The 110712-nt window shown below is 28.7% G+C and overlaps 3 protein-coding genes and 1 pseudogene across 7 annotated transcripts; 3 read left to right on the plus strand and 1 right to left on the minus strand.

Annotated features, from left to right (window-relative positions):
- The first annotated feature begins 597 nt into the window (after positions 1–597).
- On the plus strand, positions 598–75462 carry LOC132919774 (uncharacterized). Of its 3 annotated transcripts, none has more exons than XM_060981609.1 (8): positions 598–901; positions 11316–11503; positions 24349–24456; positions 64281–64553; positions 66430–66774; positions 68538–68985; positions 72218–72373; positions 73495–75462. In XM_060981609.1, the coding sequence occupies exons 4-8, from the start codon at positions 64308–64310 to the stop codon at positions 73611–73613; spliced, it is 1314 nt and encodes a 437-aa protein (XP_060837592.1). In that variant the 5' UTR covers positions 598–901; positions 11316–11503; positions 24349–24456; positions 64281–64307; the 3' UTR covers positions 73614–75462. The 3 variants fall into 3 exon arrangements, with proteins under 3 accessions (XP_060837592.1, XP_060837593.1, XP_060837591.1); XM_060981610.1 differs by lacking the exon at positions 11316–11503 and adding an exon at positions 36030–36122; XM_060981608.1 differs by lacking the exon at positions 11316–11503.
- A 350-nt stretch (positions 75463–75812) lies between these two features.
- Positions 75813–80857, minus strand: LOC132919775 (SREBP regulating gene protein). 2 transcript variants are annotated; one of them, XM_060981613.1, is made up of 5 exons: positions 80662–80857; positions 80442–80575; positions 80208–80358; positions 76747–76889; positions 75813–76633 (listed from the first exon to the last, which is right to left on the minus strand). In XM_060981613.1, the coding sequence occupies exons 2-5, from the start codon at positions 80541–80543 to the stop codon at positions 76448–76450; spliced, it is 582 nt and encodes a 193-aa protein (XP_060837596.1). In that variant the 5' UTR covers positions 80544–80575; positions 80662–80857; the 3' UTR covers positions 75813–76447. The 2 variants fall into 2 exon arrangements, with proteins under 2 accessions (XP_060837596.1, XP_060837594.1); XM_060981611.1 differs by having other exon boundaries at positions 80442–80857.
- A 104-nt stretch (positions 80858–80961) lies between these two features.
- On the plus strand, positions 80962–89953 carry LOC132919773 (scoloptoxin SSD14-like). Of its 2 annotated transcripts, none has more exons than XM_060981606.1 (11): positions 80962–81393; positions 84837–84892; positions 85376–85576; positions 86194–86414; positions 86848–87043; positions 87199–87399; positions 87970–88198; positions 88261–88451; positions 88535–88775; positions 89348–89461; positions 89551–89953. In XM_060981606.1, the coding sequence occupies exons 1-11, from the start codon at positions 81355–81357 to the stop codon at positions 89698–89700; spliced, it is 1839 nt and encodes a 612-aa protein (XP_060837589.1). In that variant the 5' UTR covers positions 80962–81354; the 3' UTR covers positions 89701–89953. The 2 variants fall into 2 exon arrangements, with proteins under 2 accessions (XP_060837589.1, XP_060837590.1); XM_060981607.1 differs by lacking the exon at positions 80962–81393 and adding an exon at positions 84620–84750.
- Positions 89954–99619: 9666 nt separating this feature from the next.
- LOC132921052 (scoloptoxin SSD14-like) lies at positions 99620–108452 on the plus strand (annotated as a pseudogene).
- The last annotated feature ends 2260 nt before the right edge of the window (positions 108453–110712 follow it).

A 110712-nucleotide genomic window follows, 5' to 3' on the forward strand; every position in this document is an offset into this window, starting at 1 on the left:
ACTAAAATAGTATAATTACACTATTTTACAGTTAAAAACTATGCTTTTTGGAAGAAATATAATGTATTATAGATCGTATATAACTATTAAAATAAAAAATAATTTTTTTGTGTTATTTGTGTGTAAAATATAAACACATTTAATAAAATCATCTTTCTAGTACATGTTAAAATTCAATTTTAATTCAACTACCCGCAAGAACATACTTTATGATTTAAATTATCCAAAAGAGTTGAATTATAATATGATATAAAACCCATAACCGAGAAAAATATAATCTTAAATATTATTAATAATGGGAATATGAGAAATACCCAAGTATTATAATATTCAGCTATTACAAGCGGTATCGTTATAACTCGTGAGTACAAAAATAAGATTAAACATTCTAGTAAAACCATCAAAAATATTTATTTCATGAAAGGGTATGATTTAAGTACAGAAATAAAAAAAAATATTTTTTAAAACTACATTTATCTTAAACCACGTTTTTTTATCAAGACAACTGTCCAATGAAAACTAGTACTCCTCTTGATTCACGGGAGTCATCGAGGAAACCGTAGTAAGCCACAACTAAAGATACAAAACGAACACAGCGCGCGAGCAGTCGGGTCAGTATATTCTTGCGCGTCGGCCCACTCACACGCGCGCCGCGTGTCAACCACCACCACTTGTTCTCGCGTACACCAATTGCACGTGCTTCGCCGAATCGTGTTCAATAACTTTATTTTTATTTTTGTATAGTCGTAATTTTTTGTGTCACTGGTTTATGAGTTTTTTATTTAATTTTTTTTTAAATACATGAATAAGAAAACGCAGGACAAGAGGCGAAGTTGTCGATTGACGAAACATAATAATATATAATATTATCTACTTAGGACAATTAATCACATATTTAATCGTAAGTTCAGATTTATTATTTTTATAACACTTTAATAAAATCAATAATTAATGCTAAATCATGAACAATTAACGGGTTGTTTAATTTAAATTTAACTTAACTTAGTAAAATTATGTTAATTCATAATTAATTCGACCTAAAAATAATTACACATTGAAGAAGCTCTGTTATTATTCGATTGTTAAGATTAATCGTTTTATTGGTCAACAATTATTTTAGTCGGTGGAATTTAATTTTTTATTTGTTTGGTTTTTGGAATTAATTTTGTAAGCGTTTTACAGGCAAAATTAGAGCGTGACCGAGCACAATCTAGTGTTGGGTGGCGATTAGCCGATTGTGACTCTTCTTAAACATTTTTTTATTTTCATGTATAAAAATTTAAAACAAATCTTTGTAGGATTATAACTGTCCATTTTGTTTTGTATTTATTATTTATTCATTATTTTCTTAATTTTGTATGAAGAAAAAAAATTCTACGTACTAATACAAATTAACTTGAGGGTTTAAGTGGTTTATACAAAAATGTAGTTGTTACATATTTACACATTAATGAAAGAAGTTATTAAAAAAATCTTATATTTTAACTAAAATAGTTTAAATTATTTTTTCTATTTAAGCTTTTATTGATTCTTATTTTAACAATTCTATAAACTATCTTTAAATAAAATATTATTTAGTATAAATAGTACATACATTTAGTATTAAAATGTATAATAACTATATTTTTATTATAAAATTCAGTATTTAGAAAAATAATATTCAAACTAAGGATATTTTACTAATAATAATAATGTGATAATTCTTCAAAGTAAAGTATATACAAATATGTTTTTTTTCTCCCTAAAATTTGATTAAAGACATATTTATTATTTTATTTTTACTTATCGTTGTCAGTACTTTGTATTTTAATTTGTTATTTTGTCGATTTTTAGTTTATTGGTAGTAATAATATGATACATTAGTTTCCTTATGAGTTCTTTAATTCGTAAAATTGTATATTTATGAATTTTTTATTAAAAAAATTTAAATATATTCTTTAGTACCGGTCGTCAACCTCCTCCGTGTATTGTCACTGCGTTAAAGTCTCTCCCGCGGTTACATTATGTATGAACGGATTACTTACTTATAATGTTGTATTGAATAAGTATTAAAATTGAATTGTGCGCAAAATTGATTTGCTAGTCCCTTGAGCGTTACAAAGTTAAATTTCTTATGGTAACTAACGTAATTCAGTAAAACGACCCAAATATCTATACATTTTGACGAATGAAGGTCAAAGTATATTGTTATCGGATAGTTTATAGTAAATAATAGAAATATTACCGATATTTTAAAACATTGGAATATTCAAACTGAGTAGAATGTATTTTAGATAATTTATATAGGTGATATTAGGTATATAGGTATTATAATAGGTACTCAAATAAGAAATGATGACCATTTACAGATATAATCATACTTTTAAATTTATAATTATAAATAATAAGTAGGGTCCTAAGGATGTTATTGATTTTGCATATTTTTTTTAGGTTGTCCAATAGTTTCCATTCTTGTATAGAAATGTGTTTCATGATATATATATTCAAAATATCAAAATTTTTATTTGCATATAATTGCATATTTTAACATTTTTTATTTATAAATGCATAATTTGTGTTTTTTTGTTTTTAAGCATATATTTAACAGTTTTCGATGCAAAATGTTGAAAAATAACGTAATTTTATATTTTATTAATAGAATCTGATATAAGTCTGATTATCTGTTTTTTTACAAAGTATTTTACAAATGATCACTTATTTATTGTTGAGAATTCAATATAGTTAGCCATGACTGCGAGTTTCGTGTTAGAGATTTTTCTTCTAATAAATTAGACGTATTAGCACCAAATAGACGAAGATTTACAACGAAACATTTAAAACAAATAATAATTATTCAATGCAACTCTTTTGAAAATGTATTTTTTTATATTTAATTTAATTTTATATCATAAATAAGAGAATTAAAAATGTAATATACAATAATCAATATAACGAGTACATAAAAATATTACCGACCCAATTCGTTTATTAATAATTCAATTTGTCTCTATATATATTTATTACATTTTTGTTGTCCCCATTTCTTTATTTTTTAATGTATATTTTTCAAATTTTCCATGCATATTTAATTGTTTTTTAATGCATAAGTGCATACATATTCATACATTTTTTAGTGCATAAACATCCAAACCCTAATAATAAGTATTATATGTTTAATACATTATTAGTTATTAGGTAATAATAATTGTGGATTCAGTTCAGTATGGTTAATATCGAGTAATTTTTTTTTTTACTTGACAACTACCAGTGTGTATATATGTGTACGTGTGTGTTCATATGTGCAAAAGGTATGTGTATAATGTTCATGACAATACTCGCATTGGCCGGAGGTCGTCCCATAAATCAAGAGACATTCATGATGGCACCGAGAAGAAGCAGGTCCACTAAGAGATTTTACGAATAGATAATATAATACCGAACGCCAGGGGGGTGGCGAGTGGAGAGAAATACGGTCTGGACATTGTTCTCGCTGTAGGTCGGGGGATAAATGAACTCACGAATCGATATGTGCTCTGAAGACATTATGTTGTTATTTTTTTGTTCTCAGATTTTAAATCCTTGTCCTTATTTTTACCTGACCAACAATAGGAGACCATAATGTTCCAATAACCCTTAAACACTGATTATTATTATGAATTATTATTTTTCATAATATTTTACAATGTTATTTCCGGATACTGGGATTAACAACACAATACAGTATCTAGAAAAAAATCAAATTCATGTAGTTACAATAAATAATAATAATAATTTCAATAGGTTTAAAATAAGTATTGACAGTTTCTTGGTATGGTCATTGGACTGTCTTTTGTAGATTATTGTGTGTCCCAATATTCCTTTATGTATTCAAAATTCATAGAAGATGTATAATTTCCTTTTTATAATTATCTAAATCTTGTTTATTGCCTAATACTTAAATTACTACGATTTATAAAATATTTTTTGAGTACTCTAATAATTTGTTTTAGTTAGTAATAATAGAAAATATAAAATAATTTATAGAGTAAAATTTTGTATTTATTAATGGTTCTAAGTGATTTAAAAAAAATATTTGTATTCATTCAAAATTGTGTTATAAAATAAAACTTAATATTTGAAAATATTATTAACATGAAAAAATAATCGAATTCGTATTTAATAATAATAGGCATGGTGTAATTTACTACAACATTAATTTAAATTCCAATTTCGTATAATGACATTCATTTTGTAGGTATTTGTAAGTTAATAGATGTATATATTTCCAAGAACAAAATTATCATTTTAAGTTTGCAATTTACTAAGGTTTTTTTTTTATTTTACTTTGGTATATTGTTTATTATATTTTGTACCATTCTATATGAATTTTATTTTATTTTTCACAAACATTTATTGTTTATTGTTGAGACGCTTATATTAATTTATTATTGGAAGGTATATGCAGTGCATGAACTGCGAAAGGTTAATGCTTATTGAGGTTTAATTATCTACAGTATGACGAAATTTGTTTTATTAAGATTTTAATATATCTGAGATCTTTATATGTTTACATCACTAAACGCATTATATTATTATTTAACCACACAGAGTTATAACTCTCTGAAAAGACATCAAGCAGAAAAATCATTAAAAATAAATAAACAATTTTACTGTGATTTTTAATGGTATATTGGTATGTGCTTATTGAATAATAGCATTGAGAATTTAATTTACAGAATAATAATTTAATTTTTAACAACTCATACTATAATGATTTAATTATTTTCATATATTTATTGTACCTATAGATGTGTGTGCATTAAAAATATTGAAACATTTAAATCTATAATCTAGTTTTCTACCATGATATAAATATTATAATAAATAAAAGTAAATCTTTTTTTCTGATTAAATTCATCTTTAAAGTATTATTGTACAACTTAAACACTTAAGTAATTGTTTTAAAAATACCCCAAAACTAAAACTGTTAAGGGAATAAAAAAAGTTTTTTTTCTTGATTATTGAATTAATTACAAAATATGATTTAGCTCACAGCGCTTGAGCAACACGCAGATGTGTTAATTTATAAATAATAAATATATTAGTCATCATTTGTTGTTACTTATTAGTTATTAGCTTATCCAAAAATAATTGATTTCATAATATATAGCTAGCTTGGACTCCAAAGAATATCAAAAATCTACAATTAAATTAATATTTCAGTATTATATTTTATCGTTAACAATTAAATATTTTGACATTGATGTCCACAATGGCCTGTGCTTTAAATGTATACGTGCTGTTATACGTTATACGCCGTAAGTGTCCAAACCTAATCTATGTATAAATGGCTGGATTAATTTTATTTATTAAATTAATACAACGTTTCTTTTATTTATTATTCTCTCACAGTATTTCAGAGTAGCCCTTGAAATGTTTAGCAGTGGAATTAAACTATACAGCGTATAACATATAGACATAGTATAACGTGTTTAATATAAATATTTTTTTTTTATTCTCGGAGTAAGCTGTACCTATAGGTACTCTCACGTGTAGATACTACTCTTTTTTTTTTTGTTCGATGAAAAACGGCCCAAGGCACGAAAAGTAATTACTTGTTGCGTTTAATGGCGACAATAAACATTTTTTTTTCTCTTACGAAACAATGAAATCGGATTCAATGAAAAGAGTTATGTAGAGTACTCCCTTATGTAATACAATACATGTTATACATGCAAAACAAAAAACATATAATACAAATCTCCCGTCGGTTTCTTTAAAACGGCTTTTCGGGTCCAGAGAATTTGTTCTTATTCTATTTCTTTTAATATTTCAAAGGTACTGTGTATTAGTGTAGTGTGTGCGTGCGAGTGTGTGTGTTTATTATCAGTCATTGACACCGGGCACACATATCTCAGATACGTACATAATATATAATACCGTCCATACGCATCTATACCTATATAGTCTTTGACGATTATACTAAGTCTTCCCCTTGCTAGCGGTTTTTCCACTCACGATCTCCATCTCCGCCTTTTTAATTATGCTCCGTGTAGCGCACGAATTCTGAAGTTAAAAATCCGCGCATCGTCCATAATATTATATGGGTTCCTTAATACTGTGGTATACTAATATTATTACCTCTTCGCATAAAGGTACATACTGAAAGAAGCGAAAGATAAAAAAAATACCAAGCTACGGATTCGCTGTTGTGAATTTGTGATACCATCTGGATCATCTAATATCTAATAGAATTTTATGTTATGTATATAATATTTAATTGACCTGGGTCAATATATTTGTCACGATGTCTTATCGCTATTTATTTATTTATTTTTTTAATACATTCATTTGGCCGAACATAGAGATTAGCGATATTACAATATGTTCCGACACATTTGACACTTAGAACAGACATCGCATAGATTGCAAAATCGTCTCTTTGTACACAGGGACATTTGAAGAAAATTGGTAACTTGATTGCATATTACATAATATACTTGATATAAATTTGAGAAATATAAATCCATCTATACTTAAGAATAATATACATCAAAAGTACATTTTTTTATGGCTTTATTTTATACTAAGATTTAATTCTATGTATTTAACGTAGGTACCTATAGAAAATAATACAAAATAAGTCTAGAGATATTAATATATCTTGAAGTTTCTTGTGCATTAAGAATTATTGTTGTATGCTTACCGTAATCAACTTATATTTAGCTTATGACCTATTTTTCTTCCACATTGAAAATAATTTTTAGATTTAGAACCGTTATTATAGTCATCGATCTGTTCCATACATATTATAGTATGGGTATAGTATAGGTAGTTTATTATAGGTAGTATAGCTACATACATAATATATCAAAATATGGGGGTTTTTTTTGATACTTATATATTATAATCATCAAGTATGAATAGAAAATTGATTATCCATTTTTTTTATATATATGCATCAATTTAAATTGGATTAATGGATCACCATGATACATTTTAACATGAGGTTGTTCACGTAAACACGCGTTAAAATTCTGACATGTACACCGTATTGTAATAACAATGTTCTGATAGCTGAAACTTTAATGCACGTTTACGTTACCATATTCATACATTATTATATTATTTAATAACATAGATTAATAAGATTACGCGGATAATAAAGACTAAGACATGTTATCATAGAACTATTTTATTAATCTACAGTGCCGGGTATTTCTTTTGAATTTTCAATTCTAATCGAATGCAGTTAAATTTATCGTATATTATACGTAGATAAAATATATTTAATATTTTTAATAATATGAAGCATATAATAAATTATAATATAAATCACTCATAAAAAAATAAAAATACACGGATGTTCATTGTATTTCTATCTGTCTTCCGATGTTAATTTAAACATCTGATTTTTATAATTTATTAAATGTTTGCGGTAATTATAATAATTATTATAATTATGTTTTAGGATGTTTGTACTTTCAATAAGTTAAAAGCAAAGAAAGCTTTTGTAAGAATATTGTCTAATATGCATAGTTGTACTCACACACAATATAAATAGACATTCATATTATATTACGGACAAATAAAATGTATATATAAATCGAATCAATACATATTTTTCGAGGACAATGATCACTCTATACCCGTTTGAGTATTCACTTCGAGATAGTTATGGCGCGCAGGAGGAATAATAGACTTTGGACGACAATAAATCTTGCCTGTTCCCCCCCTTCTTACCAAGCCTGTTGTTCCCGTCAATATTCCAAATGGTTGAATTATATTATATGATTATAACTATTATTATTATTAATATGAAGACGATAGTTGATGTACCTGCAGCTACTATCATATTTGTCCACGATACAGCGGTAAAGATACGGTCGATGGTCATCCCGAGTCAAATCGATTATGTACGCGTCCGAAAGTGTTTACCGCGCGTATATATAATATAAATAAATAACATGAAAGAAAAAAGACCATACAGTGCACGAGATATAGGCTTCGGGTGACGGGCGGTGGGTATAGGATAGGAGGATATGTAAGGAAATATATTATGAAGTATATGGGTGTTCGCGTGGCTTATTTGTTAATTTGAAATCGGGTTAATAGCCGAAAATATCGTTACACAACATCTGGTCCTTGGTGACCTTGCAACATACTCATTTCCCATGGTAATCATAATATGTGTATATACGTCCTAAGGTAATATATGAATGGTCACCACTCAAGTGCACACCCGGTCGAATAGGCATAGCCGGGGATGGGCGGCAGCCCGCGGCTGCACCGGTAGTGGTGTGATTTCGTGGTAAAACACGGGAGATTAATAATTTAACGTCCAGCTGGCGAGTCGTGATAAAATCGTAATGGTAATATGGATATCGCAGTAATATTGTAAACACACGTAAACGTTATTTTAATTTAGTATAGTCAAATGAAACGTTTTTCGAGAATTAAATACCGACATACAGATATAATATTAATGTAATATATATACTACATTATATATGTATATAGTTATATAAGTCGTAGGTACCTACGACTGAATTTAAAGCGTATACTATTATAATAACGAAGATTAGATGAGTCTAAGATTATTAAGATTATATATTTTATTATTTTGTTGTAACGTTGTTTTTAGTTATAAAAATAGTTAATTAAGCTTTTTGAGTATATAACGTTTAGTAATCGATTCAACGCCACAATACGTGATTATAATACGTCAACGATATTATTTTAATATCCTGCAGTACAAAATGAAATAAAACGACGTGTACAATGTACATTCAAAATATTCAGAAAGAAAAATTAATTAGGGTGGTTTTAATATAAGTCTAAACATTTTTGTAGGTTGAAACGATGAATTGTGTTACAAAATCAATAAGGAGTAAAATACACTTATAGCTACCGGAAGCTAAATTTATGAAGTGTAAGAATATTTTTACTTAAACTACAATGACTTATAAATCGATATTATATATGGTCAATAAATAATTATCTTCTTATTTTTCCGTTATATAATTTAAATTTAATATTCACGTTAAATTTATGAAAGTCATCTATGGACTATGTTATATTGCCTTGGGGTTTGGGGGCTTGAAAAAGAATTATTTAAATATCTACACGTCTACCATTTTAAAACCATTTCACTCTATACAATGTTTAATAGTTTACTGAAAGAAAATAGAAGGCTTTTAACTTAATTTATATTTCCTTATTTATACTTTTCATTTTCTCTCTTATAATTCATGTCTACATACATCACATCTAATATAATTCAATTTTCAAAAAAACACGAAAGTAAAAATACATGAATAATTCATAAGGAAGTTGAAATATTGTTTCTCCATAATAGTTTGTTTTATTATTTTTGAGATTTATTAATTCAAGTCTTTTAACTCGTATAGTATTAATAAATGTTATTACGACTTAAAATCAAGTTTAAACAAACAAATTGGTTTGTATTTTTTTTTGTATGGTTATTTAAAGAATTTTGCTTGATAGTGTAATTGATCTGGCAATATCATAATATCATGCATATCATATTATATTATATTAAAATATTAAGCATGCAAATTTTCAAGTTGACTGGAATTTATTTAGTCTGCCTTACAGCTATTTATAAAGGAAAGTTGTATATGCATAAAAGTTGTTTTTATTTCCGCTTTTTCTTTCGATCCCTATTATACCTATTAACTTTTCTATTTCATAATCCAAGGTCTCACGATTTTTTTGTTTCTACACCTCTACGCATATTACCATCGTCCAAATTACCATTTTAACGGTGCAGTTCACGCGATCCACATCGTAACGAGTGCCGATTATGCGTCTTATAGCTGTATAACGTGTTATCGTTCTGTGTTATAAATTATCGCATCGCCGAACGGCCCGATGACTTTTATATTGTAATTTCGTCCAGGAGTAATGTGTAGTTCACCGGATCGTCTGCTGTGTACGTAGCCATTACTGCACCGATCATATTATACTATATATTATTATATTCGTACGTATAATACATATTATAAAAACGTCGTCTGGAATTTTATCTCCCTCGTCCGCCGTCGATCGTTTCGCAACACACTGTGGTTGTCCGTGCGATATTCTCTCGGGGACGTTGTTATAATTTATAACCCACTTAATGTAAAAATAAATAAATAGAAATAACGACAAAAAAATTGTCTCGAGACAATGGAGAGTACGTGCGTAAACATCTGTGCCGTGTACATAATGATATTAATATATTATATTTCATTTAAATAATAACAATAACAATAATAATAATCTCCGTATTATTACAATTCTATACTGCTACGGTGCACCTTATAGTTAATGTAGGATATACGCTTTCTCTGAAGTGTGCGCCGTGCAGTACTCATACAATTATATAATAATATACAGTCATTATACGTAGACCGTCGTCGTCGTAGGTGTCGCACGCGCCTCCAACAATATATTATTATTATTTTACAATATTATTATATAATAATAATAATAATAACATATCCCTCGTATGCATTATTATCATAGCCGACGTGTACCCGTCCCCCGCATAACCTTGACACTGACGTCGTAAAAATATTCATAATTTACACTTACACCCTATACGCGTGTGTAAGTGTCTATGAGCTGCATATTATAAGCTTTGTGTGTATATTGTTGAAAGTTATGTATTGATATTTTGATCGCGATAACGAGTGTAGAAAATATAAACTCTGGTGCGAGGGGCGTTCAAAAAAAAAAATAAAAAAATTTGCAATAGCGATATTATTTATTTACGTCATTGTAGTGTGACGTATGCGTGCATAATATTATATTCAACTATTTTCTTCTGAAAATTCGGAAATTATCGTTGAAACACCTATTGTGCGCCAATATTATAATATAGGACTGTAACTATAACTATCTTTATCTTTATTTTGATAAATTATTAGCTATCTGTTTCAATAACACTGTTATAGTAGACATATATCGTATCATTCGTATCGTTCATATAGTAGGTATATAATATTATACAATATAGGAGTTCGGGAGCCGTGGCAGAGGCTGCAGATCATGACGATAGAAATATATGTACATGTACATGTGCGTACTATATGAGAAACAGAGGTGTATACTATAATACTATATTATATTGGATGGTTATTTGACTATCGCGTTAATCAGTAAACATTATTAATAATAAAAAATAAAAAATAATTAATTATTATAGGTAATTAAAATATTTTAACAGTCCGTAAATTAAAACTTGAAAAAGATTAATGAAAGTTTTTCGAACGGAAAATATAGCTGAGGTTACATCATATGCGAACGTACGATGCTCATAAATTAAAATGAAACCAATTTTCAAATTTTAGGGAGACGGTGACCCACAAAAAAATTCCCTGTGTGAGTGAATTTGCAGTAGTGCAGTGGATAAAATCGTTCATTATTGATAGTGCGATTTGATGAGCGGATGAGGAAGAGGAGGACGACGACAACGAGTCAATGCGCGCAACCGGTTGTCGGTCGGACTGAGAAGAGCTGTCGGAAAACGCATACGATTGTACGTATACCGCAACCACCCGCTGTTAATTTGTATTAATTAGATAGAGAGAAACGTATGTGTATGTGTGTGCACAGTAGTATTAGTAATAGTAGTTGTTAGTAAAATAAAATAATAGTATACTCTTTGGTCATTCCCCTCGCTGCAATAATGATAATTAAGAAGCGCGCTGAACGAAAACCGCCGACGAGAGCGCGCGCGCGAAAACATTCTGCAACCGCCATTTCAACGCTGTTAGCTAATTGCCACTGCTGACGCTCATTTGCATACTGATTATGACGTGCTATACACTATATAGTATACACAAATGAATATTATCGTTTTTAAAATTAAAGCGATTTTTTTTACGCTTTCAACACGTTTAAATCTCTTGAAACGACGTAAGTATATATTATTATGTCGGTCGAGTCTGTTTATTTGCGCGAATCGTGTGGGATCGTATACGGTATATTATACATAGTAAAATAATTTCTTATTATATTATTTTTAAAAGTTAATATACATTAACTATTAAGTATTTATATGGTTTTACGTATCAGTTATTATAGTCATAGTATAGGAAACGAACATTCGAAATTAATATTGTAAAATAATTTAAAATTCGTTTAGGTTAAGTACCTTTTATGAGTATTCAGTTTTATGTATATGCGTATACTTTAAGTTTTCTTTAAGAATATTTGAGATTTTTTTCAGTGTCGTTGTATTATGCAATTATTATTATCTTTAATTATATAATTCTTACATTTCCTATGTATCTTTGTCTTTATTATTAATTATTTGGATTCAATATCTTTGCCGAACGATGATATAAATGCAACGGTATTGTTGGTTGTGAATACTACAATAGGGAGGTGTATAGAGCTACTCGTTGTGTGTTATATAATACTGCAGGATACTAAGCTCTGTGCGTGGTAATATCGTATTGTAAACCGTTATTACGTATAACAACCATAACAAACGCGTCATCGTTCGCAAATTTCCGCGTGGTTTGTATACAATAAATAATAATATACGCACAGGGACGCCGACTCTATAGACGCTCCTGTTGCAAGACGAGAAATGCGCACAATCAGTTCGTCGATTGCAATAGACGATTTGGTATGTATGCGATTTATTTCTCTGGATATGATTACTGTCATTATATTTTTAATCGCAATCCAAAAAAGGACTTTTTATAAATTGTGACCATATACCATATTACGGTCATCATGAATAAGTGTTCGCAATAAATTATTATATTTATAAACTGAAATGTATTTATTGCAGATGTAAGCAAGTGCATATATATATATATATATATATTATGTATGTAATATAGGTAGATTATGTTTCCATTATCGTTGTTTTACACACAAAGATCAAATAAAGTCCCGTAAAAAGATGACAGTTACCACAGTGTCAACATTACCAAACTTATGCATTTATACCACATCTGAGCTTATTATATATTGTATATATTCCCATGACATGTGTAAAAAATCTCCCATCCAGTCTTGCACAAAGTCGCCGGGTGTCTTAGGAAAATATATAAACAACTGTAAAAATCTCAAACTAAAAAGTAAAAAAACATCGCCTTTTACCACTAATCCTGATCACCATAATCAACAACCAGCCACTGAAAGACTCATAAAACCATTACATGCAAATATTTATATAAATGTAACAAAGGATCAACAATCATTTAAACTAAGTTTTACTGTTATAAATAGAAATCAAATATTACTTCTTAAATTCCTTGATTTATTTAATTCATTTAAAATTCCATTATATCCCGCTTACCACGATTGTTTTCTTAAGTCTCATAAAAGCCGAAAATGTCAAATAATAATAATACATTAAAATTATCTCCTTGTTCTAACGCAGGATGGTGAGTCGTGACCCAAGATTGTCTAACTCCTTATCTGTCGATCATGAAAGTCCATCAATGGATCCTTCAATAAAATCTCCCATCTCTATAAAGGTTTTTTTAAATTTATTTTATTCTATTTTATATCAACCTAGACATCGAGTAATTTACAGATTATAAAATTCTTAGTATATAAAAATAATATAGACGGTATCATTTTTTTATTGTTAAATTATTCGGCATTTTGTCGAAACAACTGTTTTAAGTGTCCATTGTTTTAATAATATATGTTGTTGTATATATATAATGTATATAAGAATATTTATATTTAATTTCTCGGAACACAAATAATTGAAAGATATCGAATTTCTGAAATAAATTAGCATATATATATATACATACATAATCACGCACACCGCCTAGTTTGAAAAAACGAGTATATACGAAATTTTAAACAATAAACACATCAACATTCGACATAAACTATAAACTTATATCGAGTGAATAATATTATTATTTTTTTAAAACCGTATTAGCTGTAACCCTGAAAAACAATCACATTATGTCCCCCGCGCAACACGTTTTAATATGAGCTCGACGTCGACGACTGTAGCGGCGGTGATGATGATGATTCGGTCGGAAACTTCCTGCAATGCTTAATCTCGAGACGCGTCCGGCGCAACTGGGTTTCCACGGTCTGATAAACGACTGCAGACGATTGCTATAATTCGACATCAACATTGCTGTTCTAGTTCATTACACCGCCGCGGCGGTGGACCTCCGTCGTCGAGGATGTGACGCGCACACTCTCGCCGCCACAAATAATAATAATAATAATAATATGTGTAGGTATATATAATAGGCGCCATTGTCTGTTTTGATTTTTCTGTTTTTTTTCTTTCGGTTTTTCGATTTACCTCTAGACGATATCATTTGTAGTCGGCTACGCGACGATCATCATCGAAGTCCCGGTGTATAATAATAAATATACGGCGATGTCGTTTGCGCGAAACCGAGAGTATATACTATCACAGCATATATATATATATATATATATATATATATATATAATATATTATATATTATATTATATCCGTTCGTTCATTCATGAGTTCATCGCACGGTGTACTTGTATTATTATATATTATATATATATAGGACGATACAATATAACAATATATTAATACGCATATATATATATATATATATATTATATATAGAATTCCGTGCGTCGCGATCATAGACTTAATCGTAGCTGGTCTCAGAGCTGTGCTACTAATGCATTATATATAATATTATATATTATGTACAATGTCGCCGCAGTAGACTGCCGCTGCAGTTATTGGTATCATTCGAGAAAGGTTTTTCTTTATTCTCTTATTATATTATTATATTTCACCGCCCCCGCTTTATTGAACTGGAGGATGATATTTTAAGCCCCTGTACCACGACGCGCCTATATCGTTTTACATAACACACACACATACACACACACACACACACACACACACACACACACACACACACACACACACACACACACACACACACACACACACACACACACACATCTAATATAATATACAAAAAACATTGACCTTTGTCGTGTGATGCTGCGGCGGCGTGCATTCGGCTCGTTTATTTATTTACTTGTCTTTGTTCAGGTCGGTCGCGCGCGCGTACCTACATACATTTATACATATACTAACCAAGCCACGACAAATCGCGAATGCTGCGCAGCCGCTAGCTGCTTATAACATTGTTGAAAACCTGATTTTCAAACTCCACATGCACTATTATCATACGCGTATATTCTGCTATGCTCCGTATTTAATCTCGCATGGCTAATAATCCGTCTTATTATTATAATATTAAACATCGACGCGCGGGCAGGGTGCCATCAACAGCTCGGGACGCTCCGCATTACGAATCCCGCGCATTTCGGTTTCGCCGCGGTTTGGCGGCATAACCGATGAAATCCAACCGGCGGCGATCAATTATAAATTTATAATTACGCTACCATACTAATACTACACACTACTACTAATAATAATAATACATAAGTATTGGCGTATTGCACACTCGTCGCGCGTGTTTTCAGCTTGTTATTGAAATAATCCGACAGAGTTGTTTTGTCTGCGTGCCGCGTCATCGCTTCGCAGCAAAGCTTTCGAGAAGAGATTTAATGTCGTTTTGACGGTTTTCTGCGGATAAACGAGACGTGCCCAGGCTCTCGTATAAATAATTTTAAAATCGAATACACGCGAATCGAATATATCGCTATTGATTGTCACTGACTCACTGTCATGTAAGTATTACGAACTGATGGAATTCTTGTTATTTTCGTCGATTTACCAAATAGGAGCGTCGTTAAAATATACATACCTATATACGCATATACCTACTCCGTCAAAAGATTACATTATATGTATTTTTAATTGCTTTATTATAGCATTGCGCTAAATATTATGTTTTAAAACTATATTTATTCGTTGAAATACTTTCTTTGGTTATAATTTCCATCCGTTTACTTCCAAAATATCGAACGAATATTGCTTTTAAAAAACAGCACCTTCTTGTTCTCAAATGTTCTGGTCTTTTTTTCCGTCACGCGTGTATAGTGTATAATATAGACGAGCTAGCTGGCATATCCATAAATAATATTATTTTACGCACGACTATACGAGTGTAATAATGTAAAATGTAATTTTATTATATATTGCTAATTACTTTATACATAATGTTATACGAGTTTCTCGAAAAATCATTAGCTGCCGAATTCGATACCGTACAATTGGTGCTTGAAAATATAATATAATTATTATAGTTATTATACAATATATATATATATATATTATGTCTACTAAACAGTTCTGTTTTCCGTCCAATCGATAACATGCTTCGCGTGCGATATAAGATATTTCATCGAGATAATATATGCTCGGAGGACTCTCGGTTCGGACGAGATGTTTGTGGAGGATGTTACGAGAACAGGTCGTCGACACGATGACGTGCGATAGATGATAGTGGTTGGCCGTTGCAGGGAGACTCGTCGCTGCAATGTATATATGCGTCCGTATAGACTATAGGACAATCAGTAGCCGTCGGGAAACAATCGTCCGGAATGCGCAACGCTAAAACCACCGTCGCGGCGGTGTGTCGTTTTGTTTTGTCGGCCACCGCGATCGCACGAGCCACAGTCGACGTCGTATCGTTTTTTCGCTGGTCCGATCACATAATATACGCCCAGTACGTGTTTTGGACGATTTTAGATAACTTCACTATAATAACAATAATAATCATAAATATGTCGTGTTCGTGTGTGTGTTAACGCGCGTTGGCCCTTGCAGGCAGGTATATACTGGTGCATTATAAATACCATTATTATACGCGCGCATGTGTGCGGTGCACTTATTAAACGATTCGTGAAATTCCCCAGAAAATCGCCGGCGACCAGACAGTGGCGAAGCACGTGTCCGCGCGGCAGTTGCGTAGGAAGGTCAAGGAAGACCGGGCCGTACTCGTCTGAGATTGCCCTACAGCATTACGTGAGATAACACCGAGCACGGGGAAATTAATCATGAACACACACGCGCGTGTTCGCCCGAGAGAGAGTATGGGACGGAAATATGTTTATATTATTATTATATATTATATAATAGATTTATTATAATATAATATATTGGAGGTATATTATATTATTAGTATCTGCGCACGACGAACGGCGTATGAACGGCGGATTTCTGTTAAAACTGCTAAATTGAGTCATCATTGGCTGATTTATAGTACGATTTCCTTTTCTTCTCCGATCCGGCGGCGCGCGCGCTGTTTGCATGTGTAATTAACATCACGTTATGGAATTTTCGTCTATGTATGTAATATTGTAATATACTATACACACATTGTATATTATTATATGTTTTTGTTTTTCTTCTGTCTGTCTATTCAACCGTGAACAACGGGTCCGTGTTTTTTTTTTCGGAAACTAATTCACGTAAATCTATATAGTGGAAACGCGCGTGTCTGGACTTGAACGCTTCAACGTCATACATCATAATATTCTTTTAGCATGATGTTGTGCTCTGCTATAGGAACGCCCGTCGGTCGTATGGGCAGTACACTTATAATGTTGGCATAATGCTGCTAAGGTATATCATACGATCAGGAAGCATTTAAAAAGTTAAGCCAACGAAATTAAAATGATCTTCATAATACCAATTATATTATATACGCCGTACATATATAAGCTTTTTTTCCGATTTATGGTCCAAATAGTTGTTCAATCTTATCAACGATACATTAAAGATTTATTGTAACGAAAAGTTGGTAATGATGAAGCTTTTTTCTACATTAATAATATAATAGATATCTAGTAATTATATTATGATACTATTGAAAGTATTTAAAAATTGAAATAAAGGTATACGAGATATATCATAGATATTACATATACAGTATACAGCATAGACTATAATTATAATTTAGAATACCTATATATAAATTCGATTTATTATTGGTAGAGAGCTGAGAGCCGATCCCTACGATTATCTCCCTAAATACTCCACTGACTCAATAAAATTTGATTACATTTTACCACTGTTCAATAAATCAAATAAAGCGCATCGACTTCCATAGTAAACAGTAATAAAAGTGGTCGCCTTAGAGCCCGGCTTACTATTACTACAGTCATTATATTTTTTGGAATCGTCTGCCATTTAATTGACCCGTTCTGCAGCTCGAGACGCGTCGTAACCAAACTGTGTCATCGCCTCCTATGTATACATATTATATGTTGTGTTTTCATTACGCTTGTTTTTTGTATTTTTGTATTTTATTATTATTATTAAGATAGCGTCGATTATTAAACACCGCGTGTCGACCCCGATTCGATTTTATGCGTTTACAAACATATACGACTGTTTCATTGCTTTATGTGGTACACGTTCCCAAATTTCGGGACAGCGGTATAATAGACGTTATACCTATTATTATTACTTAATTAAAATAAAAATAAGAACAACACCTGTGAAGTATGATTATATGTATATACAGGTAAAAAAGTATGTATATACTATGCATGTACTATGTATTCCAATAAAATTGGAACTGATTGCAGAATAATATACTGGCTACAATTTATTTTAATAATAATAAAGTACACGTGAAACATGAAGTTGAATTCTATTTTGAAAAATTAAATATTCAATACCTGTTATAAAACACTCAATATTATTATGTGTGGAATCTGTTGAAAATATAATATTCGATTTTATTTTATTATTATTTTTTTTTTTTGATGATATACCGTTAAATTATTATCATATGTTTTAACCAAATAAACTTATTGACTATTTCATCGAGTTTTACCATTTAAATATTATAATGTGCGTTATCATCACAACCGGTTTTTTTTTAATTCCCTGTATTTTAAATGCTAACTGAAATAGAATATCTAAAATTCAATAATTTTTATTTAAAACATTTAAGTAATATTATTATAAAACAAATAATCATGCTTTTTTATATTAATATGCAATTGAAGGTGGTGCCAAGTTTAAATAAAACTTAATAGTGAGATGAAATATGCGAATGAGTGAAAAAAAGTAGAGGGATGGCATTTCTTCTTAAATAGCCTCCTTCGATTTCGATCACTGTTGGGAAAAAAATATAATAAAATTGATTTGCGTATCTCAACGTCAATCCCGTGAGTTGTTAAAAGGCTAAAGAAACGTCGAGCAATTAAATATCGCGCCAAGTATGGAAGAAAAAAATACGTATGCGTTGTCGAAGTTCGATGTACCTGTAGTATATAGGTACGTATGATATCGTTTTGCGTTTATATAATAAACATATATATATACGATCAGATACTGTATATTATTATATTACATAGTCAGCGCACACAAACTGCGGCGGCGACGGCGACGTTGATTACATTCTGTGTATAAATTAAAATCGAACTTGAAACACACATAGTTTCCGAGTCGTGTGACCGAGGCATTTATTCCCAATGCGCGCGTGTAAAGTGTGTGTAGCTATATGTAAAAATCGTGTTCACCGCTCTTGTTCGGGTCGTGTACAGATCCCTATCGGATCGAAAATGCATTTTACGCACACGCACATACTTAAACGCAATAGATAACGACGATGACGCGCTCGTCCCGGGGAGCTTATGGTTTAAGACACGGAATATATCAATATACCTAGGTATCAGCTAATATACAATAGTACCTATTTTAGGGCCCTCACCGCAATAGCCGACGGACGGACGCGGTTAAGTTTAATACACACGAAATTTATGTTTATTTATCTGATTTACTCGGTTTTGTTGCCGTGTACACATTATGCATATTATGGTAAAACTGCAGCTGTATAAATAACGTTAATTATAATTATATATCTGCGCGACGATACTTTTCGATTGTTGTCTATATATATACCTCACGCACCTATACAATATGATAGTATAATAATATTATTGAACATTATAATTTTCATGGACCTTACTGTACTAGGTAGTAGGTATAGTTTACGATAATATTATACCCACTCAGTGTGCACTTGTACCGCGGAACTGTGCCCAGATCAATATGATTATTTTGTATGACTTTATACATAGGTATATTATTCCATTGTACAAACACTATTATATATACCTACCTATGATTATAAATGTATAATGTTATTACAACGTTTAAGCTAGTATAACGTCAATGGTGTACAATCGAAATAAACTTATCTATAAAACTATAATGCTATAATATCTATTATTATATAATGTACATTATAATATGTTCAGTTCGATTTAATATGTGTGTATATATATAGAGCTTGAATGCAATATTTTTAAGCGTCGGAGCGTAACACGATAAATGTGTCTTAACGATTTCTTCCAACGTCGAAAAATGAACACGCAATTCGCACTGTCGCTGATAAATCGACTCGTTACCGTATCACTAAATTATTATTATAGATAGGTACATCTAAGGGCCTAAAACCGCTTTAGTACTTGTTTAGTTGTTCTGATAATAACATTTTATTTTATCCATACTATACAATACGTATGTAGTTGCAATACGTAACTTGCAACAATAACTATAAGTTAGTAATCCTTTAAATTACGATAATATTTTTGTTAAATGCCCCATTCCCCAACAGTGATATTTTTCATGCGTATATTAAAATGTATGTGACATCGGTTACGATTTTATAATTTAAAAACAAACTTCCGGGGAAACCAAGTATTTGAATAGAATAACTTGAATTAGGAATTCAAATATAACAAAAAATTATGTAGGTATAACAGATTTGATGATGCCAATATATATAGTACCTATATGTCGATGCAAAGAATGTTTAAAATGTTTCTTTGATTCTTCATAAAAATATAAGGATTATAATAATCATTATTCGGTACTATTTATTGATTATTTAAAGTCAAACGTTTACAAAACGAATGTATGAAATAAAATTGTCGAATAATTACTATAAATGTATTATTACTTATGTCATAAAAATACGTCGTTTGGAAAAAAAATGTTATGGAAGTCTAATAGCTTTTTTGCTGTTTGATTTTTTTTCATTCTTTGTAAACTTAAAATATTACACGTTAGAGACTGCAGTTCTATTTGGCGATTGGTTTTCGATAATCAAACAATAACATAAAATATTGTTTATAGAGATAGACTGCTCAGAGATCAATTTTCTACAAAGTTCTGACCAAAAAATCTTATCCGTATTTAATGATAATGTACCCAATTTGGACATATTATGTGCAATAAAAAAAAAAAATTCAATATCCAGTTTCTAATTGAAGATATTTTAAAGTCCAATTTTGGTCACAAACAAGTTATGGTAGTATACTCGTATATATTATGATAATTTATCAATAATTGTCATATCCTTGAGCATTATCATATTATTGTTACAACTTATTTCAATTTACTTTAGCTCGTATTTAATTATATAATTCGTGTTTTATATGCAACCCATCAAACTATCAAATATATAATGCGTATTATGTAGATAATATAATATAGTCTATTTATTTCTTATTTACATATTAATTATCAATCTTATGGATTTGATAGTATCATTATTATTTTAGGTAATGTGTATACCTTTAGGTAACTATATACTATAATATAGCGTTCGGAGTGGTCAGAGATTTTATGATAATTAAAATATCCGCATATTTTAACATCACAAATCACAACGTTAGTTTTCCGTTTACAGATACGGACAGATAATAACAGTATATTATCGAACAATTTTTATAATTTTACAAAAACCAAACCTATTCTTGAGACATTATAGTTAAAAAACAAGAATGTTTTTGTGCTGTTCTGTTACCATTCAGAAAATCAGTGATTATATTCTTTGGCAAAAACGTAACGACAAATCATTTGTCCAATAAAATATCGTTTTAAATATTATAATATTATGTTTGTATTAATATTTAATCTCTAAATTTATATAATTTATATATAATCTCTCAAAGTTACTTTGGGTAATTATTTGAATAATACCGCATCCGGCCCGCGATCCTTTTTTATCCGGCCCGCGCTACATTTTCAAATTACATCATACAATTAATCGTCTATACTCAATGATACATCTATGTTAAATTAAAATGCGTATTTTGAATGACTATTTTTTTTTGCTCTCTATACTCTGGCCCGCTAAATTTTAATTTTCTAAAAATTGGCCCTCTAATAACTTTCACTTGCCTATCTCTACCGTAAATGATACTTAGGAGCAATATAACTGGCCGATTGTTCACACTGTCAATGATTTAAAATGAATTAAGTACAAGTTTGTACAATCTAATATTATCGTTATATTTAATAAAGTTAAGACAGTCATATATTTTCGTATATGCTGAATACTGACAGAATACTTAAGAATGTGGGGTAAGACAGAAAAAAATCTAGTTCAGTGTGCTCCGATTGTTAACGGGTTTCTGTCGGCAATTATGACAATCCTAATCAATTACTTTTCTGTCCGTCTTTCATTTTTTTTTACCTAACAACAAACTGGTTCCCAGTGAGTTTGGTGGTAGTAATTAGCGGCGGTCAAGCGAAAAAAAAATACAACCTACTGGCTCATCATCATGATAGTTAAACATTTGTCTAATCATTCGAGTACATCAGCTATATTACTTCTACTACTAGCACCTACACTACGATTTTTATTCACGGTCGAGTCAAATTAAATTCACTTTTTAAATAATATTATCGACCATCTTTGGTGTTAAATTAAAATATTGTTTTATCCATGTTAAATTGTTCAACTGATTTAAAAAACTACTTATCTTTTTATTTCGTGATTTAAATCATAACATAATAAACATAATATTATCTCGTAAATAATAATATATAAGTAGGTGGGTACCTACGTATACATAATAACACTAGTTGTTATTATAATAACGGATCTTTCAAACTTCAAACTATTCAGACAATTAAGTCATTACTTTTTTGTCTTGAAATATTAAACAAAACAAAATAACTTTATCTATAATAAACGTTTTGTATCCATGCATAATATATAATATTACATTATAATATTAGTTATTACATGTATTTAATAATTTTAAACAGCTTTATTTTAATCTTAACACAATCTTGTTTACTTGAATATTTTAAGATCTAAATATTTCTAATACATTGAGTAAAATGTATGTAAGCACCTCGTACCTACAATTATTATTTAAAATCTACTTACGTAATTTGAACACTCGACGAAAATGTTGTACTAATATCTAAAATGTGTTTGTGATTTTATTTTTGTATTTGTAGTTTTATTTCTTAATAAATAATAAGAGTTACATTTTCAACCATCTCTCAGTTTATGTAATATCAATTAATTTATAAATAGTAGTTACTTGTTGTTGTTGCTTTGTTATAGAATTATTTGGTTAACTTAAATTATGTAGAATATATATTTTACAATCGAGTAACTAGGTACATCCAGCTAAATATAAAATGTGAGTTATAAATAATTTTAAGTTTTCTTTCGTATAAATATAGGAAAAAGTAGATATACGAGGATAAATTGATAAAAATGAATATGGTTTCGTAAATAGAGAAATATCGTTGTCTTACAAATGTAATACATAATAGTCATAATATGTATCAGTTTCCGGTATATTCCATTTTTATATCACTCGTTGTAATTATATTTTGTACTTACTACTTAATCAACTTTTTCTTACGGCCATGTGAAGAACATTTTAATATAATATACGATTTCATATGTCTATTATAGTATTATATTTATACCAGCGTGTACGTATAGATACAAGCCTCACACATTGAGTGTTATTAAAAAAAAAAATGAAATAATAATCCCGAAGCACATTACCGCCAACGTACAACTCATATACAGTGTTAAAGCCGCTCTTGGTTTATATATTTTTACACGCGATTATTCGCAAATATTACCGCAGGTAGATAGGTAGGTACGCTATTAAACGTCGCGGGTCATTATGTACAGGCGAGTACATAATATAATATATATGGTATGGTATTAAGCTGACATGTTATTAATATTCCTTACCACCAGGAAGTGCGTGTAAGGGTTGGGAGGTACAGCTGGTGTGCTTAACACACGTGAACTACAAGAGTTCACATATACATGATGATGTATCGGTATACACGTGGATACCTATGTAATATAATGACGATAAGCTTTGATAAAGTGTTCGACCAGCGTCCAGTACACACGTCGGATAATGATTTTTTTTTTTTGTATATTCGCGCGTGATCTCGACCGACACATGTAAATTATATTATTATTATTATGTACGTATACCTGCGTTGTGTGTGGCGGTCGAACTCTTTACGGACTAGCAAGAGACATTGCCCTCGATTCTACATACTGCATCGTGTGTGATAATAAAACAATATAGTATTATAGTATATAAGACATATAATATAGTAATATCTATAAACATAATAAACTTATTTAGTTAGACGGTGTGTTTTTCGTGTTATAGTGTGTATTGTGAAGTTCAAAATCCACTTTCTACGGTGCGATCGCAATCGACAGTGACCAATAATTTTGTCATCACAAAAAAAAAACCATTGCCAATACTGTCTTACGAGTGAGTACAATTTTATTTTTCAATTTAGATTAAAAATTATGCATTTATACATTATAATATTTGTATTTATATTTGTATAATAGTTTCACCAGTCTTAAACGCGCGAAATAACTTTCAAACACCACAGTTAGTATTGTTAAATATATCATAATATTATGTGCAATAATGATATAATAAATCATGAAATTCGATGCGATTATTAAATATATACCTAATTAAAAGTTTAAAACATACACTCAAAATGTAGTTCACTATAGCAGTCGCCGCGTATTTGACTCACCGTTAATGGACTGATTTGTCTGTTAAATTCAAACTGGCTGATTCAGGCATAAGAAAAAAATCATCTATTTAACTTACCTACTACACTGGTCAATGAGATCAATATGCATATTTCCAAATTTTTAATCCATTTTTCCAGTTTTATAGCATCTATTTTGATGACAATACTATTTTCTCCACTCACCACATTGAAAAGTAGTAATGTTATTGAAAATATTTTTTTTACATAAATTTAAATCATTATAAAACACGATTTTTTAAAAAAATTTCTTCTATTTTTAACGTTTTCAATTTTTCAATTTTTTTTAATAATTGACAATACATACGTTTTAAATACATAAATAAACAAATACAAAATAACGAAAACTTATTAATAAATAGTCAAATTTCCTAAATTAATATTTTTTATTACATTGTATATGTATATCTTTTTATTTTTGGATTTTTCGCCTTATCGACTTATTCGGTTAATGGACACAAATAGTCTGGTCCCAAAGTGAGTCCAATAAGCGGCTATTATACTATAACTACTATTACTCTTTATGCATACTATTTTTACATAAACTTTTTATTATTATTCGGATGTTGTAATGTTGTAAATTTTATTTATTTTAAATCGATTTCTATAACATGAATACATGATATATTATGTTATAGTATGTATAATATATTACATTCAATGGCCCAATAATCGGATAACAAAAATGTTCACTACAATGGAATATTATGCCTATTATATAGCTATATGCTATCTATATGTAATATATTCGATTATCTAGTAAATATTGCACGTATATTTGAATATTTTCAAAAAAAAAAAAACCCATTATAAGGTAATCACCGTTATCCATTTGGTTGTATATTATATTATTTTGGAATGAGGTAATGACAATTTTGAGTTAAAGTTAGATTATATTACACAGTATATAGGTTCCTATATAATATATAGTATTATTTTCTTTATATAACACCTTAGGGGTAATCTCTAAACATAATTTTTATCAACCATTAAGATTCTTACGTATTACTTATATGTATTATGTAGAATGTAGATATACAACTGTATATAATTTGAAACATAATAATACAAAACAAATTCAAGATGAAGGTAAATTGAATTATATGTTTGGTTTGACGTTACTATACTTATACAGTACAAACTATAGGTACTATAGTGTATTACTAAATACTACTATACTATTACTAATTTTATATATTGTAACTACTTGTCGAATACTACCTACACTATTCGCCGGCGTTTACGACCAAACCAATTAGGTTTATCGGTCGAATACTTTAATAGAACAATTTAGAAATGGTTCGTGTCCAATGAAAGAAATAATTATTATTATCCATCTCTCCTCTCATACGACTCATAGTATGTTATCACTTTATTAGACGGGTCTTAGTTACGAATAAAATTACTAGGTTTGATGATCGATAGTGCGATTGTATATATTTATATACAGACGTCGAAAGTCTCCTAGATTTACAGTAAATAGTTAAGTCGAGTAAGTTAAAAGAATTTTTTCAATGTTTTAGGTTAGATGATAAATAAAATTTATATTGAAAACTTTAAGAGATTACACGACGGTGGTTAGGTAAACTTACTAAACAGTATAATATTATACATATAGCTATAATAGTAAACTATATCGTTTAGTTAAAATATATGATAGATAGACCTTAGATGAAAAAATGATTGTTTTTGCTGTCTATGGTTTACAAGCTTACAACACTGACCGTTTCCGTGCCGATCGTGCGGGTGGCGTAAGGTCTGTAATTGTGTGGCCGGCCTCAGTGCGGTAATGGTCCTCACGCAGATCATAATGACATCACGTTCAACGCACGCCGTTCTATTTATTATTATCGTTATTATTAATGTAGTATATATAGGTGACCAATGTGTATATAACAACCGATCGTTGTTATAAAATAACAATAGTGTAAAAACGACGTCTCAAGTGTTATTATTATTATTTTTTTAAATATAATTATTATTATATCGTTATAAACACGAATTTTTTATTGATGGAACTAACTATATCGTAGTACTACACAGTCGGGTTGCTGTTCAGTGGCACAACGGTTGACGCGGCTTTATATGTTTGGTATAATATTATATCTAAGCATATATAAATACAAATTTAAAAAACTTAATATTAACTTAGTTTTGTTTATGTAATTATAAAATAACCTGTTTAAGTTTTATACTTAGATTTTGCGTATAATATAGTAAGTGATCATTTCGTAAATTATTGAATTTTTATAATAGTGATAGTTTTATTTATGTCCACGTATTATGCTAGTACAATGTAGTTTCCAACAAATTCGTTGAGCATCACATTATTTTATTGATAAATATTTTTACATGGGCGCAGGTACGAATTGAAAAGGCCACTTTTTGATTTTCTCAATATTTTTAATAACTACAAAGAACGACTAAATTAAAGACAATAAAAGTTAAAAAAAATTGTTATCAAGTGCGTGGTTTTAATGAGCTCCTCTCTGAATAGTTTTTCGAATTCAATGAATGTTTTAATATTTATAATAACAATAGATAATACTATTCTGCTCCGAGGTCTTCTGTTTATCCTGTCGTATTCCCATCCATTACAATAAAAAAATATTTTATAGAGGTATTTTATTCAGAAGTTATAAGCGAAAATGTATAAAGTATAGAATTTATAAATTGAATCGGTGATGTTGGTATGTTTTGATTTGGATGTTATGTAATAATGATAATGTTGATAATAATAATTAATATTATGTGCAACTTATAATCGAGTTTTCAAGAAGACAACAGAACTTATCGAAATAAAATTGTCAAATTTTGACGAATATAATAGGTATATTCGATAACATATTAATCGAGAAAAAAATCAATTGCTACATAGTTCCGTTATATCAGGTCGTTTCGGTTTATAGTCTCATAAATTACAGTCATATATGTATATATATTGTGGCATATAAGCTGTACAGCCTATGAGGCTTATAAAAAGGATGCGATACGTATGTCCATCATAGAGTTGTGCATATAATATGTGTACGAGATTTTTGGTTTTACATATCAAAAACACGAGAGAGAAAATAACACAAAAGAAAATAAAAAACATTAAAACCATTTTTATGTGATATGTTATAAATTTATGATATTGTCAGTGTGTTCTATATACCTACCTATACCAACAAGGAAATAATGATCTTGAAAGTCTTGAAACAAATCGATAACGAGCTGTAACACGCATGTAACCAATAGCGCGACCAATTGATGTGTATACGTTTATAGATAGTTACCTTACCTACGTATATAATATACCTAGTATAATATAGCTTATAGTATAACATATACTTATAATTTTTTATGTACGCATATAACGTTAACATGTAAACACATGTGTAGCATTTTCATTATTTTACGCCTGCTTTTTATTCTTGTAATAATTGTATTTTTTAACACACGATTAATTAATAATATGATATACAACATTAAGTTGTAATGACCCGTGTCCTCGTAAAATGCCGTTTGTATTTTAAAATAACAATTTAGTTAAGTAGATATAACGTAATTCAGGGCTACTAAGTTTTTCACGTATCTATGTTTTATACAGCTTATTAAAACATACTAATAAATATATTATTTTATTAATAAAAATAAAAATTGTAACGGAATGTAGGTATTATTTTAAACGACTGTTGAAACATAATCAATGCAATAATATTGTGAATACGACTAACAATTTGAACGACGATACTCATTTGATTTTAATTGAACATAAATATTTTAACTAATTTTGTTTAAGTACATAGTATACTATATTATATGAATAGTAATATAGTTATATTGAATCTAATAACATCACATATAAATAATAAATATATAATAAAATCGTATGTAGAATGTAGATATTTATTTGTATTTGTTGAAACGCAGTTTTGTATTTTATTAATATAATTTTTTTAATCATTCGGCATAACCATTTCCGTCGACGTTTAATAATACAACCGGAAACGAAGAGTTTTGTGTTTTCCTATACCTAATGGTGTCAAATACGAGGTCATCGCAGAGAGACCTCACTTTTCTAACAGATTTTCCAGATTGAATGCGATAGTGCACCATGCATATAGTATGCTTGCGCACACTGCCAATAATGTTGTATTGTAAGTACAGAATTTTAGAAGTATCATCTAGACCGTATCTAATATAAAAGATTATTTGTATATTTATATTATTCGCTTTATTTTTTTTCCATAAATATCTGTTTATCTGAAACATTTAAGGCCATCAATTATTGTTATCGTATATATGTATTTTTTAATCTTCATTTCATCAAGACTTCTAACCTCCAATATCATCTTATTAAAATCTTATCTACAGTTAAATTATAAAGAAGTCTAACTTAGGAGATTTGATAACAATATTTGCAAAGTTTGAAAGCTTTTAAAATTATTAAAGAACTTTAAAAGTATTTGTTAGTTGTAGTATAGGCTATTATTCTACATCTAAAACAGATTTGTTTTCGATTTATAAAATATAAATCACGTATGTCATATTAGACTGTGTAGTGTATGCATAACGCGTATAACAATCTACATAATATTGTATTTTCTCATAGTTATAAATGTGATTATTAATAATTTTAGTTCATGCAATTTTTTATATATAGGTACAACTATTCCAAATTATTACTCTTAGAAATTATAACCGTAAATGAAGTAACTGTATGATAAAATATTTAAATTTGATTAATTTTAATTTATAACAATTGAACAAGAATATAACTGTATTTTTAAATGATACATTTAACTTATTTTAAAATCTACATCTTCATATGAAACAATGTAGATTTTTTTAAATGATAAGTACAAATCTAATCCGCGATCTATTAATGTACCTACCTATTGTTTTTCGATATTGTTTATATTAATGAAATTAACAGAAAAACATTTAATAAAATAAGGAAAAAAATATTAACTTTATTTATTAATAATAGTTTGATAAATTAATAACTTTATTATCGTGAAAGTACCTTATATCGTATGACCTTAGACAAATTAAAGATTATGTGAAATGTAAATATATTACACACCTGCACTGAAACAGTACTTAATTGTGTTCAAATCACGTGTCATATAATTAGCACTTACAGAGAAAGAGTGAGAGTAGAATATTTTTCACCTAATTTGGGGAAATATATCAAAAAAATTTCCTTTTTCTATATTCTCACACATATTTATATAATCGAAATGTTGAAAGGAAAACGGTTCCCATACAGCCATACAAGCAATACATTTTAACAAGGATGAGAATATTGTTTGTAAACATATGATGTATAAGATTGTTTACAGCGTTTGAAGAGAAATCAAACAAAATTGAAACAGGTATACTTTTAAAAAATTGATTGACATGAAAAAAACTGAAAGCACTTTAAATTATCTTGAATATATTTATTTTTGTTAGTGATACAATTTTATTACAATAATATAAATCTTTGATATTTTATTTGTTCTGTTGTCGTTGTTTTTATATACTTAAATGTTTAAAATCTTGTAAAAGAATAAACTATTTAAACGTATAAAAGTCTCAAAGTAATTTACGAGATAAATGTGAACGTTTGTGGTTAAGCTCCCTGTCGAACAAGGATATTAAAAGATTAGTAACTAATAACTACCTAAATGCCTAACTTATAACTCTAACCCCTATCTATATTATACATACGAATTTAAAAAAACCCCAATAATATTAATATAATAAGCCGCTATAATGTGACGTAGTTAAACATATGCTTATGTAAATATATTAAAATTCAGGTATAATTGACTAAGTGCAAAACGAAGGGTTCAATAATAAATCATTATTACGACGGAAACGTTAAAAGCGGTGGCGTGCTGCATGGAAGTGTGCGTAGCTACCTGTATTACATTATAAATATATAATGCGTGAATTAAAAGAAAAACCCGCTATTACATACTATTCGAGTGCACGATAGTAATAATTGCACGTCGTCTAAACATCTTGTCGAGATAATAAATTATCGTGTCATTTCCCGTGTTCTCGCGATCATCCGAATAAGTACGTCGTCATCGCCGGCGCGCGGTCTTTACGTAAGATACGCAAAACTCGTGTACTATATGTACAGTATAATATACTATATATACCAATACAATATTATTATACGTAAACGCCGTGTGCCGTTAGTATCTAACACACAAATATATAAAACGTGGTGCAGTGGTGCAACTGGATTTTTTCAAGAGTTTTTTAAGATGTTTTTTTTGACGCCCGAGAACATTTTTAAAAATTGCAATAATCATAACATACTGTAATCAGGTACCAATTTTTTTTAATATTTTTTATAGCGAGTTGCTAATTAATGTTCTTCTGTAAAAAATCTAAAGATATGTTTGTGATTTTTAATGAATGACATTAACATACACCGTTCGTATTTATGATATAAACAAAATGTCCTTACATTTTAGAACAAATTTATTGTATTCGTATGATTTAAACTGTTTTTATGTATTGATTTGAAAGTTTAAATCATAGATACATTTTGTAAAAAAAAAACAAATATAAAAAAAAACCTTATGTAATTATATGAGAAAACTTGGGTAGAAATTTGGTTTTTGAAATATTTAATTTAGTTTGATATATTATTTTGCACTCCTGCAAAGGGAAGGGTGCATTATATATACTATATGTGCACATTATACTATTATTATATCGAACAAATTATAATACTTACTTTATATCATGTACACGTTGGAAAAACACTTAAAAAAGCGACTTGTAACCATAATTTTTTGCATTTTATATGTTGTTTTTTGGGAGGAAATTTCGTGTGGTACAATATAATGCAAGTATCGAGTACTCAGAGTACTCGAGTACGGGCTATAATTTCAGTTCATTATTGTCATGGACCATTATGATATTTGCAAAACGAGTTGATTATTATTATTATTATTCGTTTCGTAGCAATTAATATTCCTATATGGTATAGAATATTATTTTTTATTACAACCCCCAATTCTTGTATTCAATTAAATTTTTTTAACCCTAGATAGACGTAAAGCGATTTCTTATCGAAGTCCACAAATATAGTCTCATATTGCGAATAGATAATCCGTTTACATTGCGTTTCGTTCGTTGGTTATTGAAATGTAAAAATTTATGACGAATTTTTGGTTTCAGGGTTATAATTAAAATCACATGTTTAATGGTTTTATTCTTTCAGCATATTACAAAACATTTTGTTTTTTATTATATTATACACTATATAGGTATATAGAATATAGACGAAAATTTTTAAATTTCTCAGTTATATTTATTATTTTTAAAAAAATTGCAGCGATTCAGTAATTTTTAACTATATATTGAAAATATTGACTATAATATTAGATAGTAATTATCGAATTCAGATTTTAATCGGTAATTAACACTTTATATTTTGCAGAGGTCTTATTTAAATTAAACTTTTTTAAATTTAATTGGTTGAAAAAAATAATTACTGTATAACGACAATAGCAAGTAAATAATAAGGCATAGGATTCAAATTTATTCTTTACTGGATCGTGTTAGTTAACGCATCTGCTATAGATTTGTGCATACAAAAATAGTTAACAATAAGTGTACAACTATAAAAAAAATATGGGTTCGTCGTATAACCGTACCTATAATATGAATTGCCATTATTGAATAGTTGTTTTTAGCATACTCGTAGTAAAATATTTTTATGTCATATACTCATATGAGATCATCCGTAGACGATCCATAGTCGTAAAAGCAACATTTTTTTTTATACCAATACTGAGTATAATAATGTATAATGGTTTAATACTGAAGTATAATATTTTTTCAAGTACGATTTCCATGTGCAAATAATCGATTATGTAAATACAATTTAACAATATACATTTTGCGCATATACGTTTCAAATTGAAAATCACCGTTTATTATTACCTATATTATACGTACATGTTTATTTTTTATGTAAAGTCAATAATGGGCTATTTTATGGTGTACACTGTACACTATTCGTTATAAACTAATTTAATATATTATAAGCTGCATTGGCTTATAAAGTTAAAAGATTTTAATTCCCGAGAAACTTAGAAATTGCTTGTTCTATACTATATTCTAAGGACTACTTATTTGTTTCTATAACGTTCTGTCACTGCTTACATACGTAACAACACAATTTATATTTTACTCAATCCAGTGAAACAATCTATGATGTTACCTATGTTCATAGGCTTCTACGATATTGCTGACAATATTATAGTCTATTATTTTTGACATAAAAATAGAATACGCCCATCTTCCATCAAAACGAATTTTTAGTTCTGTGACGAAATCGAACAGACGCGGAGGTGTAGCGTTTACGTAAAATTCACATTAAAAAGGATTTCATAAAAGCGCCTATAATTACGATTACAGACTTGTACTATTTTGGTAGTTTAATTGTCACGAAGATGGTTGACAACAATATATTATTTTTAATAGAAGAAAATATATTTATAAAATTACATACATTTAATTTCTTGTTAAAATAACCACGTTTTTCATTTTCGTATTCGACCACAAGAGAAAATTTATTCTGTACAATGATAACTTATAATGTATTTGTATTTTGATTCATATATTATTATTTTTGACGAGATATGACTTTCTTTTTATTGATAATTTGATTTTAAATCTATACCAAAAACGTAATATTATGTACAAATGAAAATTTGATTTCTGATTTAAAAAAAAATAAAAATACAATTTCCCTTCACAATGTATACATATATCTATGTTTATTGTTGTATTGTATAAGTGTAGATACAACTATCGTTCGATTGATTTGGCATGCGCCTAAATGAAAGAAAAACAATTAATACTACGTTTACACGTGTGCACGTGTACGAAAATCGTATTACAAAATATTGGGTTATTTCACTTTTTGTCACGTTTCGCAGTCATAAAAGACAATTTGCACAGTTATTATATGTATTATATTACACATTTACACCATTCGTTTTATAAAAAATAATAATAACAATAATGACGGATTGTTAATAATATAATATAATATATATAGCGCGCCATCGTATATACTACAATTATTTCGACATTTAGTTCTTTATAGCTTGGCGAAAATTGTAATCAGTGTATTGTAATTCATAATATTGATATTGTTATAATGCGTACGCGTGTAGTCGTCGTAATATATTTCTGGCACAGTTGTGGCCGCTCACATATACAAATCCGTCAATATATTATTATAACATTACAACGATATACTTACATATAGCTATTGAAGTGAGAAATGAAAATCAACGATTGTTCATATAACATTTTGCATGTTTGTTTCACATTTTATTGTAATTTTTATGTTATATTCTGATACAGAACCTGTGTACGTATATTACAACAATATTCCCATTTAATATTATATAATATCTGATTACAATTATAATAATATTATATTTGGATTGCATAAAAACTAACTAGGTACATTTATTATACACATTATTATAGTATAGTCACGTGGAAAAATACCTACTTTTCGTTGTACCTTCCGCAGTCCGGTTTTCAAAAGTAGGTAAAATATAATATAATGTACATTGTATGTTACTATATAGGTAGAGTGCCTGATGTTGTTTACTACAAATAGAATATTGTTACCTATATATATATATATATATATAGAAAAGAAAAACGTGGAAATTAAAAACCGATCCTTTTCCATTGCACATACATAATATATTGTACGTAAACACGCACATCATATTTATAATACTAAATACTAATACACAATGGTACCCGGTTTCCGTGTGTCCGCAGACGTTCAATTCATAATACATGTTATCATTATTATCGGTACTACAGCTGTCTGCAAAACATCATATTGACACGCGTTCGTTAATAACAATAATAATAATAACGACAATAATAACAACAGTACCGTCAATACCCCATCATGACGCACTGTTGTACGCTAATCCAACAAGGGCACTCTTCTGCGCATCAAGGATATAGCGTAGAAGTTTTCACTACACAAACACATCGCAAATTATATATATATAGTTATGTACCTATAGGTACGTTTACGTCTATTTTATAAAATGGCAGGTACAGTGTGCTATATAGACACTATAATACTATCATTACCGCTACGACTTCTAATATACTAGTACGTATTATTAGACAGTTCGCGATATAATATCATTTTGTCAGCGTTTTTGATCGTCTCTTCCGCGTGGGGCTCGTACACGTATAAAACAGTCAAGGACTATTCCGTTCACACCCCCCGACGAAATAGTATCGCCCGCGGCGAGAAAACCGTATACAGACATTATATTTCAATTTCATAATTTTATATTATATTATATTATACACAGTATAGAAGAGTGAAGACCCGTGAAAGTGAACATAATATATAATATTATTATTTTGCCAACAATACTGTGTATAGTGTGTATAATATACACTGTATATGTTATGTATTACTGTACGAAAACGTTATGCCGATGTGTGTTCTGTGTTATTCTATTATATTATTCCGTGTTAATTGAGAGTGAATTAGATGCGTCCCGTACGCGTACACACGTGGGTTCCCACAGGCAATTCGCGTACCCGTTGTCCGGATTTAGAATATTATAAAATACGGTACTTTTCGGAGCGGTATCTGAAAGTTTTTAAATTTCTACATAGCGATTTTATGTTTGGAATAACTTTCACATTTCGTGAAGAATACACCGCCGCTAGTGTTACAAAATAATAGCGTTGTTTTTCCATTTTTATATAAACTTCATAATACCGTGTGTATATCATATTACGAATAATAGAATAATAGGAAGAATAACTCGCTGCTGTCTATTATTTTTCAGTTTTTGTTTATATTTTTAGGAGAACCCAGAGTATAATAATCATAATTTATATTTAAATAATAATGTATAAAACAAACGAAAATAGGTAAAATCCATACAATTTTGTATTACGTAATACAATTATGTATACTCGCTTGTCTGTTTTTATATATGAACGGTGGACATGTTGTGATGTATTATTTTTTGAAACGGTCACTATAGACGTTAAATAAGTGATAGGTAATTAGCTGACGGTGTTCGGATAGGTAGCCTGCGGCGTACAGACGTCTACGTTGTGCCGTAAATGGTTAAAAATCAGTCTGTTGATTTTTACGGACGAATTCTCTAAAGATATTTAATTATTGTTTTATTAAATTTGATTTGTGGTTTCGGTTCGTGTTTTGAAATAATTGTTTTTTTTTTTTTTTTTATCAACTCAGTTTACAATGAATAAGGCGGTATCCGTGGCTGGAATGGCTGGATATATATATTAATATATAGATATACGCAAACATTAACATCTTGTCTTTCAGGTATGTATAATAATAATAATGATCCGTAAAATGTGTTTCCGTTTAGCCGTGAGAAGCAACGCTTATTATTACTATATAGTTACTACTGGTGTTTTCATCGTACGTGTATCTAATTATATAACATCAATTATTTCACGGGTTAAAAATAAATTTCATATTATAACACACACAACCTGAGAATTTGATATCCCGATTGTCTTAACGAATAATGTAAAAAGTTAAAGACAGATACATATAATAAACTAAAGGTGTGAGGTATATAATTTCGATCTTTAAAATATTACGAGAACACGTGGCACAAGGGTATACAGAGTTATTCACTAACTATGTACACCCCCATTTTTTCATTTAAAAATAAATTTATTAATTCTGATTTTTGGAATATTTTAATATACTTAAGATCATATTTTCAAACTCTTGAGACGATGTTGTTGTGCTGTTGTTTCCACCTATAAGTATTGTGCTAGCTATAGAGATATATTAATCAGGGCTATTACAATATTATTAGCCTTTGTAACTATGATATACTGAGATAAATATAAAGGTCTGCCGTCTAAGACACTACAATTCTTGTGCGCGGCACACTCCGATTTTCAATTATTATGATATCGAGTTCGGCTTATCTAACTTGCTGACACTTATAAATGAATTCTTACTCTCTAGTGATTAGTGAATAATAAAATTTTTTATTACGCTGCTTGACGATACCATAATAGTATAATGAACAACTTTATTTTATTTTCACAACAAATTATGGCGCACACATCTTATTGTGATCTATATCAAGATATTATAGATAAAGATTTTCAAAATTTAAAATTATATATTATACACACTGTTAAATTATTTTATGATGCATTATTTAATCAGTCTTATATATTTTTATACACTATCGTAAAAACTCTTTAGATCTACTTCGCTTTATATTAGAATTTTAATAATCCATAAAAATAGTGTACCTAATAAATCTGTCCATACAATTACAACAATTTGACTATACGTTTCTATTGGTGCAGTTTAGTCCCAATAATTTAAACGTTTGTACTATTCGGTCGGTCGCATTATAAAAACGTGAACGTCTCGATCATTAGTTGACGATGTCTTGCCATCGTTATCGATGTGCGTGGCGCGTTCCAATGAAAAATAATAATCTTTGCGATATACATTCGTTTAATATATAGCGTTTGTCAACCTGTGAGAGAATATATTATTATATGTATTTGGTACCTACGCGGATTTAAATAAAAAAAACGCGCTTGTATAGTTAATCACCAAATTGCTATAGTGACGAACTGCACCGTTTATATTGACAGACGATCTTGCATAAATCATACGAGTTTCTGGGAAGTTTAACGCACGCTGCTGATGGACTACACACTAACGAATTATTATACGAGTGTATACCTATACTAAGTGTGTTTGCATGTAGGCTTCTTTTTTCTTATTTAACTTTTGACAAAACGTTTCCGTTTATGGGTTTTCGAACGACAAAAGAAAATACCACGCATTTCTTATCAAATAATTTACTATATTATACTGCTGTAGTATGTAACATGGACACGAAATGAAAAAATATCGTATACACATGAACCACTATGACTAGAGGAGATGACCCGAAGAATAACCTTACCACTTGCAGCCATATGTGTTGGCGTAGTGTACGCGTGTGTGTATGTGTGCTCTGGGCTTATTTGACGTGTATGAATGATAAATAGAAAGAGATTATAGGCGGTAGGATATATATAAATTGTGTCTTCTTTGTATAGGCAATAGGTACATATGACAAAATAATTTTCTGTTTTTACTTTTTAATAATTTCAGCCTTAATTTTATGCTTGAGCTATTGTAAAGGAAGATCGTAATATCGACAAGTGATTCCTTTATCGTTGACTGTATCAACCGTCGTACTGACTTTTGGATCGCATGTTAACATTAGAAAAAAAATATTTTGCGTGTATGACCCGAAAAATGTTGGATTATATATTATATAACAGGTTACAGGTAGTATTATACCTACCTATATATAACCTATATGGCTATACCTATATACATAAAACACATTCTATTTTTAGTTTTCGTGTATTAAGATTCATAAATTCATAAAATTAGTATTCATTTAATTTTTAAAAATTAACATTTATTAAATCGTATTTATTCAACAACTTATTTTTTCTAAATTTAAATAGTCGCAAATAATTCATTAGTTACATAAGACGTTTAAAATCTAAAATATATTATTTACTTGACACAAGAGCATACCTATTAAGTGACTAAATAACTGTATAGGTACTAATAAGATATGATTATATATTGATTACGAATAAGATTTGATTAATCTCCATATTTTTATGTATATAATGTTTTACGTAAAATTAATCAAACAGATAAATTAAATTAAATATAATATAAAATAATTACTAGTTTCTGTTAAATAGTTGATTTTTTTATTATTATTATTAATATTAGACCTATATTCAGATTTCTTATTAATTGGTTGAAGTGAAGGAGAAAATTGGTTATATTCAAATAAACGTAATACCAATACCGTGCGCAATTTTTTTAAATTTAAAAGAGATATATTTTAATTATTTCTCTCAAATTTTTAAAGCAAATACTATCACGTACGATAATAGATATACTGTGGATAATTTGCATATATTCATAAATTGCATTTTTTAAATTATTAATTATTCGTGTTAATTTTGCACTATATAATATATTAGGATTAGACACGCGTCCGTTTATTCTTTTCAATATCGCTTTTTTCTATATACTCATCTGAACGCATTACATAACGTGTATGCAGCTAGGTATACCAATTACCTATACATAAACTTTCTAATTACATTATGAATATTTTTCAATTGTTATAATAATTCATTAAATTTCATAATATGAGGTATGGTATTTACTATTTAAGTATTATACCCTTAATGGTTAGTTGTTTTAATTTTAAATCATTTTTGTCAATAATAATAAATTATTGAAAACAGAATATATGATAAACATTATTCGGATTTATTCTAGATCAGCCATACTCAACTTTTTTTTTATTTGGGCTACATAAAATATTTTAAAATATTACGCGGGCCGCAAGTCGAAATGAATGGAACGGAAATTAAAAAAAAAAAAACTAAAAATAAATTTATATATTGTGTATATTGTATAACATTTGAAAATGTATTATAAAAAAAAATTAAATTAAATATTTATTCAAAATTAGTGTGCATTTTGATATTGAGATAGTTATCCTTAAATCCATAATTATCCTTATCGCAAATGCATGTGACACACTGATTGTTTTGTTATATTTTATATTTATAATAATATTAGTTTTGAAATTTATATTTTTTTATCAATTCAATGAGTTCGGTTCGTGCCATATTATATAAATCGTTGGAGGGTCGTAGGTTGAGTATCACTGCTCTAGATCATACATATTACTTTGATCGTGAAATTTAGAAAAATCCAATAACGCCCTGTAAATAATAATACGATATATTTTAATAAACGTGTATGAAACAGCCCTTTACATTCTACTAGTGTAATTATTGATCACTAATCAGTAATATCATATGAGCTTGCCATAACGACAGTGTTTTGAAAAATACATAAAGGTATATCAAATAATGCAATGACGAAATAAAGGAAATTTTGTTTCTTAGCGAAATGATTAAAGGTCATTTCATCTTATGTCAGACTACATATTATAATATTACTATAGTGTACAATAATATTATAATTTATAATAAACAATAAAATAATGTGTACCTTTTTAATATATTACACATTTATTACACAAGAGCTGCAATGTTTTTCTCATTCTGCGAATAATTATCGACTCATCGATGGATTCCAACCTAATGACGCACACATATACCTACATTATATGATATTATTATAATATTATAGGAGTAATACTTTTCTGCAGCACGTTTCGTTTTGATTTCGCAACAAATATATAATATATCGATTAAGTTAAGTTGACAACATTGTTATGGTTGTAACCTATTTTGTTTTGTATGTCCTCGATGATAATTTGCCACAGTTATACTGCAGTCTGCAACGACAACAACATGCGCAATATGATAATATTTGTGGTCAATAAGAAAATGTTTCAAATTTAAAGGTATTTAATGTGAGACATTTTTTAGGAAAACGATAACGTGAAGTTTAAGTATCAATTATATAAAGATAGTATATGTACATAATACATGAATTTTACATTCTTAATGAACTTCTAAGATGTGGAATCATAAACATAATATTTCGTTTGTATTACCACTCTGTATATATTATATAGCGACGTTTTCGCAGTTATTCGTTGATCTTTATTCAAATTGCACATCCATAGTTCCACCGCAGAAGCAAAAAAGCTGATATTTTCCTTAGTCATCATTGTACTAAATAATCAAATGCGGTGTCAAATATTATGGATTTTTTCATTTTTAATTACAAATACTTTAGCTATGTTTAAAATATAAAGCACTAGTGCACTACATAAAATAGGTAATACATTCATCTAGCTGTCATGCCGGTAACGACTCTTGGGCAAATAATTAATTCAAGTAACAGCTGCTATGCACGAATGATTTTTAATAGAATTTGCTTATAGACTATAATACGTATAGTCTATTATATTGACGAGAATGAATTATTGTGTTCTAAAATATTGATAATTACATATTATTATAACTGTTAAAAGAGTATTACATTTTTTAAAGAATTCTGCGTTAAGGATAGAAACGATCAAATCAGCTAATAATGTCACTTATAAATACGGTGAAAATAGTATACACGCCACAGTTATAGATAGACAGCTGTGGTACATATTTATTGTATATAATATATTATATACTAATAAAATAACGTGAGTAAATGATATAATGAACGAACGTGATTTTCATTTTCTGTAAAACGTCGTCACACATTATTACTTGACATACATATATATTATATATACCTATATATGATATATTATAAAAGGATTATGTGTACATTAGTAGTACGATAGGAGTACGTCTCCGTTACTAATTTTTTGTTGATGTTTTAGAAACCTCCGTCGTATACATAATATCCGTTCATCCACGTGTATTTTTGAATCACATCCTATAAAGAAGAGTCGACAAATTACATTTGAATGTTTATGTTTATCAGATCGTTGATGGTGATTAATAATATTTAACAATAATCAAAATAGTCCGATAGAATTTAATTCGGACGTTTGGAAATGTACATTTATTATTGCTCTGAATTTTATGGTAGCATAAAGTATATAGATTTTTTCCGTTATACTTGTAGCATGTTCAGTACAGAATTCGAGAAATTTTAGGCACCGAGTACCAACCTTAACCATGTGCGTTTAATCATAAGCCATAACATACCTTACATTAAATGTAGGCGTCGACCAGTCGTAAATTTTCCAACAATGACGTTATCGCGTTTAATAGGTCGAGTTATAATAATTATAACAACAAAAACAATAATGGAATATGCTGCAGTTCAATTGCTAAACCGCGTACCGTTAATGCTTAAAATAATATCTAGGTTGTTGGATCGTGAAACAAAAGGATTCGAAAATGTATATTATATACTTTAGGTATGATATAACGACTCCCTATTTATAATGTACATACCTATGTCCTGCACAGATTTGTGGAGGTATAGGTACAAGGCATACTTGACGTTGTTGATTTTTCCCATCTATGCAGTGGTCATCATATAAATACGTACATATATATATATATATATAATATAATAATCACATATAAAATATTATACTAGTCGCGCGATTACTGTGCAATAAAATAATAATATCGCAAAAAACTAAAAAAGTGAAAACATTAATGGGACGTTTCCAAAACATCACGTGAACTGGATGTGTTAAATTATTATTATATTACACACATAACATTATTGAGTTATGATAATAATATATTAGTATTGTGTGTAAAAAAACTAAACTACGATCGTTTTCTGTGCATAATAAGTATTGATTATTGTATTATTCCGTTTACAGCGAAAGCCGGTTACACTTCACGAACATTTACCACAAAAGCGGTTAGCGTTTAAGCCACTACATATTTAACTGTATAGACTATAGACTATACACAATATTATATTTTTATTACATATTTATATTGGTATCGAGACAGAAGTGAATTATTTTCGCACGTTCGCTGCTAAAGAGATGATGTTTCGTCGGTTATCCCATAGTACAAAAAACCGCAGTCGCGCCAACGAGATTCTGACCCTAGCTCCAAATTGTCTCGGTCACACAAAAACGTACTGAATAAAAAAATTGCAGAAAACAATTGTATGAAAGTGTTAAGGTTAGGCAAAACCGCAAATTTAAACGTATAGTTTTTTTCATTTTTTTTGTTGATAAATTTCCAAAGAAGAAATTATGACAATACTAATGCGACGCGTTTAGCAGATTTCCTAATAAATATTTTAAATCATACACCATCAACGAACTAAGTGTTTTAATTACCTGTATATTTAATATAATCCATATAAATTATTACAGTCATTCAGATTCGACTTTTGATGAATTTTCATTTACGTAAGACACGAAAACAATAAAAAAAAAAAACTAAATTCTAATAGAGATTTACTTCAATTTCTGAGGCGAGGCGAAATTAGGCTAAACCTAACGTTTATCATCATTATAGTCTTTACTCGTAGTTGTATTAGTCTCGGGTGCAGCTAAACGGAGCACTATGTATTATTTCCTCGATAACGGTTATTATTTTGATTCGTCCGCATATTCTAATAATGTTACAACAATCATGAACTTCATCTAAGTCGGCAGATCTTGTAGGTAGGTAGATTTTATTTTATGGTAAGCGCGTCCACACGCAGTTGAGTCGATAAAAATATCGTACGAGCTATACAAGTTTTTCCGAATTAATCTATTAGGTTTTACACGAATCTACCCGCTACCCACAGATACGCAGTACGATAGACTTTAACGATTCCGGATTCCGTTATCATAATAATATAATATTTTAAATATGTGACGTATGTGTAAGTATACTTATTACTTATACAATATTTTATTATTATTATATAGGTATAATATTTTGTCTAAGGGTTCTGGCGTGGCCACGTGACTCCAGGCGCCTACGTCTCGTCCGTCGATTTGTCGCACGCTGTTGTGGGTCAACCCGCGGGGGGGTCTCGGCGCGACATTTAAATGTATTGCGCATATTATTATAATATTACCCATGCGTATAATATAAACAGCACCGCCCGCCAACCCGGTCAGTTGCACCGCTGTGACGCGAGTCTATGTTACACTAATGGTATGTACGTATTGCCTATGTGTGTGTGTGTGTGTGTGTGTGTGTGTGTGTGTGTGTGTGTGTGTGTGTGTGTGTACACTGTACACGAGTATAGATAATTATTTTTCGTGTTCTCTCGCACGTCGTATTAGGTATACGAGTAAAAAAAAAAAAACAACGGTACACGTCGACGATCGAGTTATATTATATTATTATTATAGTAACCCGGTCGATTGACCTTTTTATATAAGCATATCGCCTCCCGACAAGACAATAATATTATAATATATATCACGGCTATATATATATCTCACACTTAGGTCTATTAGCCGACTTACGCCCCGCGCCCTCGGACTTTCACCCGGTTTTTTACGCGCACGCGTCGGCAGCGGCGGCGCGATTAAAAACAAATAAAAATAAAATACGCTTTTAAACGCCACGACGAGCGTATAATATATATATATATGTAGTAATGTCTGCGTGTAACTATACAATATAAACAGAGCTATAGGTATTACAGCCATTGCATAGGATTAGTGTGCCGGTGCCAATTTGCGTTTTCGATATCAAAGTTTGCACATCGGTTTGGCGTCACCGTCGTACGTTGGTACATACTTGGCGGACTTTCGTTTTTCGTACTTCTCCCATAATCTCATATGACTTTATGCAAGTCCACCACAGCAACCCCATAATCGTACATGGTGCGCGTACACGACATGTCCGTGGTGCCTACCTATATAGTATATGTATATTCGTATAATTGCAGTAACGATGAATAATAATAACACGCAAATCTCTGCGGAAATCATTACGAGTTTTATTATTATTGTTATTATTTTTTTGTTCACTTGAACCATTGTTCCGCAACTGATTATAATATTATATTGTAATTTCATTGTATAATGACATCGCTGTCCGATATATTATAATATCAAATAATGACATATGCATTTTGGACACAAATTAGAAAATAGCACCAAAATTCATTAAATAACATAATATAAAATGCTTAAAATATGCAGCATACAATTTTTTAATAATTTGAATCATTGATACATAAAATAAAATAAATGTATAGGTAGTTTAATTTGCTATTTTTATTTACATTCCATAATCATTAGTAAATAGTAAGTTATATAAAATCCGAGCCCCATACTGATGAGAAACTTCAGTACGCCCTTTTGTTTTTATAATATGCGATAACGACGGAGGCGTCGCATTGTATTAACAGTTCAGGATTTTGTTAATATTTAATTTTATTATGTTCTATAAAAAAAGGATTGATTCGTTGAGTCTCGCTAACCGATCATATTTTATTAAAAAAAAAATGCGCATGCCTTGCTGCATATCGTCAGAACTTGTGTCTTTCGTTGCGATCTGCCTTTTCGTATACTCATCTAATGTATATATGTATAAATATAATAGTTTATTATGCATTTTGTTTTTATATATATGTATACAATATGGTGAAGACGCATTACCAATGTTGCATCAGACGCGCCCGCGCCGTATATAATATTACAAACACGTGTCGAATCGTTTTTCGGTGACACTTTGCATACATTATGTCTATTATACCATTTTAACGTCATAATACGTTATTATTACCTCTCACCGAAACCACCTGTGAAGAGTCGATTTTTTTGTGCGTATCACGGTACGCATAATACTTCAGCAGTGCCGCAGTGGTATAATATATGTAAGTATTATATTATTGCAGTGTAGATGAACGTTTTTCGATCCATGTTATACCTACTAGCGTATAAATCGTATGCAATAATATTGCCATTTATACATATATATCTATTATGTAGAGCAGTTTAGTTGAAACACGATCCGAAACGACGGTATCCAATTACATGTATACATACATGCACACGTCATATCGTCCGGGGTTAAAGCGGCTATAAAGAGACGAGTGTTAATATTGGACGACTCGTTCGAGAGGAGAGAGATAAAAATCTATTAGAAAAAAAAACAATACGAAAAAACTCGAATTCTTTGTATACATGCGCTTCTTATATATTATGTTATATTAACACGACGCAATTTGTTTACACCTTTTTAGAGTGATATATATTAAAGACGTCATCTTCAAACCGACGTTCGTCCGCCAAACGTTACATAATCGTATGAATATATGGATTATAGGCGTACGAGTATATTTCATCTCATTCGCTCTCGTATATTGTGCGAGAGATCATTTTTTTACGCGTTTTTGTCTATTTTACTTTTTACAGCTCTTATGTGAGTTACGGCATTTTGTGGTTTGCTTGTTATAATAAAATATTATGTTCACGTACATACTAATATACTTATACTAATTTACTATAAAGGAGATAATACTACCACTATATATATTGATGCTGCAGTATATATATTGCAGACTATTATGGAGTGGTTTTTATAAATATTGTTTAAGAATAATTTTTCAAGAAACGTTTGTCGGTACTCATTGAAGACGCTATGACCGATATACTATAAATAATAATCTTATATCATATAATATATTATAGTATGCATAATATAACGCGCGTTGATGTCCGAAAATAAGCGAAAAACGTTTCGTGTCCAACTCACGTATTACGTATTTATATTATAATAGGTACCATAATAAAGTGTATAAAATAAACGACGCACGTCGATATCGCGTTTCGTTTTGAAAGGCTTGCCGCCAGCAGCTCCGCGCGGTATTTGATTTTTTGAAAAATTTCATCACGACATGTTATCGACTTGATATTAACGCGCGTCAAACCACGTCTCGTCCGTCGTATCTTTGTGTTCTTGGACGTCTCTTTTTACATACCTATACGCACACGCACACCGCACATACTCGGACTACACTGCACGATTATAAATCTGTTACGGCCGATACGAATCTCAGTCTCAATTTCATTCGTAAGGAGGTTAAAGCCCTAAATTTCACCTCTTACTCTCGTTGGTACGCCACTGTGTTTTGCAGTGGTGCAACTAGGATTTTTTTAAAGGGGGGGGGTTTAATTAATAAAAATTTTTTAATTATTATTTTATTGTTTGATTAATGTAAATATTATAATTTATAATGTAAAATTGAATGATAATTAAATGTAAAAATAAAAGTATTTTGTCTAACATTTCTATTATTCAAGAAATATACGACAAGGTTCAAGGGTGGGGGTCCCGACCCGGGACATCGCACGACGCTCATGATTTATACGTCGACAGTGATATAGGTAGTCCGTTTTTGTCACGACTAGCGACTTTACCCATGACTATATGGCCTAGCCACTGATATAGCTAGCGGTTACCATATTATTATTGTAGTCGTACAATAAACATTATAGGTTATTCTAGAAACTTGAGGTGTGATTGTACAAGTCCGGATAAAGGAAAGGGGAGCAACTGCAGCATGGTCACGTCTCCATAACCCATTCTGCATGCAGTCATTGTATTATTAAATAAATATCTTGTCCACATAGAAAAAAGCTGTTAATAATTCTTTATTGTTATTATATATAATTATTATGCAAATTATTTTAAATGCTTACTGACCTTGACAAAAAACTTAATTGGGGATATCATATGGAAACAAAATATAAATGATAAAATTATGCATCTCCATACTTTGAGAAACTAACTACGCTATAAAATTCCGCTAATAACTACATTCCTGATATTTAAAAAAAATTGGCATATGGCATCCAACTTAGGGGTATATACAAAAAAATCAAACATAAAATATATACATTCATTTTTTCAACATAATATGATTCTATGGATTTATAATATCACAGGTTCATCATAGTGCGTTAGCAATATATAAATTGTAATAAAACACATAAAAATACAAACACTTCTTGAACAATCCACTCAATATGACGAACAACTTTACACAGCCACATCTGCCAAATCCATTGATCAATAATTCGTAATTCGTATATAATTCAATAAATCCTTAACGTCATTTAAAACACTACTGGCCAAGAGACCTACTAAATCATCAGTAAATTACAAATAATAATTTGTAGTGACTAGTTACAATTCTTCATAATTATTTTTATGATCAATATTCATATTATGGACAATATTTAGATATTTTACTCTAAATTAAATTATGGTATGATACAATTTATTGCTTATCAACAATATATAGTTGGCAATTATAAAGTTATAGGTACGCCAATATTACAACTAATAATCATATGTGAAATAGTTCTTTGATTAAAAAAATAATGTATTCAATACATTATTTATGTTTTAATACATTGTATAGGAATCTTGAGCAGTGATAACGTGCACGAGTATAATAAAAATTGAATACTTATCTGATTTTGGAAATGTTACTTTAAAAAGGTAAATACTTTGAGAGACACTGGTTTAGACTTCTAGAGGACTTTATCCGAGTTTGTTTACGGTTATATTATTAATTTTTATACATACACGACAACGACAAACCTATATTATATGCAGGGTGGTAATACATAATATTGTTCACGGCTTTATTAATTTACTGTTTTAAAAAGGTTTTTATCGAAATTTACAGCAAATCGTGTACGCGTGCACGACGAGGCGCACCGTATTAGGTCCCGTTATATGTTTTCATAGTTTGCTGTGTATAATATGTACCATAATATATTATAACTCGTACTATTATTATACATATATTATTATGTCCATACTCTGTAATGTTTTATATTATGTACAAGTTTTGCACAGTGTTTAATTATCGCCGCGATACACACTACGATGACGACGATGGCGTATATATTATTATCTCTGCAGCGTAAGGACGACGCCACGACTCGTGTCGTACTTTTTAATTACACTCGCCTTTTCTCGCTAACCTCCGGAAGCTATTAATAAAAAGTTGACTCGCGTAAAAATCTATTAAAGCGTAGCTATTCATTATATTGTACATTTTTAAATAGGCATGACACGTGTTAGATATAGGTAGGTACCTAACCCTATAGCATTGCAAGCACGACTCAAACAAAAAAAATACGATACAAATTAATTAGAGATATATTGATTGTTGTGATATGTACCTATACACGTTTATTATATACACGTCGAATGGACCACGAATATCGAATGTTTGTTTTATCGCGAAATTCGCTCACACCTGTTGCAGAAAAAGAGACAATAATAATTTACTCCGATGGCAGCACACCATTACGGGTTGTATATACATATATATATATATAGGTACGCGTGCATTATAATAGGTATTTACTATGTACCTATGTGGCTATGTATTTTATTTGGTATTCTCGTCGATATGTTTTCCGAAACAGGTTCGCGCACTGCAGTCCTCGCATCTATACCCGCTCGCGTTAAAATTCGCTGCTCCGACGAGTCGAATATTTCCGTACAATAATTATTATTATTATATTATTATTAAACGCGTCCGCTTTGCGATTCGAGATCGTTGCGTGTATCGCGTGGTCCGAGGAAAAAAAATTATAACGCTTTACGTCGGAACCCGTTCCTCTGTGTATATGTTCATAATTTATTCGTGCCAAGTTCAACTTTTTAATGTCAATCTACTCGATAAAATTAAACCATTTACCGGTTTAAAAATTCAGAATGTTTATATTATTTTTTGTTTTTATTTTTAAATTTATTTACGGCATAGTAATCGTTTGATCACCGTCGGATTTTCTTTAAAAATCTTCGAGTTTGGTAGTTTATTTTGTTTACAAATTATGTATTACGAGACAAATATTGTACGTGTTTTCAAATAAACACACTTGAATGTATAAATAAATAATTGCGTTTATTTTCAAGCAAATAAATAATTATATTTGCAATAAATTAAATGTGTGCAATATGATTGATTCAGGATTTATTACATATAAATTACTAATATATAAACATACAACATATTTACATGGAACTATATACAAGCGCCGGTAAACGGTATAATAATTATTGTCTATTTACGTAAATGCATAAACAATACAAATTATAAGTTCATCAATCAATATTATACTAGTTTAATATTTGAAGTATAGGTATTTCTAATATTATATATCATTGTAATTGGACGAGATCGCTGAATAACTATATATGTATAGATATCAGTAAACACTTATATGTTGGTCGGTAATACAATTTTGAGTGCGACACTCCTCGACGTCTTGGATTAGCGACACGAATGTGCCGTGTGATCGAAGGACAGGGCTCTAAGTTATATAGGCTATAGTGCATAAAGACGAGGAAAAAACAAAACGCTCTCAACCTTGGTGTATTGTTTGCAGATAGATTATATATCCATATACTTTGTAAATGGGAAGTTAATAGTTATTTGCCTTTTGTGTGCTTAATGAAGAAAAAAAATCGATAAACAATAATCAAACTTATTCGTACGTACGTGGACAATAATATTATTAGTATAACATATTATATAATAATTATTGTCTTTACTGCATAATATATATTCCGCGCGCGACCAGACTCAAATAGTCGACCGCCTTGGAACGGCGATGACTACGTGTGTTTAATTAGACGATTTCCCGTATATCCTTCCCCTGATTTATCAGAAACTAATCAATATATATTGAATCGCATTAGCCCTTGTGCACCGTCTAGCGCAGTGAACATCCCGAATATACAATATTATGTATTAATGAGAAAGAAACATAAAATATGTATGATTAATAACGAAAAAACAGTTGAGTATTTTAGGGATGTAGCCATGTAGGGTAGGACGGTAGGCAATTCTTCATCGGCGATCATATCATAAGTTACGTATATTATTAAGCACAGGTAAATTCCGTCATAGTGGAGCTGTATTATAATACTGCAATATATATATATAGTAGATACGACTCGATCGGAATTAAATTCATGATATTAGCACACTCACACGTTTACACGTGGCGGGTCGGCGTTTCGAAATTGTAGGTCACTCCAATCACGCGTGTATATACATTATAATAATATTTGAACTGAACTCGTCGCCACTATAGGAGGGCGAGACACCGCAGGCGAAGGCTCGCGAGTCGACTGGATTTCGGCTACAGCCCTATAGATATACAAATAAAATACGTATAGTGTTTGTCGAGACGTGCGACGGACAGACCGTCATATTATATAAGTATTTTATGATAATCACGATTTTTTTTTTATACGATCGCGGTCATACCGTCGTTCTTAATTAAACCCCAATGGCAGTCCGTCCCTGCAGGCTTTCTTATACCTTTGTCATCATCATCATCGGCGCTATGATAGCTGCAGCTGTCGCAGGTCTGCGTTCCTTGATAGTCGGTACCACAAACACAAAAGCTCCACACCGACCCCTCGACGATACGGCTGGGGTACTTTCCATGTCGTAATAAACCATTATTGTCAATTATTGTGTTCAGTTTTATTCCTCTTTCTGCTTTCATAATTATTACGCGCCAGGCGAGAAAATCGACTGTTGAAAAAAAATAAAAGATTAAAAAATAAAATAAAATAAAGACAATGATATAGGTTCATTAACCCGGAAGGGGGTCGTTTTTATCGTATGCCGATATATGACATACGGCCGTTAATGTACATGATTTTTTTTTTATTTCTTCATTATATATTATTATTATATCATCGAATGCACGCACACATAATAATGTAATATATAATATATAATATATACGTTTTATTGTGTACACACTTATATATATACCTATATTACTATGTGCAGACGATGATTTTTTTTTAATTCCATTCTTTTTACGCGTACCCCATCGTAGGCGTGGGGGAGGGTTATTGCGGGGAGGGGTCGGCATTGTTGTCGGCATCACATATAGGTGCTCATGCGCGTGTGTGTGTGTCTTTCAAGTTAAACAGCCGACTGTATATATAGTGAGTGACCGCGTGGGCGGCTATATATCTATACACTGCCCATACACACACAGTAATACCTATATATAAATAATATAGACGTGTGCGCACCTTATAATATACTTATTATATATATTATTATCGGATATAGGTATACATACTATACATATTATTATATATACTTGTTCGGGTACCCGCAGTGCGTTCAGGGACAAAAGAGTTGTGTATTATTGCGACGTCGCAAACATATATAATATATATATATTTATGCTTACGACAAGTCTGCGCCTAGCTAAACATAAAACGACTATTATAACGCTGCGGTGTCCGGCCGCGATAACGTCATCTTCGCGTAAAAAGTTTGCTCGTTAGGGCTGCAGCATGACATGTCATACAATATATTACAGAAATTCATCTGCAGTGACATTATCAAATCGGTCTTGCTGTATATCATACTATGTTCTTAAATATAGCAATTAAATAATAATAATTATTATTATTATTAACAATATCTATATTCTATACTGTCTGGAATGTACAGCGATTTTTAAATAGAATCACGAGTGAAAACTGTTTAGTAAAATCTCACATGTTTCGAATCGATCGTGTCTGGACAAAATGTCTCGTGATCATCTGAAGGGACTTCAAACGACTACATGCTTAAAAAAAACAAGCTAAAATAATTTCCTGGTAATTAATCATTAAATCATTACATCTACTTATATAATATTATGTGTATACGACGAATGGTATTGCTTCGTGGACAAAAATTAAAAAAATCCCATATTACATTATCGTTTCAATAATATGACGTACACAATCGATGCGCGTGATCTTCACGGGTTGCAACTTTTTATAGTTACCTACTCGATTAAGATTAGCACGGTGCTTACTCAAAGCATACTGGTATACAACAGTAGTTCAGCAGTACTTATAATTATGTATCCACGACGTTAACACGCACTATATACGTATTTGTTCTTGTAGAATATTAGTTTAAGATAATATTATTATTTATTATTATAATACTTATATTATTGTTAATTGGTTCTAATGTATTTTATTCCGGCTGTTTCACACAATGTTATTATCAACAAACATTACATTATCGTAGACATATATTTACGACGATGAGTATTTGTACCTATTATTGCAAGTATGATGTTGTAAGACAATTCTGATTTTAAAAAAAAAAACGTCTATTCATATAAAATATCTAATATCTCATAAAATGTCTATTCATATAATCAATAACTGACTTATCCTGATTTTTTGTTTTATATTATACGACCCAAAGGCATGGGTCACGGTCGAGGTCCGAGGATGACCATTATATTTGAGCTCTAATATGTTTCTTCTTCTTTAGAAATAAATGACAGCGGCGACCTTCGGGTTCGATATAGGGTGTTTTGAAATAAATCAGATTATAATGGAAAATTGTTAACAAAAATGACGAGTATTCGATGTCGTTCTATTATATTCCTATATAGTAGTGTAGTTATGACTTTATGAGATTGTAAATAATAACGCGCCGGCGTTGATTACGTAGCTATACGTAAGCTTCTGTACATATACATAATAACACGGTATAATATGATAAAATAATGGTCTTACACAAACTCGATCGGTGTGTGTATAGAACCGACTCGTGTTACTTATTAATTTACGTTTAAATATTATTTATATTTTATGAAAATAGTATTAATTATAAATTATGGGACATTATATCACATTAGAAAAAATGTCCATCCATTAATCTTGGGACACTATTATTTATGAATGTATTATGTAATAATAATAATAAAAATAATATCCGAGACAATCTTGATTTATAAGTACGCGTGCGCGTATATAGGTATTATGTAGGTATATGTTATTAATGTATACATATTATAAACGCGATGTAGTCAAATAAAGTAGTGTGGACAGAGTATAGTATAATGCTGAAGTGTGTTGATATGTCAAATTTTCATAGAGATTTTCACTTGTATAAAATAAAAATAAAAATACGAAAAACCTATACCATATATTATTTGCATATAAACACACAAAAATACCATGTCATATATTATATTAGATAAAATAAATTATTAAAAATAATATTGCTGTACATAATTATTATTATTATTATTATTATTATTTTTTTTTTTTGAAATATTTATTTTATTCTATGTAATTTAAAATCATTTTAGTTATAAGTAAACCATTTTTTCTTAAGTCTTACTTTTTTTGAAAGATTACCTACATTTTTAATTTCATATTCTTAAGAAAAGAATTTTTCCGGAATATTCCGTTCATAAAAATTAAGTTGTTAATTAGTTATAAGTATTTAAAGTTTAGATGATCGGAGTAATTGACAAACATTTTGCAGATTACAGCTGAGGCCTGAATTATACCTACCCCTAAACCATTACTAATATCCGTTAATCAAAATTTTAAGTACTCATAACTAATAAACTACTTGTTTAATATTTAATTCTTATGAATCGAAATACTCCAAATTAAAAATGTACCATATCATTCGAAAAAATAAAAATTTAAAACATAATAAAGAAAAAAATATAAGTTTTTCAGAAATGTCGATTTGAGTATATTTATTTTCAAACAAGTTAAAACTTTTCAAAATTATGAGTATAATAGACTATTAAATGAATCACCTAGTATATTTATTATTTATATTATATAATTTATAACTGGTGTTTCAACGATTTAAATAAAAATAAAAAACATAATTATTCGTAAATTATTATACATGCGCGTACCTACATATTAAATATTTCTACTTAGTAGGTACATATACATTATACGTATTACGTATATAATATTATGTATATATATCGATACGAGACATCGCATCCTATCTATCGATTGACCTTCTAAAGCGCAGACACACAATAAAAACGTATACACGCACAATATAGGTATCTAGTATATATATATACATACACCTATACACCAAGTATATATTAATATAATATACAAATAATGCCGAAGCGGTATTGTCGTACATACTGCAGCGCTGTGTTCATATTATACATGTAGGTATTATATTATACACGTTTACTATAGTGAGTGCGTCTGCGACGTGAATGCCTAATACATAATACAACAATATTTATATAAAAGCCGCGCACTCGAACCAACTGTATATAGCCGATGAATATTCCGGATAGCGACGACGACGTGAACTTGGGTTGTGATGGCCGTCATTTTTTTTTTTGTCTCTTCGTCCATACGAGCGTATAACGGAAGTGGCGTATTATTATTATTATTATATTTTTATTATAAAATATATTGTACAAAAGTAGTAATAAAAATTAATAATAATATAGACTACAGCTATAGTTGCTGGTTTACATGTTATACGTATATTAGGTAGGTTGGTAGGTATATAGCTATATAGGAAGTTTTTTCCGAATGTGTGCATTTTGAGTTATTTGTGGTAATTTAAGCGACGTCCACTACGGAATGAGAAAGACAAAATAAATAATAATAAAATAAATACAAGGAAGAATAAGAGACGACGCCGTTTGTCTCTGGACATTGGGATAACGATAATATCTCTTTTCACCAGATGAGCCGCTGCTGTGGGATTCATGACACATATATTATATACTACGTGTATTTGGTATGCGTACAAATCTACATGATATATATTATATACACACATATATGACGTATTGTGTAATAATCCTCAAGCCACCGCCACCCACTATAATATGTATATAATAAACATAATATTATCGTCATCGTGTATGCGAACGTCACATCTCCGAGTGGTCACGAGCATATAACACAACAGTAATAATCTTTTCACCCTTTCGAATCGCCGTGTACCTATCTTCGGTATTCATATACTTAGATGAAATTATTATACGCGTATGATCCCAGCCTGTCCGCTTCGCGCGGTTGTCCATCATAACATTATATTACCGTTCATCAATCACCTCGTACAATATATAACTACGAATCGCGGGATTATCTTTCGAGATTTATATTCCGTTTTCATATATATATATATACATAGATTATATGTACACGGCGTTTATACCTACTGCGTAACTCGTTTCCTTCCGCGGCATATTCGACACTTGTACGTATTATGGAATTTAATAATATGATCATACAAATAATAATTATCAAACATTATACAATATATCTTACTTATAACTATATGTATTATGTATAATTTACGTGAAGAATATTGTTATATATATATATATATACACACACACGTGTAAGACTTAGGTATGGTGTCAGGATTAATATACATAATATTATAGAACCCATAAACTGTCAGGATATTTTACTAATGTATTTAACTAAATACAAACAAACTTCTGTGCTTGTTAATATTCAATTTTTTTTCAATGTATAATTTTTAATTCACAATAATCATAAATCATAATAATATATGAATTTAAAGACAAATGAATGAAATAAAAGTTATTGCATAATTAGTTAATAAAATCTGTAGGTTATTTCTATTAAACTCCGCCGTATATAATAATATATACGATACCCGTGTTTAAGCCGGGGGCTTGGGTGTTAGTTATATTATACTTACTACAAGATGTGAAGTTAATTTCAATTTGAAGAGTTATCTACTTTGAAATAAAAACTCGTATAGTTTAATCTTATAATGTATTATAAGTTGTTTAATAAGTTACCGTACACCCCTAAAAAATTGTCTCCCGTGGTATATTATACTGCATCGATGTTCACTCAGAATTATGAATAAAAATAAAATTAACGTAGCCATTACATTTTTTTTTAAATAATCACTATTTTAACATGTTTAATTGTTTAATTTGAATTTAAACTGAACGTGCAACGAGTCAAAATAATTGATTAAATTGTTCAGCCTCGCCTAGGTATTTGTGACTTGTGTATTCTTTAGTACCTAATAATAAGAACACGGACATCGTCGCAGCCTCAGTGGTAGTAGTGGTGGTCATCGTTCACGGTCGTCTCGGTAATAATAATTATAATACTTATTATTATTATAATTATATGGAAGTACCTACCTATATGGCTTGCCTGCCCATACAGCGTAATGATAAATAATAATTGTAATACGATTTTTCTCGTCACTAATTATTATTATTGTCGCCAAAAATTCGGACGGTGCGTCGACCTCTCCAGTTTCCTATTTAAACATATATATATATATATATATATATATATATATATATATGTGACGCGTAATACACATTATGACCATGTAGAAGTGCATATTATATTATTTTTTAACTCGCTATAATATCATAATACAGCATGTATATGCATACCTATTACCTACCCGATTACGTCATACGTCAGCCGAACAGTCATTACAATGATATCATTTTTTCTTGTAAAATCTTGTCTAATTTTGCATTATGTATAATAATATATTATATACCAACGCGATTATAATAACATATCAACGGAGAGACTCGGACGTATAGTTACGCAAAAAGGGGTAATACTCGCGTTTGTATGGTGAAAATGTCCGCGTACGTGCGTAATGTATACATTTAAAAATTATAATACTATTTGTGCTACCGGTAAAAAATATGGCACGAGGTCGCTGTTGAGTGGTTCAATATAATTTTATATTGATATTTGGCAGATACCTATGAGTCGCTGCCACCATGTGACACAATTAATCGTCCAAACGGTCGAGTTAGTGAAAAGAAAATTATGTTATTTAAACAGACGAACAGCTCAGTAGTAGTTTTTCTGGCGTATACGATCAGGGTGGGTATATGATAGCTGCAGCAGTGCAGCAGTGCCAATATCAAAATGTTCGTTTCTTCACCCTTAAAGATTCTTTTCCTAATCCACATAATATCACTTTTCTTTTAAATATTTTCTAAGTCGTAGCCAACAAATAATTAACTACCCGCCTGCTATAATGACTGTATTATGTCCATCTCAAGACTCAGTTGCTGCTGGTCGAAATCAAATTGGTTTCCCGTAAATTGTGTGTTATTTTCATATAATGGAGAACGATATATATTATAATAATACATAATATAGCATAGGTATGCACGATTCCGAAAATGGTAATTATAATTATTGTAAAAAAAATATAGGTATACGGTAGGTAATGATAACAATAACAGTAACAAATTTACGATTGTGTTTCCGATTAGGTATAGGAAGGTAACCGTTTAATTTTTCAACACAACACAATATATTGTACGTATTTTGCAGGAATCGATTTCATTGGGCTTTCGTTGTGTATTGTATTTCGATTTCACACTACAAAATCGGTATAATTTTCATTCAATTAGCAAAAAAAAAAAAACAGGGTCAGCTTGCAAATATATTCGATAGGTATATTATATTATATAGGTACAACTGTTGTATTGTGTACACTTTCTTTGTTAAAAAAAAAGAAACACGTGTACGTGATACATATTATATCGGTTTTTATGGAAAACAAAAAAACGATTGATTTCCTGACCTCTCTCTTCATAATATCATATTTTAGTTGATCGATCATTTCCATAATGCTTCAGAAATTTGTTGCAATTCTTACATAGCTATAATTTAAGTTTTATGTCTTATACATTATACACATAAATGTTTCATTAGTATATGTGTTTAATTACAAAAAATATATTTATATAAACATTTATTAATATATATTGAAGTTACTAAATATTTACAAACTCAAAATACTTATTTTTTTTTAAATAACGTAAATAATTATGTTTAACTTGTTGGGTTTTAAGTATTAAGTGTTAAATTGTTCTTCAATATAATATATAATATATACTTACACCAGTCACCAACTTAGAATCTATGTAAAATGTAATTGATTATACGTTTATAATTATTAAATTGTAGGATTGTATTTTTAAAATACGACTGAATTAGAAATCGAAGAAAGTACAATAATTGGTAATGTAATATCAGAATAGATTCAAAAATAGATAAATATATTATAATCAGCATGTCCATCATTACACCGCGCAGCGTGATTGAGGATTTTAATCTTAATACTATACCGTTTAATATGTGTAATTGATATATATTTATAAAACTGTTAAAATTAAAATCCGTATCATAATAATGTATACATTAAATACTCGTTTGTACGAAAAATAACATAATCTTATAATATGACGGTGGCTTACTTATTTTAAGGGAAGGGGGAGATGGATGGACCCATCCACATCACCTCGTGAGGTGGGCCTTGGTTATACCTTATATAAGTAATGTATTTATAATTGTATATCTATTTCAAATTCTATTTCAAATAATGATACAATAATCTGCCATATTATCATTAACTATAAAATAAAAAACGAATATTACTATTACAAAAAAAATGTAAAAGTTAATTTATGTGTCGTGGAATGGGGAAGTCTACAATATCAAAAATTGTATTAAAAAATGTAATTCCTCCTCCTCCACTCCAAAACAGATACACCACTGTTATATCGACATATTTTTATTACACGTTTTAAACATATACTTAAACGGTTAGATTCCAAATCGGTAAACTAATACCTATAACAATTATTACCGCTTGAATATATTAGTTTACTATGTATCTATTTAAACGTATTCAAATATTATTTTAAATGCGCTATATATTGTGACACGGCGTTCGGCCATAAAAAAACAGTTCTTGAAATTATTTACCTTCCGTCATGTTTTTTTTTTTTATAGATATACCACCATACCTACTTATTATAAATGTGTAACACATGTATCCAAAATATATTATATTTCACGAAACCCATACCATATATAATAATATTAATATTTATTAATAATAATATAAATGAAATTATAGGGATGACGTGCGATAATAATTATTCACGACACATCGTTATTGCACAGTGCACACTACAGATGTATACATAATATTATTATAATAATATGAAATCTTATACTTTATATTATATTAAATTATTAGTGGTACGTTAAATTCGATCCGTCAATCAGCCCGCGTTTTAAATTCACTTAGATTTTTCTTTCTTGCGTAAATCCTTTACAAAACAAAAATAAAATAACTATTATCGTGCAATCTTACATATAATAATATTTATTGATCAAAATTACGAAGACTGTACTGAAATCGCGGTCGTTTAAAATATTGAATTACCTACCCATCAAAACATCATTTAAAAATGAATCATCGGCATACGTATTATTTTCCCGACGGACAGTAGATCATGAAACTAGACATTAGTAATAATAATAATAATAATAATAATTGTATTTACATTTTTCGATAGGAAAATAATATTATTAGCGCATTCGAATGGCTTTAGTACTACTACGGATTCCAAGCCGCAGAGAAAATTCAATTATCAAAACGCGATTGTATATTGTTATTATTTTTTAATATTGTATAACATAGTTTTATTTTTTATAATATTATACGAGTATATTATTGTGAGTACATCGGCCATTAAAAATAATATTTTAGTGATCGAATAAAGTAAATTATTTAACAGCTTCGTTTAACCTTATATTATATACATAGGTAGGTATTATATTATTTATATCTTATTACGTATGCCCGTGGTTAACGGCTCGATAAATTAATATTTATGGGAAATTGAATTTTGTTCTCACGTCCGGATCGATAAATCATTCCGGAATATTTTAGAAAATTGTTGAAAAAACGCGTGCAAGAAATATAAGTATAATTATTAATTATTTAAATTTCCCGGTGGCCTTGGATTTGTCCGAAAAGTGAAAATAGAAAAAAGAAAGAAACGAGAAAGAACAATCGTTTGATGGGCGAAACCACTAGATAGTAGATAGGTACCAGCTAGGTGAGGCGTACACGGTGTTTTACCATTAAGCGCACGTGGACTACAGACTCCCACGCGGGCACGTGCGCGATGTATTTTAAACAAAAATGTGGAATTCCCACTGTTCGTTTTTTTCGCATCAATTTTTTCTCTCATCCTTGATGTAGTCTATTCTCAGAACGAATTCTTTTCCCATGTAATCGCACTACGCCGAGCTGACTTAAATTCAATAGGTTTATATCATGGTCGTATAGATTATACGAGTATATAGTCACGACTCATCGTTTCGATGTCGCTACAATTACAGTTTACAACTCTCGATTATCGTTATCATACATATGGTGGTTACCGAGAATACACACTCAAATTTTATCCTTTAATCGTGCACGCACTTAAATTCTGATTTTTGGAATTTTTAAGAATACTCAAACAGTATATTTTAAAATACATGGATTTTTTTGAAAATATTTATATGTTTAAATCGAAATCTTAATAAACAGTTAATGAGTTATTATACATAATATTATAATAGGAAGGTCATAGCAAGTGTACGCGCCTATACTTAGTGTTTCGACTGTCGAGACATGATATCTAGAAATTTTATAACCTTTTAAGAAGACGTTATATAACAACATTTACGTTAAAAAGAATTCGTATTACTCAGTTTTGTAAATTTTATATTATAAAATAAAAAAAGATTTGATTCATACCTTTAAATTTGATAATTGGTCAAATCGCTCTCATATTAAAAAAAACCATAGTAAAACAGATTTTTTAAATTAAATTGGCCATGTTACGCGTTAAGATGGAAATTGGGAGGAAACACAGTACACATGCAGATATAACATCCTTTTTATAATATGTTATTAACTATTATTCATTTTGACACTTGTTTTTTAATAGTTTTTATACAATATACATAATATTTACATTTAAGTAACACGTCGTTATTATTTCAATAACATTAAAACGTCTAAAGCTACAAATAAAATAGAATAAAAAAAGATTTGAATGGGGGATATTTATGTATTATGTTAATATAATAATTTAATATAAATAAGTATTAACTAATAATATTAATAACTAATATAATATAACTACGCAATCTCGATAAAATTATAAGAATACTTAATATTATCATAATTTAAATAAACTAATATATTAATTTGTATATATTTCATGTATGATGATACTATTGACAACTCGGCACTCGTGATTATTTAATATTGTTAACATGATATAATATTATTATAAAATAATGTTAAACATTCGACCATCACAAAATGCTGAAACGTATCAACCGAAATTAATTTTTAACATTCGTTTCTCTCACATACTTCAATTATATTTATTGCGTATCTGCAGCCATACACAGGATATAACTATTAGGGTAACCCACCCACCATGATTTCCAGTATTAAACCAGGTGTCCAGGTTCTCAGCTACGTCGTATATTGTATTATATGTTTTTTTTTTCGTATTTTGATTGACTATTGCAATCATGGTATCGTTTACTTATCATAATCTATATCCAGAAATTTTCAGTTCAGCCAAGCTCGACTTTTTATACTACATGGGCGTAGCTGTGAACTAAGCTTATAGTCAAACGAATAAACGGGAAAATTCGGTAGTCGGTCCTAATTCAAAATATATAATACCACTACCGCGATCTCGTCGTTGGATATATTATGTTATTGCAGTATTATTTAATATCCATGTAATAAATAATAATAATAATAATATGGTATAAGTACATTAAGCGTCGCGTTCGTGTGCGACTAACTGGTCGCGTGCTATAATTATTATTGGTTGAAATTATCCGAACGATTTCTTTGCGTATATCGCGTGTATCGCATTTATATAATAACTAATAAGTATAAGTACATATAATAATATTATATACGCATACACACATTATAATATACGATATATGCAGAGGAGAGTCGTAACTAGGTATACCTATACAAACTCACAGCGCGCAATGATATCGCGTCGAGAATATTACATCCACGTGCGTGAAGGCAAGTTTTATTATTGCAATTTGCAATAATATTATTACCATATAATAAGAGTATATAGATTATAATGCGCGGAATTATACAGCGACATTATGGTATTCAACTATTTCACTATTTGAAATGCGATGATTATTATTATACTGTTGCCCCGCTTGGTATGCCGGCCGGGGGGTCGTTTGCGTATCGAATGATAATGATAATCGTGAAAAAGTCGACAATATAATATACGATAATATATTTTCTTGGCATTTTAATTTTTACTGCGCTAAAAACGAATGCAGTTATAAACTTGTAATACACTTGTAAATTATAAAAATATACTGCACTGGTTATTATTGCATTGAACACTGAACAGTATTGAGATTTGAGACTAGAATTATACCTATACAATTGTACATTATTTAATAAAAAAACGTCCTTAGTATAAACTACTATTGGTTGTTAATTCACGAAAGTAAGATTAAGATTAAATCAACATCTTTATTTTTAAACTGCTAAGTTTTTTTAATGTTTTAAAAATACATTATTCCTAGGTATTAAAAATTGTATTTGTTATTGATTGCTTACCGAGTGATATATCATCTTACCGTTGTAAATGATTTAAAATAAGCTTAAAATAACGTGCAAATTAATCAAAATTAGATCTCTAAAATATACATTGTATATTATTATATACAACTTCTGTAGACTCGTGATATCGGAGTTATACAGAATTATATGACTGAAATAACAGCAGTGCGGCAACTCACGGACGATGAAACATTATAGGTGGAAAACCAAAACGAAATCGTGGCCGTATCGTTATAATTATATTATAATATGGCGTGTGTACACTGTATACTGCAGTACGCGTGTGTGTGTGTATGTGTGTGTGTGTGTGTATGTGAGGTGTGGAATACTGTGGATATAATAATATTCACGTAACCGTATAATAATTTTAAAAAAGTGTACACAAACCGGGCAATATGTCATTATGTTGCTCGTAACATATACATTAGCACGATTATATTATTTTACGATTACACGGCGATGCCGAAAAAGACGATGTTTTCGTGTTTTCCGGGCGCACAATTTCGGTGCCTTATTTATAAAAACACCGAAATCAACACTTATTAACACGTCCATCATTTCTTTGAGTTTTTATGATCTAGACTCTAGTGGAGTGATAGAGATTCTTAAAAATATCCTAAATATTAATTATTCGTCGACGCGAGTCTGCCGCGCGTATGCACCTACACCGCCCTCCACAGGGTATTTATTAGGTATTATGAGCATGGCAATAATGTTATGATATTATACAGTTGTGAGTAATATGCGCGAGTGGCTATCTCTGGAAACGGATGATAAAAACACTCACACGTACATAATTATGTATATACACAATATGGGGTGTACCTACATAGGAAATGAGTCGGCAGCTCGGGCATTAAATAATCCATTAAACGTCCATTATCGATATACAATATAATTTATATACAATAATATGTATTAACGTAATATATAACAATCCGACCGAACGCGTTCCTAACGGAGCTTATATTATATACATATATTATATGCATAATTATATAATATATTTATATATATATATATATACCGGCAACGTATATATATTATACATAGACGACAGACGACAGACGTAAACATAAATAAATTACTCTGTTCATGCGCATCCGTCAATATATAATATATAATACGTTTTTCATTAGAGCGATATTATTTTATAAAAAAAATATAACGCGTCTGTGAAAGAATGTTGCGCACTCGACTTCTGCAGCTGCGGATGGGAATATATATAATTAATACAGAACTATAAAACACTTTATTATGTTATATTATTTTAATGGCGCGCGTGAATGCGATTATTTATATTATATTATTGCGTATATTATTATTATTATTATTTATACGCCGACCGTCACTCGAGTTTGAGCGAAAATATTGCAACATTATGTAAGGTCGTGTCGCGTCGCTCATAATCCGTATGGGAATGACAAATAATAAATAGTCTTGTGAGGTTTACGAGCTTGGGATCGCGTATAGTATAGGTGCGCGCGCGGGCACGATCGCGGCGCGTCTGCGGCACGCGCGCTCGGCCTGCAATAATTTTTCGCTGACCTTTGTCGAGTCGTTGAATTTTGGTACTTATGGTACGTACTTGATTCGCGTTTTGCATGGGCGGTCGAGAAGTAAACTCAACCTCAATGATAATTATTACGGCCGGCGTTTGCTGGTCTCGACAAAACGATACAGTTTATTAACGTCAAACCGGAACTCTGTCAACAGGTGCGATGATGACCGGGCAACGATGACATGGAAGCGGCAGCCAGCGTTGTACAGATGACTGGTGGCGGCGGGCGGGTGGGGATGAACACGGACATGTTCCTGTTGCCGTCCTCGTTCACGTCGCCGCCGGGCGTGATCGTCACGACGGGATCGCCGAACACCGGCGTCCACCAGTACGCCGCGGCCACGCTCACCTTGTTGCGGCGCGACGCCTGGGTGCTGCCGGTGCTCATACTGTCGGTGCTCACCATGACGCTGATAATGACTTTCGAGGTGACTATATTATTATATATATTTTCTAGTATTCGGTGTTTCTTATGATATAATAATGACGCGACGTCACACACGAGTCCTGTAGTCGGGTCCTGCGGGGTCTCCGAGTTATAGGGGTTGGTACATGCAGGCCGGAGATGTACGACTGGAAGTGGCGCGCGCGGAGGCCGTCGTAAAATCTCGCGTAAAAAATGTATCTCGACTGCTGTCGTTTTGCATTCATCGTAGATTTTCCAACGAGAAATATGTGTGAGTGCACAATCATTGTTCGATTAGAGACTAATACGTACGAGTACATTATACGACATAATACGACGGCGGTGGCAGCCGGTGACTGTGCGGAAACAATAGAGAATTCGACGCTACGAAATATGCCATACAATAATAATATGATAGAACGAATAGAACGATTATGACTTCTATGTAAATTAGACATTTTTATCTTAAATAATGAATATCAAGAACAGAACTATAAAATTTAATTTCAAGACTGTGTGATTACACCAAACGTATGATTCAGATCAACAAAAAACAGTTTTTAATTTATTCTTAGTCATATTATATGCTATCGTATTTAAGTTTTTTGTTTAAATGCGGTCAGCGTTGTAACAAAATATGCGAACAAACAGAAATGTTCACGTAAATAAATAACTATGATTTGGTAGTCAAATAACATAATTCTAAAACTTAAAACGCATTGAGAGGACACCACATTACTCGTAATATATCTATTAAAACGGTTTTGGGCGAGGCAAACTTTCGGAAAGGTATAATCACATCAGTAGCCTTAACACATTTTTACCATAAATATAGAAGTAATTTATGTATGTCAGAGCGTTTTTTTTTTTTTAACTTAAGGACAGTTTAAATTATTTATTTGTACAGATTATTATTATTATTTTTAATTTGCTCAATACAAATTATTGAGTATTGATATAAAAATATAAAAACGCTTTTACATAGATATAATTCTCTTGTATGTAGTGTATAAATATAACTTTTTTTAAATCTACTGCAAATATTAATGTACTCGTTATAGTTTATTCCACTCGAAACAATCATCTTTCGATATAATCTCATTGTTATGCAAAAAACATAATCGATAGGTATTGACATGGGATCACTTTTTTAGAAATTTAAAAAAGTATTCAAATATATTGAAGATTAAACATTTTAATTTTTCAAAAAATGTCACTAAAACTGCCTATAAATAACGTATAAATATTTACCTCTTAATTGGCGGGTTCACGTGTGGCGTCCTCTTGATGTACAAGCACACCTTGACAATCAGCGAATAAAAAAGGTAAAATTAAATATTGTTTATTTCTATTGTCTTATTTATTATGATAAATAGATTGATGTGTCACAGGCTCAATTTTATAAATATGTTAACGAACTAAATAATATTTTCATTGGGTTTCCAAACAGTAAACCTTCGTTGTTATATACTTATGATCGACGTGTTATATAAGGTGTACTAAGAGTACACCACACTGCATAATATCATATCATAGATATTGTATTTAGCATATTAACATCAATTTTTTGCTCGGTCGTGTCGTCGTCTTTAATGCCCGTCAATATATTAATATACACCAGATTCGAACTCGGGTGTCGCGGATTAGTGTGGGAGAATGGAATGTTGCAGATTAAAAAAAAAAATCATATTTCCACCCGAGTTCAATAACATACTGATATATTATTAACACTGTAATATTATTTTTATTTTTTATTATTATTGTTGTTGATGTTGTTGTCGTTCAATGTCAGAACGAGAAAACATCATCATAATATTATTATTATGTTATTCGCACAGTATATGACTTTGAACGCAACTTAGACGCATAAAATTAACGCGACGATCGTTACGTTACAGGTGTTCGTGCTGTGCAAGACGAGAAAAACGGAGCCCAGCAGGAGACACCTGTTCCTGGGACAGGCGCTTCTGGGCGGGCTGTTCGTATGCGCGGCGGTCAGCGGACTCATGTGCACACAGCCGACCGTGCTGACGTGCGCCACCGTCAGGCTGTGCACCGGGCTCGGGTACTCGATGGTGTTCGGCACGCTGCTCGTCAAGTGCGTGTTTCTCATCAGCCTCAACGGCGGCGTGTACTTGCCCGCGCCGTACCAGGCGCTGTTGCTGTTCTTCACCGTGGCCATACAACTGGCCATCGGCGTCCAGTGGCTCATCTACTCGCCACCACAACTCCTATCGTCCCAGGTAAATCAACGTTGTTAATACTGTCAAAGAATTATATTATTGCAAGTAATCCTAACCCTAACCGAATCGTAATAATCATCATTGGGCGTCAATCGTTTGGGCGAATTTATAAATTAAAGAATAATATAGTCAGTAATAAAAAAGTGCCGTGAGTAAAAGTCGACTTAAGCGTGAACTTGTGAATACTTAACTATATATGTAATATCCGATGTGTACGTTGCGTATAAAGTAATAACATAACTATCAACACTTTTTATAATATTTACTACATATTATTTTAAACCAAACCAGTTAGAGTCCTAAAAATGAGAAGGAAAACATATAAATATTATAGATATAATATTCATATGCATTTCGCCCAAATGATGATATTAAGTAAAAATTCGCTCTAAATTTTGGGTTATCCGTCCAAATGAAAGCCACTTTTATCATTCAGAGTATTAACAAGGTCGTTCATCTATAATAATATATCAAGCGTGGGGGAAGAGATACAAAAAACGATAAAACTGCAGTTCAATGTACAATAATAATTATAAAATAATATAATTATCTTACGAATTGGTGTATCACTTGTTAAATTTAAATTTATAATAATTAACAATTATTATATAGTACATTTTAATATGTTAAATTAACAGCAAGCCGGAAAAATGTATTTTTAATTTGCATGGGTCTATAACTATTCTTAATAGAATAATAGTTTATAATAGGTTGATTATATTTTTTCACATAATCCACGCAGAAGTGCCATCACTAAATGGTTTTCTCACACGTGAGTCACCAACAAGCTCTTTAAATATGTATATGTATCACTTATGCTTATTGAACTACTTCACGTGCATAGATTGTATAATTTTATAGACCTAAAAAAAATGTATTATAATATCAAGCTTAAAATAATTAAAAATGAATTAACATAACCATTCCAAGCCCAATCAGTGGCACTTTAATTACCCATATTATTATAATAGGTTGAACAATTAAGTACCTACTAAAATTAATATTATTAGATACTTAAATTAATACAAATTGAAAATTTGATAAAAATGTCAAGTGGCAGGTTAATGGTTTAGTAATATAAAACTATAAAATAATCTAATGTTCTGTTTTTACATACTTGTAAATAATTTAAAGAACGAGTTGCACATCATTATTGACTATTTTCAACATTACCAGCATTTGTTTTCAGTTGTTTTTGTTCGGATTTCCTCAAGAAAAATAATCATTAATAAAGTTCAGATGTTAATGCACTTACATAATATATTTTTTGTTAAAAGTACAAATCGCTTTAATAGCATATTATTGACATAGGAAACAATAATAATAATTATTTTTTTTACTAATATTGTAATACAAGTAATATACCCCTAGTATAACTGAGTGTTGTTTATACCCTTCTCTTCCGGAACCCCCGAACTGGTATACATTTTAATATTTGATTTTACCGCCCATTCAAGTAATAATTAAAATTTAATATTTATAATATTCAACATCCCAACATTAGTTAACATCATAATAGTATAATATAAACCCTAAATGTATATACGGTGGATTGTTTAAGCACATATTATGGTATATCGAACACGTAGATACAACGTGCTAATAATAATAATCAATTATTATTTTTATATATTGCATATTTATTTAATTAAAATTGCCAAATTTGAAAACATTTCTAAAAAAAAATCTATTCAACGTTTTCAATAAGCTTAAAGCCGATATTATTATATTAAAAAACCGTATCGTTATCGTGCTTGTTGCAGTGGACGAGCAGCCTGGACAACAGCTGTGACACCAAGTACCAGCACATGCTCGGCTCGATGGTGTACGCGGCCGGTCTGCTGTTGGCCGTCACCGTGTTGGCCATCAAGTCGCGGCACATACGGGACAACTACCGCGAGGCCATGTACATCGGGCTGGCCGTCGGCTGCACGGCGCCGCTGTGCGTTGGCTGGGCCGTGGCCGGGCTATGGGCTACGCAGCCGGGCGACCAGGACGGATGTCTGGCGCTGGGCCTAGGCGCCACGGCCGCGCTAGTACTGCTCGTCATGTTCATGCCCAAGGGCCGGCAGCTGGCCGCCATGGGCCGGGACGGTCTGTACGACGAGGACAAGCTCAGCACGCTCAGCAGGCCCGCGTCTCCGTCATTTTTCCACTTCAAACCGTTCATGACGCCAATGAAGCACACGTCGACGATCAACACGTTCGGAGGTAAGCTGCCGCGGCAATTTCAATATTACGCCGCATAATAATATGTAGTTATTTATTATATTACGTATAAGTATATGCGTAGCGCTCCGAATTCCGATCAAGTCCTTTAGAGGTCCACATCCACCAGGTAACTGGTAGCCGATAATGTCGGTCGTGGGACGTGAATCGCTTAAAAAATTAAAAAACTATAATTGTTCGAAGATTTGAACAGTGTAACTTTGGCGTACCTATATATACGAGATAAACTGCCGTCATCGAACATTAAAAAAAAATTAAATAATACATTGAACTGCAGCGACTTTTTGGCGACCCGAACGCATTCCTGGTGGACGCGGACGGTTTGTTTTCCTAAACTCCATTCCGTCCGTCGTCGACGTCAATAAAACGATGTTTGTTTAGCCGCACCTGCAGCTGCATTATGACATATATATTATGCTCTATGATGCAGTCGAACTTAAGGCGATACTTTTTTCCCTCTAATCTATTTTTAACGATTCCGTATATCGCTATTGTACATATTATATATTACACGTGTAATACACCGCATTCCGCCGGGTCTAACGTAGTTTATTATATGTACATAATAATAATAATATACGACTGAAACACTTATAGTCATAGTGTAACCAAAAAAAAAAAAAAAACCGTGTACGCGGCACATTTTAAAGACATGATAATAATATAATATTCGTGGACAGGCTGATTTTAAAACGTACGACGATCTCTGTATATTTATACGTAAACCGACTATCAGCATATTATACATTTTAATAATAATGCAATATGTCCGCCAAGTCATAACTGATACTTCGTTATGTTATAGGTGCATACGAGTTGTTGTGACCCCCCTCCCCCTAACAGAATCCCTAAAATGACGCTTAGCTTTCGAGCTGAAAAATTAAAATTAAAATTAAACACGCTTTTCTGGTGGAATTTTCGATTTTTTATTTTTGTGGAGGACTAAGCCGCCCCCCCAATCACCCCCCAATCACGGCTTATGATGACACATCAATTTTTCCAAAAGTTTTTACAGTTAACATTTTAAATGTTAAATTCTTCTAATTGTCTGCAATGTATAGTTATGAATGTCGGTAATAAAGATATTTTTCCTAATTATACCGACTCACCGATTAAAATACCCAACTAATTATGATATAGGTAATGTATATTAATTAGAAGAAGGTAGGTAAAGAAAAAGTTCGTAAATATACCACAAATAATGGATTTCGTGTAAAGAAAGTAAAATATATCTATTTAAATACTAATTAAATAAAAATAGATGACTATTAAACATAATATTCGAGTTACTAATAATATCGTTAAACTCAAAAATAAATATTATATCATTAAAGTATATGTATTTATTTGAATTATTTCAATACCTAAGGACTAAAATAGGTACACACAACAATAAGTCTTCATTTAAGGTAAAAATGTTCTCATCACGTTACTTATAGTAGGTGCTTCAAAGTTAAAATCGTTTGAAATAAAATAAGGAATATTATTCTCCGTCTAACGGTATTGCGCCGTTTTCACACATCTACATTAGGTATTACAGTCGAATAAACACGCGTTTATCGTATATTCGTATTTGACACGTGTGAGAAACAAACAGAATAATAAATCATTTTATATCGTATCGATGATGGTGTTTTAGTATTTTACTGTAATAATATATTTATATTGAGGACAAAAGTGTAAAGCGCTGTATAGAATATTTCATCGACTTTGCTACTTAAATTTAACATTACACAATTATTATTGGCATTTACTGCTAGGACAAGGGAGAAGGGTAATCGGAAACTTGAAAAATGGGCCAAAAAACAAAAACAACAATTATCGTATGCATTGTCGGAAATTCGGATCTGCGCGTTAAGTATTGTTTTGTCAAACGACTGCGTTTGTTCTGGAATCACTGTATCGTATACCTATACCGGTTCGGTATGTTTATGATTTAGTGGAGCGTACACCCTCATTAACACGATGCGTGTAATTTTCACCGACTTACTATCCGTACTCAGTAAACACCGACGACAAACGTCACAATTGTTCTTAAAGATAAAATAAGACGCACCACACATGGTTATCAATATATCAAATCAATATATATTAACAGAATGTGCGCCCGCAGGAAATTTGTCAGTAAAGGGCATAATAAAATCAAACACAAAATAGTACATTTAAAAAAAAATCTATACTTAAGTCAAAATATTAATGAAATGATTATTTAAACAATAATAAAAGTTATAGTTTTAAAAATTGTATTTGAAGTCTAAGGTGGGGTAAGCCATTATAAGCACTGTATTTATAAACTATAACTAATTTCGCATTAGATTTTAATGTTTTAATAAAATAAAAACACATGAGTATGTTTGTAAACAGTAATCGATCAAACGTTGTAAATGGTAAAGGTGTCACCTACTTATACGATTGTATTGTAAAATATAGGTATACCATAGTATTAACACTATTACCAGTGTTGCCGATAAGACATGAACGCGTTATAAATATTAAATTATAATTTATACCAGATAATTTATACATATATATGCGTTCCTCGCGGTTATGTGTTTATGAATTGATGTATCGCCACGTCAACTCGTACAAGTGTGTATACAATTATACCTTTCGGTAACTCTATAAATTATAATATTATGGTATAAATTATTATTACTTAAAGGTGGTTGTAATTTAGTAATTATAGGGTTCTTTTCGTTTTTCCCATTGACATTATACCACCAATAGGTCTATCTATTTCGTGCACGACTTCGATTCAGATTCTAGAAAAACTGAAAAAATACACACGTCATATGTTAATGTTATGCCAGATAAATGCGTAGAATATTAAACGAAATGAAAGACGATTAGTGAAAATATGCATATTATGCATATAGGAACTCCAGATAACGATTTCCCTAAAATTAAAAATTAAAAATACATCTCATTTGATGGGTACCTATATTATAACAATAATTAGCATTTATTTTCACGAAAACGGATATATTATAAGCAGTTACGTGAAAATCGTACGTTTCTGCAGCGTGTAATTATATTACGCGGGACTTTTTCGTAATTATAATATATAATAATAATGTAAGCCCGAGGTGTTCAGTAGACGTAAGTATATATAGCGGTGGCAATTTAAATTTCATCAACTATCTCGTGTGCATAATAATAACAACAACGTCATTATTAAATTGTATCTGTACCTACCGTTTCGTTTGTTTTACAGACCGAGTGGCGCTCGTAGCCCCGCCGACGTACGCTCACCACTATTACCCGTACTGCTATTATCCACATCACGGAGGTGGCGGCGGTGGAGGCGGAGGAACCGGCCACCACGGAGGTCACATGCAGCAGCAGCCCATCTACTCGAGATGTCCACCCGGTATACATACATATATATCCAAATTATACAGTGGCGGATCAAGAATTTTTTTTTTTTTGTTTGGGGGGCATAATTTTTTATGTTAATATAATCATATCAAATCATTTCGTTAACACAATATTAAGGATTTGATTGTATGCCTTACATGCATAATATAACTTTTAAGAGGGCTCACCCTCCACTCCCCTTTTAATCTGCCACTGATACATGTATGTATAATATTTCTATACGATTTAACTGTTCTCCGCACACCTCCTATACCTTCGATCTGTTGACATAATTAAATGCACTCAGTACTGACATACATTTAGTCTTGATAACTCCTGCCACTGTGTCAGTCCCGGCACTTTCAGTGATCCGGTAAATTTATACCACGTCCAACTATAATTTTATTTTTAGATTATCGCTATGAAAATTCAATGTATTCGAATCTTTCGATAATGTCGTTTGAATTTCGACAAAAATTACAAAATTTGTCGACGATATTAATTGCATTTACGGTCCATATAATAATATATTATACTCTAAAAGTCTTAAAGAGTGATGAAATGAAATTGATTTTCATTTTTACCCGATTTATGCATAAATATCTAGTTTTTTGGATAATCCGGCTATATAATACTATAACAATATGGTCTCATACGTGTCGGATCAACTATAGACTCATCTATTGTATAATATATGTATAGGTTCCTAGCGCACAAACAAATTTCAATAACAACCATCGGCTCGCATTTAACCAAAAAGTCTTTTTTTGCTCGATTCCTGCAAATCAAATATATTTGAAGTCTGATCAAAATGTGTCCGCGCACTATCAATCTCAGCTAATACCTGATAAAGTATATTATTTTTACGCGTACCTACGGTTCAACAGAAACTGTGACTAAATCGCGATATATTAGAGAAGTTCGGCCAAATCACGACTTAAACGATAAACTACGAATATCTATTACGTACCATCACGTTTTTATAGTTTAATCGTTGTTTTTCGTGTATATCATCTGCAGCTCCTATTCCTATACTGCCATATTATATGCGTCTAAACACTCTGAACAATGTGATGTCGTGTGAAATGCAAAAAAATAAAATATTAATCGTATATCATTTTTTTATGCTTTCAGACATGTGCAATTTTTCGGGAATGGACAACAGCATTTACACTACGATGGAACCGACCATGTCCAACAACCCCAACGTGTTTTTCCACCGTTCCGGTATCCACCCTGGAATGATGTACTGATTATTATTTAAGTGAATACTATATATATAAATATATATATATGACTAGATGTTTTTTTCTCCCGATTTTATACTTTTTTTTAAATATATTATTATTATTGTTTATATAAAATATTACATATAAGTATTATATATATATAATATATTTATAGTAGTCGCGTAAACGTATATATACATAGATGTGTGTGTTAAACTATATAGTACCTATATATAGCGACATAGCGCCCTACATGCACAAAGCAGTATACGTAACAGCTATAAGTAATATAATAATATGATTTCTATCCACTACAGACTCGCGAGACCGCATCGAGCGGTGGGCGGTGGACGAGCCGGGCGCGTGTCACGATGATCTCACGCCGACGAACACGACGACGATGTCGCATAATATACCTCCATAAAGCCTCCATCTCCTAATCGCCCCCCCCCAAAATATGCCTATAGGGTTATACTGAATCGCTTAAATACGAATACACTATATTATAATATTACGCGCAATTTCAAAATATCACATTTATCACTCTTCAGATCGCCGCGATGGCAAACGAAAAAATGTGATGAATTCCATAAAAAATTACACACACACACTCACATATAGGTACCATGTCGGAAATGTATAGGTACGCCGTTCACCTCTGTAGATAATATATATATATATATTTGCCTATGTTTACGGTGGCGCTGTTCCGACGAGATTCGATGCCATTTTCAATCGCGACGATGATGTCGTTCGAGATAAAATAAAATAGTTTTTTTTTTTATGTATTTTACATTTTTTAGATTTAATAACTATGATGATTATATATTAGATATTATAATATATTAACATATAATACTAGACAAATTTGTGTCTAATGTATATGTATTTTAATTTATAACATATTATTATAGTTCTGTAAGTAATTATCTATAAGAGCTATAAATATATATATATATATATATATACTTGTTACGCGACAGTAAAACACATATACTCGATATTATTATAATATGCATATTGTTGATATTATTATAAATATTTGTGTATAGATTAAAAATATACCATCGGTTAGATTCGGTTTTTAATAGATATATAATTGATATTATAATGTTTTATTATCAACGTGTTTAAAATATTTAATGTAGAACCAATATTTAGCTTTCTTATGTTTCGATTTTTTTATTTTATGATTATGAAAATAGAAATTATTTTTTAAGACCAACTTCAGTGTGCCAAAATATGCGCTTTCTTGTACAATCGCATTATTTTATATTATAGTTTGAGCTATTTTATTTTTATAACTGGCAAAATGTAAATATGTTTTTTTGGAACTATACATACTCATAAATAGTAACATTATGTTTATTTGTTCAATATACAAAAATATTTTATTTTCATAATCATTTACGACGGATTACTATATATCCTATCGACCTCAAAAGATAATGATTATTGTTTTCATTTTTCACATTAATCCAGTTAAGTAATAAGTATATTAAATTACTATTGTATCTTATAATTTTGTAGTGATAATTTGGTAACGATTACCATTAAAAATGCGTACAAAAATTAGAGTTGCTAAAGTGTAAGAAATTATTGCTTAAAACGATATTAAGCATTACTATATAAGATAATATAATACCTATGTATTCGTTTTAATAACTGTACATTTAACTTTTTTACTTCTTCTTACTCTACAGTGTATTATTATTATATTAAGTATTGTATCGATAAATTATTGCTCATTTAAGATATAAGAACACTAAATTCTTTAGAAATAAGATATTTTTGTATTTTTTATGGTAATAACTCAATATGCAATAAACAGTACAATGTCTAAAAAATAATAAACCATGACTTCGATATTTAATCCGTCTTATGGATTATGTGTCGAGCACTATAAGTATGCAAAGTCAAAATATGTAAACTTAAAAAGTTGGCCTGTTGGTCCGTCCTAACATTTCAATTTGGAAAACAGGGTAATGAAAATAATAGCAATCAGTACGGATCATTAACGCATTCTGATAAAACTGATTGGACAAACACATACTGTACATTTTTGGGTAATAGAATTGTAGTCATGTAAGTAGTACCTATGTACTTTTCTGCCAGCTATAGCCTATAGCTAATAAGTATAATGTGTATATTTTCTCTATTATTTTTGGCGAGGATAATATTTTTCCAATAAGACTTGGCGAAAATAAAATAGAAACACGAAAATTTGTTACAATTTAGTTTATATATTTACTATATACATATATATTTTATATTACCAATACATTTGTTTTTATAGGAAATCACGTAATTTGTTCACAAATTATATTAATAATAATAACTCACATGATACATTTTATTTTGATATCCAGTCTCGTTTACCATTATTATTAAAATTTAGTTTTCGAACAATTTGTCTTTGAATTTAATTTAATAAATTGTAATATATAATTATAAAAATTAAAAATTGTACCAAAACTAATATGTATTAGATATTTACACAGCTAAAAAAACAAATTACACCAACAATTAAATAATGTATCACTATAAAATAGTATCATAAATATAACTCCTGAAATTTAAAAAATAATAATAATAAGTATAGTAAATTTAATTCTTAATTGTACATCATTACACAAATTTGTTTTCAACGCCATAAGCCACTCTACAACAATATTATAGTCTTGATAATTTTACTAACGATAACAAATATGAGCACGACACACGGAAATGTCAAGCTTTACACGGTTACTTTGGATCAAGAACAGTTTGCAATTATTGCACTTTACCCAGCACGATTACTACACAATATGCATATAGGAATGCAGTCAATAAAAAATCCGCGTGTCGCCCAACTGCAGTCAAGGTATTTTGTCGGCCGTCGTGTAACAGTGTTTGTTCGATTTTAAGTAGGCATTTTCGTGTTGAACGCTCTGAGAACTCGTTCGACACTTGGCCAAGCACAGTTCAAAATGGTTATTGATCGCCGAAAACAGCACACGGAACGTCTCCGAAGCCTTACCCAGAACGGTTTGCAATAGTTTTCTCTGTGATCAGATGCACAAAAATGAATTTGTCGATTATTTATTTTATATTATGTAATAGTTAGGTATTAAACTAACAATATTATAGCCGTGATTTTCATATGAGCAGAACTAACCTTATTGGGATTGAGGCAACACGACACGCAGTGTTCGTACAGCACACAACAGCCGTCTGCATTGCACGTATCACATACATAACGTTTTTCGGTAGTTCCGCAGCAGTTGTTCGCTAGGAGATCGTCTCTTTGACATATGTAACCTGTTATTGGAACATATTTTATTATGATATATATTTTGTATATGTTTCATTACTGCATGTTTATACTATTTTCAATTATTCGGATTCTTTGTAGTTAGTTGAAAACGCATACCTATATAAATAATTACGATTTTAAAGTTGTTTTTTTTAAACTGGTTCAATATCACAGTTGTAAATTATGCATTATAATGAACATACAGTAATACATTTGTTTTGTGATGAAGTTTTTAAGCAAAATTAAAACATTTTACAATTTATTTCTAAAAAATTCATTATTTTTTTCAAAAACGATTAAATTTTCAATATTTTTTATATTTTATAATGGAGTAATAAGGTCAACATTGAATTAAAATTAAATGATATCTGTTTCACTTGCACAAATGATAACAACGTTGTACATTGATTTTATTTTATTTTTTTACTAAAAACATATTCATACTAGTCACTAGACAATAAACAGATCTTTTAAACAAATTTTCTGGTTAATTAAGAAAACAAGTCATTGATTAAAAGTTATAAAATTATTAATTTTTTTTAAAGGATTGGCTGTATTGAAACAATTTCAAAGCATGTCAACACCACCAACATATTAAATCAAATAACTATAAAATGGAGATAGATGTACACTGTACAGCTGCTATAAATATAAAAAAGTACATAAAATCTAATGAAATCTAATAATAAGTGATAAATGTTTTTGATTTTATATTTAAAAAAAATAAAAATTATTGTTTATCTATATAATTTAATTATCTAAATTTATATTTATGTACCTACACCCTACACAAATCTATATTCTATAATATATAATTTTTTATACATCCTTTTCCATCATATTACAAACAACACAAACTATACTTAATATTTATTTATAAACATATAATAAAAACATAACTTGTTTACATTTTTTGTATAATAATTATTTATTAGCAATTACAACTCAACTTATACGCAGTAGTATATTGTAATCTATTAAAATGGATTACATATACATTGCAATAATGCACATTCACTATTAAAATTATTTGTGTTATATCACATTTGAGGTAGGTTAATTATTAGTTATCACATGATATGTCTACTGAAAATTTAAATTTTAATGTGTTTTACACTGATATAAAAATGATATAAAATAAAAATTAGTAATTACAATATAAATGCATTTATGGTAGAAGATTAATTTAAATATCTAACTATCTATACTTAAAATGTATTATTTTTTTAGATTATTAGTAAGTGGATACTCAATACCTACTCATTGTATGTTGAAGATTTCATATCAATTTTAAAATTTTACTATAAATTTATTGTTTTGGATAAATATAAATTCCAGAATGTATACTATGCACACTATAGTTCAAAACTTAATAAACAAATTACTTATTTAAAAAAATTATTATTATTATAAGTTTGCTATTGTAATATTGATTTAAATATTTACTAAGATATAATTATAAAGTATGATTATTTTAATTTATTTGATGAATAAATCAAATCTATATGAATTTGTACAAATATTATTTCATAGGTGCTACACAAAGCATGCTCACCTTTATGCATTCCTTTAAGAGGACGCCATACCCGCATGCGTTGTCTCTGTCTGACTAACGTACATCATAACAAATTTTCATTCAGCAGAATACATTTTGTGATGTTAGTTTTAATGTTAGAGTAAATTTACCTATTATCAAATTTAAAGGTAAGAATATTATCTAGACAATGACAAATGCTTTTAATGATGTTACTATTTTAAAGGGAGTTATGAACATTTTAAAGTTGTTATATTTTACATAGCTGTAACTCACTTTAAAATGATAATATCATTAAAAGCATTTGTCATTGTCTAGATAATATTCTTACCTTTAAATTTGATAATAGGTAAATTTACTCTAATATTAAAGCTAACATCACAAAATGTATTCTGCTGAATGAAAATTTGTTATGATGTACGTTAGTAAGACAGAGACAACACATGCAGGTATGGCGTCTTCTTAATAATACATTTTACATTCTGGTTTTTTAAATTTTTTAATAAACTTCAAGACCATATTAATTCTTATAATTTGTGTACTATATATACTAGTATTTAGTGCCTTGTGGCATACAAACTTTTGTTTTAAAAAATTGTAAGTATCTTATACAAAATTTGGAGGAGTAGTTTTTCAGTTATGAAAATGATTATAATAGTCTTTAAAAATGGTTTTACAAAAATATAAAATGGATGTAATAGTTGTTATACTTAATACTTAGATCATTTTTACAAATCATAAATGTTGATCCATTAATATAAATTACTAAAATGTTTAAATTAACATAGCCTCAATATCTTTAAATCCCATTATCATGGTATCTGTAATACACAAAGTTAAATAAATTAGAAATATCTTATTCAAATTTTGATTTTGATCGGTCAAATTTTACTGAATTATATACATAAGTGAAAAAAATGTGTTTAATCTAAAAAACATAAGTTTGAATTTCCACTGAAATTTCTTAAATAGTAAACAAATTCTATGAATTTTAAAAAATGATCTTTAAGTTAACTTTAAAAATTCTAAAAATCAGATATTGAATAACTGTAATATTTAAGGAGAAAAATGGGATGAATTATGAATATGCTTGATAAATCATACTGTATTATTCATTAAACAATTGTATTAATACTTAAAAATTAATTTTATAATAAATTTTTTTTAATATTATGCTTCATTCAAATTAACTATATAATATGTTACTTGTTTATCTAAAAAATTCATAATATTGATTAAAATAAAATAAAATAAAACAAAAATTTGACATGAAAAATAATTTTGTAAATATTTTATTTACATGGATTTATTTGATTGAAATCTTATGAATTTCAAGTTTGACTACAGTATGTAACTAAAAACTATTTCTAAACTATAAGATAACTTATAAAAGTAAATACATTTTTAAATGATCCTAATTCCTTACATAATATTTTAATTATGTTATGTAGTAGCAGTAAGCTTAATATTATCAAAATTTTAATTAATACAGTTGTGTAACATTACATAGAGTATGATTATTAAATTACAAAACAATATTAAAAGTATCTAATAAATATACCTATTATAATAATTTCAACATATATATATTTATTTATACAAAATTTGAATACCATTATAACTTGCATATGTGTGATTATATAAGCTCAACAATTTCAGTTTCAGTTAAATAGTTTATTTGTATTGTGTTAAACCAAAGGTTATTTTTTTTAATAATCGACAAATAACCATGCTATAACTAGCAGTATTCACTATGTAATTCTAGCATAACTAAAAAAATGATAAGTACCTCTGTCATCTGCTATATATTCTCTGCCTTGTACAGTATTTCGACAACTTAGGTCTATTGAATTGTTCAAATCGACTTCGGCTGACATCCAAACAAATGCACTGTGATCCAATTTTCTCGGAACACGCCATGTGTCTGTACGTCTGGGTGACTAAAAGTATATAAAATTAGGTTTATTTTACAGTAATATGATTAAAACGGTTTAAACTAATATTATTGGGATACTATACTTACAATCAATAAGAAACTGACAATACAATATGTTAATGAGCAACCAAAAATCACTGATAACACGATTTTTCGTCTGATGAAACTGAATAAAAAAGCTCTCCACATGACAGGCAATTGGCACCTGGCATTTTCAGTGGCTAAATATTAAATAAAAATAAACTTAACAATTGAGATCCACTAAAATGAATTTGTAATCATTGCTGAGACGCAGGTCGAAACTAACATAGTAGATATCTATTACAGTTGGAATTTAATTTTTTTAAATTATATATATAGTGTAGACGACCAACACGTTAAATTTAAGTTTGAAATGTTGACCTCGAAAAACTCTCATTATAACATATTATGCAATACATTAATACAAGTATTTAAATAGGATTTATAATAATAAAAATAATTTAGTTATTTCACGGTAAATTGTTATCAATCATAAAACTATATTCTATAAGATAACATGGCCGGCGTAGTGATAAGAATGATTTGATAATAATTTCTGACGCTAATGATTGTAGAACGTAGATTACAAAGTTCAAGAGTTCAGTTTCAGACATAAGACATTTCACATTTGACATTTTCTGTAGTTCCGCACACTACAGTTGTACTGCACTGACATAGTGACATATATATATATTATTCACTAAATTATTGTGAGTTGTATGTTGCTCACTACTTGGTTGTAAATGATGAGATGTTACAGTCGTAAAACGTGGTTAATCTTTAATAGTACATAATATCTGGCTATCTAGTATTTACATTAATATCGTGATTTAAAATATAGTTTAATGACCTACCTACCTACACCATCGATAGGATTGATTTGAATTATTAGAGTGCGATGAGAAGACTAGTCGACTATGACAATATTTTAATTAGTTATTATTAATATAAATTTTTTTAATGTGTAGATACTTAACTAATGAATATGGAACAAACTATTCAGCTATCCAAGAAACAGGTAGGTACCTATTATTTATTAAGTCGATTAATAATAATTTATTATTAAATACATATAGAATTATTTTCCATCGTATCAAATATATTTTAAATAATATATAATAACTTCTTACCTAAAGATTAACCTATCTGTAAGAACGTCTATTTTCAGGCGATAAACATTAATATTATTTTATATTCTACGCATTAATTTCAAAGTTTTAAATCGAATTCGTCCCTTAGAGATATCTAGAGTCTAGACTGTCTAGGCTAGACGTTATTCTTGGATAGGTAATTTTTGTAAATACCTAGATCAAATGTATTTATAGAACAACTAATATAAGAGTTGCCGCAATGTTACTTAGAACTAAGTCTTAGTAATCTACCAAACCGTCCAAACCTATATATTATTATAGAAACTTGATTAATTGTATGTAAATAATTGTTGATAGGTACCTACCTAAATAATATTTCTTATTAGTTATCACTAGAGTTAGGATGTTAATGACTTTTGCATTTTTTTCGTTTGATAACATACAATGTTATCTTAGCTAAAAAAAAATTTTCATGCTCCCTTAATTCAGATTTTTCTAATTTTATTTTGCAATTTTTTGCATTTTTAGCTACAAATGCATTTTTTTTTTTTTACTTACTTTTTCAACATTTTTATGTCATTTTTTCATATTTTTGTAGTTTTTGTACTACGTTGGGGCAATTTTCTCAAATTTTAGATTTTAAAGAAAATTTGTATAATATTGAAAAAAATAATTTTAATATTATTATTGTGGGGTTTTTGTTGTGCTAAATTTATCGCGTACCGATAAGATTTACTGTTTGAGTGTTATACATTGATAAAACAAGTGCTCTTTCAGACATACACCGATCATATACACGCTTATTGAGTATTATATTTATAAATTGTATGGAATAAACGTATATTATTTTTTATTAATATTATATTTCATAATTTAAATAACCTAACCTTAATATCACACACATATCTCTAATAAAAATTATTATTTATAAATACATTTTTTTCACTTATTTAATTAGATTTTTTAGATCATTTTTTAAGTTCATTTTTTGAAGTTTTTATGGCATTTTTGTGTGTTTTTTTTAGGTTATCAACATACTAGTTCTAGTTATCTCCTACCTATAATATATTATATATCTAATGTAAATTGCTTGAAAATCAACTGAACCTTTAATATTGTGCTGCGTTCAATTGATTATTTTGTGTTTTTCTTCATTAAATTAAATTTTTTATAAACTATAGCCTGGTTCGATATAAAAATGTATGTTTTCTTAGTTCAAAGTACTCATTTAAAATGAGTCATTTTAGTATAAAGTTTAAATATAGGTAGAGCTATTTTCTATTACCAAAACATATAATTTTTTTTTTAATTTTCGAATTTCGAATATCAGATAAAACATAAATTATTGATAAATATGTGGGCGCAGAATGATTTTTATATCAAAAATAGTTTTGTGAACTTTAATTATAATAATTATTATATTATATGCCCCTCTCTCCTCTCTCTTTCACTTACTTATTTCTATCTCTTTTTCTTTACTATAGAGGTAAATTTTCAGTAGACAATTGAGATATGAAATAAAATAACTAATATACATATAACAATATAAGATTATAATTTAGTGATATAATGTGCTCCGAGATATGCCCTTAACTATATTAAAATGTAAAAATTATAAAATTATATACATATTTTTTTTTTTAGTGAAAGTCGCTAACATTTATTCTTGATTAAAATGTTTAATATTTTCAAAGAAATGCGTCGAGGGAACATTTAAAATGCATTTTTAAATTTATTAAGTTATTGTAATGAATGGAGGGGCGTATCCAACTAGCACGATGTATCGAATATGTGTAACCCGTTCGAATAATACAGTAACGTCTAGTGTCTACTATAAATAAATACATGTATAGGTTATAAGTAATATTATTAAAATACACAACGAAACTACAATCTGACGTAAATACGCACTACATTTAAACTCATACATTGTTAGCGATGATTTAAATAATTGAAAGTAAATAGTAATAGTAGGTTATAATCTGAGTTGTAATTATTTATTCGTCCCATAATAATTCCATTGTAATATATAATATAATATCTTTTGTATATCAATGCACCTAATACATCGATTCAAGTCATTCGATGAAGTCATAAATGAGTGTATCGGCTACCTATAAATCATACACCTTTTAACCTTCTTTAAAAGATAATTCTAATTACTACTAATCCTATTTTCTCCTTAAATACCGCAGTTATTCAAAATCTGATTTTTGGAATATTTAAAATATACTTTAAGACTATATTTTTAAATTCATAAAAAATTGTCTACTATTTAAAGCGTGTCCTTTGGGGCTTTTGAGATACAAACTTTTTTATTTTTCAGATGACAACTTTTCTACTGTAAATTATTTAGCGGATTATTTTTCTAAAAATGTTGACACATCCCAATTAAAATACGCATGAGTAATTTGAATAGTTTAATTTTTGTACCAATAATAATCGGTTCTGGTAATGAGTGGAATGTATAGTGGCTAATTTAGTAATTTATATTAATAATCTATCAATAATGATAAAATGTTTATAAAATGATCCAAGTACTCCAGTACCATAAATATTATACCTGATATTACATCTATTTTATATATTTTTGTAAAACCGTTTTTAAAGATTTATTCTAAATGTGCCTAAACACTTTAATCACAGAATAACTACTCTTTTGAATTTTAAATTAGGTACATCAAAATTTTCAATAAAAATATATACCAAATTATTTACTATCAAAATTACGAGCTATCATTTGAAAAAATAAGTTTGTATTATCACAGGGCACTTTTTAAGTTGTACAAAAATCTTTGAAATTTGAAAATACATATGATCTAAAATTATATTTAAAAATTCTCAAAATTAGAAATTGAATAAATGTGTTATTAAATGAAAAAATGAAGGCGATCATGCTCGGTGAATATCATTGTATAGTTCCAGAGATATAACACAGTTTTAAGTGATGGTATTAACAATAGAATTCTTTCGTTATTAAATGTATAATATTATAATAACTTCTAATTTAAGTACCTACTATTTAATGTAATTGCTACAAATTACAATAATACCTACCATGGATAAATGTATAACTCTCGTGATGATTAGATTATTGCGCTGTTTCGTATTTCGATCCATACCGTTTTTAATACTGATCATGTTCGATTTAATTTTTATGGTGTTAATTCATCAATTAAATCTCGAGTGTTACAATTTATTTTTCTTGGTTGGGTAATATGGATTAATTATAATAACGAAATATTTGTACCGAACCTATTCAGTTTACTTTTGATCGTCCCAATGTGAGTGTCATAACTTGATAAATTGCCTGATTGAAACCAAAATAGTGACCAAAAAAAGGTTAATTTATTATATTATTATTTTTTAGATTGTTCATCAATTTATAAAGGCAAACAGAACAGAAATTGACAATATGATCTTCAGGTATGTTTTATAATTGTATTAGTCTTATTTACGATTAGTAGTTGCCTAAATAATATACATATATTGACTATATTTAAAATTCAATATTGCGTGTAAAAAGTATATTATATATGCATTATATTTCTAAATTATGACATTATATAGTCTTACATTAGTATCTACCATCCTTTTGGTTTATCAGCACCCAGCAGTCTCCATTTTTAAATGTTTTTTTTTATTATTCAATTGGTACGTACCAGTAGACAAAGGATTTTAGGCTAAAAGTGAAACTCTTGGGTATTGCCTAAATCTAAGTATTCGAAAATATTGTCTTTAACTACACTTAAAAATTTTAAAAAGTATAAAACCTATGTATAATTAAACATAAAAATGGAGTGAAAACTAAAAATGCTTAAAAAAATCATCTTAAACCTATAATACGTATATTATGTATATACCTATATTATATATAATTAATAATATATAATATTGTTTTTTTTTCAGATTACAATCGATGCGTTTCCTAATAGGATTGGCAGTATTAGGCGCCGTAGTATTGTTTTTTATCGTATTCTCATCATACAATGCTCACAACGACAGTATTCCTGATCCAGAATTCCCGATTCCACCATCGAGTATGCCGATGGGTTTGTACAGCAAGATCGGTGTTGTATCCAACGGCGGACCGTGCGCACAAATTGGAGTGTAATACTAATAAATATGTTTTAATTTTACAGATGGCACTTGCAAAAATTAAAATTAATGGGAAACATAAATTTACCAATACAAACCCACATAAATTTTAACCTCGTGGGCAGTTTTCTTCCACATTCCTATCATTTTCATATCTTAACTTTATATTAACTTACCATTTTATTAAATAATAAAAAAATTATTTAGTCATAGGTACTTATATAATATTATATTATCACATTTTTAATTCTTAATTTAAGATTTTATTAAAAATAGAAAATTATTTAACAATCTAAAATATAAAGTTTTTTTTATATAAGTATCAACAAATTATATTTAATGATTTAAAAAATAATAATATTTAAAGTAAATATTGAAACTTTTGTCTGTTTTGCAATGTGAAGGAAAGAGGGTAATACTTTTGTTTCTCTGTTTGTTAAATTACCTGCATTTCCGTACCATCTACACTTTTGTTTATAATATTTTATTTTCTAATAATCACAGAAGTTGTATAAAAAATGAGATACGTGATTTCTTGCAAATAAACATCAATATATTTAATCAAATTCTTGGAAATTAGAGTGCTTATAACATTTTAATGATTTGACTATATTATTGTTTTTCAAAAGGGATATAATGTCGAAAGGTGGAAATGCTGTTGATGCAGCAATAGCTACAATGTTATGTGACGGTGCCCTGTGTCCTGAGTACATGGGTATTGGTGGAGGATTTATGATGAGTATCTACAATGCGACAACAAAAAAAGTGATGACAATCGATGCGCGTGAAACAGCTCCTGCTGCAGCGACTACATCCATGTTTGTAGAAGATCCTCTGAAATCTATATACGGTACCTGTTACAAACATATTCTATTAACAATCTAAAAAAAACCTCAGTTTTTGTCACATTAACACAAATATAGCTTGACAGATTATTAGAAATTTCTGAAATTATGTATAATTATACATTATGATGTAAATTTGTATTTATTAAAATAATATTAATAATTATATTTATTGTAAATTATGTTTATTCTTAGGTATTCATTAATTTATGTTTTAAAGAATAATAGTAAAAAGTTTAAATCGTGTGTATTTTTCAAAAATAATAAATCATAGGTAATAATCATAACTTTAAAAAAAAATATTATAGTTGTACCCAATCTTTTAAACTTTTAACGCTTATCAATTTATAGTATGCATAATTAAATATAAGTTATCAACAATCATTGAAATTTAGAGATTCCTTTAAAAATAAGGAAATAATAATATTTTCAATTTAGGAGGAATGGCGGTTGCAGTTCCAGGAGAACTTAAAGGTTATTCGACAATTTATGGTTTGTATGGTGGCGGTGTTTCATGGAAATCGTTATTTGAACCAACTATAAAATTATGTGAAGAAGGCATGACAATTGGTGAACGTTTAGCAAAAAACTTGAATAATCATGAAGACTTGATAAAAAATGATATGCTACTCAGGTATGAAAAAACATTAAGTATTTAACTGAAAATTAAAAAAGGATTAGATTCTAATATATTATTTTTGTATTTATATATATTGTGTATATAAAATATTTTTTTTCATAGAATCTAATTAATTTAAATAAATAAATATGTTGTGTATTACTTTGCAGAGAAGCTTTTTTTGATGAAAAAACTGGACACGTGAAAACAGCTGGGGAACAATATAAACTACCAAAGTTAGCAGAAACAATGAAAATTATAGCAAAAGAAGGTGTAAACGCCATATACAATGGTTCGTTAACGTCTAAATTATTGGAAGATTTAAAAGAAGTGAATGGAATAATCACAAAAGAAGATTTAGCAAATTATACGTAAGTAACAACAGTATACCTATTTTATATTTTTGGAAATTTTAACCATCAAAGTTATATTTAAAAATAATAATAGATAGTCACATTTGAATGATATAATGAATAATTTATAATATTATATTTATTGTAATTAAAGTATTAAATTATCTATTACGATTGATAAATTTGCTTTGGTGGAGAAAAGACAATTAGAATTTTTTTTTTGAAAATATTTTAATTTTTTATACTTCTTTTTAGTATATAAGGATTATGTTTTTTTATTTACACTGTTTTTTAATTATATTTACATTTTAGGAGTTACTTTATTTATTTCTTGTTTAATAAAATAAATTATTTTAATTTTATGTTTAAAAATAAAAGGATACACTAATCTATATTATTTTATTAAATTTGTATGTATTTCAAAATATTCTGTTTTTTTGAGTCTACCAAAAAAAAATTTTTAGCTATACTTTTGCCAAATATAATAGTAGCTTTTGGTAATTTTGAATCCAGTTTATATGTTGTATACTGTACTTATATAATTTTGAATTAAATTTAATATTTACAAAGCTAAATGCTTTGTTTTAGAGTTAATGTCGAAGAATCAATTCCTGTAAACTTAACAAGTGGACATACAATACATGTGGGTCCACCACCAAACTCTGGCATCATATTGGCATATATACTCAGAATATTGGATGGGATATTACCAGCACCTGATGCACGATTAGACGCACATCGATTTGTGGAAGCTTTCAAATTTGGGTTTGGGGAAAGAACCCATTTAGGAGATCATAAATTTGTTGATGTGACTCAAGTAATAATTAAAATGTCTAATACTTTTAATACATCAATGTTTGAATAAACTTACTTTTTTAGATTTACAATAAAGTAAAATCAGATAGTTACATCAATAGTGTTCGAAGTAAAATACTTGATAATTTCACTTCACCAGATCCAAGATACTATGGAGCTGATTACGATATGCCAGAGAATCATGGGACTGCTAATATTGTGGTAACAGATTCAGTGGGCAATGCTGTTGTAGCTACAAGTACATTAAATACTTAGTAAGTATTATTGTATTTTTCTATATTTTTAATTGATGTAAATTATTACATTTAGTAATTTAGTAATTTCATTTTTATTTCAGCTTTGGTTGTGGTGTTATGTCTCGTAGTACTGGTATCCTATTAAATAATGAAATGGATGATTTTTCTACTCCTGGAGTTGTTAATTATTATGGTATTCCATCCTCACCTGCCAATTTCATTAAACCAGGAAAGCGACCATTGTCTTCTATGTGTCCAACTATATTTACTGATAAAAATGGTGATTTTGTTCTTGGAGTGGGAGCTGCAGGAGGATCAAAGATCACTATTGCTACTGCTTATGTATGATTTTTTTTCTTTTAATTCAAAAATATTCTAGTTAGCAAGTAACTATTTTTTCTTAACCTCTTAAAATTTATATAGTTTTTTGAAAATTCGAATAAATATTTGGCATACTTCAGTTATTTTCTATTAAAATTTACATTTAATAGACATAACTAACAACCATTACTATTGCTACAAAATAAATAACTGCATAGAATTACATTTTTATTAGTACTAATTAGTAATTAGGTATTAGTGTATTATGAATTACATAGTATGTTATTATATTTTCCAACATTTTTCATACCCCTTAAAACCTGCTGTTTTATTCAATTAATTTGAAGTATAAATATATATTTTATATAATTTTAAGATTTTTAAAGCAGTATCTGATACATTAGAAATTGAAAAAATTTGATTGATTATTAATGTGTATTAAGAAATATAATTTATAGTTATTGGAATTAAGTATAAGTATTGATTATAAATACTACTGTCTTAGCATATACTGCTGTTATGCTTATAATACATTTATTAGTTAACAATGTTTTAAAATTGATTAAAATTTCAAAAACGTTTGCTGTTATCAGGTGTCTGCCCTCAAGTTGTGGTATAATAAAACGTTAAAAGAAGTGATAGACAAACCCAGAATTTACCACCAACTTGTACCTATGGAAGTTCAGTATGAATATGGAACGACTAAGGTATGACAGAAATGATACAATGATTGTTTTATCTTGAGTGTAATAAAAACTAGTTCAATTTTAACAATTAGTCCATTATATCTTTTTAGGATGTTGTACAAAAACTTATGGATATTGGCCATTCAGTCGTTAGGTTAGAGAATGGAGTGTCAGCGGTTACAGCTATTGCTAAAACTTCTTCAGGGATGTTTGAAGCTATGGCAGATTTTAGGCGGCCAGGAAATTCATCTGGGATTTAATACGACTTAATGTTTTATATCAATTGTATTTTAATAACTATTTTTTGTATAAAGTACCTTGTATGTTCCTAAAATATTAGCTTTTTTGAAAATGTGTTGTGTGATTAAAAATATTTATTATATTTAGATTAAATTTGAGTTCCAAAATTATTGTTTATTGTTAATGAAATATTTATACATACAGAAGTGTACAAATTTTATGTTTGTATATATTATTTGAATAAGGACAATATATAGATGAATTAATTTGTGATTTTAAATAGTAATTTCTTATAATCAGTATATATAGAAATATTTATTCGTACTACCTATAAAATAATCTCTACTTATATCTGTTTGACTACACAATTATACTTCTAATAGGTACTAAGGTATCAACTAGACCTATTATAGTAGTTTTTCAGATGAAAGAAAATGGTTCATTTGTACAATATGAGTTATTATCTACTTACAAATAATAATTAATGTATATACACATTTTTATTTTTTTTTCAGCATAATAATAATTGTATTGTACATAATTAATGTCTTATATAAATGGCATTTATCTTAGTGTCATAATTTATCACTTGGTGAATAATAATTGTCTTCAAATTTTTTTAGTTATTGCAATTATCAAAATAAATTATTAAGGAAAGAGTGTCCAACCAGAATGGTCTTGCAGTGACAACACTAACTCTTTTGCTGGCCAGGTAAGAGTGATAGGACAATTTTAGTTGCATCACCCATGTATACTTATACCTAATAAATCGAAAAAAGTTTTGAATAAAAAAATTTTTTTAAATTAAATTAAACACTGTTAAAGCATTAAGAAAACTTGCTGGACTGCTGGTGTGTGGACTCCTACAATTCGGTATAGCTCGATTTTTAATGATGCGACAAACAGCAGAAGTACACAAATAGTGTTTTAGAATAGGTACGCAAAACAGCAAATTTAAGCTCAACATTTGATTTATACTTAAATGGTTTAGCGTTTAGCATGACATTAAATTAATTCATAAACAACTTTTTTTTATTTCTCGGCACCACAAATTCACAAACTACGACCTAAAGAACTGATGGGTAAGTAGTAAGTATTAATTACTTTCCCCTCCAGGGATATTTTATCGGCTGTTTTAAAAGTATTTTTTACGATTTGTAAGTGGCAATCAAATGAACATAAATATCTGGTGTGTCATTTAAGTTCTATGTGTTGTCCCTGTATCACGATTATTAGTCTGATGTATTACCGATTATATATACCCATTTAACTCATTTAAACATTACCGCAATGGTTTTTCGGTTTTTAACGAGAGATCGTTACGCTCTATGCGTGCAGGCCTTCGAAGACTGCACTCGTAGCGACGTAGCGTCCTCGAAGAGCTCTGTTGTGCCATCAGTTATTGGTACGACGGTGACATCATTAATTGTGAGTGCGATTATTAAATTTGTGCGTTACCGCGCTGTAGTGTCTGATTAATATGTGTACCTATTTAATTATGTTTATCCTAAAAATATATATTTATCCTACTTTCTTACATAATATATATATAAGGCTAAAATGTCGGGGATGTTGGTGAATAGTGAATACACTTTTTCCAAACCTTTTCAAGAAGAATTCCGATGAAAATAAATATATATATAAATAATTATTGGTCTACAAGTGCAGTACGAACGAAAAAAATCATAATTCATAATATTATACTGTATACAAATGAGTGAAAAAATGAATTAACTAAAAATATAATTTGTTGTCACCGTTCAAAAATAAATTATTTTGTCATGCATTTAATACTAGGTGAATCGTTAAGGTTAAATATGTATGGGTACATTTTTTTTATATATATAAAATCTAAGTATATTAATAATTAATTACATGGTGATATTTATCGGTTAATAAACCAAGGAAAAACTTTCTTTACAAACAATATTAAAAATATTGGTAATAAAAATTGATTTTTCATTTATCATTGATTCTTTCAAGATTCGTATTGGGTATTGGTATTATTATAGTATACCTAGGTACATAATATTTTAATTATCTTTATTTACCTATAACTTATATTTTACAAAAAATAATAATATCTAAAAAAAATATTTAAATTTAAAAACTATATATTAAATTGCCATATTGGACATTTTGAGGCATTATTGATTTTAGAATATATTATAATAAAATTATACGGTACGTTTACATAAATTGTTGAAATAGAAGTTTAGGTTTAACTATACGTTATAATAGTTAAAATACCTATAACCAATAATTTTTTCCCATCATTGATAAGACATGTAGATATATTAATACGAAATATATAATATTACTAATAAGTAATAATAAATATATATACATGTAAGACTTCATCATAATAGTATAATTTAAAGTGGATAAATATTAAATACCTATTTTTAGGAATAGATGTTTTTATGGTTACGTTTTTTCTTAAGAATTTCATCTGTTCAACTTGCGTTGTCGCGTTGATATATAAATATGCAGTACACTACTTATATACATACATACTTGAGTAGGTATCTACTAATCTATTAACTACTTATTCTCACTTATAACTTGACAAGTATTTAAAAAATTCAAGGACGTTGATTGTCATAACTTTTTGGTAATCACTGAACGTAAAACCAGCTTGTTGAAGCGCTCTCTCTTCGTTCCAGTGTTGTGTATGTACCTACCTATTTGGCACGTTATATTTTAATCAGCAGTACGAAATAGAATGTGATGTTAGTACTACTTACGTACGTATAGTTCGTTGTGACCTGATAAACGATTATGTTTATTTGATTAATTTTTTTATTTTGTGAGTGTTATTTATTATTGTATGTGCATACATTTTATACAATACAATAAACAAATCGGACAAATAAACTAAAAGGTATCAAAAATATAATTTAAAGATATTAGTGATATTACCTTCACCTATGTAATATAATAGTTAATAATATGTTAATTCTAAGCTAATTTGAAATTTTAATAATATTATCAAATGAAAAATGAATAGACCAAAATTATACAATTTTTAAATAATACATTTTTTTATTTAGTCCTTTTGTCTACTTATTTATACATTTCATCATATTATACTTAATGTTTAACACAATTTTAAAGATTTAAATTCTATTTTTAAAGTTTATATGAAGTAATATGTATTTTTGTGTCGAATATGCGGTTTAACGATTGAGTTTGCGCGATCATATCTATTATATTTTTACAAAAACCGTTTTTACTGTTTTATAGAAGGTCAGATTCAATGTAGTTTATAATAACTAGTATAATATTATACATATAGTGTAGCATAAAGTGTACTAACAAGTTGTATGCGTACAATACACAACAATAATGTGAAGTCATTCCACATAGTTTATATAATATGATGTACCTATTTGTATAAGCTGTTTAGAGCATATTGCAAAACGTTATTTTTTATTAATACTGTGTTGTATTGACTAAAATAAATAACCAACTATGTAATTATGTTGATGTTATATTTTTTTTAATAATTTTTTTACATTGATTTACAAGTATAATTATTTTATAGATTAGATTTTGAATAAATTAATTTGTCTACTAGCTATATCTACGTATTCCATTTTTTGACACAAAATCATTGTTATACTTTACAGTTATATTTATTATGCCCAAAGTTTTGAACACAATACATTTCCTATTATGTATGTTAAAAATGTTTGCGGATGCATATAATTTGAATTATATCCTGTTATTAACAGACAACAGTTATAATTACGATGCAGATTTATTTTGACTATTGTGCACAGCGACGGAGCTGTTAATCTGCTAATGATTTCGTATTTTTGCCATTAAATGTAGCTACATTACGACTTAATAAAGTATCTACCCATTTTTGTTTTTAGATTTTTACGTTATGTGATATAAATACTCGTTGGTGACGATTAATGAATTACAGACGAGTATACAAAAAATTGAATTCTACACAATCCATTTTTTTGAATTTATGCATGTCAACCGAATGATTCCACTAGATTGCCTAGATTAATGCAACTATATATAAGTTTCACGTTAGTAATAAAACGCTTAACCAAATTACCACGTGTGCATGTAGTGAATATTTTATTTCTTGGAGCTACCTATGATAATTGACAGTTATTTAAATTATTATTAAGTACCTATACTGACGCTTGTAGTTCAAATATGTATTCAAGTGATTTATTTTTATTAATATTTAGTATTTTAGTAGGTATAAATACATGATAATACATACATAAATATTAAATTTATGCATTTCTGTGTACTGATTGTATTAACTTGCAGTTTTTGGAAAAAACGTGTTAATCACGTTCACTCTCATACTTTGTGAATGTTATTCATTTTAAAATTAAATTCCTATTATAAAATTAATTTGTAATAAAAATTTTAATAATAACATTAATACAAGTATATACTCGTATATAGCATAAATTATCGATTATAATTAATGTAATTATATTACATTTATATAATAATATTTAATTAAAAAATATTGATTATAATTGTATCTACAATGTAGCATCATTAAGTTCATATTAGGTATATACAATATTTTAAGATTTCTTTTTAGATGATTATACAATTTTAAACGTTTTACATTGTTTACATCGTTAATCGTGGACGGTGGGTTAATGAAAAGTATTAAAAGTAGGTACAAGTGTTTGTAATTAAAATACATAAAAAAAATAAATTTATTAAGATGTATTTTTATTTACTAGAACTTATAACTAAATATTCTTCTCTCTATTGACTTTAATATTATATTAATATATTTAATTAATTCAAATGCGTACTCATAATGCTTAATTAAAAATCCTTATTTGATATGTATTGTATGCATATTAATACTCATGTAAATATGTAATTATGTATAATTTAATATATAATATTTAAATTTGTTTAAGATTTGTTGATTTTCATTGTAGGTATTAGGTACAGAATTTATTAGCATAACTGTATTATATTATTTAATATAGTAAAATAAGTACATCCATTGTGGATAATTTACAATTTTGATTTGTCATTAATGGCATTGATATACGTAGGCATTTCTATATTATCGAGTAAGAACACCTTTCTCTTATTTTGAAACACAATTAATATGAATTAAATATCAAATTATTATTATGATTCATCTAACAATAATAAGTCTCTGATTATTTCATATTTAAATGTTAGAGTAATTTTAAATGGAAACTAATAATAAAACGTTTCTTAAAATAATTACGTATTTAAATATTTTCTACTTTCATAATTATCTTGACTTAAGGTGTAGCTTTAGTTAAAAATCTGCTCGTGATTATATCAACGGATGCATATATAGCTCATTAGAAGAGTGACTCAAACATAATTATTGAAACTTTTCTAGTTAGAAAAAGTGTCAGAATCTGAATTTAAAATACCCACATAAATAATATATCGTAATTTAATATCATTATATACGATGCCTACAATAAGTTATGTTATTATGCGTAACGTGTTGAAATAGCATTATTTAGTGTTATTAGTTAATACTTTATTAATATTTTTAAGTGGCTCAACATTTGTCCGGAACTAAAAGTAACAGACCTATAAGAATATTTCTTATAATAAAAAAAATATTAATAACATGTAAATACTATATAATTGAAGACAAATTCAAATATTTAAATAAAAAGTTATTTTTTTTACATTATAAATTCGTCAACGTATTATGAATTGTATCTAATCAATAGTTTTCAGTTGACATTAAAATAAATTTAAATTATTATTGTATCATTTCTTATAAATAAAGTGTATACTGTATATTGCAGCATAAATGCATTATAATATAGGTTCAATATAAAAAAGCCCGGATTAAGATAATTTTGGGTCCACGGCCAAACAATTTTAGGGGCCCATAACCATAATAAAAATATTGGTAACCTACAAATAAAAATATTTCAGAAAAAAAAAAAATTATATTTATAAATTTATTTCTTACTTTTTTAAATACAAAAATAAAAATGTTATTTGTATAAATAATTGTACATGTTTCTTTTGATATACGAAAAATACTATTATTATTATATCCAAATACTTCTGATTTAATAAAAAACAACAAAAACGTACTTTTCGCCAGGGGCCCACTATTGTTGTATATCCGTTGTAGGCCGTAGCCATGCACCCCCCCCCCTTAATCTGGACTTGAATATAAACAAAATTTGCTTTTAAAACTCATTAAAAACTAATTAAATAACTGTTTTATGATAAATTAATGATTTCGTCTCCAAATATTTTATAATAAGAAATATAATTTAATAAACTATTAAGATCTACAAGTAAACGGTTGGGTACCTACATACTTAATTAGTTGACATAATGAACGGAGATGAAGCGATCTATTGACGTAATTACGGGAGAGATGATTTGCAGAGTGTTATTGTATCCCACTATGAATTATTTTTAAACTAGCTTACTATGTACTTTTTAACACTTCTAAAATAATTTATAAAAAAAAAAAACCAAATTTCTTAAGTGGCTAAACTAACTGTACATAACTAAGATAATGTAGCTCCACAATAAATACTATTGCACAAATATATTATATAATATTATTGTATTGTGCTTCAAAAATAAACCAATGAGTAGACGAATATTGTTTTATCGTATATTATAGGAGTGACGACACCCATCAGTACTGTCGTGTATAACTTATAACTATATCATTGTACATACTTTGTGAATATTTTAATATGATGCAATTATTGGTTTCCACGTGTGTATACATTTGTACATTTACTTATATTATACATACCTACCACAATGATTGTATTTAGAGGTATTTATAACACACACAAACATTTTTTTTTTTTTATCGAAAAAGGGAGGGTGTAACAAATTTTTTTTATAAAAATGTCGTCTCTTCCTCGCAAACATGACCAAACCACAACAATAAACATTATCTGTAACATTTTAATATTTAGTACACTACAAAATGTATATTTAGATGCATCTAAGTGTAATAAAGGAGTAAACATATCAATGTTTCAATTGATTGAAATACAAAAACATTATATTAACATTTCTTTGTAATTTAAAATAAACAGTCTACACATAAGATGCATAATAATCTTAATGTTAAAGGCGGGAGTTAACATGAAAGGGTTAATTAAGCAGTCGCCTATTAACGACACTTATCTTTATTCATTATTTTTTTTAAAATTATTATTTATTATAAAACGATACCACTTTTTGTTTAACTAGTTATGAGGATTCCCTTAGTAGTGTTGGGATGTGTACATATATATTATATGGGTTTGGGATGATTTTTTAGTCGCTTCTGAAAGCGCATATAAAAGAGGGGTGCTTCGTAATTGATGGTTGTCATATTAAAATCGTTAAATATTGTTTGGTTGGAGATATATGGTGGGGGTTTTTGTTAGTATTAGATGTTTTTGCTGTGCCCCAAAGTAATAGTCTACAAGTCCAAATAAACATGAGGAGAGATTTATACTTTAGTCTTAAGATTAGTGCTAATATTTTTAGATCAAAGAGGGCTGAGCATATACACACGAGTTTTTGGTACGGATGTGGTTATTCCATGTCAGTCATTTGTCTAGATTGAGCCCCAGGTACTTAACTGTATTTAACGTGGGAATCTTGCTGTTATATAGAGTAACAGTTGGGTAGATTTATTCTGTTTTAATGTAAACGTTGTGTGGATTGACTCATTTTATTTGATTTTGATTCGCCATTTGGTATACCACTAGGATATAAGATTAAAATTATTTTGTAGGTTAGATGAAGTGTTTAATGAGTTTTTAGTTATACATTTAATTTAAATGATCAATTCTAAGTTCTAACTGAAGAAAACGAAATGTTAAATAAAAATACATAATTTGTTCATCAAAAGTCAAAAAACAAAATATAAAATAACACAAGGATTCAAATGAAATATTTGTTGAAAATGTAAAGGATGAATACAGCATATTATATCCAGAATAGAGTTAATAATATAGAATATATTTGTTAATGTAGGTACATAAAATACGAAAGTCCTATACAATTCAATAGGTACCGCAAAAGATTCATCAGTGAATATTAGTTGTGCTATGATAAATACTTAAAATTTAGTCTATAAATATTTTAAAAATTTCGAATACAATGTTTAACACATAATCTTAGATTTTTAAATCAAAAACTTTTTTGTCATAACTATTATTAAATTGTAAAATAAACCTGTAACTGTATAGGTACAATATAAGTAACTATGATGAATGATGATGTATAACATTGCTAGAGGTTTGTATGTGTAAGTAGCAAATAAAAAAAATTATCCATTATTATTATTCAAATATTTAGTTTGTAAAAATGAATAAATAAATTATTTACCTTTGACATTATAAATACCATGTATATATTATATAAAATGTAATGTCTGATGTTTTATAATAATTATATGTATTCAGTCAAATAGGCGCTTTAAAATAACGATCGTTGTTATAAAAACAATTTTTTTGTTTTTTGTTTATCAATTTTCTTTCTTAGAAGTTAGAAAAAATTGATTTTGGTAAATTTTCTAATTCAATTTTAATTAATTATCATAAAAGTCAGAATTTTAAAGTTACAGAAGTGTTTTAAATGTATACGAAACACGTAAATAATATAATATTCCACAAAAATTGACGTATTTATTATTGAAAAATTGAACTATTTTTTATAAAAGTATAAAAATTAAACTAAATAGTTGGTAAGAACTAAGGAGTACATATTATTGGCTATTTCATCAACCATAATTCATTAATATTATACGTATATCTACGTAATATATTAATACGTAAAATTGTATAAAATTAATCTTAGTAGTATGCAATTTTAATATAGTGAACATTTTATAGTGCCATCTTCAGTTATTATTCATAGTATTTCATCATAATTTGTGGATTAAAAATTAAGCATCGTAATTTATTAAGTTTCGGTTTACAAGTAGGCAATGATTAATGATTATTGATTTTGAATCATAATAATAGGTACGTATTTGAAATAGTAGGTACACATATAACATAATTTGGAGAATTATTTGTAGTGATGACTGATTAAATTCTTATGCAATTTTAACTTTCGTTATGCCTATTATCATATTATATTATTTAACACCGTTTGAGACTTATACAGCAATAAGTGGCACGTAGATAATCATCAAAAATCAATTCTGAAGTGTTGTAATAATATTATACTAGAAATTATAATAATATTATAATATGTATGCTCTCGTAATTATGGTTAAAAAGACATTTTAAATTTACAGCACGTTCGATATTCAGTTTACTTTAGGTGGCGTCGAGGCGAACGTCTCTGTTTTAAACAGTCCGATCGAAGTAAACTCGACACAAGTGTTTATTTTTTAAATATATATATATTATTATTAATAAAGTATAATATTTGAGCACCAATAAAGTCATTTTTCATTCATTGCTATTGTTGAATATTTTACAGATTACATCGGTTCATTGACAGACTCAGAATACGATACGCACGTGCATTATGGTTCTCTGCAGGTGCGTTCTAATGTTATATTTATTTATTTTATTTTGTTTTATATTTATTGGCATATATGAATCAGCTATATAATATTATATTTAATTATTACAATGTTTATTGTATAACAAATCAGCCACAGATGTAATGTAACACGCGTGTCGAATGGTTATATAATACCTATATTATTATTATCTAATGGTATATATAATAAATAATAATGATTAAAAAAAAACTATATTTACTTGCTTACCGAGAAAATTATTATTAGTTACTACATGATAACATATTAACTAAACTGTTCTATATACGTACTATAGAGTACCGACACCGATACATATGTATACACCTACATTATTATCATGTTTTAGTAATAAATACAAAATATATAATATTATGATTCCTAATCATAACGATGTCTGGTTCTGCGATCAGTTCGGTTTTATTCATGTAATTATCGACTGAAGTTCGCGTTTATGCTACATCGTAGTAAAATAAATGCAAAATAAAATGAACAAAATTCGTTCGGATGATGTTTTTGCGCCGGGAAGGAGTTCGTCGGTAGACATGTCCGAAAAAACACCAATACTCGGGAGTACCAAAAAAAAACATAGGTCAGTTTTCGAATTATACGTTTTGAATTACGAATATAAATATATAATATATGTATACTACATATTGTACAAATTTTAAACCAAAACAGCTTTTCAAATGTAATATTGTAACTATTTGATTTCAATGCGGAATTAGCAAATACATATCTATAATCATTGTTCAATCGGGCGTAATTTATTATAATAAATCGGGGTGATTTATTTAACGTAAAAAAATTTTAATTTAAAAACTATAAACGTTTTTAAAATTATTTTTTACATAGTTTTACATAATTTCAAGTCGTTACAAAACAACTTTTTGTAAATAACTTTATTTTTTTGCTATTTTTATCGTGACTCTTTTAAAGACATTTTCATGGAAAATACATTTTTAATTCCTTAGTTTAGAAAAGAATATTTTTCAAAGTACTTTGAAATTTAATTTTGGAGGAGTTTTTTATGGGATCAGTATGTATATGAAGTTTACACGAGTGGATTCAAGTGGTACAGGAGTATCCCTACAAAATGTTGGCCTATTGCTTCACTTATCTAAACTTAAAATATTTATTATAACTCATAAGCTAAATTTCTGAAATTTTTATCGATTGAAATACTATGAATAATATTCTTCTTAAGAATATGAATTAAAAATTAATGTTATTAGAGTAAAAAAAATGATAATGATAAAAAATAGTAAAAATATAATTTATTCCAAAAAAGTTGTTTTATAATAGGTAACTTAAAATTACGTAAAACAAATATTTATAAAAATGTTAGTGTTTTCTCAAATAATGAGTGTGTTACGTTACGTTTATCAAATATTATTTTTGAAGAGTATACAATTGTCATGTACTGTGCCGAATTTCAGGGTCTCAGAGCCCCAAAGTAGTTTCTAAAGAGGCAAAGAAGGGCCTTTTAAAAATATATTAATAAAAACTGCTTTTAATTTTCTTTTAAAAATATATAAAATATAGTTCTGATACACATTATCACTTTATACATCCATATATATATATATATATATATATATACACACACACATATAATAATAATAATATGTAATAGGTTTTACAACTACAAGTAAGACAGTAATTGTATAATCAAATAATGTTTAATGGTTTTTTTAGTTTTTTAGTTCAAACACGTCGCGTTAGCTGTTTTTTTGAGTCAGGTGTTTACTATTTTACGGTAACGACGATTTGTTTTTTACTTAAAAAATAAACATTTATTTTATTTCTTTACAGTTTTTAAAAGTTTATTGCACTTAATTTTTTTTTTTATTAAACTAACTACAAAGTTAACACAATTAAGTCAACAAATTGGTCATATAGATAAATTATATTATAATATGAATCTAACTGGATAACTGTTTTTAAAATGCCAATTTACGAAGAAGAGACTTGCTTTTCGGGTATGTCCTTTAATATATATTATAATTTATAAGCATAATATACTATTTGTGCACTTGAAATTTGATAAATTTGAAACTAAAAATAAAAAAAATTATTTTTAAAATTTAGTAGATATTTTATTTTTCTGATTAAAATGTTTCTTTTTTTTATCACTTATACATTTATGAATTTTTAATAATACGCTTAGTCTATGTATGGTAGTAATGAAGTGGTTTTTAACACCAAATGTATTATTACTAATAATTTATTAGTAATATATATATATATTTTTTTTTTATACGATCCTATTGGTAAATAGAGAGCTGCTGATAATATTATGATTATTTTTAATTAATTATTGCAATATTAGGAATAGCTAGGAAGGTACTTATAGTTCAACCGCTGCACTTATAATTTTAATGGAAAGTTAAGCTTATCTTACAATATTTTGTTCATTTTAATTGTAACTAGTAACCACCAATATCACCGTTGACATTGGGATTTTATTAATGAATCATTTAATCCACTAGTCGATACGACAGTACACATTTCATTCAAATTCAAATCTAAAGAATCTATGTAGACTTTTAGTGAATATATTATGTATACATAACACTCATTCGTCGTTTAATAAAAATAGAGTTTTATAATCCTCTTGATATTTGACTGGATGTAGGTGAAAATCAATAGTAAAAATTATAAAATTTAGGTGTATTTAATCAAAATTCTAGTTGATAAGTTAGTTTGTCTTAGCGATCGTGATACATAATTTATAATAATTAAGTAGATTGGGCATTGTGGTAGATAATTATACCATAATCTAAATAATACTATTTAGGTACTTATTTGATTTTATTGTAACATTTGTATAGTGTAAATATTGTAAATATTTTAATTACTTTTAATTTGTATTTTACTATTAGTTACTCATAACCTCTGTATATTGCTGTCTAAACGTATAATTCCATGACATAGGATTCATAGGAACTAAACATTATCTCCTTATATTATGCAATATTCTATACCATTTAAGATATATTTTATTTAATACTTTAAATATTGTACATTTTGGATCTTTTACTAATTATATTGGCCCAGCATCTCAGGAATTTTCACGGTATTGATTATTTGCAATAATTTTAGTACCATACTTGTTACTTAAATACCACACTTGGTACCAACCACCTATTTCGTTGATGCCATTCGTCCTGACAGTTTCTTATAAAAGTGATCCAAGTGCTATCGAGAACAGCACGCTTATCGAATCATTTAAATATTTTATTTACAACACAAACACGGTCAATTGTTAACGTATAGGAACAATATTATTTTTTCAGATTACAATCAAAAAGTTGCATTGTTCTAGTAGGACTTGTGATATTGATCGCTGTGGTTTCATTCCTGTTCGTATACACGCAAAATGCACCCGACGGCGAAATTCCAGACCCGGAATTTGCGTTGCCACCGTCAAGTATGCCGATGGGATCTTACAGCAACGTCGGCGTCGTGTCCAACGGTGGACCATGCGCACAGATTGGAGTGTAATTATTACATACATTTAATACAGGAAAAATATTATTAAAAATAGACATTTAATGACATTACCTAGCTAAATATCGTATCTACTTGATAAAAATGTCGCTAATTGGCGATAATGTCCGATAGATTAATTCACAATAATAAACTTTATTAATGTTAAAATTTTAAATATTGTATGAAAATAACCAAAACGATATGATACAGTTTATTAATATTATGTATATCGTTCATATATTATACTGTATTTTATATTTTATAGCTAGCTTTGAGTTAGAACTGATTTATTATAAAATTCTTAATTATTATAATTTTAATATTTAAATGCCAGTTTAAGACGTTAAAATAAATTAATAGTTTAGTAAATTATTTCCTTAACATATATAATATACATAATTTGTTATTCTTATTATTTACCTAATTAGTTTATCGTTATCAATTACATAATAATATATATTTCAACCAATATTAAGTAGGTACTTGTTAAATATAATACTATAAAATGTATAAAAAAAAACTAAGATTTAAAAATAATTGATTTCATTTCAAAATGTAACTTACTAAGCGAACGTTAACATTGTTAATAATTGTCATCCAGAAATAGTTAATATAGTTTCTATTAATTATTCATGTTGATCTAATCGTTCATAAATAAATATACAAGCATAGCTATCGAAGACTTAAAACATATAAATAAAAGAAAAAATAAATAAAAACCACCATAGAATATCAATAATTATATTGTTTTTACGGTATATTTAAATATTATTTAAGCTATGAAAATAATAGGTAATTATATTATTTTTATCTTTGATCGAAGAGTTTCTATTACTCGGATTATTTATTTTAGACAACACTTTATATTATTGTGTATTTAATATATAAGTTTGATTGGTTTGAGTAAGAGTAAACAATTAAAATAAAATGTATGGTTCTCCGATTAATATTTTTGACATTAATATTAATAATTGTAATATTATCTTGATCGTTTTTCAAAAGGGATATAATGGCCAGAGGTGGAAATGCTGTGGATGCTGCCATAGCAACAATGTTATGTGATGGTGTTCTATGCCCTGAATACATGGGTATCGGTGGAGGATTTTTAATGAGCATCTACAACGCAACAACCAAAAAAGTAATGACAATTAACGCACGAGAAACTGCACCGGCTGCAGCAACTGCTGAAATGTTTGTAAAAGATCCAACCAAATCAATGCTTGGTGTGTATACTAAATAGAAATTTTTTATAGAATTTTTAGGTAATAGATTTATTGTCGTTTAAAAAAAAATTGTGTATTACGATTATACTTCTTTATTTGGTTGGCCAGAAAAAAGATGGATTTTAAGTCATTCAACGCTCATATCCATACTAGTTTATCCGTAAAAAACCTAGAATTCCGGATTTTTACAAATTTATCTTGCTATCTTGGTCAATTCTATGGTAATATTCAGATTAATTTTGTCGAACATCGAATGGTTCATGTAGTTTTGGCTTTTTTAAACAAGAAATGATATATTTTTAGGATAAACAATTTACTATGACAATTAACAAATCTACAAACCCAAAATATAAAAAAATATTCAAACAATAAAATCGAATACGATGAAATTGAAATAAGTATAATATAATACTACTTGTTTTACATACCTATCTAAATGTATCCATATATATATATATAATTATTATATATATATATATATATATATATATATTGTTTATAGGTATACGATTTCGTAGTTTAATTTTATCTTTTAATTTACTATTTCTTATTTGTAAATACCAGTACAATATACATTCAGCGTTGATTGAATTGATTTATACTGATATTATATTAGAATTTAACAAGATCGTGAATTCTGACATTTACCGGCAGTGAGTGGTCAAACCATTTTAGGTATAAGTACCTACGTTTATTCAGCATTCTTACTTTTACCTTAACGTGCACAGTTTATTAACGTATATTTTTCATTTAAATGGTTTTGGTGCATATACATAATATATACATAAATACGTACTATTTATATAACAATAATTAAATACTAGAGTTGCTTATCTGAGTTATAAACATTTAATTAATTATTTATCGTGTTATAACTTATAATGTTATTACTTATTACTATCTGACACGTTTATAACAATTTTTATGAAATACTATTAATTTGGTCCAACAATTTTTAATTTATACCTACTTAAAATATCCATCAGGTGGCTTGGCGGTCGCTGTTCCAGGGGAACTCAAAGGCTATTCGACGATTTATGACTTGTACGGTAGCGGCAAAATTTCATGGGAATCTTTATTTGAGCCAACTATTAAGTTATGCGAAAATGGCATAAAGATCAGTGATCGTCTAGAGATAAACATGAAAAATCACGAAGAATTAATAAAGAATGATCCATTTCTCAGGTATGATGAAAAAATCTGTTATTTTGTTATATTTAAAATATTTTTATATAGTAGAATCCGCTTAGGGGAATATTGGGTGATGGGCTATTGTCTCCATTTTCCGACAACCTCAATTAACTGAAACTATTAAAGTGCATATACATAATAACTTTATTTACAAAAAAAGCACACTTAATTCATATTTTGTTTAAAAAATATTATTATTATTATATCGTAAATTAATTGAATAATTCATACCTTGTTAGGCCATAGAAAATTGCCCATTCTTCTTTATAGTGACTTATTAAAAGTTTGATTATTGACAAAATCTACACAAATGTCTGGCGATGTTGTTGGGGTATTTTTGTTTTTATTTTTCATTAATCATTAAATAGGTATAGTCTTCATTGATCAATGGAGTACGCGGTAGGAAAAAACAAAAATTGATTACCAAAAATAAAATACATAGTATGAAATCATTACATACATATACAAAATATAATAGAACCATAAGGATTAGATAATTATAGTTTCGATAAGAAAGTACGTAGATATAGGTTAGAATATTTAGTCAACACTTATGTTTGTCCCTTATAAAGTTAAAACCGATAGACGATAGTTTGTCCGAAATTAAATTGTTTAAAACGAATACATTCGTTCGTGACTATGCAAATTTGTTCACATTAAGCGGTTATTCCCTTTATGCGGTGTATCAATTAAGCGGATTTTACTGTATTTTGTTTTAACTTAAAAAAATATAGTTTTTATAACATTTTGGGAATTTTTTTTTTAGACAAGCATTTTTTGATGAACAAACCGGACATGTAAAAAAAGCTGGAGAAGAGTACAAGTTACCAAAGTTAGCAGAGACGATGAAAATCATATCAGTTTACGGTGCTGAAGTCATATACAACGGATCGTTAACACATCAATTAGTGGAAGATATAAAAAAAAGTCAACGGTATTATAACTGAAGAAGACATGGCCAATTATGAGTTAGTAACTATATGTATAATTTAACTAATATTTTCATAAAGTATTTATTTTTGAAGTTTGATATTGTCTAAAGACAACTAAGCTATAAATACATTGATACGTAAACCAATTATTATAAATTGATAATAAATAATTTACATTAAATTGATGATAAAAATTAATAGCTTACTGTATTGGAGATTTGTAAATTTTAATTGTGTACAAATTACAATAAATTTCAATAATAGTAAATATTACGTTTCAGGGTAGAAGTTAAAGAATCTTTTCCTATACATTTAAAAAGTGGACATACAATACATTTGGGGCCTCCACCTAGTTCTGGTGTAATATTAGCCTACATCCTTCGAATTTTGGACGGAATATTACCAGCACCAAATCCTGGATTAGATGCACATCGATTGGTAGAGGCTTTCAAATTTGGATTCGGCGAAAGAACGCATTTAGGTGATCATAATTTCGTAAACGTGTCCGAAGTATGTTTTCAGTTACAAACACTATATTCATATATTAATTTTTGGTTAAACTCTTTTTTTTATAGATTTACGATAAAATAACATCAGATACTTATATAGCTAGTATTCAAAATAAAATATCCGATAAATTCACTTCGTTGGACCCAAAGTATTATGGTGCTGATTTTGATATGCCAGAGAATCACGGTACTGCTAACATTGTTGTAACCGATTCGTTGGGAAACACTGTTGTGGGAACCAGCACATTAAATATATAGTAAGCAGAACATAATAATATTATATATATATTATATCTCAAAACGTCCCATCAGTGAACAATAAAATATTGATAAACACAACACTTAACTCTTTGAATTTGAATTTTATTTCAGCTTTGGTAGTGGTTTTGTGTCTCCAAGCACTGGTATTAATTTAAACAATGAAATGGATGATTTTTCTACTCCAGGGGTCACTAACTTTTATGGTATTCCATCCTCACCTGCCAATTTTATTGAACCGGGCAAACGACCAATGTCATCAATGTGCCCGACTATAATCACTGACAAAAACGGAGACTTTGTTCTAGGGGCAGGAGCAGCAGGTGGATCGAAGATCACGCTTGCAACTGCCTACGTATGATTTATTTAAATTAACTATGATTAATCATTGTATTATATTATAATTTATAATCATACATTATGGACTATGGTGGTCCGACATTGTTGATTTTATTTAGCAACCTAACATTTCATGAAAATTTATTTGATTCTAGGATTAAAAATTAATTATTTTAATATCTAAAAGTATTTAAAAAGTAGTATTCTGTGGTTTCTAAGAATTATAAATTTATAAATATATTTATCTTATTGGATAACTGAGAATATAATGACTAGTCAACAATTCATAATTAAAATGAATTTGATAATCTAGTTAACTATAATATAATTTAGATATTAATATACTATATTTTTACATAGTTTTATATTTGCTTGCATATAGAGGTGCAATGACATTTAAATATACATTTTTATTTATTTTTAGGTGATAGCCCTTAAGCTATGGCACAGTATGACATTAAAAGAAGTCATAGACAAACCTAGAATTTACCATCAACTGGTTCCTATGACTGTTCAATATGAATACGGAACGACAAAGGTTATTATAGAAATATAATAAGAGATAATATTTGTTATTTATTAAAACGTTTTTTCACTATTTAACCAACTATGTTTCGATTTTTAGGCAGTCGTACAAACGCTTAAGGATATTGGACATCCAGTAACGAGGTTGAAGAATACCATAGGTTCAGCAGCAACAGCTATTGCCAAATCCCCATCAGGAATGATCGAAACCATGCCAGATTTCAGACGACCAGGAAATTCATCCGGATACTAACACGATATATTTTGATAATAGATTATGTTTAATAAATTGTTGTTGTAAAACGTACCTTGTAAGTTCCTAAAAATATTATAGACACGTCTTTCAATTGATACTACACCACAAATTATGCGCAGTCAAAGTTGTGTATTGTTTGTGTAATACTACTACTTGTTATAACTTTATCTATAATTTATTGTTCGCAAGTGCTAATTTTTCATATAAAATGTATAATGTAATATAGGTATAGATATAAATATTATTGTAAGGTAATTATTTTTATGAAAATATGAGGTCTATATGTTCAAATAATTAAAAAAAAAATTGAGGTGCTATTATATTAAGAGCTCGGCAATGCCAAATGTTGTTTATTATGAATTCACATTTTTCCGTATACGATAGCTATATATAAAGATAGTTTAATAATTAAGTTAGATTCTTTTCAATTGTGACCAAAAACCTTGTAAAAATCGAGAACTATGTTAATATTTTGTTTGTACATTATTAAAACTTGTATGCTAAATCAATATTTTTCATTCTTTCTGGTTGTTTCTAAAAAATAGTATTTGTAAAAAGTTATTGTATTGTTTTAACCAACATAATATTATTGGAACTTGAGTTACCAAAACAATTTGAAAATTACAACTAATTTTACGTTTTCTAGTCGATTTTCGAAGAAATTTAGATATCTATAATAACTATTCTAATCTCAGTCCACCCGCACGATTTTTAGTTTTTTGCACCTATATAATAACAAGTTCACAAAATACGGAAGAATATAGTTTGTGATAATATTTTACAGCTTACATAATATTATTAGCTTATAATTATTAATATGTATTAATACAATGTCACAATGTTACAATATTACACAATGCTAAATATTCGGACAACATGATATATCGGCCATCATTATTTAAGGTATCTTATAAGTTTAAACGTTTAAAATGAAAAATATATTTGTATCATTATCATATATTATGAATGCATAAAAACACTGGACATATAAACATGTTTTATATTGTTATGGGTAATATATTATATTACTTAATTTTAATAATTTATGTTTAGTCATATAATTTTGTATATGCACTGTATGTTTGTGTACTTAATAATTAGTTTTCTTGTAAGCCATTACTCATTATACCTTTATAGTGTCACTTAACGACAACACATACACACACACGCACACTCGGAGCAACATGTTATTACATACAATTATATAATTTATATACGAGAAACATATTAATTTCGAAAACCTTATCACTGATTTAAAATATAATATATAGTGCCATAGTCCATATATGGCGTATAACTATATACAATCGGTAATTTGAATTTTGGTATTGCTTAATATTGCTTAATATAATGTGCTGATTATCAGTTATGCTGATCGCAAAGGTGCACAGTGAATTGTGCATTTGTGCAGTGCTTTGAATAACATTATTCGAGTTTTTCAGTGTTATATTTTTATTTATATCCATGGAATATAAATAAGTACTTATCACGGACTTCGATGTACTTAGTTTACATACATTTTAGTCTGCTGTTCTTACAGAATATATAAATATACTTTTTTTTCTATCGATAAAAATAATAATATTTCAAGTTATACAATTTCATTATTATTTAGCGTAATATTACTAGGGTTTAGTTAAATATTTTAAATAAAATTGACCTTTAATCATTAATAAAAAAAACAAAATCTGTTAATATTGGTAAGCAAACGATAAATATAATATTTTACGTATATATAATATATATGTTATATATACACATATGTTGATATGTGTTTATATTATAATTATATATATTATATATATATATATATATATAACTATCGAATATTGTTTCAAATATTGATGTCTATCAGCTTATAGTAGAAATTGTATCATTTGTATTTATACTATTTTAACTCGTCCCTGTGTAGCGGAAGAGTTTGTTGAAGTGTCAACTGTCCATCCTAAATCTTCTTAAATACTCCTATATCTCCTATATGGACATATGATTCAAATTCGTCATTTATTTTGATGATTATTTATTTTTCTTACTGATTCATAATCGTTTACATATTTTTTAATTAAGTTAATTTTAATATAATACATTTTTTTTCATTAAATTTTAACTTAATAAAGTTATTAAAAAATTTAATTTATTAATTTATAGCCCAACCAACGAGTTACAAAAATTGTCAACTTACCTAGCCTTGGGAATATTTGTAATGTGTTTGATTTAGTTTATTTGTAATTTATTTTTATTAAAGCGGGATACTGGGATTATTTTATTTAAGTATCATTCAAATAGTTAACTTAGCATGGAGTAAAAATAAAATAATATTATAATAGGTTTAGAACACGTGGAGAATTAATTAGTTGATGAACTTTGGAAACTCGTTTAAAAATCCTTGAGGTTAGCAAAAAAAATTTATTTTAATAATGAGATAAAAATATTAAATTATCTGAATATATTAAGTATCCATTTAATACCTGAATAAGTAAGTACTTTTAAAATTTATCTTACATTATCGTTTAGTAATTCGAGGTAATTTTTTAAGAATTATATTTAGGTATTATAATATATCCTTAAAGATTACCACTATTTCCTTAATACGTCTCCATTATTCTTTTATCAGTTTTTTCTACAAGATACATAATTTTTCTATTATAGTTTTAGAATTCCTTCGGGTTTTAAAAGTTCAATCTCGTTTGTCCATAAAAATCATCTAGTACACTCTCATTAGACTCATCCTAGATCCTAGAATTTGGTTCCCACGCTCCTATACTATGT

This window comes from Rhopalosiphum padi, chromosome 2, assembly GCF_020882245.1.
Source record: "Rhopalosiphum padi isolate XX-2018 chromosome 2, ASM2088224v1, whole genome shotgun sequence".
Lineage (NCBI taxonomy): Eukaryota > Metazoa > Arthropoda > Insecta > Hemiptera > Aphididae > Rhopalosiphum > Rhopalosiphum padi.

Bases quoted from the DNA above. Each gene is read 5' to 3' on its own strand.
- LOC132919774 (XM_060981609.1), top strand. From the start codon at position 64,308: ATGGAAGCGGCAGCCAGCGTTGTACAGATGACTGGTGGCGGCGGGCGG. The intron at 64,554-66,429 runs GTGACTATATTA...GTTACGTTACAG, and splicing joins CGCTGATAATGACTTTCGAG to GTGTTCGTGCTGTGCAAGAC. The intron at 66,775-68,537 runs GTAAATCAACGT...TGCTTGTTGCAG, and splicing joins CACAACTCCTATCGTCCCAG to TGGACGAGCAGCCTGGACAA.
- LOC132919775 (XM_060981613.1), bottom strand. From the start codon at position 80,543: ATGTGGAGAGCTTTTTTATTCAGTTTCATCAGACGAAAAATCGTGTTA. The intron at 80,359-80,441 runs GTAAGTATAGTA...ATATACTTTTAG, and splicing joins TTGTCAGTTTCTTATTGATT to TCACCCAGACGTACAGACAC. The intron at 76,890-80,207 runs GTACTTATCATT...TTCCAATAACAG, and splicing joins ATATATAGCAGATGACAGAG to GTTACATATGTCAAAGAGAC.
- LOC132919773 (XM_060981606.1), top strand. From the start codon at position 81,355: ATGAATATGGAACAAACTATTCAGCTATCCAAGAAACAG. The intron at 88,452-88,534 runs GTAAGTATTATT...TTTTTATTTCAG, and splicing joins ACAAGTACATTAAATACTTA to CTTTGGTTGTGGTGTTATGT. The intron at 89,462-89,550 runs GTATGACAGAAA...ATATCTTTTTAG, and splicing joins ATGAATATGGAACGACTAAG to GATGTTGTACAAAAACTTAT.